The 125,133-nt window shown below is 38.7% G+C and overlaps 3 protein-coding genes across 7 annotated transcripts; 2 read left to right on the top strand and 1 right to left on the bottom strand.

Annotated features, from left to right (window-relative positions):
- Nucleotides 1–41,235: 41,235 nt before the first annotated feature.
- LOC128737297 (prisilkin-39-like) lies at nt 41,236–68,876 on the top strand. 5 transcript variants are annotated; one of them, XM_053831908.1, is made up of 6 exons: nt 41,236–41,667; nt 41,815–42,001; nt 54,833–55,061; nt 55,149–55,261; nt 64,973–65,102; nt 68,784–68,876. In XM_053831908.1, the coding sequence occupies exons 2-6, from the start codon at nt 41,984–41,986 to the stop codon at nt 68,789–68,791; spliced, it is 498 nt and encodes a 165-aa protein (XP_053687883.1). In that variant the 5' UTR covers nt 41,236–41,667; nt 41,815–41,983; the 3' UTR covers nt 68,792–68,876. The 5 variants fall into 5 exon arrangements, with proteins under 5 accessions (XP_053687883.1, XP_053687881.1, XP_053687880.1 ...); XM_053831906.1 differs by lacking the exon at nt 68,784–68,876 and having other exon boundaries at nt 41,236–41,477; nt 64,973–65,456; XM_053831905.1 differs by lacking the exon at nt 68,784–68,876 and having other exon boundaries at nt 41,236–41,524; nt 64,973–65,456.
- Nucleotides 68,877–72,970: 4,094 nt separating this feature from the next.
- On the top strand, nt 72,971–89,409 carry LOC128735564 (fatty acyl-CoA reductase wat-like). The gene is made up of 7 exons (XM_053830047.1): nt 72,971–73,222; nt 82,214–82,576; nt 82,644–82,800; nt 82,998–83,427; nt 83,597–83,716; nt 88,881–89,141; nt 89,292–89,409. Exons 1-7 carry the CDS (start codon nt 72,971–72,973, stop codon nt 89,407–89,409), a joined length of 1,701 nt encoding a protein of 566 aa, XP_053686022.1.
- A 6,663-nt stretch (nt 89,410–96,072) lies between these two features.
- LOC128735563 (substance-K receptor-like) lies at nt 96,073–107,735 on the bottom strand. Its single transcript, XM_053830046.1, has 7 exons — nt 107,651–107,735; nt 106,995–107,346; nt 106,813–106,934; nt 106,374–106,606; nt 97,981–98,081; nt 97,361–97,451; nt 96,073–96,687 (listed from the first exon to the last, which is right to left on the bottom strand). Exons 1-7 carry the CDS (start codon nt 107,733–107,735, stop codon nt 96,073–96,075), a joined length of 1,599 nt encoding a protein of 532 aa, XP_053686021.1.
- Nucleotides 107,736–125,133: the final 17,398 nt, after the last annotated feature.

Here is a 125,133-nt window from a genome sequence, read left to right as displayed (position 1 = left end):
AATGTGTGATGATTTTTTATCTCGGTGTTTTGGTGAACGAGATCGTCGACTAAAGTAAAAAAAAATTGGAGGATTTATTTATCACTTATCTAGTTTAGTCATAATCGGAAGTGATTTGCAGTGTTTGGCCGATGTGATCTGCAGATGCTAGGTTAAAGGTGTCGAGTATATCGTGAATTCTACCAGGTGCCAGCAATGTGCTAACTGTGTACTAATTGATACCGGACACAGAAAAGAAGGAATTCGTTGTTTATATTTGTGTAAATAACCTGAAGAAGAACTTATGAGGCAAGAAAGAAGCCACTCCCGGAACTAAAAATTTGAGTCAAGATGGAAAAGTTCATAATTTTGGTGAGTGCAAATCGGTATGGTCGGACTGATCGATGCTTAAATATTTATTCATAAACAATTTTCGATTTAAACAAGGACCGTTCCAGATGTTTTTCCTTAGTATTGGTTATGTCAATCGTATGAGTTGGTTATTTGTTATTGTTCTTAAAATATTGAGTGCTTGCAAACTTAGTTTGTTTATTCAAGGAAGAAGATTATCACTGTGATTAACTAATTTTTGGTTAATCCAAATTAGTGTTATTCTATATGGTGAAGAATAACTTTTTCACACAGAGCAGAAGTTCTCGAGTTATGCTATCTTAACAATGCTATACATCTGTAGCACGTATGTTCTGCAGTTTCACTTACTGCATTGTGCTTTAAATGAAAATGATATCGACTGCATTGTCGCTTGCTGACTTTTTATTGAAGGTCATATTTTCAAGTCATGGTCGAGGTCTTTATTATCAATATATTTAAATTGTTTATATAATTTCTGAAATGGATAAAGAATGTCTTTTTCAAAGAATATGGTACTAAAGAGGACGATGTGGACGATTCAAAAATCGAAAAAATGCCGTTAAAACTAAATCAGAACCAAATAAAGTAGTCACTGAAACCAAGTTTAAACAAAAAGAGCGTTGCATTTGAGGTAAATTGCATGTAAAACAATGAACACGTAACAAATATAACATATATTTGCATTAACTTGACCTCCCGAGTACGTTGGATCGTCATCTCCATTAGATATATGCGATGGTAATATAATCATAACTCTGCAATTGAACCGGAACGCATGATCAGCCTCCAGTGTCGAATCTGTTATAGAACCATGCCTTATCTTGATTGAACTATTATCGCCGTTCGTATAGCAAATAAACCTTGCCACTTGTTCTTAAGCAATGGCAAGCGGAGGTGGTAATGGTATCGGGGACTTCTGATTTGTCATTAGTTTAAATGTTACCATATGATTATTATCGTGTTATATATGCTACCTTGGGCTCCTGTTCCGTAAATATGTTCCCACGTAAAACATAAGTTTATATTTGACATCTATCTTTATCGGCACCGAAATTTATGATTTACTTTACAGGGTATTAGGTAGCTTAGTGCAAACATTTTAGGGGGTGATAGAGGGCCACATTTGACGAAAAAAATCTTCTACACATGTGGTCAAATCTCAATAGTTACATAGTTATTAAAAATTTTTAGGTTTCGGTTCTGTTTGGCTTAAATAAGGTTTAGTACAAAAACTGTGCTAGCTCAATTCTGTTACTTTCATTCGAACGCTGAAAAAATTTGTTCTGACCTTGTTCTTTAATCTCCTACTTAATGAAATTTAGTAACTTTTTAAAAGCAAAAAGCTTTGAAATAAGTGTTTCTCAATGCGTTGTTATGAAATTTTTTCCAAAAAGCTGTAATAAAACTGAATAGAAATTTGAAACTTTGGCACCGTTCTACAATGCGTTCTTTGACGTGAAACGGTAATCTCTTTTAGTTTCGTTGCAATTTCAAACGATCGTGCTGGGTGCATTAATATTGGAAAATTGCACGAGTTCATACATTACGCATAGCACACTAAATTACCGCGTGCGACGAACACAGTCTGAGTTTCACGTATGAAAGGCAACAACAGCAACAACACTGTTTTTTCATAAATTTAGAGTTCGCCTTCAGTTTTGCTTGCATAATCCTTCAACACTCAAGCCGCTTAGGTTTATTTGCAGGCAGTAGCCCTTGAATCTGTAGTGTGAAAAGGAAGCGGCTGTGCTGCAATTCGCCTTGTGCTCGTCTTGAGATCATGAGCAATAATCCGCAAAATTTTAAAAAGTCAAAAGTTAGTCATCGCTTATTATTATAAATCAAAAGGTTAAAATAAGCAAACAAACATAATCTATTATACAAATATAAAAATAGCATTTTTGTGTTAGGAAATATAAATATAGTTTTTCTGATAAAGTTGTAAAAAATGTAAAAACAAGCAACTTTGCTGAAGAAATAAAATTTCTCTCGCTATCCAGTAGAGAATTATAGAGCATTTTCTTTGAAAAATCGTTAAAAATTAGTTTTTCATACTTAGCTTTTCTTGATTGCATTTTACAATAATATATTGTTCCAGGTAATTATTGAGACGCACAAAAGACACGTTTTTGCAGAAGATCGCGAGTCTCTAGGACATTTACTCGCTAAGTTATCGCATATTCAAGCTTTATTTTTCCTTAAATTCACGAGCCCATAGACTTTAATGGGGCAAGTGTATATTTGAAATCAGTGCTTCATCTTGAACACAACCTTTGGTCACCTTTGATCAACTATTAGGAATTTGTGTAGGTCCCGCTTGTCCCCACCCATCCTTAGTAAAGCATGGTAAGCATATGTTTTATGTGTTTTACGTGCACCATAATCTTAAAGTACACAAAACACAACACACAAAACACAAAAAAACACAAAAACCCAAAAAAAAAACCAGTGAATTTAGAGTTTCCATGAACTTCTAGAACATTGTAAGCTTAGAAACGAAAGAAAAACAATTAGTTCACAGAGCAAAGCCTTGGGCTTAAACATCTTTCAAAGGCTTGATCCTTTATCGACAGACTTCACGGCCGTCTGTTAAAGTACAGGACAGTTACTTAAACGTACGACAGTTACTTTCCGTATTCTAATAAGGGTGGATGGGGCAAGCGGCACTTTTACAAGTTTATTTTTGATATAAGTTTCAAGATGAAACATTGATTTCATGTCTCCACTTGCCCTATTCTACCCTATTGGCTGGAAGTTAGGCAACAATAAAGCTTAATTAATCGACAACTTTGTGATGAAAGGTCCTAGAGGTTTGCGGCCTTCTGCAAAAACATATGTTTTGAGTCCTTCAATAATCGTCTAGAACCACATATTCTTGTAAAATGCAGCTAACATAAACTAAGCATTAAAAATTATTTTTTTAAGAATTTTAAGAATTAGCTCTGCATTTGATAGAGATGGAAATGTCACTTCTTTAGCAAAGTTATTTGCCTTTATATTTTCTACAACTTTGCCTGAGAAACCATATCTTTAACTACTAACACAAAAAAGTGGACATGTATTAAGCCTGTGGCGAACGTAAAACATATAAAACGTATGCTTGTACCCATATGCGTGGATGGGGACAAGCGGCACCCATACCAGTTCGATAGTACTCGACCTAAGCCTTAAGGTAAAGTACTGATTTCATAGTTCCACTTGCCCCATTTTACCCCATAGACTCGTAAGCTATGGAAAAAGTAAAGCTTTAATATGCGATAACTTAGCAAGTAAAGGTCCAAGAGATTTGCGGTGTTCTGCAAAAACGTGTGTTTTGAGTGCTTCAATAATTACCTACAACAATGTTTTCTTGTAAAATGCAACTAACAAAAGCTAAGTATGAAAAACTAATTTTTAAAGAACTTTCATAGAAAATGCTCCAAAGTTTTGCATTGGATAGAGACAGAAATTTTATTTCTTCAGCAAAGTAGCTTGTTTTTATATTTTTTACAACTTTACCGAAGAAACTATCTCAAAATTTTTTACTGCCTTATAGTTATATTTCTTGTGTTGTCTTTTAAGCATGTTTTGTCGCCCGTTTTGGTACTTCTTAAATGTTTTTTTCTCATTACTTCTAGCGTTTTTAGTCACTATTTTGGTGTCTTTTTGTCGCGCTTTTATCGTGTTTTCATCTTATTTCCGTCGTATTTTTGCTTTTTTTGCCACCTTTCATCTAATTTGCATCACGTTTTCGCCATCTTATCGTTACTTCTCGCAGTTATCCGGTTTCGAAAAAGTGCGGACATTAGCAATTGGGTAAAAAATGCGTAATTTTTCAAGGGTAGTGTCTTCGGAGAAGTTTAGTAATAAAATATAGCGCATCTTTCTGCACTATTAGCATTAGGGTGACCGTGAATTCACCTATTATGCTGATAAAAACTTTTGTTTTTTAAAATAATTTAAAAAAAAAAATTTCTCCAAAAAGTTGCAGAACATTCTAAAATAAGTAACTTTGCAGAATATAGTAACTATCTAACTCTTACCGGTTGCGAAATATAATGATGAAAAGAGCACCTAAAAATCAATTATACTCAATAACTTTGCACACGATTTCTTTATTGCTTTCAAATGTTCTACAAAGTTATTCAGTATGCTAAAATACATATATTCTCTGAAGACGGTTTGTTCATTCTTTATCACCTATCTAAGGGCTTTAATGTTCAAAAATTGTTAATTGTCGCGTAAAGAGAGCAAAGCTAATTAAAACATTTCAGACATGTAGAAAGGATTCTTGGTTTTAAAAAACTACCTTATTCGCTTGACAGTAGTAAAGGATATTGAAGTTCTCTTGCTCTCTTTTAAATTCAACTTATTAGAGGAAACTCTTTTTACTATTTTGTGTGTGTTCTTTCTCACAGAAGAACTCTATTCAAAACTTTCATTTTGGATTTTGAGGAATAAAGTTATGCTTTTCGGGATTTTCACTGAATGTGGTGTAGAAATTTTCAACCTTTTCCGTAATGTTAATGAAAATCCGTAGATACGAGTACATGATCTGTAGGTCCGTAAAAAATTCCTAAATCCGTAAATCTGGCATCACTGCCAATAAGATCAGTCTGACGTTGAAATACTTAGCGATGGAGCTGTAATTTGCATTATCTTGGCTTCTCGAATAAATTTGGACCTCAGCTCCTTTAGGTATGTTTATGTATGCCAATACAAAAGCATCTAAATTTGCCGCGCCATTCTACAATAGAACCGCAACGCTTGATATCAGCTAAGCGTCTAGCCCCGAATAGGTTTTGCCACTAATTGTGAGCTCTACCTTCTTTTTGAGCAAAAGCAAAGTCGGCAAAAATTGACCTATTCACCAACTAAACGTGGCCCAAATCTTGAGCTGAGGCTGAGATGTCGATGGTACGAGAATCACTTGACCCATCGACGAAACAACCTGAAATGAGTGTAAATCTACACTCACAGTTGTGCAACCACACTGCTTTTGGTAGAATTTCAGCACAATCTATAAAGTGATTACCGAGATGGCACCCAGATGGCCAAAATCTGCGCGAAAAAGCATTATAGAGTGACTGATGAAACTGGGGTTCGTAGTGATGGACGGCTAGACTGACATCATGACGGGCACAAAGCAGTTACTGTGAAGAAAATGAAGTGTGGAATACAGAAAATGCCTAGATGATAGCACAAAAGGTGAATATCAATATCACAGAAAAGATCGTCTTGCATAAAAGAGTCAGTTTCATATTTCTTAATTATGTTCCAAGAATTCTCAAAGGAAAGGGTTAATTTGGTCAAATTCGCATAAATCGATACTATAACGAGTGGAAAAGTGCTTAGCCTATTGCTTTTAAAATAAGGAAATTTTAGTTATGACCACACAAAATTGTATTTATTTACCGATAGTAGCCAATTGCATATGTTTCCGTTTCAAACTTGGCTTTGAAATCAATAATTTTTCTGTTTGATGTTCTTTATTTACCATAGTACAGGTCTATAATTATGCCATTCATTTAGAAGACACACAAATAAAATTGTTATTATTTTCGTGGCCTATAGTCTCTGTAGTTATTACTCTTAATAGATTTTCATGGATAGTTTACTACATCGTGTATGTTACTTTGTTGGACATACAAATAGACATATATTTGCTTTTATCTAACAGATATATGTAAACGTGCACACCGCGTAATAATTTGTCTTTTGAAAATGATAACTGAAACACCTTCAAGACCGACTCATTCAGAAGGATTCACTTTTCTATACAACGACAAATTTGAAGCTATTCAAGTCCTTTCATATTTATTACTGAGAACATCACCCCACCCCGTCTAGTGTTGGGCTGAAAAGTATTTCAACCAGACATGTCACCCCATACTATTTTCTCAGAAACTTCTGATCGGAATTTCAAATCAAAATACCGTGGAATTGTTGTTCCATCTGTTCAACGGTGGATGGCATTTTTTTGGCAGCATCGAATGGAAAGAATGAGCGGCGGAAAGTCATTTTCCGATTGCGCTGCCGCCCCGAGGTGCAAACAATGGAAACAAGTGTTTATTAAATGAACGTAGACCAATATTTTTGTTTTCTGTTTGGCAAATAATCAAATCATTGTTCATATGTTTTCATTAAAAACGAACTTGACATTGGTTGAATTCCTTGGAATACAATGATCGGTTGTACCGTTTGTTTTGCTTGCTCGTGAAAAAGCAATTAGTGAAAACAGTTTTTACTCGTAATAATTTTACTCAAACTAATAATTCTGCACCTCTAAGCTCTAACGTTTATAGGCAAAGAGCTTTTGAAACTAGAAAAGTTTTTCTACCAATTTTTAGTTCCAAGCTGCTCACTACTTTTAATTAAAATTCGCCTAAATAAACTCAACTTTTTGGGGGCTCTGTAGCCGCAAGGTTACCGAGTCTGCTTTGACAAGCGAATGGTCGTGGGTTCGAATCTTAGTAGAATCAGGTCATTCGATGTCAAAGTGACTTTAGCATGGGTTTATTCTCAGGCCCCTCATCACCCTTCCTTCATGCTGAGTTCTATATTATCCCGAAGACGCTTCTTATGGTTAGTATACTGGCATGAGGACCTATTGAGGTAATGGTTTTGAACCCCATGAGGACTCACCAGTACTAACTATAACGAGGCGAAACAGGCTTGGTATAGTAGGACATGCATCGAAGCAAGGGTAAAACCCTCATACACGCATAAAAAAAATATAAGCTTATCGTTTACTCAATAATGATAAAGCACAGAAATGCAGTGCAGAATACAGCATACACCCGGGCAACATTACAATGGATCAATAATGTTGTGGTCAAAGTGATAAACCCATACAAAAAAAACTCAAATTTATCGTGGTTTTTTACTGATCAAACATAGCAGCATGTTTGCATGAACACATGTTTTACTTTCTTGCATTCACATGGCACAAGTGAAATGATACTATTTTCCTTGTTTACGCTGTGGCAAACTTGGTATTTATCTTTTTCTCCAATGCAACATGTTATAATTTAATGTCAATGTACGCATGCCAGCTGCATCCCCCCAGTTTTCAGAAGTGGCTAATCAATAGTTTAAAATTTCAAGTTTTCTGATATCATAAAATAAAACATTTTCTTCCGCTTTTGAAATACTCTTTCCAAAAATATCACAAGTTCAAGCTGAACTTTAGCTTAATTTAAAAATCGTCGCCTAGAAAAATACTTTAGCGGATTAAACAAATTAGTTTTGCTACTCCTACGTTAATGAAGTGGTCGCGCCTCTGACTTTTTCGCACTGTCCAAAGGGGTTATAGGTGCGCATCATAATAATACGAAGTCTCCGCTAGATACATGCCTATGCTACGTGGTTAAAAACCGCATTGTTGGCTGCTATGTGGGTAGGTGGCACTGTTTCAAGCACCACAATCGGAACAACACGACACACAAGGCAAACCACAACCAGATTACCGACGTGTTTCTCTTTCTTTGTGATCGAAGCAAATCTTGCCCATATGTTAGATGTTAGCTATAGTGTATAGGTGTTCTGAGGTTGGTTGAATTCATGAATATTTAATACTACACGTGTTCTACACTTCCGCAGTTCCCACCAGACGTCGGCTGGTGAAAATTGATGAGACAGTAGACTCGGACGGGAGGGTCAGCCTTCGTTGAAAGGGAATTATCAATTTGAGAAAGTGAATTGAAGGTTTGCTATATGGGAGCCTTTAATGTTTAATATACACTAAACATTTCAGGCAAACACGTATTATTCAAATGTTATGCTAATTTTATATCAAGTCGTTAGTTGAAAAAGTGGTGTATAATGTTCAAAATATGGCAAGCACTACATAACGTAGAAACTGCAAATCGTTTGGTAACAAATGTTTCAGATAATTTAATTCACTGCAAATTATCACACCATTAATCTTATCGAAATTGTTATAAAAAGCATCATGCTGCTGCCTCCTCATATTCAATTCGAAAATACATTCCAGTGCGCTTCAACCGACTTTGGACTAGAAAATTTGGAATGGACCAAAACTTTCTGTGATTTGCAGAGTTCATTAGTGGTCAACATGAACTGTGACTGAAAAATGACAAAGAAATATTGTGGGTTGATATACAAAACACAACTGTGGACGAATTTCTCATTTATATCCTATTCATGACCTATGAAAGCATGCAGGAGGAACTAGAAATAACCGTTTCTTTGCCATAAATATCCGTTTAATTGCAAGTTAAAACAAAACACCATGCAGCTCCATAGAAATTTTGCCTCCATAGAAATATTTCCAAATAGAAATTGAACATAGATAGGCTTCAAATAGGACTTGAAATTGCTCTTGGAACTGTACTTAAAATTAGTGTTGAAATCGGATATCAAACTAAATTTCACATTGAACTTGAACTTTTTTGTGAAATTGGACATAACTTGGATTTAAATTTAGCTTAAAATGAGACTTGAAATAGGACTTAAATGGAATTTAATTAGATTTGAAAAGAAGGTTGAAATTAAATATGCAATTGCACTGGGAATTCGGCTTGAAGTTGAACTTGAAATGAAATTGGGCTTGAAATGGGCCTTAAAATTAGACTTGGATTAGCACTAATTTAGGCGAAAGTTTACATCAAATTGAACTGAAAATTTGACTTTGAAATTGGATTCTATATTGGACGTGACATTAATTTTGTATTTTAAAGAAATTGGACGTGAAGGGACATGAAATTGTATTGGAAATTAAGCATGCAATGTATCCTAAAATTGGAACTGAATATTATTTAGATCTAACACTGAGGTTGTGAACCATTTTGCGAAATTTTTAACTTTTTGGTTAAAATTTGACAGTTCGATGGTTTTTTGAAAATAACCCTGCTCGGGATCATGGTTAGTTTTGACAGTTCGATGGTTCGCTTCTGAGAGTCAATGAGATATACCACAGGTGAGGAAAGCTTCGATGTGTTTCACTGATTTTTCCTTGAATTTTTTTTCACTGGACTGAATAAATAAATTCGCTGTTATGGAAACATATCTTCATCCTCACCTTATATATGTTCTCATTGAGTAAAATAACTATCAATCTGTCAAATATGAAATGGTTTGCATTCTGAACTGATTTTAACCACTCGAGAACCATCGAACTGTCAAATTTTAACTAAAAAGTTAAAAATTTCGCGAAATGGTTCACAGCCTAAAACTGCCGTGAGGGGGTCATATGATCTTTTGCTTTTTTGGTTAATTTTTGCAGTGTTATAGCACTATTCCACTTTATTTTTATTAGAAAAAGTTGCGTCTCAGACTGACCGATCTTACTCGGGGCCCTTTGTCTCTCAGCCACTTGTACATATGTTATTGTAACGAAACAAACCCATTTTCTTCATTTGCAGTAGGCATTTTTCAGTCCTCCCTCGCCTGTTGGCTCCCAGCCACTTGTAAATTTGTTCTCTTTTCGGTAATCGCTATGAAGTGATACAAAACCTTTTTTATTTTTTTGAACCTTGCCAATGGTCCCCTTCTTATCCCCCCTTCCAGAAACCCCCTCTTGTCATCTAGCTATTTGTACTACGGCTATCAGTCTAAATGTAAAAGGAATATGCTCCTTTTCACATTTTCTCCCCCTTTGTAAGAGACCGCCTTCCGTTTTGCCACCACCCCTGTACTGATTTTTTCTGTCAAAGAACTAGTGTGCCAAGTTTGATGACGAACCGTACAGGCGTTCTGGAGTTATGGTGGAACATACATTCATATTCACGTTTCTTGTCGCCTCCTATTGGCTCCCCCTTCTGTCACGTAGCCAATTAAGCATCTGTTTGCTCTCTAAAAATCCCTATATCGGAAGAGAAACAAATATTTTTTTACAAATATCCCTCTTCTTTGTACCCACTTCTCCATACCACCCCCCGGCTATTACAATCAGTTTAAATGCAAGAGAAACGTAACCATTTTTACTTAACTGGACCTCCACCCTTGTTAGAAACAACCGCCCTTTTTGTCAGTGTTGATTTCCTTCTGTCCTAGTGCTGATTCTTTTATGTCAAAGAATATGGGTGCCAAGTTTGAAGGAGAACAGTCAAGGCGTTCTGGAGATAAGGCGGAGTATACATACAAACATATAAACCCACGTTCATTTTTATGTATGTGTCATTCAACGGGGAAATTTACTGTCAAAATTTTTTTTCTCGGTGAAATATTTTTTTTACGTTCTTTGTTAAAAAATATCGACCCGTTTATTTTTATTTTGATGTTACTATTGAAAATCGCTAGATATGTTTTTAAAGTATTGTAATCCGAAAACATCACTATTTTTCAAATGCTGATAGTAAACATAGTTCGTAGTATAAAATAACTTTTGACGGAGTATGTTCACTATTCCACAAGTTTTTAAAATTGATATACACTATCTCCTCTCGATTGTTTTTGAATAGTTAAATAGTGCATTTAACTGAGAACAATTTTAATTTTTCCAAAGTTGGCTACTTTTCTTCTCGATTAGATTAGAAAAGTAGTGATTTTTTCAGATTACAATACTTAAAATTCGTATCTTGCGATTTCCAACAGTAACATCGAAATTAAAAATGTATGGGCCGATTGGTTTTAACAAAGAACGTAAAAAAATATTTCACCAAGAGAAAAATTTTCACTGTAAATTTCCCGTGCAATGACCCAGATATCAGATGAGCTTGTTAATTCAAATTGTTTTTGTATGACGACAAAAAATATGGCAATTTTACTCAAGAAAATTAAGAAATTTATCTGTATTTCATAAATAGAAGTATAAGAGTTAAATTTTAAGCAGAAAATCTTATTGATTTAATAGTTGGTTGCAATTAAGTATTTAGCATTTTTATATTAAAATAATTATTGGCACAACATTCCGAAAACCATCAGAGAACAATAAGAGTAAAAAATTAGCAAGTTTCACTGCAGAAATTTCCTAAACCTAAAACATTCAAACCATCTCTAGTACAACAATGAGATCGGTAATATGTATTTTCTCTACAGTTGCCCTGGTAAAAATGTGCATTTGAATTTAACAAAATCAAGAACAAAACTATTGTTACCTTACATGAATCAAAGCTAGATTCTATTACCAACCCTCTCGTTGGAGATATTTTATTTATTCCATCCTTTTTTCTCAAAATCGCATCCTTGCCACAACACAATACATTTCCTTTTCACTACTCTTTCAACGAAATGGCAAACATGCGCATACATAAAACACAGATTTTAAATTGGCCGTAGGTTTAATCGCTATAAAGAATCTTCGACCTGTTGGGACGAGCACACTCTGTCACTTTTTTTTTTTTCAAAGGAAAGTAATCGAAATCAGGGTAAACAGATGGTGTATTTAACTCTCGTCACTGCCTGTGAAGCAAGGGGATCACGAATAAAATGTATGGTGAAATTTGACCTTGAAACTTTTCGTTAATTTTCATTAGTTAGTGATCAAAAAACAAAATTATAATAAAATCGGTATCCAAAATCCGATTATAAAATAATCGGTATCCAAACCAGCAAAATCCATTAATAATTGACAGAGTTATTAGTGTTCAAAATCTTTCATATTTCCGTGACGGTAACTAGAATCTAAGCTATGGAATTACACCCTGCTGTAAGGCGTAGTTCTACGTCAAAAATCTTATACATAAAAATGGATTTCTGTCTGTCTGTCTGCCGGGGTGTTTCTTATACAATCGAAAACTACTGAACCAATCGGCGTGAAAATATGCACGTAGAGGTTTTTGGGACCAGGGAAGGTTCTCCCACTAAGAGGGGGGACTCCCATACAAATGAAACACAAATTTCTGCATAACTCGAGAACTAATCAAGCAACTGGAACAAAATTTGGCATGTGGGTGTTTTTGGTGACAAGAATTTTTTCTATGGTAAATTGAGACCCCTCCCCTCTTTAGAAACGTAATTATGACTCCTATCCCCCTTAAAGAGGAGGGCTTCCGTACAAATGAAATACAAATTTCCTTATAACTCGAGAACTAATCAAGCAAATGGAACCAAATTTGGTGTGTGAAGTTTTTGGGAGGCAAGAATTTTTTCTATAGTGAATTAGGTCCCCTCCCCACTTTAGGAGGGGGGGCTCCTATACAAATGAACTACAAATTTACCAAACTCGTGACTTTAGTCATGACCTTGAAATGCGGTCAGGCATATATTAATATTTATATTGAAACGATGATTCTACAATTGATGAAGGGACGGTAAGGGAAAGTAATGAAGAAGGATTTTTTTTTTTTTTTTTTTTTTTTTTTCGGGAATGAAGGGGAAGGGTGGAAAGGAAGGGGGGGGGGTAATAGGTAGCTATGGTTAACAAGTTGTCGTTGTGACTCCTATCTTTTGTCCAATGCTGGAAGGTGCATGAGTCGAACCAAGCTGTAATCAGAGATTATAACCGGATTTGAACCCACAACACCTGCCAGGGCGTGTCGCTCACTGGTACCCGTGTACCTTTGAACCACAGAGGCGCTGGACCAGCGCCTCTGTGGTTCAAAGGTACACGGGTACCAGTGAGCGACACGCCCTGGCAGGTGTTGTGGGTTCAAATCCGGTTATAATCTCTGATTACAGCTTGGTTCGACTCATGCACCTTCCAGCATTGGACAAAAGATAGGAGTCACAACGACAACTTGTTAACCATAGCTACCTATTACCCCCCCCCCCTTCCTTTCCACCCTTCCCCTTCATTCCCGAAAAAAAAAAAAAAAAAAAAAAAATCCTTCTTCATTACTTTCCCTTACCGTCCCTTCATCAATTGTAGAATCATCGTTTCAATATAAATACAAATTTACTCATAACTCGAGAACTAATCAACCAAATGGAAACATTTTTGGCATGTGGGTGTTTTTGGAGGTAAGAATTTTTTCTGCAAATCAACTGATTAATAGTTACCGTACACAACAAGGTTGTACGGATGAGAAAACTATCATTGACTACTGCTAGTTATCAGTAAGCAATAATATCACTAAGTATCAGTAGTTTTTACTGATACAGTTCCGCGGTCCTGTTAAAAAAATCAGTTAGATTAAACTTATTGGTCGGTAGTTGCGTACAATAGACGAGGATGACACAATATGTCATTGTTGTTGGCAGTAGCCTACAGCCAGGGTGGCGCGTGCTGTTTCAAGCATTCGTCTCCATTCAACTCGAACTGGGGTCACGCAATGGCAATTTCCAGTCGTCTCCGAAGTAGTAAATCACTTTCGACTTGGTCGTGGCATCTTGCATGTTGAGCCCCCAAGTTCCCGGTACCGAGGTTGTTGAGAAGAACTGTTTCCGTCGCAATGTCGTCCGGCATCCTTACTACGTGCCCGGCCCAATGTAGCTTACCGACTTTCGCCAGATATACAATGAGAATCTCTCCAAGCAGTGCAGGTAGCTCGTTATTTACACGTCTCTGCTACTTTCCGCTTTCAGTTTATGCACTGCCACATATCGTCCACAGTACCTCCGCTCGAACACGGCTTTAAGTCCATAAAAAACTACAGGACTAATAAGGGTTTTGTACATTGTTAGCTTCGTACGGCAGCGTATGCTTCTTGATCGTAGTGTTTAGCGAATGACAAATTAGGCCAGATTGTTGTCCGCGCTCACCAGTGAACCCAAATACACGAACTCATCTATCACTTCTAGTTCGAAGCCGTCACTGTTTGCCGAATGTGAGAGGCGCGCGTTTGTTTCCTCTGAGTCTCTTCTTTTCATGTATTTTGTCTTCAATGCATTTATTTTTAACCCAATCCTTCTGGACATCACAGTAAGTCTGGCGTAGATTGCCTCCGCTGTCGCAAGGTTCCAGGCAATGATATCAAAACCATTTGCAAAACCTAGGAGTTGGCTACCATTCATGCTTCTCGTTTCGATGCCCGCTCGTCGGATCATCACCTCAAGAGCGTTATTGAACACAGTATGCTGGATAAGTCCTTGTCACCTTGTCTCAACCCTCACCGCGCGACGAAGGGACTCGAATGTGTTCCCGAGTTACGCGAAACACATCACTGGTACAATGTCACGTTAGTTTATCCAGAAAGCTGGTTTCGTGTATTCTGTGCCATAGCTGGTCTCGATCGACTGTATCGTATGCTGCTTTGAAATCAATAAAGATGTTAACTTGCAATGCTAAGTATTGGAAATAAGTCGTTTTTGGTACAGCGAGAACGTCATGTTCCAACAGGAGCAGTGATCCGTTTTTAGTGGTTCAGTAGTTAATTGCTGTTGAAGTCCGGACAGTTGATGCAGTTCTCAACGCTAGATAGGTAAGATTACGCGTTGGTTGCATGTTCTTGTACACACTTTGAGAATAATGCTTCTTTCTAAGTAGTAAACGAAGTTTTATTTAGTTAGAGTAACCTATTATTCATTTTAGTGATGACTAAACGCGATGTGCTGCTTCGGTTTTTTGCACTTTGAAGCCTTATGGCTGCAATCTGAATACTTACAAAAGTGTCGTTGGTTGATTCAGCAGACTCACATTTCTGCAGCAGTCACAGCTTAGAACTATATGACTATATATTGTGGTGATCAGAACCGAATAAAGTACTCACTAACCGTGACAGTAATTCCCATTTAAAGAAAATTTTAAAGTGAACTTTGTTTTAATTTGAGCCCGCGTCCTTCGGTGCCTATCTCTAGTTTGGACATTACCAATTATAAGCTATTGGTTGCGCTCTCTCAATTTTCGTATATCTATTTGCTACACACCTTGACGGAGTTATTTTTAGAGTCTGTCAAAATCGCATATAGCGCACAGTGATGATTTTTGATGGTTATTCATATGTTTATTATGTATTTCACTGGAATATATTTCTTTTGGATTGCACTATTATATTTCCACTTCATTCATTTTTTAGTTTTCAGTTTATTTATTCATACAGTAAGTGATTTTCAAAGTCATCAACACCGGAAAAAAATGCGGCGTGCATCTTCTTGAGTGTTGCTTTTATGTTTTTGGATGGACACAATTTTAATGATTATTTCTTGAGTGTTGCTTTTATGTTTTTGGATGGAAACAATTTTAATGATTATTTCAATGATATTCCTAAGAGTTTCTTGATCCAACTGAGAAAAAAAACTCATCGCGAATATTATTTATAATATTAGGATCCTAACGACTTGGGCCAAAGGTTTCAAGATGTTTGGTTTTGATATTAAGAAAAATAACAGCGAACTTAAAAAAAGAAGTGAAATTTTGATTGCACTTTAAGTGATTTATGGCAAAAGATTTAATTTTAAAACCGTTTCTCAGCATTCCTTCATTTATGTTATATTGGAAAACTAACAACAAAAAGCTTAAAAAATCTTACTATTATAGATTCTCAATTTTTCCGCAATTTAATTGTTTATTTTCTTTAATCCACCCAGACTTTGGCGCTAGTAGCGCTGGTTACCGTCGTCCGAGCACTGGACAACGAAAACATCAACATCAATGTAAACGTGGATCCCGAGTCGAAAACCTACCACCAGTTCAAAGCACGGGAAGGATCGTTCAACTATGGCTACAACGTGGCCAAAAAACGGTTCAATCAGTTTCAGCACAAAGTTCGCGGACCAGATGATGTCACGTACGGTTGCTATGGGTTCGTAGATCCGGACAACGGCACACATCTCTACCACTACGTGTCCGATCTGAAAGGTTATCGCATTGTGTCTTTCAATCAAACTACCAAAATTTACCGACAGCGGCTGGCTGAGAGTGTGTAGGTAATTTGCAATGCAAAATATAATCTGGTATTCATATAGTAACTAATTTATTAGAAAACAACTTCTGGAAGCGGTCGAAGAGAGCTTGCCTTGGGACCAGTTATACTTCCCGGAAGTTTGTCGTCACCTGTATCTTAGCCAAAAAGAATCCAATCAGTTTGCGCTGCCCGACGGTGCTATCGTAGCCAAAGATGGCTCAGTGATTCTCGATCCATCGGTTACACCAACACAAGCACCTTTCCGTCCGCCAGCGCAGCCGGTGCCGCAAAGTCCTGCAACTACCGCTCGGACGATAGCGAAGCCTGTTGTACCTGCCCCAACGAGAACTAACAATCCTGCCGTTGGACCGGTTTCCAACGCAAGAAGTCCCGCTCCAGCTAGATATTCTCCAACTACTCCGCGACCTGCTGCAACTACTCCAAGACCAGCTTTCCCTCCTCCGGCACAAGTTTTGAATGGTATGGTTTTTTTCATCAGATAATACTAGATGAATGAAAACTTTTAATTGATGATTGGTTTTTGCAGATTATCCATCGAAAGTTGTAGCGAAACCAATTGAATCGAAGCCGAACGAATTTAAGCCAAGCAATAAAGCTGCTAGTAGAGGAGGTTTTGTTACACAACGGCCTGTCGAAAATACGATTCTAAATTTGGCAACATCTCAATCGGAGACCGTGGTTAGTCCAAGTGAGTTGCACAACAGTCATTATTATTTTATTAAATCTAATCAATTTTTTGTTTTCGATCTTTTCAGATAACATCGATCGTGTTGACTTGATTGCAATTGGCCAAGATGTCAAGGAAGTGAAGGCAACATTGAGCAAACTTATCAACCATCTGCTAACGAAGAGCAATGACTGCAATACACCGTCAGATTTCGCAGCGGGGCCAAGTCCAAGCAATTCCGGTTATAAGGCAAACAACGTTCCACAATATCCGAGTAATCTCGGAGCAGGTGCAGGACCTAACGAAAGGAAGACGGATCGTCATCATCCTCAACAGGCTCCATCGGCCCACGACCCAGGACAGCCAGGAGCAACAGTTGCCGCCTATCTGCCATTGATTCTGACGGATTTCGTTCCCGGAGCTCACTTTGTGCCACCCAACGGAGGTATCGGGAGTGGACCGCTCAAGCTAGCGCTTCCGGCGATTCAAGCTCCGCAATGTCCAGTTTGTCGAGAGAAGAAGTGAACGAACGGTTGTAAATATATGTATAAACGAATCGAAATTATTTTTTATTATTCTGCCCGTTAAGTTGTGACTAATTCTCATAAAAAGTGTCGGACGAACCGTGAAAATGTGCTCACCGTTTCTAAGATAACCCGCCCCCTAAGATTCTGTTCTAGATGCAAACGTTAGTAATTAAGTGTTAGGTTACGAAGCTTTTCCTTCGGTGCGATGAGAAGTGCGCCAACTGTCAGATACTAGATAATGCGATTGACTCATTCAACTATCCATTGTTTACAGCCCGCGTGCCGCACTCGACCATCATCATAATTAGCTGAATTCAGTTGAGGTGAAAATTGTATTTACCCGCACCGTCACTGACAGCAAACGGTTGCGCGTTGTTGGCGCGAACCGCAAGCGCAACAAACTGCCATAAATATGGTTTCTTTCCCAAGCCCTTTCCGGTGTACATATAGAACTGAGTAAGGCTATCATCTTCCAATGTTTTTCGCGCAAGTGAGACACCGCGAACAAAGCGGCCAACCGCGTGCTGTGAACCGTTTGTGTGTACCTACTCTATTATACGATGACCCTTTGAGTAAATTTTGCGGCTTTGTGAGTCATTACCAGTACGAGGAGAGACCTTGACATTGTTCTAAGAAACGAATACGTGTATCTTTTCTTTATGACTGGCTGGCGACAGCATAATGTACTTTACATAGAGTGAGTAATTTAAATTTTGATCGGCACATTAAAGCTTCAAAATGCTTTAGTGCGTATTATCATATTTCAACTCAGTTTGTATCTTATTTTTCACTTTGGGATTGGAAGTTATCAAAGTCTCTCACGTGTTGTTTACGAAGGTTGTCAAATGATATATGAATAAATGGAATTTAACTTTCGCCCGTAAGCTGGTAAATCCCAATAACAAATCTTTTAGCTGAATAGCTGAATTTTAAAGACTCAAGAATGAAACAAACAGATTTAAGCCTGCAAACGGGCCTTGAATAGCCTTTGTTTGCCAAATTATCAGAAATTTCTAATTTTAATCAGATTAACAGCATGCTTACAATTCCCTAGTTATAGATAAGATTCAGATTACCGGGATATCTTCATATGACTCGCTATCACTTCCTTCTGAACAGTTCAATCAACATTGGTTTGACAGCCGTAATCTGTTGGATTAATGGAGCGCATTATCTTACATGTTAAGGATGTTATCATCTGCTGTATTTACAGAAACAGCAAAAGCAAAACCAATCCTTGGTGCTACATTTCGCTTTCGAAACTTGGTCTTCTGTTTTTATTCGACAGAATTCGCAGAAAATTGCTAGAGTGCAAGACAATTGCGGGGTTAGTGACTACAGACTCATCAGCTAGTTGAGATTCGAACCTATGACGACTATTGTTGGGTCAGCGTTACACCTTGGGAGCAGCTAAGAGGCTGGTGGTGAGATTATCTGTCAAGATTATCTGTCACGAATGCATTAAAAAGCTTGACGTTTTGCGATTGGTGATAAAAAAACTTAGACAGCTAATTGAGTTTGATAAATTTCTCATGGAAGGTAATTATATTAGCTTACTCGTTAAAAAATTCTGATGGCGAAAACAGTGAAGCTACTCCGTACAAAAGTGTACGGAGTTCAAAGAACGATACCCTGCTGCGTCCAAAACGGACATCGTTCGGCACTTTGTGGACGCCGGATATGCCCGTTCCGGCATTTACAACTTCTTGGCACTATTGGACAATAATCAGAGCATCGAAAGAAAGCCCGGTTCAGGACGGCCGACGAGCCTGAGCGACAAGAAGCTCCTAAGGATGCTGAAGTGAATAGGAAGACCGAGGGAAAGTGGCTTCATCGCTGCGTGCGCTTGGCCGGGAGGTCGGTGCGACCGGCCAGACAGTGAAAAAGTACCTGGCGGACATGGACAAACATGTAAGGGAGCGGCAGTCCCGTCCACTTATCTCGAAGCTAGAGGAGATGACAGAGCGGCAGCGGCTGAATAAGATGGTCAAGACGATTTTCCCCACGAATCGCGACGTGGCGACAACGACTGGCAGGGCACCTCGAATTTTGCTTCCCCCACGAAAGAAGTGAGCTCCGAGTTGAAGTTCATTTAATACACCAAGTTCCCCAGGAAGGTGTTGCTGTGGCTGACAATCCGCGAGAAGGAGGTGTCAACGCCGCTCTTCTTTCGCTCCGGACTGACCGTGAACGGGGAACGTCTCCCAGCTGCGCCCCTTCGAGAATTTTTGGGCAAGCCTGAAACGTAAGATCTACTCCAACAATTTTGTCGCGAAAACTGAGGAATTGAAAATAAAACGAAGAAAGAACTGAAAAACATGCCTACACACATGTTTTCGTCCGCCATTTTTTGCAAGTAAGCTAATATAATTATAATATAATATAATCTTACAAGGGAAATCTGTCAAACTCGATTAGCTGTCTTAGTTTTTTTATCGTCATCCGAAAAAAGTACATCTTTTAAATGCTGCGTTAGACCGACTACAGCAAAATTACTCATCAAAATTTGACACATAACAATTAAACATTTCAATGCTCGCGTATATGAGCTGTGTGATGCACACTACCATTTATGTGATATTGTTTGCACCATCATTCGACCATTCTAGAAGAAGATAATGTGAACAAGGAAACGTGGGTGAGCATCCTAAGTAAGCAGCAATATCCTTCCGTGGGCTTGAGAGCAATATACCTACCACAGAACCAAGTGTGATATTTCAACAAGACAACGCCCCATGCCACTCATTGAGTCCTACTTAGAAGCGGCTGTCTGCGCGTCTACCACTGCTGGCGCACTTTATGTGGCCACCATACAACGGATTCTACTGAATTTTGTGTTTCCACGGTTGCATTCCTGTGCTCGTTCAACCTGATTTGATTTGATTTGCTTTTACGACTAGTTTGACAAATATATATTGACGGGCGGTCTTCACGGTTAATTTGATAGATAGGTAGGTGGGTCAGGACCTTTGGTAGAAATTTTATCCTTTCTGTTGCAGAGTATTTCACGTAGTGCAGTGTTCCTCTTGTGAACTGCGTGATAGCTATGTAGTTTAAGAATTTGTTTTTGATCGGATTGGTGGCTTTGGGATAGAATGACTTCCTGATTCTTTCGCTGTTATCTTTCACCGGCTGTAGCATGGTTATATTTTGCTTGTGTTCGAATAATTCTATTTTGGCATGTATACAAACATTTGCTTTTTCGTTATGAACTTCGTTCGTTCGTGTACAAGACGGGGTGCTATAACTGAAATGCCGCTGATTTATATTGTACCAAAATGATTGGAATCAGATGTGATGTACAGATCTGTGGTTCTTGGTTTTCTATAAATTCGAAATATTAAAGTGTTGTCCTGTTTCTGTTTCTGTCCTATGTCATCTTTTGCCCATAACTTTTCTTCTTTTTGTGGTTTGCGTGTACTGCCGTCTTTTTAAAGTTTGTTAGTGATTTTTCGTTTTTCTCAACATCTTACTTTCTGATCGTTTTTGATATCTTTTTAGTGATTAATTGTCTTTTTTTTGCATTTTGGGATTGATCTAGTTGATTCGACCCTTTTCGTTATATTTTCTGTTCAATTAAAAATTTTAAACCAAATTATTGGTTAATTTATATTAATAATTTTAAACCAAATTTACTCTCTGTGTCTGTGCACCATGAAACAGGGCAACCAGATCGATGCAGTTTATCCTTTAATTACCTGGGAACAGATGCTCAAGGCTATTCCTCATTGCTTCACTTAGCAATGTTTGAGCTTGTTGTGTATGCACCTGTATTTGCATTCTTTAAGCAATATGTCGTAGACGATCAACACGGCTTTATGCCCCAGCGGTCCACGACAACCGATCTTCTATCTCTTACGTCCGACGTGATAAAAAGTTTTGACGACCGATCGCAGACGGACGTTATTTACACGGACCTTTCCGCTGCTTACGACAAATTGAACCATCGAATCGCCATCGCCAAACAGGACAAACTCGGAATCGGAGGCTCGTTGCTACGATTGTTTAATTCCTACCTCTCCGATCGCCACTTAGAAGTTAGCATCGACGGGCTCACCTCCAGACCTTTCACTGCTAGCTCTGGAATTCCACAAGGTAGCCATCTCAGACCTTTGGTTTTCCTCATCTACTTCAAAGATGTCAACTTCCTGCTTAACTGCCCGCGACTCTCTTTTGCCGACGATCTGAAGCTGTATGCTAAAGTCGATAGTCCGTCCGACGCCGCGTTCCTGCAAGAGCAGCTGCTGATTTTTCCAAAATGGTGCACAGACAACCGCATGCTGCTAAATTCCGACAAATGTGAAATAATTACATTCTCAAGGAAATTGAACCCTCTCGTTTTCGACTACATTCTATCAGACGTGCCTCTACGTCGCGAAAATTGTGTTAAGGACTTGGGAATACTGCTTGACTCTAAGCTCGACTTCAAACAGCACATCGCATATATTGTCGATAAGGCCTGCAGGAATCTGGGATTTATCATGCGGATCGCCAAGAACTTCAACGACATCTACTGCCTCCAAGCTCTCTACTGTGCTCTTGTCCGGTCCAACCTTGAGTACTGCGCTCCTGTGTGGAGTCCGTACTACCAAAATGGAGTTGACCGAATCGAGTCAGTGCAGCGCACTTCGAAGATTGCCCTGGACGACCCCTTTCAGCTGCCCTGCTATGAACAACGCTGCAGACTCATCGATCTTGACCCGTTGAACACTCGTCGCGACGTAATCAGAGCAATGGCAGTCGCCGACATGCTAACCTCGAGAGTGGATTGCCCATGTCTACTCGCGAACCTCAACATATACGCCCAAAGTCGTGTTCTCCGCAACGGTCCATTTCTGCGTGTACCGCATCGGCGTACCAACTATAGCACATTTAGCACAATCATCGGAACCTTCATAAGAACCTTCACCGACCACAAAAACCCCTTCATGCAAATTTTCACGCCAATCGGTTCAGTAGTTTTCGATTCTATAAGGAACATACGGACAGACAGACAGAAATTTGTGTTTCACTTGTATGGCAGCCCCCCCCCCTCTTAGTGGGGGAGGGATCTCTAACCATCATAAGAACCTTCCCCGGCCCCAAAAACCCCTACACGTAAAGTTTCACGCCGCTCGGTTCAGTAGTTTTCGATTCTATAAGGAACATACGGGCAAACAGACAGAAATCCATTTTTATAGGTATAGAACACTCACATGCTAAATTTGGTTTCATTTGCTTGATTAGTTCAGGAGTTATGAGGAAATTTGTATTTCATTTGTATGGGAACCCGAACACCTCTCCTAAAAAGGTAAGGGGTCCTAATTTATCATAGAAAAAATCTTGCCTCTCATCACCACGAGGTATTCTTTGCCGATCCCGAGATATAGCGTTTAGCAAGAAATCCGCCATTTTTGTATACAAAGAGCAAAATTACTTTTTTTTGAGGCAGTAAGTCTTTATGCAATGTAAAAATGCTTTGCCATATCGTGGAAGCATGTATACAGTATGTAATGAAATATTTCTTAACAGGGTTGCCAGTTTTCAGTTTGTCGTTTGATTGATGTTACTAAATGAAACAATATTGCTTCAAAAAGGCGTAAAGTATACTTTAGTTGTTTAATCGTAGCATTGTAAGACGTTTTTAATCTCACTGAGACATGAGTGCTTACCTTTATTGCTTATTGTTGCTATGAGACTGATTTTCCCTTAATTAGGTCACTAATCATGCAGAAAACTGAAAAGTTGAATTATATGCTGCATATGGTAAAGTATTTTTTACATTGCATAGAGACTCCCTGCTTCAAGAAAAAGTAATTTTGCTCTTTATTTTACATAAATTCGGTTTTTTTTGTTCAAAGCGCTATATCTCGGGGTTCGGCAAAGAACACTTCAGGGCAATAAGTGATTCTTATGTAAGGAAATCTACGAAACACGATGAAGTTGGAATTTTTGAGATCATATTGTACTCATTAGGAGAAAAATGTACATTCGAGTTAAATAATATTTATGAGCACTGGTGCTCAAAAGTAATATCTTTTTCGAATTCCTAGGGTAATTTCCTCTGAAAATGTGAAATTAGTGTCTTTCTAAAACTAATATTTCTGGAGACATATAAGCAAAAGAAAATAAGAGCGTTTGACAAAAACGGGTATTTTACCTCAAAATGGAGGTGCTCCCATTAATCGAGGGGATGTCCAACCGGCACAAAATTTTGAATTTTTACTTTCTGACTGGAAACGAACAATCTGGCAAAGTTTGGTTCAAATTCGTGAGGGTCGATTACATGGGACTCGGACACTTGACGTGGAATGATCCTAATATCATTATTTTGGCATTGACTAGACTAGATTGGGGCATTTGAGATAATTGAATTTGAGATAAAGGATTTTTTTTCGAAATTCATTGTGGCACGTCAGATTTACTTTAAGCGAAACTAGATGCTATATACTGCAGCTACTCGTATGATAGTCCCATTTTCTATACAGTTACATGGGACTGCTATGCGAGTAGTGGCAGAATAATCTAGGCAGCAGAGATGGTTCGATCACTTTGACTCAGTTTTAATTCATTTGACAATACCGTATCAGCCGAGCAAAATTTGACAAAATGATGTACGGGACATTTGTGGAACTAGTTATTATCTACAATTTTGCTGAATAAAATTTTGCTGTATCTTTTGTTGTTACGGTACTATAACGCTAATACCTCATTAGTAACTAAGTGAACGTTCATTTAGTTACTAATGAGATACTAGCATTGTAGCACTGTAACTACAAAAGATACAACAAAACTTTATTCAGCAAAATTGTGGATTATACCTAGTTCTACAAATGTCCCGTAAATCATTTTCTCAAATTTTGCTCGGCTGAGACAGTACTGTCAAATGATTCAAAATTGAGTCAAAGTGATCGGACCATCCCTGCTAGGCAGTAGAATCTAAGGCTTGTTCGCGACAAAATTTGGACATCCCTAAACACACACAGCTTCGGAAATACATTAACAATGAGTGAAATATTTTGCAGAGTGGTAGACGTATGTCTGTTCTTTTTGAAAATATAACACTTGTTTATATTACAAGTGCTCAGCGTAAAATAGCGCCGAAAGAAGACCAGGTGCGAAAAGCAATTGAGTGCGGTCGCAATGAAAATCCGGATCTCTCGTTAAGAAAACTTGTTAAAAAGCTTGGATTCCCTCCAAGCACTGTTCGCAGTGTTTTAAAATCGTTCGATACTCGCTTAACAACAGCTAGGAAGAAGGGAAGTGGAACAAAAACGGATCTGAGGAACCATCACGAGGATGCGAAGGTAAAACAAATATTACGGAGGAGACCAGATCTTTCTGTACGTACCATTGCTCGTAAAATAATAATGTCGCCAACATTCGTGCACACTTCTAAGCAACGACAAGGCATGAAGTCTTTCAAGGTGAGGACTGTGCCAAATCGTAATGATAAGCAAAATACGACGTCCAAAACACGCGCTTGTAAGCTTAATCGCGAATATTTAACGAAGTTTCCATGCGTTATAATGGACGATGAAACGTATGTCCTAGAAGACTTTAAACAGCTTCCTGGTATGCCTTTTTACACTGCCATGATACGGAATGGCGTTGCAGAGCATTTTAGGACAAAGAAGAAAGCCAAGTTTCCCAAAAAATATTTAGTATAGCAGCCCATATGCAGCTGTGGTCGAGCAAGCAAAAGTTACATAACTACGGGAACGGTTAACAAGGAAATATACCGTGAAGAATGCCTGCAGAAACGATTGTTACCGCTCCTACACAGCCATGATGTACCCTCGCTGTTTTGGCCTGATTTGGCATCCTGTCACTATGCCAAAGATGTTTTGGAATGGTATGATACTAATGGAGCCCATATTGTACCGAAGGAGGCGAATCCACCTAACTGTCCAGAGTTACGCCCCATCGAGTGGTATAGGGCTTTGGTGAAGAGAGAGCTATCCCAGCATAAACAACAAGCAACAATTCTAGATAAACTTCAAAAATCTTGGACAAACGCAGCTAAATTGGTTGCCAACAAGTCTGCACTGACTCTCATGGCAAGGGTAAACTCCAAAGTTCGCCAATTTTTCAAGCAGACCAAATAAGTAATGTTAATTTGGTTGATAATTATTAACGATATACACATAAATGATATGAAATTGTTTCATGGATTAAACTTCTAGCAAATTTGTTTTATTGCAAAATTGAGGTGTCCAGATTTTGTCGCGAACAAGCCTTAGAACTAGTTATTGATTTAAATTGATTAAATGACTACCAACTGTCATTACTGAAATTCCTATAACACGTAGTAGTTCTATAATAGAATAGACGTTCAATCTAGAGAGTCTTTCTTCTTGTGTAAATGTCTGTAGGTAGCAGATATCGAAATAGGCGGTGCAGATAAGTGCTGAAAATTTGCACAGAAATAAATTGGAATAAATTTGTTCTAGTTTAAATGGCTACTCTTTGCGACTGCGAGCATACGTTACAGTATATTGCCACGTTCGTGGCAAATTCATACATTAATAATAGTACTTATCTTACTGAATAATTTTGGATAAGTTTCAACTTAGTTCCTTAAATTCAAGAAAGGTTTAATAATTTACATCGAATCGGAACAGTATCTGGGTTCTGTTTTCATAATGAACGTACGGTAAAGTATGGCGGGTCTCCAGCAAAACTTGTACTTCTAAGCGGTTTTCCATACTTTACTTTCTCCACCGAAAGCGGTCGTGTGGCTTTGGTCTCGCTTCTTTTCGTGTTGCAACACCTGTCGGCTCTCGGTTTCAGAACTAACTTTATCGAAAAGGCTTAATTTACGAGAAGAGTGTACATGGCAAGCAGCGGCACAACCGATAGGAAACAGGAAATCAATATCCGCTTTCCTGAGATCGCACCCAAAAACTCCCTGCCGCTGGGTGTAAAGCGGCTCTTGTTAGTGCCCATAAAGGCGATGATAATTGTGCAATATTTTCACCTGTTATGTTTACCTACATACTTTTCGATTTGTGGGCTTGCTGTCTGAAACGGAAACCGTCTGAGCTAGTCTACGCACAGTGACACAGGGCAAAGGTGGTAAGCAAAGCAGTAGATAAAAATAAGTTGTAAATTCAATGTCAAGTTAGACGTTGAACGAACCATGGCGGTTGTGTAGTCACGGTAAATAGTGATGAACTGAATGGTATTTTATGCTGTGTCTTCGTCTTTAGTCGTTACGGGTTTGGGTTTTCCATAGCTATCCGCCTCTGAAGAAATAGTGGAGCAAACAGTGAACTTACTTTATGCAGTCAAAGTAAGTTCCTGAGCTGAGTAACAAATGGACTGTTTAATGTTGAATTTTCTTAGTTCAAGGGCTAGCTAGCATTCAATGATAATGTTTGTGGCAATCGTAAAACAGATCATAATGGGCGTTCACTATTTCCACTCGTTCCAGTCTTTCTCTCTACTTCTCCCTGAGTCTTTTCACCCACTTCACACTACAAATAGGCTTGTAACTATTCAGTTTTTTTTTCATTCAGTTACTTCAGTTGGTCACTTGTATTTAGTCAACAATAGCTAATAGCTTTTTTGCTGTTTTTTCTTGTCGTTGTATGTCGCTCAAATATGTCTCTGATGTTGACAGGCGAACGCATCACAAATTATTTGCTCTCAGTCAGTCGTGACATTGAAACATAGACAGACAATTGCGGTTTTTTTACAATGAGTACATTACAGTTGTCGTTTGAGTTGACCTGAAGATGAACAATTGAGTTATGAAACAGTGTGATTGAGTATATGCATATATTGTGTGTATCGTACCTAAGCATGCGAGATCATTATTGTACAAAATGGGTCGATCAGTCTCACAATTAAATGTAGAGTTCTTGGAAACTGGTTTTAAGGGCATTGAAGACCAAGATTTTTACTATGGCAAACTATCCTAATGTGATGTCTTATTTTCTCAATTGTTAGTTTGTTTTATGCTGCACTTTCTTCTCCAAATAAAAACATGCGTTAAGATTTCAATTTATTTATTCTAATCAATCATTACCCGATAAGAATTAATGCGCCCTCTTGAAATTCCAGTGTAAGTTAATGATTTTGATAGGGATAGGCGCAAGTGCCACAGGCACATCTTCTATCCATTCATTTATTGTCTCGTCCATAATTTGCTTCTCAGGCATCGACGTTGTCGGACGGAATTAAACCCCAGTGCCGATCAGTTTTTATTAATTAACACTTCATCAACCTTTTCAATCAGCATCGTTGATAATGGAGCCTTTTTCGTAGAATGATTTTTATTTGTTTCATTTTGTTCGATCGTTCGAGTTACAAGAATGACTCTTTATTTATCTGAAAAAAAAAAGGATTCAACTTGCCTGATAGACGCGACACAAATTAGACACAAATTAGAAAACAATAATTTTGTTTCCTATTTATCTTGAAGCTAACTTTAAGTACCTCCCTGAGTAACGGTTTTGGATAAAAGTATTTCTCGAAGCAGGTCGAATTGAGTTGTTCGTTTGTATGTTCTTGGTCCCTGCCGCTGCCCGGAGATGTTATGGTTGTGAATATTATAGTACAAGTGCAGGAATATCGGAAAAACCGACTTCGTTCCGGTAACTCGATAGAAAAGTAATCTCAGTTAGAGAAAACCCTCCAAATAGGCAGTAACTCAATAAAGAATCAAGCGTATGTTTTGATATTGTTTTTTTTATCCTCCCCATCAAAGCGCGTTTATTCATGCTAAGCATTGGAAAAGTAAAATGTTTTTTTTCGTTTAAAAAGCATTGTTTTGTGATAACATACAATTACGACCAACGCAAAACCCGAAAAATATTTGTTTCTGTTATCCTTGTCTACCTTTTACTTGTTGTGATCTACACTAATGTGAGATGATTTGATACTAGGTACGTTTTAATGCATATGTATTAAAATGCAGTTGAAAGAATCATTTTCGTTCGCTTCTAACGAGCGTACCAGTTTGGAACATTAATTGTATTATGATTTGTTGAAAATAGTATAATGTTGTCCGGAATTTACTGACTTCTAATTCCACAACATCAACTTTTCTATCATCATCATTAAATTAGCACAAATTTCAATTTCATAATCGTTTTGCAATAATTTAACCCTTCTCAGGTTCAACTAACCCGCTTCTAGCGTGCTAGCGATTAGTTAAGTGCATTTCATTATTACATATGTGTTTTAGGTGCAATGCGTGGGAAAACACACAGCTTTCTGCTGGATTGGTGAAGCTATAATGCAGCAGCTCCATATGGTTATTAGTGAATTATGATGGGCCTGTTGATGACTGACATACATACATAATGTTGCATGAATGCTTTCCGGCTAGCAGAGTTGCATCACGTGTCGAGTAGAAACTCATACTGATACTAGCTAGTTTTGTGCCTTCATGCTGGTAAAGTCTATCAAGTGATCGACGGGCGTAATGCACGTTAGGGTAAGAGATGTGCAAATTGTTTGCGGAAAGATAACAGAAACACAGTGCAGGTTACTGTGTGCGTATGAAGTTAAGCTCTACATCCAGCCTGGGCTAATGACTGCAGTGATGATGATGGCGATGAATTTGATGATGATGAATTCTTCGTACAAAATATTTTAATTTAGATGTACTGCAGAGAGCTAACTCAGCTAACCGTGAATCGCATATTAATGTACGAAAATTAACTCACAGGGCATTCGATGGTATTTTTGGCATGTTTCCAATTATTCGACCTACTCTGCTTTTGTGTTATTTGAACCTAAAGAACCAACTTAACAATCATTTTTTTTATTGTACGAGTAAGGAAATCTGCTGAGCACCTTAGAAGTTATGGTACTATCAGATACCTGAGAAGACAACTCAGGGAGTGGGGTTTGGTATCCCGACCACTCTAATGGGGCGTGAGGATCCGGACCCACTAAAACACTACTCGAGTCTCCAGTCTCCATCCCCCCTGGCACCACCTTATCGGTATTACTTCAGAGAGAGGCTATTGTGCTTAATTCTTAGATAACTACTGGACTACGGTAGTTAGGCTATTTATTCGCCGTTGATCGATTCTCCAGCGGTATTGTACAATCTGGGTAGCTGCCGCATTGACCGCTCCCCAGACGTCCGAGCTGGAACACATCCTTCGGACTAAATTATCCGGAGTAGTGTCCGGTCCGCTCACTGCCATCATGTTGCTTTTCGCGCCCGCGAAACGAAGGCATATGAAGAAAGCATGTTCTGCAATTTCCTCAACATCGACGTATTCGGGACACGCGGGGGACTCCGCATGCCAAAATTTGTGCAGATACTGTCTGAAACAACCATGCCCTGACAGAATCTGTGTCAGGTGGAAGTTGGCTTCAACGTGGCGCCTGTTGACCCACCTGGATAGTTCCGGGATAAGTCGATGTATCCACCGACCTTTTGTGGAATTAGACCATGCTCCCTGCCATGTGGTCATCGAGGCCGATGCCTCTAGTTCCACGTTGATTGAAGCACTCTACGCCATCGCTGATGATGATGCCAATAGGCATCATACCCGCTAAGACGCAGATTGCGTCATGCGAAAGAGGGCGATACGCGCTCGCCGCTCTCAAGCACATGACACGATAGGTGCTTTCCAGCTTGGCTAGATAGCTTTTGGTACCTAACGCCGATGACCACACCGGTCCGCCATACCTGATTATGGACTGGACCACGTTGGCTAATAGCCTTCGCTTGCTGCCATATACCGCAGAGCTATCAGACATCATACGAGACAATGCCGAAATAGCTGTGGAAGCCTTCTTCCAGGCATAGTCGACGAGGCTCCCGAACTAGAGCTTGTCGTCGACCATGACTCCCAGAAGTTTTATGGGCCGTGTTGACGAAATGGTGCTGTCCCCGACGCTAATATTTGCTTGCTGTACCGACTTGCGGTTGTTTACCACGATAACCTCAGTTTTATTATGCGCTAGCTACAGGTTTCTGGATCGCATCCAATCTTCAACAATGTTTATAGAGTCAACTCAACCGCTCTGATAGCACCGTAGACTTCTAAGTGATGTCGTCCGCAAAACTGACTATCACCACCTCTACCGGGAGCTTTAGCTTCAACACCTCGTCATACATGACGTTCCACAACACCGGGCCCAGTATGGAACCTTGTGGAACCCCTGCGGTGATTGGAACACACTTCTGACCCTCCTCTGTGTTGTAGCATAGCACATGATTCTGGAAATAATTTTCCAGAATCCTGTACAGCGACCTATTCGACAGAAACTTTTGCGCTGGCAGTGGTAGTCTTTGGAACTAGTCGAACGGTGAGAAAGTTGACAGTTTGCTTGAAGAATCGGAAAAAAGTTCACTTTTTTAATTTTCTTAATGTAGTGAAACAATGTACAAGTGAAATTATTATTGCAAAATGTAAGAAAATTGTGTACTTTATTTTTGGTATACACTTTGTCAATGGTTTGTTTACAGTATATGCGAGAAAATCATGTTTATTATGTTTGTGCTACAAAAGGCAGGTTATATATTACGTTAAACTGTAAAAATTGACGTGCGCAAGTGGTAAAACACTTTTTTTTGTGAAATTAACAGAAACCAGGTTATTGCAAGCAAGATTACATAACCAAAGAGAACAGTCATATTTTCATGCAGTGCCGAAGCAACATGGTCGCTAGAACTGACAGATGTTCGAATCATCAGATGTTTGACTTGTACCGATACAAAACAAATAAAAAAGATTTTGCAAAGTAGGAAGACATTCCAATAATGTGCAAAACCCGTTTAAGGATCACTGGTGTGTTCGACTAGTTAAGTAGCCACACCAACTTTCAAAGTATTCCCTTAATTTATGCTATTTCAATTCACTATTTTAAAAGTATTTTTGAAATACCTTGCAAAACAGCAAATTTCTTACAAAACCTGACGAAAATTTAGTAAAGTTGTCAATCGAAAACTAGTTAAAAATTAAATTTACTGAATTTTTTTGAGAAATATACCGCATCTGACGTTTGTTTTCGTTTTTATCACCATCGCAGCAGGTAGCGCCACGGCGGCAGTTTTTACTCTAATAGGTCAATTGGATTTTAAAGTATACTAGAGGACCCGGCGCGCGTTGCTACGCCATTCTAAAAAGGGGGTACATGCATAATCCTGAAGACTTAATCAATTGTAATCTTGCAACCAAGAGCTTTCTTTTTGACAACCCAAGATATTCCAAGATATTAGATCATGCCGCAAATTTCTAATCCAGCGCATCAGCATTTGTGACTCGAGCAGCAAGTCCAACGTAACGATTTGGGTTCTATTACCAACCCATAAAATGGTAATGTTGGCAAAATCGTAATAAAATATCAGTGCAGTTCGATTAAAATCAGTTGAAAACTGGTCAGAAACCATAAACTTAGTTTAATCTCAACATTATTTTCTTCATATTTTCATTTCAACAATGTATTTTCTTTTCAATTTTGTTTTTAAAATAGGTATTATATTATCTTACTTTTATTTAATTTGACCCATTATTTAGGCTTTACCAATTTATTCTTAACAATTTTGTTCCAAATTTATCTTATATTTTAGCATGGACGGCAACACTCGCGAGTTCGATTACTTTTTGAATATTGCAAAAAAAAATCTGTTTAATTTGTATGAGAGCCCTCCCCCCTTCCAGAGGGGAGCGGAATCTCAATACGCCATAGAAAAAAATTTTGCCTCCAGTAACTCCCAAATTCATTTGCTTGATTAATTGTCGAGTTATGGGGAAATTTGTGTTTTATTTGCATGGGAGCCCCCCTCTTAGAAGAAGGAGGTTTCTCAATCTACCATAGAAAAAGAAATTCTACCTCCAAAAACCTTCACATACCAAATTTGGTTCCATTTGCTTGATTAGTTCCCGAGTTATAAAGAAATGTGTGTTTCATTTGTATGCCCCCCCCCTTCTAGAAGGGAAGGGGTCTCAAACAACCATAGAAAAAAATCCTGTCTTTAGAAACCCTCACTTGCCAAATTTGGTTACATTTGCTTGATTAATAGTCAAGTTATGAGGAAATTTTGGTTTTATTTGTATGGGAGCCCCCCCTCTTAGAGAAAGGAGGGCTCTCAATCTACCATAGAAAAAATTTCTGCCTCCAAAAACCTTCATATGCCAAATTTGGTTCCATTTGCTTGATTAGTTCCCGAGTTATAAAGAAATTTGTGTTTCATTTGTATGGGAGACCCCCCTTCTATAGGGGAAAGGGTCTCAAAACAACCAAAGAAAAAATCCTGTCTCTTGAAACCCCCACATGCCTAATTTGGTTCTGTTTGCTTCATTAATAGTCAAGTTATGAGGAAATTTTTGTTTTATTTGTGTGGAAGCCCCCCCTCTTAAAGGAAGGAGAGGTCTTAATTTACTATAGAAAAAATATCTGCCTCCGCAAACTTTCACATGCCAAATTTGGTCCCATTTACTCGATTAGTTCCCGAGTTATGAAGAAATTTGTGTTCCATTTGTATGGGAGCCCCCCCCTTCTAGAGGGGGTAGGGGTCTCAAACCATGCTAACAACATTCCTCACATCAAACGCAATATGTATGCCAAGTTTAATCAAAATCCGTCGAGCGGTTTGCGAGTCTATACCGGACACACGAACAGCATTTCATTTTTATATATATAGATAAATCCCTTTCCCCTCCCAGTACCAAACATCTAAGGATTTTGGGGAAAGTCCAATCTTGGCAACTTCATCCGGGATATCGGATATGGCTAGTAGGTACGATGCCAACTATCAAACCACGCGGAATATCCTCGCTCAAGGATGGTAAATGGTTGAATAATGCGCACCAGAACTACCACGAAGTTCCACAGCCTCTTATTCAGCAACTCCTATCGCTACCTCCTCGTGGTACCATCCCAGATACGTTCCTTAGTGGAAATCGGACAACCGGAGGAAACTAGGGTCATATGCGGACAGAGAAAGGGGCACTCATGCGAAGGCTGAGTGTAAACTTTCCGCCTGCAAGACGGTTCTTGTAGAAGGTAAGACTACTAAGAAACAAAGCAGAGGGTTCAAAGCCCCTAAAGGAGGATGGTTTTAATAGCTGTTATCCATGGCTATTATGTAAGAACTTGAATGGGTAAACTCCTAATCCATGGTGTGACGCAACCCGTGCCGAGGGATGAATGGTGGAGGAGGTTCTATAAATTCTCTCGTCACAACGGAGCCTGTGGAAAACCAGGGCGCCCTGCACAGTAATTTGCCCTTGCTGCATCAAACCGGTCACTGATGTAGTGGACGATTTCTTACCGTGCATGCTCTCTTTGTCGAAAAATAAAGAAACGAAACGTGCTTTTTATATTGCTAATTTTGATTAAAATAAAATTAAAATACTTACGCTAACTTAGTTTACTTAAAGAAGTGCAAAGGTGAAACTTAACTAAAGACTTAATCTACCTAAAGGTAAAAATTACTAAGATACTTACGATTTAAAATATAAACTAAATTACAACTAAGTACAGAACAGGATCCCACGTGGCGTGGCTTAAGATAAAACTTATGACTATTGGCAACCTAAAAAGAAACTAAAATGTAAGTCTTATACTAAACTTAGAATTACCAAACCTTAAACTAACTGAGATCTAAAATTTTATACAGATTTGAAGTATCAACTTATAATATACACGAAAGCTATCAATATAGTTTCTTCTTTTATTTGGCTGCGCCGACAATGCTTCACCCCTCTAAGGTCTACATCATTTTTAGCACCGCAAAATTCACTAAAATGGCCATAACTTTTTTATCTTTCAATATTTTTTCCCCAAATTTGGGAATTTTGCCGAAAATATTTTCTATTTTCATAATATCTATAGATAATGGCCATATGCCATATGGTCCCGGAGTTATTCCGGAGTTCCTTGGGGGACCGAGATATGGCTTTTTTAGATAAAGTTGCCAAATATCTAAAATTTGTTTGAAATCTGTTGATTTTTGTAAACATATCATCGACGGTGGACATATCAGTTACTTTGCCGCAGTTATGAGCCATGATGTGCGCCAGCCGGGTCCGGGGGGACACTATAAATCCGGAACCGGTTCCCGTAACGGGACATTTCAGCATCAGTAAAGCATGTCGTGTCGCATATCAAAAAACATCAGCATTCGATAAAATAGCGATTGGCGATCATCTCATGTCTTTCAGAGGCCATATGGCCGTCTCCAGGTCCCGGACAAGTTCCTCCGAAATCCGTTCCGTGCTTGAATCAGAAAAGAAATCCTCCCCGGACCTGGAACCGGTCATACGGCCTCTGAGAGACATGAGATGATCACCAATCGCTATTTTGTCGAATGCTGATGTTGTTTGATATGCGACACGACATGCTTTACTGATGCTAAAATGTCCCGTTACGGGAACCGGTTCCGGACTTATAGTGTCCCCCCGGACCCGGCAGGCACACACCATGGCTCATAACTGCGGCAAAGTAACTGACAGAGGTGGGCACCGCTAACCGAAATTTTAGCTTCGCTAACAGCTAATTCACTAAATCAAAACGTTAGCTTCGATAACCGCTAACCGCTAAATCAATCAACAATTTAGCGGAAGCTAACGCTAACCGCTAACAGCTAAATTTGTTAGCACTGTAGAATCAACATTACTTAAGCGAAAAGCGCTGATTTCGGCAATAAAAGATAATTTTTGTTTCAAAGGTAGTAATAAAATTTCAAGTTTTTAGTAAAAATACAATGAAATCAGAATAAAGGGTAGAAATAAAGCAGGTAGAAAATTTGTAAAAACATATTTTGTTGATAATAATTGTTCTTGGTTGTTGTGAAAACTTTATTGCGTTGATACTTGGCCCAACACTTATGAATTTATTAAACTAGTGATGTCCGAGAAAATTGAAAAATCTCCCTTGATGTTTTCAGTGAATGTAGGAGGCCTCGAATTTTTTTTTAAATATCGATTTATTTGAGCCCGCGTACAAAAGTAGTCCTCTACGGACTTGAGACAGCAACTTTGTTTACGGAAGTGCATTTGCCGTATTTGAACGAAAGGTATTGCGAACTATTTTTGGCGAAGTACAAACGGATAGCGGAGAGTGGCATAGGCGTATGCACCATGAGTTGTAGTCACTATTTGGAAAAAGTTGGGAGACTACTGTGGGCCGGCCACATCGCAAGGATACCGAACGATTGTGCAGTAAAATCTGTTCTCTACAAGAGCCCCACCGGCACCAGGAATAGAGGGGCCAAACGAGTTAGATGGCTTGACCAGGTTGAAGCCGACTTGCATGTGCCGAGACGCGTAACGATTTGGAAACGAGTAGCTCAGGACCCAGGGGTGACATTGCGATTCTCGTTTCGACCACGTTAAACGAATGGGCGAAACGAACCAAAATCACTCGAAACGAGAATCGCAATGTCACCCCAGAAGTACAATGGAGAGGAATTCTTGATACGGTAAGAGCCACCCCGGCTCTTGGCTGGTAAAGTACGTACAAAAGTTTGGAATTTGGAACCCTTCAACCGAAGCCTGTGTGATATTTCCCACAAATTTTCCTTCTGCCAAAAAAAAGTTAGCGGTTTATTTAGCGGTACATAAATTTAGCGGAAGCTAACAAAAACGCTAACGGTTATAAAAATTAGCGAAAACGCTAACCGCTAACCAAAATGTTAGCTGAGCTAATTAGCTGTTAGCGGATTAGCGGAATTGTGCCCACCTCTGGTAACTGATATGTCCACCGTCGATGATATGTTTACAAAAATCAACAGATTTCAAACAAATTTTAGATATTTGGCAACCTTATCTAAAAAAAGCCATATCTCGGTCTCCCAAAGAACTCCGGATAATAATAAAACGGGGCATACCATAATAGTTCAAAATACTGGACGCAGCGGTAAGAGTACCCAACAGAGGAGGGAGGAGGGATTCTCGCTCAAGAAGGCAATAGGTCATGTAGTGCCAGTAAACATCCGAACCGGCACTTCAAGCAGAATTTGGTAGCCAAGAAGCGTGCTAGGCGTTTGCACGAGTAAGTTTTGACGAAATTCAACGGGTGTTTTTAATGGACGAAGAAACCTACATTAAAATGGGGTTCAAGCAACTTACAAAGCCAAATATGCTGCGAAAGGCCAGGCAAATATTCGTGTTTGCTGATAAATTTGCAAAGAAGGCCATGATCTGGTATGTAGCTATGAAGTATTCCACCACGCACACATATAAAGATTTTTTGATATTAGCTAGGGCCCTCGCTGAAGCTGTATGCAGTAGGAATAATATCAACAACATTAAATTTCATACTCCCGGATCCTCTCCTCCACTCTTTGCTCCCTTCTCACTCCTACATAATCGAGCCTCAGCTCAAAGTAAATTGATATATACCAGGTATATGACAATGCGAGCTGTCATATACACTTTGCACTAACACATCTACACTAGTTCTGAGAATTCGAGCATTTTGTATGGAAAATTAGTTAATTTTTTAAAAAGATCGTTGGATACGCAAGATTTGTCTTTTTTTTCTTACAGCTTTTATGTTTATGCTTAGAACATTATTTCTAGTATGTATTTTCATGAATACAATGAAGTGCAACATTCCAAATCGCAAGCGGAAATTTTTTCGTCAAAGCGGTATCAAGATGTCTCAAAGAAATGTCCTTATACCGCTTTCCTACAAGTAGTAAAACAAAAAAGAAATTCTTTAAAATGCTCGGACATGATTGTTCAATAAGCAGCATGAGCAACATTGTAATCCGCCCGCAATATTTTTCGTCTGATTTCTGGTAAGCTTTTAAAGTGTTAATTATCATCTAAGACTGTTTTGTAGCAATCTAAGATTACTTTTTAAGGTTTTCTACGTAGTGTTGAGACAAGAGCATATATATCAAACAATGTGAGCGGGCAAATTTATGATAAAAAGGTATCATCTTGGAACAGTGACTTCAACTTAAGGATTTTCAAGCAGTAGCACAAGCATCTATTCGAATAAAACTATTTTTTAAAAGAAGACATCAGAGGCAGATATTCAAGAGCATCATGCATGCAAAATGTTGGACGGAACGTGTTTTAATTAAAGCAACCGTATACCGTATTGATCGTGAAGTATTAGAAACATTAATTCATTTTTCAATTGCACATCGAAATAGTTAGTCATCCATGTTCTCAAATTTTTTACGTACAATTAAAGAAGGCTACAAGTGCAAATGACTTTAAAATATATTCCTTACATTTCATTGTAAATGTTCAAATATTTCTCTGGAATAATATAGCTGCATTCATTAATTACAATTAATTTAGTTTTAATTTTCATGCAAGTTCCACCATATTTCAGAACTATGTCTTCTTCTTTCTACACACACTAATGCAACCCTCGATAGTCACATACCTGGTATATCAATTTACTTTGGCCTCAGCTAATGTCATGAAGTACAGTGAACCCCCGTTCGTTTGAACGATTCCTCATGCAAACTAACGGGGTTAGTTTTTAATTTGAACAACTGGTAACCCTAAATATGCTGGAACTTGTGTGAACTGGCTGCCCTGCTCTTTGTTATTGTTTTGGTGGTTTGATACAGTAGGCAGTTGCAAGCAACGAATATTCATTCTCCGATCGGATTTCTACCATAATCGTTGGGAAAACGCAATGTGAAACAGATTAAACACGCTAGATCAGCACAAACAAATCGTGTTTATGAGCATTGTCTGCATAAGTAAATGATGTCATATTGAGTATGACGTTTGAACCATTTTTAATTTGCACGTCGTGCAAACCAACGGGGTTCAAATTAAAAAGTGTTCAGATTAAAAACGGTCAAACGAACGGGGGTCCACGGTATTCCACCACGCACACATATAAAGATTTTTTGACATTAGCTGAGGCCCTCGTTGAGGCTGTTTGCAGTAGGAGTAATATCAACAACATCAAATTCCAAACTCCCGGACCCTCTCCTCCACTCTTTGCTCCCCTCTCACTCCTACATAAGCGATCCTCAGCAAATGTCATTCTCGTTGGTGACGAAACCGCAAATTACTTCATTCTCGTTAGTGACGAAACCGCAAATACGTCAACAGTGCTAAAGAAATGCGTTCAAAGTGGAAGACACATGCTGTTTCAGTCGCATCTTCAACTGTGCAGGGTGTGATGAGTTATATTAAGAAATCAAAATCAAAATGTTTAAATTCTTCTATTGATTGCAGGGTTTATTTCGAATTCCCGTCGTAACAAGTAAAGCCATTCTAATTTTCATCATGTGTTGCATAGATTCAATGAATACTCCAAAATTTCTTGTGCTGATTTGACTAAAACACACTTACCTTCCGATCCGTGAACTTTGAAATCACTGAAAAGCGATTATGAAAGGATATTATTGAAATTACGCAACTGACTTTATTTCTTAAATTCGTCGTACCGTTTTAAAATCTGTCCATCAAAATTGTTCATCGTCCGAACTAAAAATCAAAACAATGTCTACGAAGCTAACACGCATGTATTTGTGTAGGACGGCATGACAAATGTTATTCTGCAAAATTTCTGCAAGTCAGGCAAGTTTTACTGGCTGTAGAATAACGGCAATGCCTTGCGTGAGTTATTTTCGTTTATGAATGACGGAAATTAAAAAGATTAGTCGACATTTTCTTCTTCGTCGCACAAAAAAAACGTAGGAAATTTGGCTGGTAGGACTTCTTTAAAAATAAAAACCATTTAAATAGATCTCAGCTCTCTTTGATTGATCACGTATGATAGACAACAAACTAAAATATTAGGGAATAACCAATTTTGCATTGTGTGTCATGAAAATGATGATATTTTTAATGATTTGTGTCGGATAGGACGGGAATAGGCAATTACGACAAAGCAGCAACATACCCTATATTTGTTTACTACAGATGTTTTGAAAATTTCCTGGAATAAAAATCAACAGTTTTTACGCACTAAATACATCGAACCTCTCCTGTTTGAAGAGTATGGTATGAACATGTCGAACAATTGTTCGAGGAGCATCCTGGAGCAGTCATCATTTTCGGACTTCGGGTGCAAAGAATCATCAGACATATCAATGAAACTTTTTGTTTTTGGCGAGTTTTAAAGTAAATATCTGAATTGCATTAATTATTATTACCAATGTCATTAAAGAGAATCAGAGAAAATGGTTTTGTTTATGTCTGCTATCAAGTTTCATTGATTGATTGGCTTAAAAGTTGTTCGAAATCATTGGTGTGTCCAGGTTACGTAACACTGGGACACCTTCTGTTTAAAATTTTTGTGTCAATTGTTATCAATTCTAGAAACCATACATTAGAGGAATCTATTTTCCACCGACAGCAAATTGAGATAAAATCAAGATAGAATGAAAATAATTATGAGACAAAAATAACACCAAACAAAAAGAATCGTGCACTTGTGCAGGCAAATATGAAGTAAAGCTTGCTTCATTTAGAATTGGAGCAAACTTTTGCTCATATTGTGGAGCTCTTGATAGACGGATTTGGAAGTTCTTGGCATTCCGCAAAACGACTGTATTTTGTAAACAAACAACACGAAAGCCGAAAGAAGGGAAAAAAATGCGCACAGTTATTTGGAAAATCCATTGTAGTCTGCATCTAGGCTAGCTAAAGAGCTGGGATTGCCCAGAAATACCGTAAGGTGCGTTATCAAACGGTATAAGGAAACATTGACGACGATTCGGAAGCCTAAAGCTAATCATCGGAGTGAAACTGTCGACCGGAAACTGCGTGGTAAAATTTTGAAGTCCATCAAGAGGAATCCCAATCTGTCGGACCGTGATTTGGCCAGAAAATTCGGTGCTGTCTATAGTACCGTCAGGAGAATTCATCTCCGGGAAGGAATCAAGTCGTATCGAGCTAGCAAACAACCAAACCGATCCATAAAACAGAATAGTGTGGCAAAATCCGTGCTTCAAAGCTATACGACCGGGTGCTAACCAAGTTCGACGGATGTCTTTTGATGGACGATGAAACCTGTAGACCAAACCTCGTGTTTTTAGGCTTGACCTTGAAATGCGGTCAAGCATATGTATTAATTTGTAGCTTTTTTTGGTAAATGGCGTATGTAGTCAAACCAAAATCGTAGCAAATTTTTAGTTACTCTCCGACGTTTCTAAGTAACTAAAAACTAAAAATTTGTTACGATTTTGGTTTGATTACATACGCCATTTCCCGAAAAAAGTTACAAACAAATACAAGTCGAGCCCATACTACGCATATGTATTAATATTTTTTGAAATGGTGGTATTGGTAGCTACGCTTGGTGCATGGGTCGAACCAAGCTATAATCTGAGATTATGAGATTATAACCGGATTCGAACACACAAGCTGGCGGGTGTCATATCATAATTGTTAAAATTAATCGAAAAATGAGGTATAATCGGTTGAAAATTTAGAAAGGATTAGTAGTTGAGTCAAACCAAGCTTGATACCCCACCTCCTGTGTGGGTTTGGTCACGCCTGTGTACAAGATTTTATTTTATTGAACTCTTGTTTATGTCTAGCAGTTAGAAAGCAATCCAGTAATTATTATCGGTTGAAATGAAATTCGAACAATTTGCCAAAAAAAGAGCTGCCGTTGCGTTGGTCTGGCTTCCAACTGTGAAAGTTTTTTCTTCTAATAACAGACCATTTTCCAAGCAATATCATTATAATTAACAATGCAAACAAACGAATTGACAAGCGCCAAGTTGCTCACTCCCAGCCATCGAAATTGGTTGGAATGTCATTTAGAATCATTTCGATCGCATTTTTTAAACTTCAACGCGAAAGGAGTGCCTACTCAGCCTATATACCCGGGAAGCGATCGCGATTACGATACGATCCGCCGGAACGAAATAACAATTGCACAAACATTGTATGTGTCATAGCTTTTCATAGTACAAATTGCATTCAAACGCTAGTTATGTTGTTTGATGTATAGTGCGATCCGCGGTCTATGCCCGTAGTGGGGGTGGGGTGCGGACCATCGTTGAACCCCGTTTGTAAATATGTAGACACTATGTGTCGCGTTGGGCAGCCGTTCTGGGAGAAAACAACGAACCGCTCAGTCAAAAGTTACAGCGCGACGAAGATGAAGCCACTTTCGGGCCTTCAAAAGTCTAACAAATAGTAACTATAAAATCATTGTTTCTTCGCGATTGTCGGTTATTCCTCCGCGACGTCTCGAGTCAGCAACAAGATTTATAACAGAAAAGTGCGATCATATCCGCGAATTTTGAAGCTCGAAATCGCGTTTTTTTATTTACGCTCACTGCTAATCGCGGATGTTCTTTTTTGCACGCGCCATCGTTCCATCGTTGTTGGCGGTCATCCGTGCGGGGTGAGAAAATTACTAAGCTACCTCATCTGATTGTTGCATACAATTGGGTGGGTTTTTTTTTTATTCTGCTGCGCACCAAACCGAACCCAGACGGAGGTCAGCCAAGCGAAAACCAAGTTCCTAAGACAGGCCTGTGCTGGTATAAGCACCGTGGTGCCGCCGCCAGAGGGTTTTGTGAATTTTTCAGAAGGTGAACGTTAAATTGTTCGTCATTGTTTGTGAAGTTGGCGGGAAACTGCCGAACAATCACTGATATACCGGTGATAGTTGTTGCACTTTTCATCCGCGAGAGGGTATGAAGATTTTAAAGTGATTTTCCTTTCTTTTCGTTCGATAGCTTGAAGTGCAAAAGAGTGGCGGAAAAATCAACTTTTGCGGAGTGGTGCGCAATAGTTAAGCTGTGACTGAGACAGACTGTGCAGTCGGCGTATCGTAAATCGAAGATTTTTTTGCAGTCAAGTGACATCAGTCGAGCTTAACAGCTTCCGGTAGTTAAGAGCGGTACCATGGAACGAGTGTACAAAGTGAGTTTGGTTCTTAATGTATTTAACTTTATTGGGTTATGTACCGTAGTGTTTGCTTTTCTTATTTTTTAATTTGTTGCACGCAAAATTTAGTCGCGAAGCGGAAAGGAAGAGTGAGCAAATATAATTAAAGTTAAATGAGCTGATAAAGTTCGGTTGACTTGTTAATCCAATTTTCTGAATTGAGGTATTGATTTATTGACAGAAGGACATGATTGCTTACATTTACGGATGGAAATTCGCGAATGGTAAACCTTCGATGAATAGAATTTCCATGAATCATGTATATTGGAATGGGATTGCCTTTATTATTTTTACTGTGATGAAATGTGCTTGGCTGAGGAATTTTTTTATCATAACGAATGAAAATTGTACGCGTACAAATGTGTATTAAAAGAATCTTTACTACGAATTGGGATTCATAGTTTTTGTTACTAGCATCCTGTTTGTGCAGTCAAAGATGGTGAATTTCGAAATTCATTTACTAAAATCTAACATTTTTTATTGCAGCAAAATCATCATGAAATTGAAAGCAAATTCTATGCTTTCACTCTTTCAGTTTAACGCGAGGTTGTCTGAAGCACAATAAAGCAACTTCGGTGATATGTTCAAATCTGTCAAGACGGAAACATCTGACAAAGTTTTGTGACAAGTTGTGACGTCCTCGAAAAGGCTCGACTGGAAATGAATACTTTCGACGTGATGCCGCTATTCACTGCCGGTTAAAGCACAACCAGGCTCGGTACGTGTTTCGGCATGATTTTGGAAAGTTTTCATCGATCCAGGAGACGTTAATGGGCCGCCTGATGTTGACGGAATCAAGAAACACTTTATTGACAGTATAGCCACTGTGAATGTCATCTTGTCAGCGGCTCTGTTTAGTCTCGGAAGTATTTTGATAAAGCATCCCAAAGCTCCACTGAGCGTGGGAACATCATTCTGCATCTAATGTCGACCAAACCGTGACATACAATGTCCACTTCAGATTTTAGAATTCAATCGATTGGCTGAGCAGCACCTGTTGTTGTGAAAGGTGTCTTAAAGTTTGACAGTAGAATCTTGTCATAATACATAAAGTTGTCGCATAAATACGACAGCTGCGAGGTTATAAAAGCCTCATAGTAAAAAAATTGTGATCGATTAACTCCAAATTGCAAAAAGTGATGTTAAAAGACTAACTTGAATTCCCTTTTTTCTGATAATAATATCTGATAATTTTTTCTGATTCAAATAAAACTGAAATTTATGAAACATATTTGGTTTTGTACTGCTTTTCCAGAGGAACGATGTAGGCTTTCAGTACCGCAAACTTATTTTTTTATGGATGTGCCATATTTCTCACTCTCAGATGGCCTTGAGGTAAGACACTGGTCTAGTAAGCTAGTCGTCTTACGTTCGAATCTCGGCTGGGAGAGTTTATTAGCGTCAATAGGATCACACTTAGATTTCTTTTGCCATATTTTTCACGGAGGGGAACGTCTTTTTCAAAATCGATAAAAATGAGCGACTATTTGAGTTTGCAACAAGTATTAACTATTGTGCGCTCGATGCCCGAAATATGCACTAGTAGAGTTGAGAGAATTGCTTCATTATACCAAATAAATTATAATAAAATATATTCGATTATACCCACGCAGTTGTTCTATAACAATTGGATGTACAGTCATTCGTTCAAAGGAGTATTTGGCCCAAATAGTTGGCCGAAATTTGACATTGTTTGATTTCATCGTTACCATACAAAAGATTGCCAAAACATATGTTGATTTAAGGAATTCTTCATATACAAATCAATCAAAATATAGAAAAATCTAATTATAGCTAAAAATAAAAAAAAAAAAAAAATTAGAAATAATTGTAACTTTTGAGGATACAACTTACTTACTTCTACCAGCCGAGAGCCGGAGTGACTCTTGCCGTATCAAGCGTGTCTCGATACACACAAGTCGGCTTCAACCTAGTCGAACCATCTAGCACGTTCGGCCCATCTATTCTTGGTGGCGGTGGTGTTTTCGAAGAGTTTAGATTTCACTGCACGGTTGTCTGGCATCCTTGCGACGTGGCAGGTATACAATGGGAATCTCTCCAAGCAGTGCCTGCAACTCGTGGTTCATACACCTACGCCACTCTCCGCTATCTTTTTGTACTCCGCCAAAAATAGTCCGCGAAACCTTTCGTTCAAATACGGCAAGTGCGCATATGTCTTTCGTAAGCAAAGTTACAGTCCTAAGTAGAGATGCCAAAACCGGGGGGTATTTCAAAAAACCGGTTTTTCGGTATTGATAAATGCAATACCGGTAAAACCGGTAAAAAACCGATAAAAGCTAATACTTAAAAACAACATTTACACATTATATGATTAGAAAAAAATCTCTCTATAATCAATGGTACTCAATTTCTTTTGACATAAATCATTGATTAGTTCATTAAAAAATAATATTTAAGAACGCAAAGAGAATTTACAGTGTCATCTTAAATTTTAAAGAAAAAACTTCCGGAGGTAGAGAATTCGGTGTCCACAGAAAAAGGAGGTGCAATTCCCAGCGGTAAATTTGACATGTGGCGTAGGAAAACCCTTGTTCAAGAACTTTCAATAAGCGGCTGATACTGACACTTATGATAAATTAATATTGAAAGTCCAGGGATCGCTTAGGTAAAGCGTATGTTTGTTTCTTAGATCGGACAGAGACGTTCGAAGCGATGATTAGAGCCCGTCTAATTGGTTTAGCCCTGTCAACAGGCTATTCTAACTAAGCAAATTTTTATTCCTATTTATATTTTTTGTACTAGCAACCGAACAAATTCTTCTTCCGTGGTGTGTTCTGACATTTCTCTAGAGTAATCCGTTATTTTCACTGAAGATTTTCTGAACAGCTTCACTGTATATCGCACATTTCTTGTATTGCGCAATATTCCTTATTAATTGGCGCCTTCAAGCATGAAATCGAACCTACTTTGCCCTTCGCAAAACGCTACGATCAAGAAGCATACGCCGCCGTTCTAAGCTGACAATGTACAAAACCCTTATTTAACTCGTAGTTCTTTACGGAGTTGAAACTGTGATGTCGCTCATGGTGGAAATATGCGCCCTTGTCGTGTTTGACCAGAAGATGCTGCGGATGATATTTGGCGGAGTACAAACTGAAAGCGGAGAGTGGCGGAAAAGTTTTATGAATCCCAAGCTGCATACACTTCTTGGAGAGATTGCTATCGTAAGCTGGCTAAAGTTAATAGACTGCGGTGGATCGGACATATCGTAAAGATGCCGAATGACAGTGCCGAATGACAGCCCTCTGGCACCCGGTGGGATCGACGTGCAAGATGGCTCGACCAGATCAAAAGCGACTTGTGACTTCTTAGACGTCTGGAAAATTGGCGACGAGTGGCCCATGGAGTGGACCGAGTTGAATGGACACGATTGCTTAAAAAGCGCAAGGCACTCCGGCTCTTTGCTGATGCTGATAGCGGTGGGGTATTTCGGAGCGTTCCTTTTGGAAGAATTACATAATTGAGTTATTATTTGTAGAACCTTCCATCATGAAATTTAGTTCGCTCTATAATTTAAAAGTTTTACTAGCGATTCAAGTTTCTTGAGTTGTTATTTGATCATACAAAAAATACCGAAAATACTGGTTTTCGATCGTGGAAAAACCGGTAATTCGGCATTGGAAAATAGCCCAGAAATACCGGTTTCGGTAAAACCGGTAAAGCATCCCTAGTCCTAAGTCGGTGGAGGACTACTGGTCTGATTAGAGTTTTGTACTTCGTTAGCTTTTTGCGGCGGCGTATGCTCCTCGATCGAAGCGTTTTGCGGAGGGAAAAGTTGGCTAGATTTCGATCTTAAATGCGTCGTTGAATCTCCTTACTCGTATTATTATCGGCGGTGACCAGAGATCCTAAATATACAAACTTATTAATCACATACATTATCTGCCATAGTTGTTCGCGATCGATTGTATCGTATGTTGCCCTGAAATCCACGAAAATTTGATGCGTGGGCACGTTGTATACCCGACATTTCCGGTGGATTTGTCGGAGAGTAAAAATTTGATCCTCTGTAGCCGCAAGATTACCGAGTCTGCTTTGACAAGCGAATGGTCATGGATTCGAATGTTAGTAGAATCAGGGCATTTGATGTCAAAGTGACTTTAGCATGGGTTTATTATCAGGCCCCTCATCACCCTTCCTTCATGCTGAGTTCTATATTATCCCGATATGGCCTATTGACAGTGTAAAAATGAGACCCTTATAGTAAAATGCACTGGTTTAGCCACGCCAGGGATGGCTATAATTGGGGACCGCGCGCTGTCATGTGGAACAAGGTGGTCCATTTATTTATTTATTTACTAGCTGACCCGACAAACTTCGTATTGCCACAAATTAACCTGTGTTGTACATAAATCATGAATCTCGGATGATCTTTGTCACAATCTCGAGTTTTGCAAGCCTCCCAGTGGACGGCGCTTCCGATGGCGGGTCACCGGCAACACTCGCGACCGTCTCGTCCTGAATGATCTAGTATTATTATAGATAGTTTTTGTGGTCTTGTATTGACTAATGTTTTATGGAAGAGTCTCGAATTTCTCGAGTTCGATTAGTTTTTGAGTTTCGCAAAAATTTCTGTTTTATTTGTATGAGAGTCCATATCCCCCTACCACAGGGGTGAGAGGTCTCTAACTATCGTAAAATGAATTCAAGACTCCAAAATCTCCCACATGCCAAATTTGGTTCCATTTGCTTGATTAGTTCTCAAGTTATAAGGAAATTTGCATTTCATTTGTATGGAACCCCACCCTCTTAAAGGGGAGATGGGCCATAACTCGCTTTCTAAAGAAGAGAGGGGTCTCAATTCACCATAGAAAAAAATCTTGCGTCCAAAACCACTTACATGTCAAATTTGGTTCCATTTGCTTGATTAGTTCTCGAGTTATGAGGAAATTTGTTTTTCATTTGTATAGGAGCCCGCCCCCCTCTTAAAGTGGGGAAATCCATAGAAAATATACCATAGAAAATATTCTTGCCTACAAAAACACCCACATGATAAATTTGGTTCCATTTGCTTGATTAGTTCTAGAGTTATGAGGAAATTTGTATTTCGTTTGTATGAGAGCCCCCCCTCTTAAAAAGGTAAGGGGCCCTAATTCATCATAGAAAAAATGGTTGCCTCCAAAAACACCCACATGCCAAATATGTTTCCATTTGCTTGATTAGTTCTCGAATTATGAGGAAATTTGTATTTTATTTGTGTAGAAGCACCCCCTCTTAAAGTTGGGAGGGGTCCTAATTCACCATAGAAAATATTTTTGCCTCCAGAAACCTCCACATGCCAAATTTGGTTCTATTTGCTTGATTAGTTCTCGAGTTATGAGGAAATTTGTATTTCATTTGTTTAGGAGCCCCCCCTCCTAAAGTGGGTAGGGGTCCCAATTCATCATAGAAAAAATTTTTGTCTCCAAAAACACCCACGTGCCAAATTTGGTTCCATTTGCTTGATTAGTTCTCGAGTTATGAGGAAATTTGTATTTCGTTTGTATAGGAGCCCCCCCTCTTAAAGTTGGGAGGGGTCCTAATTCACCATAGAAAATATTCTTGCCCTTGAGAACTTTCACATGCCAAATTTGGTTTCATTTGCTTGATTAGCTCTCGAGTTATGAGGAAATTTGTATTTCATTTGTATAGGAGCCCCCCCTCCTAAAGTGAGGAGGGGTCCCAGTTCATCATAGAAAAAATTTTGGTTTCCAAAAACACCCACGTGTCAAATCTGGTTCCATTTGCTTGATTAGTTCTTGAGTTATGAGGAAATTTGTATTTCGTTTGTATAGGAGCCCCCCCTCTTAAAGTTGGGAGGGGTCCTAATTCACCATAGAAAATATTCTTGCCCTCGAAAACTTTCACATGCCAAATTTGGTTTCATTTGCTTGATTAGCTCTCGAGTTATGAGGAAATTTGTATTTCATTTGTATAGGAGCCCCCCCCCCCTCCTAAAGTGAGGAAGGGTCCCAGTTCATCATAGAAAAAATTTTTGTCTCCAAAAACACCCACGTGTCAAATTTGGTTCCATTTGCTTGATTAGTTCTCGAGTTATGAGGAAAATTGTGTTTCTTTGGTACAGGAGCCCCCCCTCTTAAAGTGGGGAGGGGTCCTAATTTACTATAGAAAATATTCTTGCCCTCGAAAACCTTCACATGCCAAATTTGGTTCCATTTGCTGGATTAGTTCTCGAGTTATGAGGAAATTTGTATGGAAGCCCCCCCTTTTAAAGAGGAGAGGAGTTATAATTCCCCTTATAAAGAGGGAAGGGGTCTCAATTTACCATAGAATAAATTCTTGTCACCGGAAACACCCACATGCCAAATTTTGTTCTATTTGCTTGATTAGTTGTCGAGTTATGCAGAAATTTGTGTTTCATTTGTATGGGAGCCCCCCCTCTTAGTGGGGGGAGGGGTTTCTAACCATCACTAAAACCTTTCCTGGCCCCAAAAAACCCCTACATGCATATTTTCATGCCGGTTGGTTCAGTAGTTTTCGATTCTATAAGGAACATACAGACAGACAGACAGAAATCCTTCTTTATTTATTTTTGCCAACTGTTGTTTAGACAGCTCTATACCTACATTGCTAATAAAGCTTACCGTCTGTTGGGAACCATCTTCAGAACCGGCAAAGAATTTTGAGAACAATGTACTTTACGGACTCTTTACTGTTTCTTTACTTTACTGATTCTTCGTATAGAGTGGATCCAAAAACATTTCATCCGTAAGATCTGTCGAATGTTGCCTTGGAGAAACCCGAATATCCTTCAAACTTGCGACGATCTCTGTCAACTTGTTGGCATTGCACCTCTTGAGCAGCGTCGCAAGGATATTATAGCTAAGACTGTCAGTAAGCTTCTGTCGGATTCGTATGATTGCTCTGCTGTTTTGTCATTGCTCCAGATGCACTGCTATTTTCGGCCCATGGGAAACTATCAACTTCTGCGGGTCAGTTCGTACCGCACTAATTACCGCCGCTCATCGTTTGACCTGGCAACCTTACTCTTATTCATGGTTGTTCGAGTTTGTTGCAGATCGGAATGGGATCAATGGCAGCACTTTGCTATGATGAAATCGCAATAAGTACACCGCCGCTACGCGATTTGTTGTTATTGTGTGAACTCCGATCACAGCGGGATACAGTGAGTGTACTTCTAAACAATTGCGCGGGGTATATATTCTCATCGAGTTACATTACAGTGAAGTCGAAAAATTCGTCGATGTAGTGCGCAATCCGCGCACGTTTTGATAATGAATCGAAAGGCGGCCTTATAACATGTTTTGCGTTGGTGGATAGAGGAAGGCGGAGCCACTGCAAGACATGGACGCTTTAGACAGTAATTCATCTTCAGACGACGAGTAATTGCCTGAATCCGAAGGCAGGTAGAATTGATAGTACCTAATAGAAAAGTTGTAATCGCAATATTCAATAACCTTAAACTCATTGTCATCGTTTTGAGAAGTCTTTCCCCAAGCACAAACATTTTTAATATAAATTTCTAACAACGTGAACACCGCGTCAACGACTCAATGACTAGCACCACACAACCGATCAACGATGCGATGCAGAAATGCATAAGCACTGCAGAATGCTCACTGTGCCGTACACGTACGGCGTAATACAATACAATGGCTGAGAATCATTGTGATGTGAAGAAGCACTTTTGTCACAAACTTTTGGTTGGAAATCTTCAGCGATTTTAATTGGATTCGGATGTGTATCACCAAAACACAATAGCAACTTGTCGACGGGTAACTTTGCTGAGCAATTTAGTCGCGATAACCGATAATAGCGGAAGATATTCTGAGCGCGTAAAAACGCCGGTTGCTACCATAAACGATGGTCTCCCAAAATGTACATATGTAGGAGAATGTAGTAAGAGTAGGACTGCCGCGATTTTTCAGTTTTAGTATATCGTACTTTCTATAGACAGTAGAGTAAACATAGACGAGCGAAGATGAGTCCTTTGTATCCAAACGAACTGTCAAAATGTGTATCCAAACGAGCACGAGGTCATTTTGTAGGACAAAATAGGACGTGACTGTTGAGAATTTGCAGTGTTGCTTAAATGTAATTGTAGTTTATTCCAGGCAGGGACGTAAAATGTACTGGTTGGTGATCAAAATCTGAAGACATTTGACATAATTTTTTGCTACCAGTCATTCGGTAGATCTCTAGTACACACGCACCGACCACCAAGAAATACCAGAATAACGATTACATCGCTTGCTCGTCGTGTCGTACACACTTCGGAGCGGCAAAGACACGCTTCAATATTCTAGCATCATGCATGATAAAAGGTGTACTGGTTTTTGGTATTCTCGTTTACTGCTTTTTTCGTATGCCTACAGCTCTTCCCCAAATAATGCTGATTCAAAGAAGAGCGTTTCCAAAATTGAAAACGAACTCACTACATCAATTCTTACAAGATCTTTAAAATAGTGATCAGCCATAAAACCGTACTATAATGCAACAATTTTCATTACATAAAGTTCAGGTGAAAAACGCATCAATATTTAAGCCTTATTCTCTATCGCTTGTCCAGACTATTCCAGCTAGCATTCTAAGCAAAAAGCGGCGAATGCCTGTCATTTCTATACTGTGACACTTTCTGCGACTGGTCACAGTGCAAATAAGAATGTTTGCTTATTATCATTTACGTATTCGAGCCGCCTTAGTGGTGCCAGGATGAATACAAAGATGCCGCCAAAGGACAGAGCTGGTCAGCTACTAACTGACCGTACAGAACAGCCTATTCGATGGACTGAACATTTTGAACAACTTTTCCGAGTTTCAAATGTTAGAGACCAACAAAACCAACAGCGCATGACGCCTACAGTTCGTCGAGTTAATCGCGTCAACTCGGAGGCGCCATCGCTGGATGAAATTGTAGCAAATTGTAGTTGCATTTTATCACCGCTTCTGTTTCTCATCGTTATGGATGAGATATTAGTAGAAGCAATAGGCAGTAGACCAACTCGGGGATTGCCTTGGAATCCTCTGACGATGAAGTAGCTAAATGACCTCGACCTAGCCGACGACATTGTCTTGCTCGCACAACGTCGAAACCATATGCAAAGCAAGTTAGATGACCTCTCCGAGAGCTTCCAGGCTGCAGGTTTCACAGTCAATGTAGTAAAAACTAAGTCTATGGTAATGAACACTGATAATTCCACCAACTTCACGGGACAACAAGTTGAGCAGGTAGACGCCTTTCAATATCTTGGTGGCCAGACAACGCTCGATGGTGGTACCAAGACTGATATAGCCAGACGGATCAGGAAGGCCAGGGGTGCCTTTGCAGGTCTGTGAAACATTTGGCGCTCAAACCAGATCACTCTACGTACGAAAACCCGAATCTTTAATTCAAACGTTAAATCCGTACTGCTGTATGCTTGCGAAACGTGGTGCGTCTCAGTGGAAACAACGAAAAAACTGCAGGTATTCATTAACCGGTGCCTGCGATATATCATTCGTGCGTGGTGGCCTAACAACTGGATATCCAACGAGGAATTCCATCGTTGATGTCATCAACGGCCGATAGTAACAGAAATTCGTGAACGTAGGTGGAAGTGGATCGGACACACCTTGAGGAAAGGAGCGAACAAGGTCTGCAGAGAAGCACTCGACTGGAATCAGCGTAGAAGAGGCAGACCCAGAGGCTCATGGCGACGGAGCTTAGCCAACGATATCCGGGCTGTAGACGAGAACCTGTCCTGGCGACAGGTAAAAGCCATGGCGGGTAACCGTCAGCAGTGGAGATCTTTGATTTTACCCTTTTGTTCTGCCGGACCGGCGGACATGGACACATAAGTAAGTAAGTAAGTATTCGAGCTAGTTTCAACGCATTAAGAGATAGGCTCTCTCGATACAGAAACAATACGAAGCGACGGTATTGGCTGAGATTCTGATATGGCACTGCATACTGGCAAATGTATAGAAAAAATGTAACCGTTTCGGTCCCTGATTTTAGGGATGATCCGATCCCTTTGACTCAATTTTGACTCATTTGACAGTACCGTGTAACTGACGGGGTCGTAACTACCCAGCATTTACGAGACCCCCTAAATCAAGCCTCAGGGACGGCAAACGTTCGCGACTTACTGTCAAGAAAACACTTGAAACCTTCTGCTCAAACTATTCCCTTTTATTCACGACTTTTCCCTCCGGTAACTCCTACCTTTTGGCTTCGGGGTTTCACTTCCGGTGGCGATGCTGACCGGGATCCAATTGCGGTAAGGTCGGCGACGTTGGAACGGGGTTCGATGGCTAACCTCCGGCGTTCCGACTGCGGGCTCACTCAGGGCTTCTGTCAAGCGCGATGGCGACGACGCGACGTTTCTGCGATGGCGTCGATGGCAGGGACGCTCTCTCAGCTTCGAGGTTGACGATCGTGGTGGCAGCGGCGGACGTGAGGACCCAATTCGGTACAACCCAGGTCTCGTTCCGAGTCACGTTGGTACCGTCAGGTAATCGGGGTAAATACAGGGTAAGCACAGAGTAAGCACAGGGTAAGCACAGGGGTCCTAAGTGCGAGAGAGGTTTTTAGCATCCGGTTCAAGGCGGTCAAGGTCGGGACTATGGTAGAAGATTTCTGAATAGCCATACCAGTTGTTTGCTTTGTGATACACGTCTTTCCTTTCCTCCTTCAAACTTGCGGTAATTTCTGTCTTTCACTCCTATCTTCCTTCTAATTTGTGTATTTTAACAAACTGAAACGTCTGGTCTAATTTCGTCTGTCAGTTTGAACTTGTGCACGTTGACGGTTTGGCTTCAGACAAGGTAATGGCTTCGATTAGCTTTGTCCAACGACCTATGACCTTTCTTCTCGCCAAGAAACCTACTCTCTCTCTCTCTCTCTCTCTCTCTCTCTCTGGCTGATCGTTTTCCTGACATACTCAATCCACGCTAGCTCGACTCCATTTTCCGCCCCTTGGTGGTGGGTGGGTGGAAACCGTTGACGCGTGGCTGCGTACGTCGCCGGGGAAAGCTGATCGCAATAGAGTATTTCAACTATTTTCTTGACATTTTATTTCGTGACATTTATCACACATTTTACACGCGCGACAGTCTCCTAAATCTTGGGCGGAGTCTAGGCCGACGGTTACAACCGTCTCAGCCGAGCAAAACTTGACAAAGTTATATCTGGGGCATTTGTAGAATACGTTATTATCTACAATTTTTCTGAATCTTTTGTAGTTACGGTGCTACAATGCTAGTGCTGGTACTGTCAAATGAATTAAAATTGAGTCAAACTGATCGAACCACCGCTAGTTTTTTCCATTGGCAGTTCTGCAGGAAGATGCATCTGTTTATGTTTACTTTATTATCTATAGTGCTAGCTATGTATAAGTATTGTAAACCTTTTTCTGTGATAATTAACTTTTCGAGTAGTGAGAGTTTTAATCATATAAAACACATGTTCTAAATTCAGTGGCTAAACCATTCTGAGTTTTCACACCAAATCTTCTAAAAGTGACAAACTATTCATGTTTGGCACTAGAAAATTGGCAGGAGGAATTCCAAAGAGCAAATACACACAAAATATGAGTTTTTACACTTTAAGAGGATATTAAGTTGTTTCGACTAAATTTAAATTATATTCAACTAGGTAATTCATAGATGAAAATATTCAAAAGTGTGGAATATTTGTAGTGTGTCAACATCATCAGCTGTAGTTTATTTAATACTATTCCAACCATCTTAGCTTAGATATTGACTCTTCTCGGCGAACCAAATGATTGAGAGCTGGCAGATTTCCCCTATACTCTAAGGGTAATAGTAAAAGATAGTGACCCCTTCGGTTGGTTATTATTTTACGCAACTGAACGGTTAAATCCGTTTGCGGTATTCATCCGGCAATAGTACCTTTACGGGGAAATGTACTTAAACGGCATAAAAATAGAATGGTTTCCGAAGTTCACGAGAAACCATAATCGAAAATCCAAATCGATAGCCCGAGCGCCGGAAGCGGATCAACCCTCATCCGGGTTTTTAAATTTATTTCCTACCAGGAAGAGATTTCACACCATCCTATGCCACGTTTCATATGGACGTGTTTTCTTCCGCTACGATAATGTTTGGTTAGGATTTCCTATCCCGACTGCTGTCAATATTGAAACGAACCAATCAATCCAATCAAATTCTCTAGTAAAGAGCCGATGGCTTTTCGCTCTAGATGAGTTTTACGCCAACTGGACAACTGTTTGGCAGCACTCGTTAAGCACTTAATGGAGCTTTAAATACTATAAAGTTCTTGTCTAATTGCAAACCAATTAACTGGATAGAAATATTTATTTTACATTTTAGAAAGGGGTTGATTCTTTTTTTGTTTTTATAAAACCATGCGACTGAAAAATGACATACAAAAATAATAGTAAATGTAACTTTCAAAAAATATGAAAATGAGAGTTGTTTAACAATTGCTTTACGATTTGTGTGCTGGAAATATGACTATTGGTTGCTTTTATGATGCAGCTTGAATACATGTTTACAAGATACAGTCAATAGTTGTTATTAACTGAATACGTTTACAAGTTTTCACGTGTGTTCGATTTCGTTTTATTTAGATATTGGGTACGTTTTTGCGAATCAGCGAATTTCCTGTTGATTCTTTTACATAGGTACAGTGCTACAGTATCCTGTAGTGGATATGATTTTAATTTCTGTGTCCGTCATTCACACTGTTTTTTATGCTACGTAGTGGGAAAACTACTAAATCGAATTTTTTGCTCTTCATTCTTGTTGTGCTTTACCGTCAACTCAAAATCAATGATTTTTTTCCATCTCAATTCGCTTCAGATGCTGTTGCTAGTGGTTGCATTTTGCTGCAGCATGATCCAGTGCCAACTATTTCCGGAAAAGCAATCGGATACTGTCGGTAGCCAGGTCCGGCTGTTTCAACCGGTGCAAGCGGACAGTCCCCAATTGGCTGCAACGGCTGGTCGTGGGGAAAATGTGAATGCCCGCCCGCCCGATGGAGGGCGGTCTCTGAGGAGCAACTACTATCCTGGAGCATCCAGCGAACGATGTATGTTACTGTCGGTCGTGCCGAAAATGAAATCACCGCCTTGACGAGTTGGGATTGATGAGATTATACATGCTTCTGTTTTTACAGTTTTCGATTTGGGATTGTTTGGAAAGCCGTACTACGGCAATCGGCCCTACTACCCATCGGGAGGATATTACCCGCAGGGCGGTTATTACCCACAACAGGGAGGATTCTATCCGGTGAGTGAGAATTGTTGATGCATTTATTTTAAAAAATCATTCGCAGAATTTATTTGAATGCACTTTACGTTGTAAATCTGCATACTAAGAAAAATTGCGTTAACATTTTTTATTGGATGTTCCACTCATGAACCGTATGAGTATTATGGAGGAATTTTTGTCAGTTACATAAACCCGCAGTGTAAATAATGGATCTGTTGTAGACCATCCTTCGACGAAGCCGGCTTGATAAGTTCCACTTGAATTACTAGAACATCTGAAATTATCTCTTTTGAACGTTTGGGAGGAAACAAACTGTAAAAACACTTGTGCTACCAACGTGGAGAACTTTTGAAGTCGTGTAACTCATCTCAAAAAAAATCTGTTTCTTGTTAGGAACAAGGGGTAAGAAGGCCCGACGGGGTAAGAGGGACCACATCGATTTCGTCAAGAAATCCTTAAATTTTCTACAAATGCTCCAGTATGTTTTGTTTATTAGCCTATCTAAACACTTTCGAGACAACCTGTGGCACTCGGCCGTATCCAACGTCAATATTAGAATCAAAACAAACTTTTCGTTCGCAGTATCTTCATGCGATATAATTTCAGCAGCAACAAATTTAAGGGTTTTCAGCAAAAAAAGCTATGTATTTTGTCGTTTCTGTTACCACTGACTTTAGTTGGACAATTCTTATTCTGCGTGTGGCGGAAAAGGTATATCAAATAGTACGGATTGAGAGATAAAAGCAAAATAATGTAAATTGTTAACTAGGGGTAAGACGGGCCGTTTTTCACGGGGAAAAAGGGCCATACGTTATAGTGCTCATAATTGCCTAAAGTTCTTCTGTTTAGTGTCTTAATAGATTTTAAAAATATTGAATGAAAAAAACCAACTTTTTTCCTGTTAAACTTGACTAACTATTTTATTATTTTGACAGATACGCATTTCGTTTACGACTTGCAGGCTTCATCATTGTCTTTTTCGAAATAGAGTACACCTGTAATAAAAATTATTCCTGAATCTGAGATCATCCTGTCTAACACAGAGCCTCCCACGTCAAAAGAAGCCAACAAGTGCCATTCGTATAACACAATCAATGTAAATTTGGATCTAATGGAATCAAAATTCGATGACTGCAATTCACTTAACGGCTCATTTAATGTGTTTAGGGTTGCCAAGTGGTCGGTTTTTGGCCGGCCCGGCCGGTTTTTCACCAGCAAAGCCGGTGGCCGGTCAATCCTGCAAAAAAGCCGGTTTTCCGACATAGGAAGCCGGATTGGTACTTTTTTCCTGATTTGTTGAATTTTCTGATAAATTTATTAGCAATCCTGAGCAGTGGATCATTGAAGATAGCCAGTTTTGCAGTGACAATACTTTGCTTCTGGCGGTAATATACATTAAATTGTCCATCAGCACCAGAAGCAACTAGTTGTCTTCTAGTATCTTCAATAATCCATGCAATGTTCGTTGTGGTTTCGATTCCACGACTACCGCATAATTACCGCACACGCACATTACACATTCCAGGCAAATCCTCTAGTAATATGCTGCCACAACCCCCCGCAATTTTTGAAGGCAGGACCGACCGGCCGGTTTTTGAAATTTTCGGACTTGGCAACCCTAAATGTGTTGCCTTATTTGCCTTCACCCAAAGTGAAGGGTATTCAAAGAGTAAACGTCCTGCTGACAAATCATCAAAAATAACGCAAAGAAAAGAGTAAATAAATACCAGTAGAGTAAAATAATGTCTACTCTTATTTTCAAAATTGAACTAGTAGTAGAATTCCTTCTTTTAGCAGGTGTCCAAATTAAACTATACCTTCTTTTAGCATGTACCTAAAAACCCCCTAAGAACTTGTTCTTACTTAGTTAATAATATTGAAATTGTGTTTACAACTCAAAGAAACCTTCAAATCTGCCACAATCCGCCTTACTCCGCCATGGTCCGTCTTACCCCTTTGGTGGTCCTTCTTACCCCGCCTGGTTGTGAACGAGTAATTTTTAGACGTTTCGAAAATTGATGAAAAATCACGGAAAAATAGACTAATTAATTCTTTATATAATTTTTAATGGTAGCTAAATGAATGCTTTTCCATGTGTAGAACAAGAAAAGGTGAATTTTCGTACACATTTATAGCTAGCAATTTATTCGCTTAGGGGGGCCGTCTTATCCCGTCTTTCCCTAATATATTGCTAACCAAGAGAAACAGTTGATTGATATGATAGTTGATATTAGGCATATTAAAGTAAAAATCTTTAGCTTCCGAATATTTTTGAGTGCTGATTTGTAACTTTTGAGACTTGTGCTTATTTGCTTGGTATATAGGCTCCTAGGAAAACTAGAGAATAAAGAAAGTTGAACAGCAAACAAATGAAAACTGAAAGGCAAACTTCTCATTCTCTTTGGGGGATTTGATATGATATAGAGTAAGAACCGATTATACAGTATTGTTATCTGTGGGAAACAACATGAAATATATGTGCTATTGTAGACTGCTAAACAGTTCAGATTTGCGCAAAGCACTGTGATAAGACTGTAAATCAGGGTAGTACATGATTAAGGTAGAGTTTACCCAGTGCTTTTTAGCAATAATTTAGGCAGTTTAAAATGCTAAAAATGTAAAGTATCATAATCGTTTTGTTCGACTACCGAGCCTCAGATTGTTGCATTCATTTTCATAAAAAGCCCATTTTCGGGTTATTTTCAAATGAAACCGAGAGAAAGTAAGTTGAATAGTAATTACTAAGCTTACCAGATCTTTCTAGTTGGCTGTAAAAAATAATGGTTGTTTTCAGCTTTTTAATTTGCATTACGGCTTCTATCAAATATTTATACCAGATAAATATTACCATAATCGTCTTTTCCGAGAGCATGTAACATTTCGTCCTAGCAGATCGTACTTAAACGCATTACAGGATGGAATTTTTCTCTAGTGTTTATTACGAATGAAAACGCACTCGACACATTTACAATGGTTACCTTGACATTGTTCATTGTTCCGGATCGCTCCTTGAATACGAGTGCAATGCATCTGGAAAACTTGTCGTGTATGGTATTAACTAGTAAATTCAGTAAACGTGTTTTGTACACAATCAAAACTCATAATGTTATGAAAAGTTTGCTGTCGCAGAGAAAAGAATGCTTCCTTACTTACTTTACTTTACTTTGTGGACGATAATCCGTTAATCGAATCTGGGCCGAATTTAGGACCCGTTTACGTTACGACATGACCACCTATAGTCATATGCAAACAGGGAATCAAAATATAATTGCTCATACCCAGAAATAAACGATAAAAACGAAGAGCGATAAAGGGATCAGTCCCGGTTTAATGGTTAGCATTCGTGCCTCTCCCACCGAGGACCCGGGTTCAAATCCCAACCCCGCCAAAGTCACGAATGACCTAAGCTGGTAAAGTGATTAGGGTAATTGATCTTGAATGGACTTATTTAGCGCTTTTTAACACCACCACTCGCACTCCTGCTCAATTTACTCGTCATTTATAAAGAATATGTGGTGATGTTACTATTTGTTGGAAAGTACCACCTTTTTTCTACATTATCAGTACTTTAAAAATGTATAATTGATGAAACTTTTATTAAATATATCGTTTTTTGCCAAAGCCTTTTTTTGATCTTGAATGGACCCAACATGATCTTGAATTGGACCTATTTTTGATTTTGAAATGGACCTAAATTTGGATTATCATAGTTTCTTCCATGTAAATGAACAAAATAATAACAAAGAATTTTTTTTTTAATAGTACAACTATACTACTGTTATTTATTAATAGGACACAAGGTTGAACAGCTTTTACCTTTCTTATACTCTGTTAGAAAGGTATGAAAGTCGGTTGAAAAATTTGAAATCAGTCACAGTCGCCGAGGGTCTTGTTTTTATGTCAGTCCAACAATTGAACAATGTTTCAGTGACTTGATATGCGTTATGTATGTATCTGTGTGTGACATTTGTATATTGGAAATTTATTATTACCTGTTGTTCAGATATGGTTGAAACGATTTCTACGTCATAAAAAAATTATGTCGCCTATTAGTTTCAAAAATTTAAACCATTCATTAAAAATATGTAATATAACTTGTATTAAACGTAGTTTATCAAGTACAGTGGGGTTCGAGTTTTTATTTAGTGACTACATATTTCGAAAGGTCAGACTTTTACTGACGTAGGACTACGTCTTACTGCAAAGTATCTAAAGGTTTGCGACAGCCCCTGTCGAACATTTTGAATATAAAACCGTTGCAATCGTGAAAAACTCGTTAATTAGTGGTAATTATTCAATTTTTGACACATTTATATGCAATTTTTTTAGTTAAAAAATGGTCTAGATTTTGCCACGGTTTCGATTTTGGCAACATAGGCGACACGCATTTGTTGTCAAATTCGAAATCATACTGTAAATGGTGCTCGAAAAAATTAGACTTGGTAATTCTACTAGGTTTAAAGGTAAGGTTAGATACTAGGTTTTAATTTTAAATGATAGTCGATGAAGAACTGTACCAGATAGAAAATAGGAAGTTTCAAAAATGAATATTTTAGATCTCAGGGTCACTCAATTTCGGTGGACAAGGAGGTATTAATTTTGTCACAAATCAGAGGGGAGAGGTGCTTAAAGAAAACTTTACATCCCCCAAGAAAAAAATTAGAGGGGTTGTGTATAAGTTACGACCACGGATGACGTAGTACAACGTTAGTCCGGTTGCATGATTTTGAATATTTTACTAAACTGGTTTTTAATCTATCTGTCAATCGACCAAAAGGTGATGTGAAGTCAACCTGCTTACTTATCGGCGGAATATAAGGCCTTTGCAAAATATTTTTTAAGTTTTTGTCATTATATATCTATGTCAGATTATATAGATTACACTTTTGCTTCGTGCTAAAACAAATACTTAAAATCCAATTGAAAGATTTAAGTGTAACTGGTTTTGTGCTAAATGCAAATGAAGCAAAAATACCTCTTTTTTAAAGGGCATAGTACCTTTTAGACCATATTTTTTGCCTAATTTCAAATAATTTTTTCTCGATAACGCGAAAGGCAAATTGAATCGGGTTTTTTGCATTCGAAACATTGCATTTTATACTAATATTTGCAATTTTGTTTTCATAAGGGAACCTCTTCCCCTTGCCCCTACGGCTCCTTGAAGGTAGTCGTTCAAAAAAACCATGAATTGCGGTACCATGGATTGGCGCTGGGGGGCTTATGCGAATTGAAAAATTCCAAAACGACATGAAAGAACATTAAATTATCTCGTGTTTGATCCATCCTTTTTTAGAATTCGAACACATAACAAAATGGCGGACATTGAAACATAAAAGTATGGTTTTTAAGCGAAAAAATTGATTTTAAACATTTCTAAAAAATACAAAAATTACAATATCAAGAAAAGGATGGGTCAAACACTAGATAATTTTGTTGGCTTTCAAACAAAAAAAGAATCATAAGAATTGCTTGAACCGTTCTTGAGATATTTATGGTACCGACTTTCAAAACCTGGTTTCGAGAAAAACGACGTTGAAGTTTTTACTCGTTGTTTAATCGCTCCAGACATGCGCGGTACAAATAGCTGTAACTTTGTCAATATTTGGAATTCATGCAAACGACTTCAAACACATATGGTCAAAATGTTAATCTTTCGAAATAATCAATAAAAAATTTAGGTTTTAAAAAATTGAAAAGGTACTATGCCCCCTTAACAGAAGGCAGTAATATCCCTCCTATCTTTTGATCCATCTTATCTTTTAATCAATGATGGTTAAAATTTTTGTACAATACTGAGAATAAATTAAGTTTATATTATTTTAAGCATAAAATGACATATGTTAGCTAACTAATTAGGAAGACTTTTTAGTTTCAAAACTAGAGGCTACAATGTACAAACACTATGCAGCAACTACGAAAAAGGATGAGTGATAGTTAGTCTTATCAATATAATTAAGTTTTTATTTAGGCTATAAATCAAGCCTACTTTCAATATCCCGTGCTTATAGATTAATTATAAACGGAGATACTATAGTGACAACAAACAGTTTTATGGAATATACAACGGCGTGTTCGTTAGTGGTAGGCAATGATAGCTACCACCAGTGATGTCTCGGAGCGCAAAACTAGGTCCATTCTAAAATCAATACTAGGTCCATTCAAGATCAAAAAAGGGGGTTAACATTTTTAAGGAATTTGAAGATTTTACTGGTTTTACTGAACTTTTAAATACCTAAATTGAAATTACACATATTTTAGCATCATTTTAAGAGTATTGTTTTATTTCAAACCAGAAGGGTCCCGGGTAGTAACAGTTTGAAAATGCTCTATGGTGACTGCCAAAACGCTGAAAAACAGCTACTTTTAAATACGCGGCAATAAAGTGGTTTTGGCTATAATTTTAATTTAATTTTTGTATATTTACGTTCAGAAATGATTAAAGATAAACATAAAAGCTAAATACAGTACAAAGACTTGATAATTATATCCTAAAATTCTTATTTAAAAATAGGTCCATTCAAGATCAGAATTCGACTAGGTCCATTTCAAAATCATTTACCCTATAATCTAATAAAAAAAGAAGAGCGATAAATTGGTTATTCTCTGTCTATAAAACAAGCATACGTAGCAACCAGAATGTATGACGACAACAAAATAAAGGGATAAACAAATATTGCCTCACTGGTATGAGTAGGATAACTTTCGATAAAAAATATATGTTGATACACACTCACTCTCACAAGCGCTCGTTTTGGTGTTGTAGATATACAATAAGATATGTGTTTGTCACAAATCGGCTGGTTAGAGACGATACTTTATCAGTAACTTGAACAAAAGGGACAAACAACAAAAAACTTTAGAGAACGACTAGCTTGCTTTGACTCGAGGTCTGGCGTACATGGCCTACCACTGGTAAATTACCAACGTTACCTTGGTAACAACCAGACAGTGCCGCTGCCGACACAATATATCATATTAGGTTTGCTTTTGTAGCATACAATACGTGTTGAACGTCTTTTTCTCAAGCAACAGCATGGTTGCCATGAAACATCTGTATCCACAGATAAACAGCAACGGCATCTTGTTGTTGTCCTAATTTTCATGCAATTTTGACAAACTGACATTTTGACATTTTGAAGTAGGGACAATACCATTGTCTGTTGTGCGTTCGTGAAGTAAATAAAAAAAAGAGGTGGTGATTTTATTCCGAGACTTGTCGTGCGAACGACGGCAACGTACTGCTTTGCATCTATCACAGCGACCGAGTACACAAACACTGACAGTCTTCTCGGTGGTAGAAACAAACAGCAGTCATATAAAAATAATATCGTCCCATGGGGAAGTGTGTGACGGATATACGGCGAGTGATAGAATTGGGGGGGGAACAGCAAAATTAAGGATTACACTACCTAATACAACGGTCGGCAGTAGTTTAGTAAGTAAAACATTCGGGTAGTATTCGGGTAATATTTAACAAATAACAAAATCGGCTAGGCCAACTTTGAAGTACTGCCGTAAAGACGATTATACAATATAATAATAATATAATAATACAATAATTTGAATAAATTATTCATACAAAGATGCATTTCCAAATCAACAGGGAAGGAAGAAATGGGGACGTCCCGTACCAACCGATTCTGATTAGTTGTAATTTTATTTTCATTGTAGTAGTGCTCTGGACCCTCAGGGATGAACTTATGGAAATAACCACAAGCCTAACTGCAATAGGCCAAGGCTTCGGTTTCTGAAAATAACTGAAAAGCACCAACTACCGGAATTTATATATGTAAAGCTTAATTTTAATAGAAAGCATGACAATGACAATGACAAACTTAAGAGCTAATTGAATAAATGAAAGAGAGAAGAAGTAAATCGTCTTGTGATACAAATAAATAAATCATCATGTGATACCGAATACCACCATTGTCGTAGCTTACACCACACCATTCGCCGTCAATTCCTTCTTCCGTTCACTACCAGTGCCGCGAATCCTATCCCTGTCGCTTGATATAAATGATGCCCATCCGTTTGAATTCGTAAAATTCTCAACGGCTTCTTCAGAATTCTTTCACACACAACCAAGAATCAACAGTTCCGGGACCTATTTGGAGTTGAAACTCGGAATCGACAGTCAGCGCCAGCTCATACACCATCACACAAAGTAACTTCTCGAATTCTGATGAATGGCGTAGCCCTCATAGGAGCCGAAATCGGCGGAACCGTACACGCATAGACCACTTCCAGTTCAAATAATTTGATGTGCTCCCAGTATCAATTGCATGAAAACAATTCCTTTAATTTTTAACATCGATTGTTGAAGTTGCTTCCGTCAACCAATGTTCAATAAACACCAGAGCTTCTTGATTGCTTCAAAAATACCTTCACAATACATAATCAAAACTTACATATAACTTTAAAAATAACCAGTAAACGTGTGACAGCAAAAAATCCTCTTTTAAGCACAGTTTGCATCGATCATTAGCTAGTAAAACATGCACAACCGAAAGAACGTGGGTGTGAAACCCAGTTGCCTTCGCCCTGATATATTTTGGGACTATATCGAAATTTTCCAGTTCAACCAGTCAATCATTTTTCGCATCAGACACTTCCTCACTTTTCAAAAGCCGTTTCTACGCTTGTCGGTTGGACTGCTACTCTCCAGTCGTCCCCTGTTCTAGTAGCATCCACGTTAAGAGCGCTCATCCAACAGGTACGGGGTGGAGTCTGCCTCGAAGTCGGCGGCATCTGCGGGGTTCCCTGCTTAAAATTGTTTTCGCTGGTCTTTCATCCGGCATCCTTGCTAGCCTAGCCTCGCAGCTTCCTTTTTAAGATGTGTGTACGCTTTTTACACAGCTCTTCGGTTAAAACCGATAATATCGATGTCAGCGAACCCTAGGTGCATGTGAGATTTCGTAATTATGGTATCGATTCTCTTCACGCCTGCTCTTCGAATAGCACTTTCAATGCAACGTCACCAACGACTCCATTGTCTCACCCGCTATTCTGATGCTTGCTTTTGAACCATCAAGGATAGCACGTATCAGCCTAATAATTTTTGTTGGATAACCATGTTCAAGTTTAAATAATCAGCTACAGCTCATTTCGTTTAACTGAATCGTACGTTGTCTTGAAGTCTATAAACAAATAGTGAGTCTGTATGTTGAATTCCTGGAATTTATTGAGGAGTTGTCACAAGAATGCAAAAGTTTCCGTGAATACTTTTATCAGGTTTACTTCGCGAAAAAGTCAATAATTTCAATGATTTGGATCTTTGCTCAATGCGTATTTATTTGTTTGCTATAAATTTATGCTATAAATATATTTTATGCTTTTGTGGGTAAGGATCACGGTGTAACAAATTAATCGAAAAGGAGCTTCACCAGTTAATCGCATAGGATGCCAAATGCGTCATTAGTTTTACTGTACAGGAGATAACTCTTATTTATAGTTCACCTCTTTTTACAAAGATTCTCTGCGCAGTTTTTCGAGTACATTAAAAGCGAGTTAATCTGTTGCCTTTACTAGAGAGACTGTCCGAGTGTAAACGACGAAACCTACCTTCAGTATTCTATTTGTATGAATCGATTATTATACGTTGAACATACCTACGTAGGTTCGCACAAAAAAAAACAAATAATTTATATAGCATATAATACACATTTAAATTTTTTCGTTGCCGATCCATTAACTCGATGTAACTGGTGTTCTCTTTGTTATTTCTTGCAGCAGGGCGGTTACCCCGGTTACTATCCGGGATCAAATTCGATTCCAGCCACTCCCTATGGCGGCGGTTACGGTGGCTATGGGGGAGGCTATGGAGGTTACAGTGGATACGGCGGCTACGGTGGCTATGGAGGTAATGGCGGCTTGCAGTCCTATTTGGGCTACAATGGTGGCAATTACTTCGGTAGCCGCAATCTGGGCTTTGGATATTATTCGGGCACCAACCCGGTCGGCATAACAAGCTCAAGCCTGGTCAGCGGTTACCGAGGATACAACTGAAACGAACCATTCATCCGTCTGTTTGTTGATTTGTTTGTTCGTTCATTTGTGGAGTTTGAATGGCTTGAGCCACTGTGTACATTTGTGCAACTGTAAAAGTCCTGCTTTTCATGTGGTGCTTAATTGTGATAAATTTCAACTAGTTACTAACGACTTATATCCTCCTAGTGACATACTTGAGTGAACCAAAGTTGAATTAAATATATCTCTCCGAAGTAATTCCTTATTTTTGTTTATGTATGTACTGTCTGTTACTAAATGCTTGTCGGAAGTATTGTACTTCCCAAATATTTTTTTTTATCAGTGTGTTATTTTTTTAACTATAAATCGAAAAGTCACTTTAGTTCGACTTATTTTAAAGTATTCTATCTAACATTTGTCCACATTTGATACATCACATATATACTAAGTCAAAAATAACATTAAATAAAATAAAATATTGTATCGATTTGTTCATCATAGAATAGATTTAGTGATAAATGTCAAAACAATAGTACACTTACACCGTTTCACAGTGGTCCAGCTTCGAAAAAGAGCGGATATTGGCAATTGGGTAAAAAATGCGTAATTTTTCAAGGGTGATGGTCCCGGTGAATATTATTAATAACATATAGCGCATTTTTCTTCAGTGTATTTTTTTTCAGAAAATACACTTAATTTCCTACAACTTTTCTTTTGACGTCATTTTGATAAAATAAGTAGTTTTCAAGATATGATTTTTTGAAAAAATGTAATCTATTTTAAACGATCTATTATAAACGAAAATTTATATCACTCTAACGAAACCAGCAAAATCCAAATAGTTTTCTGTAACGTACAAATGCGTAGAATTAGAATTAGAATTAGAAAAATGCGCTGTATTTCTCCTTCTCCGAAGACACCACCCATGAAAAATTACGCATTTTTTACCCAATTCCTAATGTCCGCGCTTTTTGGAAACTGGGCCACTGTGCGTTTGGAGAATGAATTCTGAAGTGAACTGTTCACCAAGCTTAAATCTATGGCACACATAATGTTGATTATCTCGCATTTCCGATTTTTTTGTAGAAAGGATAATGATGAATACGTGATACAAACGAAGAAATTAAAATTGATCCCTAGGGTCAGAAAACGTATATTGTTTTGGTTTAGACAGAAGGTTTAATGATATAAATATTTAGAAATGTGTAACCTTTTATTTTTTAGAAATCTTTTTTTAAATGAAAGCTGCTATAATGTAACAGAGATGTATGGTATTGTGTTTTACCAACAAGGAAACGGATATTTCTGGTTCCTCTGAGCCAAAAAAAAACCGTTTCCTGGAAAGTAAAATAAAAACGCCATGCGTTTCCATTGCACTATCATTACTGTATTTCTATTGATGTTTGACTTAATGATAACACGCAAAAAGCCTTAGCTTTCCAGAAAAATATAGAAAACGGGTATTTACTTTTCTCGAAAAGCTAATTAACATACTATTCATTGGCTACCCAAAACTGGTTGAAGTGGCTTTAAAAAAACTCTGAAGGTACAAATGATGATTTATGGCAATACCATAACTTTTGGTTTGGCGTCACAAAAATACGTGTCTAAAATTTTCCATAAAGAAACAACAAGTAGGGTAGATGCTCCAGTAATGGAGGGATTATGTCGGGGGATAGTGTGTAAAGACAATTTGAACGCTCAATTTATCAGTTTCCAATTGAACTACATGATAATATGATGCACCATAGTGTTGGCTTTAAATACATACCAAAATTATACCATTCTGCTGGTTAATATAACTAAAATATTGCTTTTCCTGACATTAGTATGTGCTCCAAAAGTAGTGGTAATGTTCCTATAATAGTGGAAAATTTGCCTATAATAGTGGAATGTTGTTTACCGCCTTAGCAACGCTTGCAATGAGCATGGCAGCAGGTGGATAACAACATAGGCTTGTTAAAATGCTATGGATTGTTACGAATTTCTTAAGCAATTGCACTCTATTGGACTGCTGAAAAGGAATTTGTAATTTTTGCACCAACATCTTGAATTTTAACTGTGTATCTTAGATAAAGCTGTTAACAAATATATATTTAACAATAGAAAACGGAAATTATCTCGAAATCCGCCAAAATCATGATATATTTCGAGTTCCCACCACTACTGGTACTACCACAACTACTGGAGCATCTACCCTATACAAGCTTTGAACGAATTGGGAGCACTATTTTAAGGCCAACAATGAAGAAATCTAAATTTAATTAAAAGTTCTACAGTCGTTGCCTAGTGATAAGTTTTCGCTGGACCTGGTAAGATACACGTATAGTTTGCATTAAAGCATTCCTAGTTTTATCTTTAGATCCATAAAAATATTAACATAGAAATATTTGGTTCATCACTGGTGGGTTATACATACCAACAGGGTTAAAAAGCAGTTGCTGGCAAGTGCATTTCATGCATGCCATCATAGCCATTTTTGCTTGAATTCAAGCGGAGGTGAGTTTTCACAGAACCGAGATCATTGCAAAGTTGAAAGCTGCCTTTTGGGGAAAACATTTCAGTGAAGCGCGCTTTGTTTGAAGCATTGTAGTACTGAAACGCAGTTTGACTGTTTTTCTAAGAACCATCAAAAGCTCCTAATTTTGTTTTCCGTATTACTGTCGAATAGATGGTCTATCTTTCCTGCATTGCACGGTTCCTTCTCAGACACAACGAGAGATGGAATGGAATGTTACAGGATACGTGATGATATACCAACCGGCAAAAGTTTACACAATACCGCTACGTTGGAAGTAATACGAATAATAAATAAGCGTGCCGCCGGTGGTTGTTAAAAAACATAAAATTTGTTCTTTCAACATTACATTATTATGGATCCCGCATCATTCAGCGCTTCAGTATTCATAGCAGTGCTCATTTTCTGTTTCGTGAACGAGGAGATTTCTGACAGGTCAATCACACGCATTAGCTTTAATAATATGAACTACAAAAAAGCACGTTTGTTCGTATTTTAAAGCCTACCTTTAAAGTATACCAACTCAAATTTTGGGTAGAAAACTCCACCAATTTTAACTACTTCCTACCGATAATTGAATTATTCTCTGTGACAAATAAATGATTTTTAAATTTCTAGTGCCTATTTTTTAGTTTAAAAACTTAAAATCTGAGTTTGTACACTTTAAGGGCATTTTGAGTAGTTTTAACTAAATTCAACCAGTTTATACGTAAATTCATTTAAGAGTGTACGATTCTGACAAACATGCCGCCTCCTTGCGCTTTCTTCATTATTGTCTGTTTCGTATAAAGTGCTTACAAGTCGGAAGCAAAATCCATAAGAGCTTGTACAATCACACTGGATGTTTTATCTTATTTTGTAATTACTTCCTAAGTATGTCATTTGCAATATTCACACTTTCTCACTAATCTTAACTGCTGTGTTACATCAAAACTGAAGACATTGTTACCGTTGTTAACGCTTGAGCTCTTTAAAATTTTGGCTGCCGATATGTGTGAAAATATCGAGGTGATACATACCCAACATATCTAACGGATTGTTTTGTTATATTTATAGGTTTTTAAGTCACACGAGTGAGGGAAATCTGCGTAGGCAAAATTCAATTGCATCAGTATTTTTTGACAATAAAATGAAAATTACAAAACAGAAACTAGCTTTTTCGTGTCACATGACAGATCATTCCGAAAGCCTGTAAGCGTTCGACATTTAAGGTTGTGTGAAGGCCCAAACAGAATGCTGCGTCAACGCATCCGTCAGCGTCAATTTGACAGTAAACTCATGGGAAAACTGTCAAAATAACGCTGACAGACGCGTTGACGCAGCATTTTGTTTAGCCCTTTAGATGAGTATTAAACGATCCATTGCGAAATTGACCTGAAACTCACATTAGGGTAGCCCCAAGTACGAATATTATTTGCTCCTTAACCAGCACTTCGCATTTAACCCGCTTGCATAAACAAAAACATTTGGATTTTGCCATGCTTACAATTATAATGTATTGTAATTGATGTGTGTTTGCTGGACGTGGCCAATGCTCGAGGAACGCCTGCAAGTACTCGAAGTTTTTGAAAGACGAGTAGGCCGGTTATCAACGGGACTGGATTCTTCACAGTAAAATAAAACACTAAATTGCCTTACGGCAACCATCCGCCAAAGGCGTGCATTGCAATGATTGCTATTTATTATTCGCCTTTTATACATTTGCAGTAAATAGATTTATTATATGTTCAGAATAATAGCCTTTGTGCATCACGTTCGGTTGAACCGACAATAGCCTTTTGTGGCAATATTCGGCTAGACAATAGAAGTGTACTGCGAAGGAATATTACAATCCAGGTTTCTGCCGCAACAACGAGTTTGGAGGCGGAGCATGAATCACGAACTCGCACATCTCAATGGAGAACTCACCAGTATTCAAAAGATGGCTAAAACTGGTCAGATACGGTGGGCACGACATGTTGCAAGAATCCCGGGCAACTACCCTACAAAGTTGGTGTTTGCCTCAAATCCGGTAGAAATAAGACTGCCAGCGATGCAGCGAGCAAAATCGTTAGACCAGGTGATGCGAGATCTGGCGGAGAGTACAGGGTGTCCAAGGAATTGGTGGGCGATAGCCTACAACCGAATAAATTGGAGAAACTTTGTTCATCAGGCTTTGTCTTGGGACGGCAAGCAAACTGAGTAAGGAAGTAGATATATGTTTTCCACTGCAAATTACCAAAAGAATTTTTAGGTTAGTGAGCCTGCTGAAAACATTAAATTTTTTTTATAATATTAAATCACTTATAAATTTGCGGTTATAGGAAATAACTACTAAATTGGTTAGTCTATGATTTTTCCTTTCTGAACCTAAAATCCTTCGCGAGCCTGGTAATCACTACGGAGTGTAACAATTGTAAAGAAATAATCGTGAAGCAAAAATGGCAAACACCGGCACATAAGCGCATATGATGGCCAGACTTCTTACTTTACAAGCGTTGCTGCAAAAAACAATGAAGTGCGGCGTACATAAAAAACCCTAAATAATAACGTTTATCTCCTTTTTATAACTTCTAATAGCATAGAGCCGTGGTGGCTCTTGTCGTAACAAGAATTCTTTTCCAATGTGCTCGGTTCTTGGCTACCCGTCGCCAATTCGTTGAACGTCTCGACACATGCAAGTCGGTTTCAACCTGGTCGAACCATTAAGTACGTTGCGCCGCTCTATTTCTGATGCCGGTGTGGTTCTTGAATAGAACGAGAACGGATTTCCCTGCACAGTCGTCCGGCCCACCGTAGTCTCCTAACTTTCGCCACGTGTACGATGGGGATCTCTCCAAGTAGTGCCTGAAACTCGTGGTTCATAATACGCCTACGCCACGCTCCGCTATCTGTTTGTACTGCACCAAAAATAGTCCGCAACACCTTTCGTTCAAAAACTCCATGTGCATATATGTCTTCCGTAAGCAGAGTTACTGCCTCAACTCTGTAGAGGACTACCGGCCTGATTAGCGTTTTGTACATCGTCAATTTTGTCGGGCGGCGTATGCTCCTTGATCGAAGCGTCTTGCGGAGGGAAAAGTAAACTCTACTTCCAGTTTGAATGCGTCGTTCAGTCAGTCTCCTCTCCTATGAATTCATCAACCACTTACAGTTTATCGCCGTCAATAGTCACTGTCCGTGAGAGGCAAACGTTGTTTTCTCTGGAGGCGCTCCCCACTATTGTTTTTGACGCATTGATTTGAAATCCAATCCTCCTAGCGTCCGTTTTTAGTCTGGCGTACAAACTTAAAAATAAGCACCGAATTCGGCAAAATTTTGCCGAAATCTCAAAAGCCGAACGTTCGGTAAAAATGTCAATGGTGTATATCGACGTTTACGGATCTTTAGTAACGTTTGGCAACATGAACATTTTTACCGAACGGTCGGCTATTATCGACCTTCTAAAGTAGGGTCCTCTCCCTAACTGCCCTATGTTGCCTTACTAGGGCCACGCTACCGAGTCTAGGGCCACGAGGAGGTAGGGATAGGAGTTGACAGATAAACGATAAACGGCTAAGGACCACTACGGGGTCTATGTTTCGAATTTTCCAGACGTTCATCAAGCCAAATAATATTATAATAGCTTAAAATACTGGTAGCAGAACCGCCATTTTGGTCAACGCAAATGTGGCCATTTGCGATCTGGCTCGGGATGATAGGTGAGGATTATTTTTCCTAAGAATACTGACCCTGCTCGCTAATGAGCCTCTCCTCTGCCTCTAGTTAAAAGAAAATGGCCACAATGGAGTCGACAAAGACCATGGGCTGTCTTTTCTTTCGCGTAAATTCCGAAATCATGTACATTAAGTGAATGACGCTTATGTTCGATTGTTTGTCGTTGTCCTTCATTATTTATTCATGGACGTAACAAAAGCATGAATATTAATAAATATACAGAGTGTCAGATAGCTTAGTGCAGATAATTCAGGGGTGATAGGGGATTATATTTGACGAAAAAAATCCTACTACGCATGCGTGATGTATGAATTTTTGCAGTTTTCAGATACTAATTCGACACCTTATATAATACGTTTAAAATGAAATTGAAACGAAACTAAAAGAGATAGGCATTTTACGTCATAGAACGAATTGGGAAGCGGTACCAGAGCTTTAAATTGCTGAATAGCAGCAATCAGTTTTATCGCACATTTTTAGGAGGAATTGGATAAAAACACCTTGAGAAACACTTATTTCATAGCCCTTTGCTTCTAAAAAATTACTAAATCTCATGAAGTAGGACGTTTAAGACCAATTTTCAGTACAAAATTTTCGCATCTTTCGAATGAAAGTAACCGAATTGAGCTAGCTAGCATAGTTTTTGTACCAGAGCTAATTTAAGGCAAGCAGAACCGAAAACTAAAAATGTTCAATAACTCTGTAACAACTGAGATTTGTCCATATGCGTAGAAGGATTTTTTCGTCGAATATGGTCTTCTATAACCCCCTGAAATATCTGTACTAAGCTATCTAACACCCTTTAGAGTAATACTGAATAAGTATTTTGGCGCCATCTGGTAGACTAAAGACTTATGATTGCCTCAGAATTTACATATGTCAGATTGAAAAACAATTTCTAGTTCGCTTTTTCTTTATGTTACTTTTTTTGTCATAGTGCATCAACACCTGACCGTCATATGTTCCATTATTGAATTTCCAAGGTGGCTGTTTCACATGTAAATAATGAAACACTATTTCTCTTGCTGGGTAAAAAAGTAGTTCATGGCAGTATGGTGTCTATAAAAGAGTTCTCTGTTTCAAATCACTTCTAACTATCCCGCCCCCTCAGACAGTAGTACTATGTAATTTTTGCTGTCTTGGTTTCTCATTATTAACCTCGATTTTTTATTTTGTTCCAGTATCGATGTGTGATATATGAATGAGAGAGAGTGACGATATTTATATATAAATATTATAAAAGTTGAAAGTTTTAACTCCACTGCAATAGGTGCTTTCCGAAACACACTTGATGTTTCCGTGGGAAGGACACATACAAGTCCAAGTTGCAACGATTCATCAATTGTTTCCTATCCTCTACAGTCTCTTGTGGTCTGGTAACCTAATGACGGCCATCGACGATGATATAAAACCATCAAAGTAAATTACCATTTAGAACAGGAGACACCACGCCACATTTCCGATGACCACCCACCCCGAGCAAATAGAGTCTGACTGAAGCCATTCAGTAGTCGTTTGTGGTTCTTTTCGAGTGGAGCTAACTGGTCATGTGTAACATTCCAGCGGCATTAAAGCCGCCCGTTGGGAATGACATCTTTGTTGAGCCGGAAGAGGTGAACCACGTTCTCGGCATGTACAAGGATGCCACAATTCTAATTACCGGAGGAACAGGGTTTCTCGGCAAGGTGCTGCTGGAAAAGGCACTTCGCTGTTTGGAAGTGAAGAAAATCTTCCTGTTGGTTCGACGCAAGGACGGTCTAAGTGTGGAGCAGAGACTCGTCAAGCTGCTGCAGGATGCGGTGGGTAGAAGAATTACAGAAGAATTTTGACTGTGATAGTGAGACAAAGTAACATAGTTAGAGCACAGGTGCTCGGATAATTTGTGGAATGACCTAATGCAGTTTCCAGATAGGATTTATTTCAAGTGCCTACATACTGATACTCATTGGTGTAAAATCAGAAACAGTTTTGTCTTGTGCATAGTATTTAGGACCATTTTGCTCGTCCGTCAAGGATATTCAATCGTGATATGCTCCGGTGTATGGTTTTGTAGAGAACAGCATTGCGTTATATTCAGTGAACGATAAATTCACAATACCGCCTAAATTTACATACTTGAATTCGGAAAATACGTTTCTCCGTGGTAGCAGTACAAGTACTTGTTGTGTTTGGTATGCTGTAGTTATGACAACGTGATAATCAAGCGTCGGAAATTCAACAGCTTCATATGTAGCAACCATGTAAATATGCACTTATGAAATGCAAATCACTTGCCATTGGAGAGCTTGGTGTACGAGAATTTCCAGTTCAAATAGCAAGTCGTTTTGGCTCGACTAATTTTGATTGGAATAAAATTTTGCCGATATGTTAGATATCAGATCACGCAAGGATTCATTTTCCATTGAACACAATTTTCTTCGTTCAGAGTTAAACGCCCCTTTTCAAAATGTCTACATCATTCCCTTATTCAACCTGTTCTTAGATTTGCCCCAATTGTGATATTCTTTTAGTGAAGATGCATTTTTCATTGAAGGATCCAAGGAAACAAACAGATATGTACCTATATCTGCTTCGGAAGTAGATTTATAACTCCAGATCTCATACGACGGACAAAGATGCGAAATACTTTATTCTTCATTGTTACTTTATGATTTGAAAATGAGAAAAATGCTAGAAATCCTTTTTAGCGATGGTTGTTGCTTGGTTGCAGAATACCATTCGTAAGGATGAATAACTTGTCTCGTAGTTGTTGGCTTGGCATTGATGAGCAGCAGCGCTCGTTTCAGAACATGCAGTGCTTCCATTAGAATGTTTGCGGCTGTAATTGTTCAATGCCTTTTGCTTGTGAGTGCACAGCTAGAAATTCAAACTCAAAAATGAGCAAAATGATCCATGATTTCCGGATTTTTGTGTATATTTTATGGAAATACACCATGATTAATAGTCATGATATCACGAACTTCTTGCGGTACAACACAACACAAAGATCATGAATTATTTTTCATGATTTTAGGCTTAAGTTTAGTCATGATTTCAAAACAATTCAAACTTGATGATTTCTTGATTTTATTCATGGTAACGGAATCGGATTTTTTCCTGAGTGTTGTGTTCAGTAGGGATGGCTGGGTTTCGGGTTTTCAGATTCTTACAAAAATAAAAAGGGGAAAAACCAGCCAATAGCATCGAAATGGAATTATTTTCAAACCGTCAATTGTAACACCTTTCTAACTAAAGTTTCGTGTAATTTCGGGAGTTACTTGCAACAAGTTTAACGCAGTGTATAATACAGTAGAGCAAGCAAAGTCATGGGTATAAATGTCCTTAAGAACTTGACCTTTCTTTATCGACAACCTTCGCAGCCAGTACAGGAAAACTACGGGGCTAGTGTAAAGATCCTATTGACTCAATAGCGGCACCGCCTAGTTGAGATTCGAACCTTCGACGACTGGCTTGTTAGACCCGCATCGTACTCCGGAGCTAACTGGGCGGGCCAGTAGAGCTTTATACAAAATGGAACATGATTTAAAGAGTGTACACTAAAAATGAAAGTTTGCAACTTTTTAACGTACCGTCATCCGGGGATACTTGCAACACCGGGGTTACTTTCAACACTTTGGCGCATCGCGCTTTTGATAGCTCTAACGCATTTGTTTGTTAACATAACCATTTGTATCCAATGCCATTTTAAAGAAGGGATGTTTACCTATTGTTTAGTTAAGTTTAATCCATTACATCATTGTTTTGCTTGTTTTTATACGATTGGAAATTAATGTCACTTTCAGAGTAGGAAAAATGGATGTGCAAAGTTGCGTCAGTTCATTGACATGGAATTATTATTTATTGTTTGGTTCCTGTACACAATAAGTGCATCATATAAGCTAACAAATAGCAACTTTGAGCTTTGTTTATATTTTGAACTTGGAGAAGAAACGATGAATTCGTGTTGTTACTTCCAATATGGCGCGGCTTGCAGCACTTGTAAAAATGGAAATTATCGTAATAGACAGTATGTACAAAGCAAGTTTGCATCTGTACGATGTTATTTTGTCTACCACCATCTCCAGAAAAATTAAAATTGTGAAAAATTCCATGTGCCTTGAAACGGCAATTTGGAGTTCGCCGACATGCTGCATTTTCACCGAATATCTTTAAAAAAGCGATAGACGAAATTGGGAAACAAAAAACGCCTCCAGTATCTCTTGTTTAACTACAAATACATTCAAAATATCTCAAAATAGTCATTCGCGGTTTGAAATCGGATATAAAATCAAAACAAACGCAAAATCAGAAAAGTGTTGCAAGTAACCCCGTTTACTGGGTAACTTGCAACACCCCTATTTTCGGTTCATTCTGCAGATTCATTTAGTTTATATTTTTTCTCATAATCATTAATCAAAAGTACTCACCACTATACAAGTTTTGGCTACTTACACTTGGACCTAAACGGTATGCTTCGAAAGTTATACTAAGTCAAAGTTCAAAAGTGTTGCAAGTATCCCCGGATGACGGTATGGATAAAAATGAAGAAATTTCGACTGGAACTAGCTCGGAGTATAATATTTACGCTACCAGAATTTCATCGCAATTTGTGAAGTAGTTACCGAGATGGTATCGGAGCAAGAGCAGATCCGCTAAAAAATCGTGTGCGTTGTCATGAACTCATAGGACTGTAACTCATAGGAATCCATTACTCGGCCGTCTCCCAAGTGGCAAAGTTAATTAGGGAGTATAACCGATTTAAGACATTACCCTTCTTTATCGACTTTGCAGCCGATTATTAGTGTACAGGTCAATCACGAGGCTAGAGCAACGATCCTACTGACTCTAGCAGCATTGCCCAGCCGAGATTGGAACGATTGGCTTGTTAGACCAACATCGTATTTCAAAGCTAACTGGGCGGTTCACGCTATGTCAGAAGGTGCTGATTATTTACCTTTCATTCACCTCAATTTTTTTCCACAGGATGTTAGTATTGGTCAAAACAAATAATTTACAGAAGGACATAGGGTAGATGCTCCAGTAATGGAGGGATTATGTCGGTGGATAGTGTGTAAAGACAATTTGAACGCTCAATTTAGCAGTTTCCAATTGAACTACATGATAATATGGTGCACCATAATGTTGGCTTTAAATACATACCAAAATTATACGATTCTGCTGGTTGATATATCTAAAATATTGCTTTTCCTGACATTAGTATATGCTCCCAAAGTAGTGGTAATGTTCCTATAATAGTGGAAAATTTGCCTATAATAGTGGAATGTTGTTTACCGTCTTAGCAACGCTTGCAGCGAGCATGGGAGCAGGTGGATAACAGCGTAGGCTTGTTAAAATGCTATGGATTGTAACGAATTTCTTAAGCAATTACACTTGATTGGTCCGCTGATAAGGAATTTGCAATTTTTGTACCAACATCTTGAATTTTAACTGTGAATCTAAGATAAAACTGTTAACAAATATATATTTAACAATAGAAAACTGAAATTATCTCGAAATCCGCCAAAATTGTGATATATTTCGAGTTTCCACCACTACTGGTGCTACCACAACTACTGGAGCATCTACCCTAAAATATTCTGTCTTGGGTTTTTTACAAAATTCAATTTTCGTGTTTATATAGGGATAGGGGTCATTACCTCTTCTCAAGTGATCGTATCCGTTGTAATCAACCACCTCCGATTTCAACCAAATTTGATATAATTGCTTATTCCGATCCTACATTCAATTTATCAAAGATTTGTATAGATTGATCAATCCTTTTTATAGTGACATGCAATGAAAAATGAGTTTTTTCGAAAATCTAAGAAAAATGGAGAAACGTCATTGCGAGGAGGATCGATCAATCCGTACAAAACGTTGGGAAATTGAATGTGGAGTCGGAATGGGCAATTATATCAAATTTGGTTGCAATCGGAGGTGGTTGATTACAACGGATATGATTATTTGAGAGGGAACTTATATAACCTTGAAAATAGAATTTTGTAAGAAACCCAATATAAAATATTTGAAGAATATAAAAAATATAATATAAAAAATGAAGAACTTCGTAGATCAACTAAAGTATTGAAGAACAAGCTTTCCTTGAAGAAACCGTCTATAAAATTATTTATCAAAAAAGTCGGTCCCTTATGAGTGGTATTACGGGCAAAGTGCTGGCATTCGGTTATGGAGAAGAGATCTAGTAGAGCAATGAAGTAGAACCAAACCATAATGTTGCAGATTCTCAGAAAATCCTACTTGTATTTTTGTGTGTCTCACTTTTTTCAATATTCTGCGGAATACCTTAGAAATGTTAAAAACGCCACATTTAGTATAACAAACATTGAGGTGGGTCTGCTGTATCAAGAACTCGTATCCAATTCACTCGGTCCTGGGCTACTCGTCACGGGCCTGGACTGAGTGTCTCGACTTTCGTAAGTCAGCTGAGATCTGGTCGAGCCATCTGGCACATTGCATCCCTTTATTTCTGTTGCCAGTGAGGGTCAGATTTCAGCGCTGTATCATCCGGCATCCTGGCCGGCCCACCAGAGCCTTTCGACCTTTATCAGATGTATGATCGAAATCTTACTAAGGAGTGCTTGCAGCTCGTGGTTCATACGCCTGCGTTACGATTACAGGCTTAAATCCGTAGAGTACTACCGATCTGTTTAGCTTTTTGAAAATTGTCATCTTCGTGCGGTGGCGTATGCCCTATTGATCGAAACGTTTTGTAAAGGGTAGAGTAGGCCCGATTCACAGGTAGAATATGTCGTAAAATCTCTTTACTTGTGTTGTTGTCGCCAGTAACCATAGTTCCCAAATATATGAACTTGTCAACCACTTCTTCAATAGCCATTGTGCCTAGGAGGCGAACGCTATCCTTTCTTGTGCCTCTGCTTTTAATATATTTGGATTTCGACGCATTAGGCCGTATGAATAAAAGAGTTAGAGCCAACTTTCCCATAAGATTTGCACGGGAAAAGCAAAGCAAACTGTTTTATTCTTATGGCCTATTGATTCTTAGTTTAACTCTCTTAGCTTCCACTTTAGTATGGCGTAAATTGCTTCCACTGTCCCAATGTTTCTAGTAATAACTTCGAACTCCTGCTAAAAAAAAGTTCCTCGAGTTTCTATGCACACTCGCCAAGTCACACTCGGTACCGTCGCCCGTCATGGTACAATCTGGAATGACGGAAGTTACCTGAAGTCATTATACCTTGAGGCTGCGCTGCCGGATGAGGGATAGCTAGATGAAGCCTCTCTCGAGGACTGCTGGGATAACGTTAAAGCAGTCATTAACAGCGCAGCGGAAGGTGCCTTTGGGTACGCCGAAAGGAGTCGAAGTAACGATCGGTTTGACGAGGAATGCCAGAAGATGCTAGACGAAGAAAGCAGTGCGGGCGTCGGTACTGCAGCAAACTCGTCAAAATGTGGAACGAAATAGATTGAAACGAAGATAGCAAACCCAGTTTTGCCAGGAGAAGAAACGCCGCCGCCTAGAAGAAATGGAATGGGTGACATGGAATAGCTGTATCGTTCTCAGGAAATGCGTAATTCTACAAGAAACTGAATGTATCCCTCAGAGACTTTGTTCCGCGAGTCGAAACACGTCGGGAGAAAGACGAAGGAATCTTGACAGACATACGTAAGGTGATTGAGATGTGAAAGCAGCACTACAATGAGCACCTGAATGGCGCGGAGACGTAACACCAAGACGGTAGAAGTAATAACTATTCAGTACGGCGCATGAAGCTCAAGAACAACAAAGCAGCTGGCAAAGATGTCATCGCAGCGGAGCTTATCAAGAAGGGCCTGGATAGGTTGGGTACCGTTCTGCACCGACTGATAGTCAGAATCTGGGAAACAGAACATCTACCGGAGGAATGGAAGGAGGGAGTAATATGTCTAACATACAAGAAGGGGGACAAGTTGGAATGTGAGAAGCTGAGAACTATCGAGCGATCTCAACGCCACCTATAAAGTGCTTTCACTAGCAAGTAGATTCGTGCAAACTTCGCCAGCAAGTAGAATCGTGGGAAGTTATCAAGCTGCTTTTCTGGACTGACGATTGACAGCGGACCAAACCTTTGCGCCGCGATTGATTTTTCAAAAATGTCGCGAATACTATTTCCCAACGCACCACCTATTCATAGATTTCAAGGCCGCCTGTGATACTATCGACCGTGAAGAGCTATGAAAAAAATATGGACAAACACGGCTCTCCCTGAAAGTTGACAAGACTGATAAAGGCCACGATGGATAGTGTACAGTGTGTGTGAGGATTTCAGGTGCGTTATTAAGCCCGTTTGAAACACGCAGGAGACTTCGACAAGGCGATGATATTTCCTTTCTCCGCTAGAAGGTGTTATGAAACGAGCGGGTTTTAATATGCGGGGTACGATCTTCAATAAATCTAGCCAATTTACTTGTTTCGCTGACGACGTGGATATTGTCGGAAGAACATTTCAGGCGCTTGCTGTGCAGTATACCGAATTGAAGCGTGAAGCAGCGAAGGTTGGATTAGTGGTGAATGCGTCGAAATCCAAGTACTTGTTAGCAGGAGGATCGAGCTCGCATAGTCAATAGTTTGGTAATCGAGAGGACCGACTTCGAGGTGGTGGACGAGTTTGTATACCTCGGGTCTTCGATGACGTCGGATAACAACTGCAGCAGAGACGTGTTTTTGCCGAAAGTCGTGCTTACTATGGACCCTACAAGGCCCTGAGGTTTGGTAAGCTACAATCCCGTACTAAACGTACCATGTACAAAGCGCTAATGAGACCAGTAGTCTTCTACGGGCACGAAACGTGGATAATGCTTGACGACGACTTGAAAGCACTGGCCGTTTTTGAACGTCGTGTGGATAGAAACATCTTTGGCAGTGTATACGATAATGGTGTATGGAGAAGAAGGATGAACTACGACCAGGTGCAATGCAATGGGTGGGACACATGTCGCGTCAGTTTGCTACCATCGGTCGCGTCTGGAAATCCATTTTCCTGCATTACCTGACATAGCAGTTGACGTGTGACTGTATCGCAAGTTGCCCTGAAATTGAAATTGTGATGCGTGGGCGTGTTGCACGCCCGACATTTGTAAATGATTTGCCGAAGAGCAAAAGTTTGATCAGTAGTAGCACGAACCCCTATAAAGTCCACCTGGTAATAACCTACGGATTCCTTTGATGTTGGGAATAGACTACATAGCAAGATTTGGCAGATCATTTTTTAGGCGGCGTTGACTAGAGTGTATTGTCGCAGTAATTACAGCCGATATCTCCTTTTGTAGATGGAACATACCATATTTTCCATTTATTTTACAGATAGTTTCTCAAATCCTAGAAATTATCCAGTGAAGTGCCATTACTAGTGATGATCCTTATCCTGTTGGTAGAGTTCTGCCTAAGGTTGGTTCTTTCCGGCAGGTCTGTTTATCATCAGCTAGCCTATTTCTTGATGTAAATTTTATGTTCCATACAGTAAGTTCCAAGTATAAAAGCAAGTTATTAATCCATTGAACCGAAATTCGATTTGCTTGCTTTGGCATGCCATACTTGTGCACTCAAATAAATTTATGTATGCTATCCAAGTAAATCATTTTCTCAGTCACTAAAGATTGAAATATATGCCAAAATACTTGGCATTGCTAAGATAGTAATTTAGACTAGACGCGAATTCCAATTAATAGAGCGTTCTGATCGAAATTTGGTCAAACCGACTCAAACAGGACGCATTACTTTTAATCGTGCATTTCAAAAAACCTGAACACCCCGAGGGGATGCACTGTGCTATCCCTTGCTATACATTTGACAGAAGATAAACAATGCGCTTCCACGTTAGCGCTTCCAAAAGTGTTAAATTAATATGCTGTACCACAGCTAAGAAAAAAGAAAGAAAAAAGCAAAACATCGTGTTTAAGGTTCCTACTGATATAGTTGTTATAAAGTTGCTGTGGCTACTCCTTATATAACTTATTCTGGTTATAAATAAATCGTCTCAACTAGAAGTATGTACCAAAACTGTGTTGCTTGAGTTGTACTCGCTGCTCTTACGTATGAAGCATTTCCTTGGAGTTATCAAAATGCCGTCCAAACTACTGGCACGTTAAGTTAGCGATCTACTTTTACATCGAAGCAGACTTCAAGCAGTGTTCTGAGCAGGAGTTATGTACTGCAACCGAAAGAGAAATTGTGCCGCACATTTACATAGCATATTAAACAGTCGAAGTTAGCTAAGAAATATCGGATTTAGCATGCTGTCAGTACTTGTGGCTTGATAAGTGACATTTTTAATGGAATCATGACCGTCAACAAAGAAATTTTGAGTGAACGAGTGTATGGAAAAACCTGTGCTGCCCGTCCTTAGCAGCACGATTGTTGCGTGTTGTTTTGGCCGGATTTGGTATGCTGGCATTTCATAACTAAGGCCATGGAGTGGTATGCCGCGAATAACAAATTGGCGTTCTGCGGTGAATAAAGTGGACGAGTTGGGCGTATGGCCATCTGATGGCAGGAGCTTTTTTTTAGAATAGTACCTTGTTCAACTATTGTGCAGCTAATTACTAAGTAGCAAGCGTTTGACAAGCTGTTATCCAACAAAAATTGTTTGTTGAGCGGTCAACCGGAAGCTTAGCTGAATATTTTTTCTGTATTTTATAATAATTGAACTTTAAAAGGAAAAATAATTTTATTTGTTAATTGAAAATTCAATCAATTTAAACTCATTCTAGTTTGATCAAACTTTGGCTTCACAAGCATAGCTACAACAGCGTGTAGATTTTTGATTATAGTTTATTCTTTTTTTTTGCATTAGATATTCGATAAAGTTCTCGCAATTTATGGTTCCACGAGCCAACTGGCCGCTAAACTGGAAGCAGTGCAGATTGATTTGGAGAACGATAGACTGTGCCAGTGTGACCCCATACTCGAACGGCGTGTGTTGGATGAAACGGAAATAGTTTTCAACGTGTTGGCTTCGGTTAAATTCAATGAATCTATTCGGAATGCCATTCTGACCAATATGGCTGGCACCAGAAAGCTGCTTCAAATGGCACAAAAAATGGAGCGGCTCAAATCGGTGGTCCATGTATCCACGCTGTATTCGAATTGTAATCGGCTCGAAATTGAGGAGAAAATATACGATGATATTCCACTGAGGCATTCCACGATTTTGGAGGTAATATCAAACAATGGGAGGTGTCATGCAAACAAAGTGGATTGAATTTCAACATTTCGTGTTTTAGCTGGCATCCTCACTGACCGAGAACGAAATGAGTCGATTTCAGCACTGTTTCCTTGGGCCGATGCCGAATACGTATACGTTCAGCAAAAAGTGTGCCGAAGTGATGATTCGTGACGAGTTTTCTCAGCTGCCAATTGGAATTTTCCGACCACCCATAGGTAACTCTCAAACCGCTTTTTGATTTGCTTTTAAAATTGTGGCCATTCGTTTGTTCATTATTCACTGCTCGGAATGACCGGGTAAATATTTTTTGGTCAAACATTGCAGCATGATTGACTCTTCACCAAAATTTTCACCAACAGAATTTTCACTTCAAATGTGAAGTGTTTCTCAATAAGCTGGTCTTTACTTCCAGTTATCTCCACCTTTCGAGAGCCGATTTCCGGCTGGACGGACAATCTGAATGGACCTTCGGGGCTGTGCATGGGTACGGTCAAAGGCCTCATACACATCATCTGGGGTGATAAATCGAAAAAAGCAAACCTAGTGCCGGTGGACTTCTGCGTCAATGCCATCATTGTGGCTGCCTATGACGTCATGCGACGGAATGTGACTTACAGTTCTGCCAGTAGACTAGATGCGGAAGATGCGGAAGGCAATGCGCTACCACCACACCATAATCCGATTGACAGCTTACATCCGAATGTGTTCAATACAGGCATACCAAGTGAAGCGGACAGATTGCCCCTCTACAACTATATGTATCCGGAGCACAGTCTGACTTGGGGCAAATACATGGAGTTGGCATCGCTTGGCTTCGAAAGCCGGCTGCATCAAATGGTTTGGTAAGCATCATCGTTAACTTTCAGTCTGGTTGACTGCGAAAACCACCCTGCCTGTGCTGTATTATGAAAATGTACTTACATTGGTTTCCTTGTTATGCACAGATGTTGGCAAAAATTGAACGAAGCAAAATACCGAGGATTGTTGACGTTATTTACTTTTCACTTGCAGGAGTTATTCATATATGATCACATCGTATCGTCCGCTGTTCCGGATGCTGTCCTTGTGCTTACACACAGTGCCTGCCATTGTGCTAGACGCTTACAGACAGTTATGCAGAAAGAAACCAATGTGAGTATGTTTTTGAATTTGTAATTTGAAAAAGAATTGTGATCCAAATTTCTGCTTATGGGAATGTAGTTCAATATGGCTAAGGATGTCACGCTGATTCTAGATTCAGGAAACTGAGGCACTTTAAATGTTAGTAGCTTATCTGTTTCTGAAACTTACAATCGACAACTCTGATGGTTTACAATCGACTCAAGGAATTTTACAATGATGTGGTATTTTGTATTAACATTCAAAAAGTGGTAAAAAATTAAAATATTATCTTGACATGACATTACCACGGAATTTTTAGATGGTCTGTGATGATATTGTATTTTGCAGGAAAGTCATTTATTTGATCTAACTGCATATATAACTGAAATGTGACTAAGTTTTTCGAAATCTTAATAGCAGTAGGCTTCTCTCGACTGTGATATACCATATTAACTATCCAGCGCGTCTGATTAACGCTCCTTTTTCATGGGAACTGCTGTCATTTACCTGAATAATATGTTAACATCACAGGAAAATCGTCTAATTTGAAATTGCCGGGGTGCTACATTCTCCACTGCAAAAAATGAAAATTTAGCATATGACATTATTTCAGGTCAATTATAGATTATTTACATTGTTGGTGCAGTCGTCAAAGTTGTCGTCCATCTTAAACCATAAGGTCATAACTGAATCAACGGAAACAATCGCGCCTCCAAAAAATGGTTAAAAATCACCGATGAAGCAGATCTAGAGTCAAACATTGCGATGATACTCTATGAGAACTTTGTGGAAATACAGATTGTTCCGATAATTATAAATGCGGTAAAGAAAATCCCTCATTTCGAATATTGTGCAGTATTCATCCAAATTTTAGCTGAGTCGTGTTGTTAAAAGTTATTAACATTTTGTTCCTGCGATCATGATCATATCATAATAATCTTTATGACCATGGTACTAGGGATGGGATGGGATAAATTTTGCAGAAATGCCGAGAGTGCAGCGTGCCCATGCATGACATCTTTATTGATTTCAAAACAGCATACAATACAGTCGATCGAAATCAGTTATGACACATAATGCACTAAACCAGTTTTCTGGATAAACTGACATCGAAGACCAAATACATGAAAGGAAGAGCTTCAAAGCAAACAAACGGGTGCTTCCCACAAACGGTGACCGTTAACGGCGACGAACCAGAAGTGACAGATGAGTTCGTGTATTTGGCATCGGTGGTGAGCGCGGTCAACAACACTAGTGAGGAGATTCAGCGGAACATTTAAGCAAGAAATCGGGCCTACTTTGCCCTTCGCAAAACGCTACGAACAAGAAACATACCCTGCCGTACAAAACTAACAATGCTCACAACCCTTATTAAACCAGTTCTTTATGGACTTGAAGCCGTGTTCGAGCGGACCTTCCGGTACTGCGGATGATATTTGGCGGAGTACAAACTGAATGCGGAGAGTGGGGGGAGGGGCGTGAATCACGAGCTACTTGCCTTACTTGGGGAGATTCTCATCGTACATCTGGCGAAAGTCGGTAGGCTACGGTCGGCCGGGCGTGTTGTAAGGATGTATCCTCCGGATCATTGTCAGTATTTGGCCAGAGGAATGGTTGGATAGGCTCATTTGCCCTATTTATAGAAAAAGGCATAAACTCGAGTGTTAAAACTATCGAATTGGAGCTCTCTCGTATCCTGTTATGTAGATTGAGACCGTTAGCGCAGTGCATCGTGTCGGCGAGATGCTAATTTTCGTGAGGACCGCTCCACGATGCATCAGATGTTCACACTGCGTTAGTTACTAGACAAGTTCCGGGAGTACAACTGGCAGACTCACCACCTGTTTGTGGACTTTAATGAGGCGTACGATTCAATCAAACGACATGAGCTGCTGCAGATAATGCTAGAACGTGGTTTTCCGATGAAACTAGTTACGCTAACTCGAGCGACGCTGCAAATCATGTGAATCGGGTGTATCAAATTACGTTTTTACGTAGCCAGCCGGAGCCCCATAGTTTGAAAATTTGCACAAAACTGGTGCTCTACAGAACTCCAATCTTCCCGGTGGTCCTTTACGGACATGAATCATGGAAGCTAAAGGATGCTAATCGACGAGCACTTGGGGTTTGTGGGCGTACAGTACAGTGTGGTACGCTGCGGTGGGCTAAATGCCCAGTGAAAGTGTAGTCAATAAACATAAACATAAACATAAACATAAACATAAACATAAACATAAACATAAACATAAACATAAACATAAACATAAACATAAACATAAACATAAACATAAACATAAACATAAACATAAACATAAACATAAACATAAACATAAACATAAACATAAACATAAACATAAACATAAACATAAACATAAACATAAACATAAACATAAACATAAACATAAACATAAACATAAACATAAACATAAACATAAACATAAACATAAACATAAACATAAACATAAACATAAACATAAACATAAACATAAACATAAACATAAACATAAACATAAACATAAACATAAACATAAACATAAACATAAACATAAACATAAACATAAACATAAACATAAACATAAACATAAACATAAACATAAACATAAACATAAACATAAACATAAACATAAACATAAACATAAACATAAACATAAACATAAACATAAACATAAACATAAACATAAACATAAACATAAACATAAACATAAACATAAACATAAACATAAACATAAACATAAACATAAACATAAACATAAACATAAACATAAACATAAACATAAACATAAACATAAACATAAACATAAACATAAACATAAACATAAACATAAACATAAACATAAACATAAACATAAACATAAACATAAACATAAACATAAACATAAACATAAACATAAACATAAACATAAACATAAACATAAACATAAACATAAACATAAACATAAACATAAACATAAACATAAACATAAACATAAACATAAACATAAACATAAACATAAACATAAACATAAACATAAACATAAACATAAACATAAACATAAACATAAACATAAACATAAACATAAACATAAACATAAACATAAACATAAACATAAACATAAACATAAACATAAACATAAACATAAACATAAACATAAACATAAACATAAACATAAACATAAACATAAACATAAACATAAACATAAACATAAACATAAACATAAACATAAACATAAACATAAACATAAACATAAACATAAACATAAACATAAACATAAACATAAACATAAACATAAACATAAACATAAACATAAACATAAACATAAACATAAACATAAACATAAACATAAACATAAACATAAACATAAACATAAACATAAACATAAACATAAACATAAACATAAACATAAACATAAACATAAACATAAACATAAACATAAACATAAACATAAACATAAACATAAACATAAACATAAACATAAACATAAACATAAACATAAACATAAACATAAACATAAACATAAACATAAACATAAACATAAACATAAACATAAACATAAACATAAACATAAACATAAACATAAACATAAACATAAACATAAACATAAACATAAACATAAACATAAACATAAACATAAACATAAACATAAACATAAACATAAACATAAACATAAACATAAACATAAACATAAACATAAACATAAACATAAACATAAACATAAACATAAACATAAACATAAACATAAACATAAACATAAATATAAACATAAACATAAACATAAACATAAATATAAACATAAACATAAACATAAACATAAACATAAACATAAACATAAACATAAACATAAACATAAACATAAACATAAACATAAACATAAACATAAACATTCCCTTCTTTTCATTAAAAGCGCCACCTCAACTAGTATGGAGTTTTTTCCAACCAACCAAAACCAAGCTGAAACGTAATCGTGTAAAAAATGGAACAGTTAGTGTAATGTTTAGTTGTCTGTGGTTGAACATTTAACTATATTTATGAAGAAATCTTGGGCTGGTTCGGGTTAATGTAACAAATTCCAGAAACAATTCATGAAAATCCATGATCATTACTGTATTGGCTGTAGATGATTACAATAACAGTTTTGAAAAAAAAGTTATTTTAGATGCATGAGATATTTTATTTCCATTTATTTTCACGTACAGATTTATTTTCTAAAATATGCATTTTGTATGAAAAAGACACAAATTTGATGGAAAAAGCAATACATATTACAGTTCAGTAAATATAAAATTTAAATGAGTTTTTCAAAATGATTTATTTTACATTTTTACTCATTAAACACAGAAAAAATATCAAGAGCTAATTGTTCTTCTGACTCATTTAATTGGTAATTTTCAATATTTTTTCTAAAGATGTTTTTTTTGCATTAGTTAAATTATTATTATTTATTATTATTATTATTTATTTATTTGCTTCATCCGACAAACTGTCTTAATGAAGATTTGATTTGGCTGGGAAAAGCCGCCTAGAGCAACATGTTACTCGTTACTGTTATTAGTTAAATTATAAAATTTTCCCATCAAAAAAGCTAATTCGTTGCTTTCGAAAGTTACTGCTATAGTCATATTTGAGTTGATATTTTTCATTTTTTCAATACATTGGCAAAATGTATTGAGGGTAAAAAAATTCAGACATTCAATCAGTTTGAAATACTCCTAGCAGAATATTAAACAGTTCCTCCACAAGCTTCATCAGTTGGATTTATTGTCGGCAAATTTCAATTTACGGAAGCAATCAACATTCGTGTTAATACTATCATTACTTCAGGCGCGCGACCCGATTAGTAGGACATATAGCACTTCATGAACATTGTTTCTTACAACCTTATAAACTGCTTGAGAGAAAATCAATGAATGAATTATAATAACTGGGTATGACTGGTAATAATTATGACATGACGTAGATGAATCCGTTTTGAAGCTTTAATATTAATATTTTTTGAAACGATGGTTCTACAATATATATGTATATATGTATGACCACATTTCAAGGTCAAGACTAAAAACTTGAGATTAGCTTTAGTATTATTTATTTTGATCTGATATCTGTAAATTTTGAATAAATATGTATTTTGTCTATCAAAATATATTAGAAAATTATTACACATTAAAAAATAAATTTTGTTACCGTCTCCTGATCGGGTATTCGCTACTTTTTCCCTAGCTACCGGAGGACGATGCAGAAGACAAGCCGAGCGTTGGAGTTAATGGCCTATTTTGGGCTCCGTGAGTGGACCATTCACAGCAGCAACGTTCGTCGGTTGCGGGGCTTGTTGTCTAGTAACGAAGCTCGTCTGCTGGAATTCGATATGGCAGCCATAGACTGGAAGCAGTACTTCCTGGCATACATTCCTGGAATAAGGCGGTACTGGTGCGGGCAGCGTGATGCACGGACCAGCAATTGGCAGCCATCATCTAGCCGAAGGTTTGTAATCCTTCAGTACTGTGCACTGTGCACTGTGCACAGTAATTCAAATAATGAAAAATAAATACATACCATAACCATCGTACTCGATAGAAGTAGCAAAAAGTCCTACTAATTTTCTGCTCTTGTTTGTTGTTTAAAATTTTCCAGGTTTCTTTATATGCAGCGACTTTTTCATCGCCTGGTGTGGATCTGGATCTGTGTTAGACTTACACGAGTTTCTTCAAAGTTTTTGTTGAACAATTTGTTTACCATACTGATAGCGTAACATTTTCCTCTTTTCCTAGAATTAATCACAAACTAGGGATTTGCATTATGTTTTCAACTGAATACGAACAGCTGCGATGAATGAAAGGCTCTAGCATTACTGATGATAGCTCACTTAACGAAGTTGATTATAAGGTTTACTTTAGCATTAAACATGTTTTGATAGAAATTAGAGAGACACCGGTAGTAGCACATCAGTTATTAGAAAAATTATGTTTGTTATTCAATTTATTTATAAAAATAAATCTTTTAAATTGTTTTACTTTTCTGTACCTATGAAATTGTGATACTTTGCAGTGGAAAAGCATAGGCATTCTTTATTGTCTCATACCCAACCCAAGCTTTGTTTTAATTAGCCAATTATTTCTTGCTTCCGTGCTTCTTGTAATATAAATTAAACTAAAGTCCGCTAGTCGGTTCCTTTTATTGAATTTTAAACTGGAAATTGTAGTTTATCCCACGGCGCAGAAGCGTCGGAAACTGAATATCATCAATAATTTAACAAAACGTTATTATTTATGTTTTCAAAATGCTGGCATGAGAAACTGCTTCAACTGGTGCTTCACTTCAAGGGAGTTTTAATAAGGCAGATATTCAAAAATGCAGCAAATCTAGCATATTTTTCCAATACACTCAAGTACTTTTTTTACACGGTTTGTTTTTTCGAATATTGAGAACGGGGCTTTTTAGGGACCATTCATTTATTTCTCAATACGTTTGGGAGAGACCCGACATTCGTCACGTATTTTGTAAATGGTCCCTAAATTGCACCGTTCTTGAGTAATCGAAAAAAACAAACCGTGTAAAAAAAGACTCGAGTGTATGTCAATGATATTTCCTGCGAGAGTAGACGTGTTGTCGGTTCGCACAGAGTGAGTAACATACCATTAAAGCCGCAAGCGTGAGCAGACATAAACAAAAGAGGGGCCACCCGACCTTTCAGAAGAATGCTTTGGTCGGAAAAACGGAGTAATCCTGGGATGGTGAATCTATAATCACTTATCACACAAAGAGACTTTACTTGTTTATTATACAGTAGCGTAAAATTTTGCCATTTACGAATTTATATCAAACCAGGTCTTCCAACCGACCGACAAGGTTAAATATCCCGGACTTTTGGAAACTACTGGAACCAAAATCAAAGTTGAAATTGGACTGGAAATTAGGCTTGGAACTGGATTAGAAATTAAAGTATAAATTGGACTTCAAATCGGTCTTGACATTGGGTACTTAATTAAACTTAAATTTGAATTAATTTGGGCTTGAGACGCTACTTTAAATCGAACTGAAAATTGGATTTGAAATTAGGCTTAAAATTGGAGTAATTTGGACTGGCAGTTTTATTTGGCACTAGACGGGAAAACACACTTAAAACAGAATCTGAAATTTTTATTTGAAATTGGACTTGAAATTGGAATTAAATTAAACTTGGAATTGGATTTGTAATTAAACTTAAAACTTGACTTAAAATTGGATTTGAAATTAAGATTGAAATTGCACTTAAAATTCGAATTGAAATTGTACTTGAACTTAGAAACAAATTTAATCTAAATTGGACTCGAGATTAAACTTGAAATTACATTTTAAATTAGACTTGATACTGGAATTTAAATTGTACTTGAAGTATGGCTCCACAATTGTTTTGTATTCCAGTTATGAAGTTTATCAAAAGACGTATAAGCACAAGGTGTTCAGGATCGTCGTTAGGGTAGGCCGGTTACTAACGGGACTGGCTTCTTCACACAGGACACAGTAAAATAAAACACAAGCTGTCTGGAAACAACCATCCGCCAGCGGCGGTGGCTGCTAGTACACTGACTACTGATTGCTATTTATTGAACCCCTTTTATAAACTTGTAGTAAATAGATTTCTTCCACATTCAGAACAATAGCTCCTGCGTATCCCGTTCAGTCGAACGGACAATAGTTTTTTGTGACTACATAGGGCAAGACAATAGAGGCTAACTGCCAGGGAATATTACAATGCGGCTTTCTGCCGCAACACAAGGATTTTTATATTTTCTTCTTTTTATTCAAATTTTTCTTCAACTACACGTACGTACATTTTCCACACGGAAGTAGACCCGATGACGAGAAGGAAGCGTACTATGCCCAGCTGGAGGTTACGTACGACAGCTGCTTACGACAGGATATCAAGATAGTCATCGGGGATATGAACGCCCAGGTCGGCAGGGAAGCAATGTATAGACCGGTGATCGGACCCCATAGCCTGCACACCGACACGAACGATAACGGTCAACTTTGCAGCTTCCCGAGGCTTGATAGTCAGAAGTACTTTTTTCCCCACAAAGATATCTACAAAGCTACATGGAGATCACCTGACCAACAAACTTCGAACCAAATCGACCATATTCTCATCGGGGGCCGGTTTTTCTCGAACATCACTAACGTACGCTCCCAACGGAGCGAAATGAGTTGACCATGATCCTGAGGAGGACAGAGATCGTGAGTAGCAGAAACAACTATTCCGGGCTAATAACACGCGCAAGTTTTACGAGAAAGTGAATCAAACTCGTAAGGGTTACACACCTAAAGCTGACATGTGTGATTGGTTCATGAGGTGAGTATTTTTCAGGAAAACCAAGTTTTTCAGCTATAACTCTGGTTTCTGGATTAGCAGTCGGAGTGGCTATTGCCGTATCAAGAATTCCTCTCCATTGTACTCGGTCCTGTGCTACTCGTCGTTAATTCTTGCGCGTCTCGACACACGCAAATCGGCTTCAACCTGGTCGAGCCATCTAGCACTTTGGCTCCTCCATTCTTGGTGCCGGTAGGGTTCTTGAAGAGAACGGAGTTCACTGCACAGTCGTCTGCCATCCCTGCGACGAGGTCGGCCCACTGTAGTCATAGAACTTTCGGCAGGTGTCCGACAGGAATCTCTCCAAGCAGTGCCTGTAGCGCGGGATTCGCCTACACCAGTCTCCGCTTTCCGTTTGTACTCCGCCAAAAATAGTCCGCAACAGCTTTCTTTCAATACGGCTAGTGCAAGTATATCTTCCGTAAGAAAAGTTACAGTCTCAAGTCCGTAGAGGACTACCGGTCTGATTAGCGTTTTGTATATCATCAGCTTAGTGCGGCGGCGGATGCTCCTTGATCGAAGCGTCTTACGGAGAGAAAAGTAGACTCGATTTCTAGCTTGAATGCGTCGTTGGATCTCCTTACTCGTATTATTGGCGGTGACCAGAGATCTCAAATATACGAGATCATAAACCATTTCCAGTTCCAGTGTTTTGTCTGGAGCTCTTCCTTCTATATACTTGGTTTTCGCGATGATTTGTTACCCAATCCTAATAGCTTCCGTTTTTTATCGTGAGAAGAATAGTAAGTCTCCGCAGTTCCAAGGTTTCTAGTAATGATGTTGAGATCGTCTACGAAGGCTAGGACTTGGCTGCTTTTGCTGAAAGTCGTTCCTTCCGTTCCGATACCCCTTCGCAGGATCACACCTTCAATAGCGATGTTGAATATCATATGGGATATGGTACATTTCCTTGCTGCAAATTTTTTTTGCGATTCGAAAGGACTCGAGAGTACCCCAGAAACGCGCACGTAGTACATCACTCACTACAGGGTTGCTTTAATCCGCCATGTCAGTTTGTTCGGAAAACCGTACTCGTGCATTATCTGCCATAGCCGTTCGCGTTCAACTGTATCGTATGCTGCCTTGAAATCCATGAAAATATGATGCGTGGGTACGTTGTACTCTCGACATTTCTGGAGCATTTGTTGGAGAGTAAAAATTTGATTCGTAGTAGCACGTGCCCAAATAAAGACCGCCTGATACTGCCCTATGTAATCTCTTGCTATTTGGGATAGGAGATGTAACAAAATCTGGGGAGCACTTTGTAGGCGGTGTTGACCCGCATAATGTCGCGGTAATTACAGCAATTTAGCCGATCGCCCTTTTTGTAGATGGGACAAACTATATATCTTCCATTCACCCCTCTGGTAGTTTCTTCTTCTCCAAAATCCTTTAAATTTTCCAGTGAAGGACCGTTGCTAGAGGTTTTGGCTATAAATGTAGGTTTCTACCGGAAATCCTTTCCGGCGGTCTTTGCGAGCTTGGTTCACCTCCTCGTAAAACTTGCGCGAGTCTTTAACCCGGAATAAACGCTGTAGCTTCTCATGATCTATATCTTCCTTCTGGCACTTTTCCTCCTCAGAATCGTAGTTAATTCATTCCGTCGACGCTTGGCCAAATTCTTCCTCGAGGCAATACTTGGATAGTTTTTTATACCCATTTTTCCTCTCCATCGCTTGTTAGCATTCTCCGTCAATTCAATCATTTCGTGCGCTATAGGTTTTCTTACCTACCGCTGCAGTTGCGGTCAGATTGACGCCCGAGCGTATCCTATTCCAATCGTTTTCGAAGGTCGAAGCATCTAGCTCCGCAGAGGAAGGCAGAGCTTCATCCAGTACGCGCGCGTAGTTCTCGGCAACTCGCGGGTTGTCTAATTGCCGAATGTCTAACGGAGGAGGGCGGCTTTGTCGCGCGGTATAAACCGTGGATAGTTTTGAGCGCAGTTTTGGTTGATAGTTGTGGTCTTAGTTGATATCTGCACCCTACGTTGGTGATGTTCGAGAAAAACCAGTCATCGATGAGAATATGGTCGATTTAGTTCAAGGTTTGTGGACAGGTGATTTCCGGGTGGCTTTGTCAATATCTTTGCGGGGAAAGAAAATGCTTCTGCTTCTTCACCAAGCCACGGAAAGCTTCAGAATTGAACCGATCACCGGTGTATACATTGCTTCCCGGCCGACCTAGGCGGTCATATCCTCGATAACGATCATGATGTCTCGTGGCGTGTAGCTGCCGTACGTTGCCTCCAGCTGCGCATAAAAAGCTTCCTTCTCGTCGTCGGGGCTACCTTCATGTGGACAATGCACATTTATGATGGTGTAGTTGAAGAAATGGCCTTTTATCCTCAACATGAACATCCTCTCGTTGATCGTTTTCCAGACCATTATGCGTTCCTGCATTTTACCCATCACTATGAAGTACGTTTCCAGCTCGTTGGTTGCTTCACCGCTCTGGAAAATTAGGCTTTGTTGGAGGGGCTGCCATCTTATAGTGCCGAGACTACACTGTGCCTCCTTGCATGTTTGTATAAGACCTTGGTTTACACCGGGGTTGGTTACCTGCTTTCCGCTAAGGTTGCTAGAATTTCGTCACGAGGAGGTAGGGATAGGAGTTGCTGGATTAGAGGCTAGGAAGTCTGTATTAAGCATAACTTTGACGAACCAAAGAGATTCGCATACGATGCTGGTCTAACAAGCCAGTCGTCGTACGTTAGAATCTCGGCTTGGTGGTGATGCTAGATAGAATCAGTAGGATTTATGCACTAGCCCCGTAACTGTACTGTACTGTACTGTACTCCAACAGCTGGCCGCGAAGTCTGTCGATAAAGAAGGGCCAAGTCTTAGAAAGACGTTTAAGCCCAAAGGCATAGCTTTTTTAGGGTTGTATGGTGCGTATACGGGAATGATAGAATTGGGAGAATAAAAACAAAAGAAAGCACTAAATTACCTAATATAACGAACTGCAGTAGTTTAGCGGGTAAAACATTCGGGTACCAACGGAAAAAGCGTGGATGTGGGCCTCACATGCCATTGCACAACCGAATATATTGTAGGTTTAGGTCAATACCTAAATTGTTACGTAGCAGTTATGAAAATTCGAAGAATTACCAAAATGGCGCAATTTTTCCAAAAAACAAATGTTTTTTCATCAAAAATCGCCAATTCAGAGCTCATAAAAAACTGGAAAGAGGCTGTTAGAGTCAATAGGATCGCAGCAACTGGTCCTGCAATTGTCTTGCACTGTAACAGCTGGCTGCGAAGTCTGTCGTATAAAAACAGAAGTTCAAGTTTCTGTAACGGAATGTGGCACCTAGGCTTTGTTTTGCTTTTAACAATTTAGATAATTTATTTTTACATGCTGGAAAAAAAAATGTCAGCCAAGTTGGACCACTACATTCTGAGATACACGTGCAGCCAGCTGAAAAAATATGGTTTCGAGAAAAACGCCTTTAAAGTTTCATACAGCGATGCACTTCCCTTGATGTGTTCCCTTAGTTTTTGCCGTAACTTTTCAACTAGATCATATATCAAGAATCCTTTTGGCATGACTGAAGGTATAAGCCTCTCGAAAACGCAAAAAAAAAAAATTTGATTTTTTCGGCTTTCCAGTCCCTTCTTAACGGGAAGCATGATTGCATAAATAACAACACCTTTTTTTATGTTTTGCTAGTTTTAAATTGCTGATTGTGTTTTTAATGCAATAAGTACAATATTTTATGTCACAAAAAAGCAAACTGCGAAATTGAATACCTACACTTATCACACAGAGACCTTTATTCCAAATCGGATTGTCATCAAAATTTCAATCAAAATACGCCACATAATGGAATAGTTTACTAACAGTTACGTCCATTTATATTATTAAAATACCTTCTTTGGTTCCGCTTAGTGCAAAATTGAATAAAACTTCAATATCTTGTATTGCATTTCCTCACATACATTTAAATATTTTAACAAACATTTCGTTGCAGGGGGGAAATGAGTAGGTTGAAATATATTTGTACAGTAGTCTGTTTGGTTAAACGGATTTTCGCCACTTTTCAAATCGTTGCAGTACAAATAAGATTTATCGATTCGACTGCCATGGCAGTAAACAATCGTCTGATTCTCTGTTGTCATCTGTGGTATCCGGATGAGGATGGCTAAGTTTAAGCTTTATCTGTTCGTCACAACCATCTTCGTCTGAATTATGTGTAATCAAACCTTTACCGGTCCGGTTGGAAACCGTCGAACCGAAAGGATCCCGCGAAAGCAAATCCCTTTGTCCCAAACTAGACTTCGGAATTTTTTTCCTATCCTGAAACTGACAGGAACAGTCTTTCGATTCCCAGAGAGGGTTGTGCGTTTTGCGTTGTTCGGAACCATTGCGGTTATCTACAGCCGTCGATTTGTACTGCTGGTGTGCTTGCTTGTGCGCCGGTGGAGCTTGCTGTAGCTGTTCGTGGCAGTGATTTTGATAAAATCCACCACCTCCGCCGTATCCGATGCCGAAACCACCGGCCGAGCCCGCCGGTCTGGTGGAAAACTTGTTGCGAATCGACGAGGTGGCGTAGCTTGACCGAATCGAGCTGACACGGGTGAACATCGACAGATTCTTATCGGTCGACTGATCCTGGTGATAGCCGTGCGGGTTCCGGCCTCGGAATGGATATCGCTTGCGGAATTCGCGTTTAAACTTTTCCTGCCGGTATCCATGGCGTCGAAGTGGAAGTTTACGAGAAAGAGGAGAAAATATGAGAAGTTAATGATTCGCTGTATAACGAGAACGGGGTAGCAGGAAAGGGAAATTAATTAACAAACTTTCGATGTTTGGTTTCGATAAGGTTGGCGAATAATACACGTAACTTCTACTTCCTGATACAACGTATCATTAGTTTGCTATCGAAATCTTAGCTTTGAGTGTAGATATTTATTCTTCAACACATGGGTAATTGATTTGGTTTCTTAGAAAGAGTCGTAGAATGTATATTAGTTAGAAAAATTATTAAAATCTTTACACCTAACTGTATGTGAGTTTTTAACGAAAGGAAGGTTGGCAAAAGAGACGATTTTTGAAATCACCCTAACTCAGAAAGCAATACGCTTAGGTTGGCTAAATAAAACAAACATGAGTGTAAAATTTCCCGAAAAGGAATAAATACACAAAATTTGAGAAAAATTGGAGCACATTTAAATTTTGATTGGTTTTTATGAAATTGTTTACATAGGATATACAAATTGAATTTTAAGGTTTCTTTTCTTATTTGAGGCAATTTTCAAAATTCGGGTCGTGCATTTAAGTTTTCATATCAATATTTTATTTCTACCGAAAATTAAAAAAAAAAATTAATAACTAAAAATGACATTTTACTTACATTATATATTCCGTAGATGAATGGATTGTAGCAGCTGTTGCTCATTGCCAACCAGTCGCACACGAACCAGATTATGTTAATGTAGCGATACCTAATGAGAGCAGATGAGGTTTTAAATTAGCTTCAAATGTGTCCAATTATCTAAAATGCATATGTTGTCGGATGATATCCTCTTCTATCAAAATTCCAAACTATCGCCGCTCATGTAACTAATCGGATCATATTAATTCAATTATCGTGAATTCAAAGCATGCATACTGATAAAATATAAAGGGATAAAGAGACACATTACGTAAATTAATTTTGTAATTTTTCAATTACACGTTATATCTGTTAACGTAATAAATTATTCCTTCACTGAACTATTGTATAGTCACGGAACAGCAAAACGACTAATGGCAAGATACAACATGTGTCAAAACTTTAAACAACTTTAACAACCCTCGTTTAAAAATTATCTTTAAGTTAATTTAAAGTTTCATAAGAGTGATACATGTTATGTCTTGTTCGCCGATATTCGTAGGGTGGTACTCTTACGTTAGCACAGAGGCTAGAAATAGTAACTTGGAGATAGATTTAATTCAACTATTGTTTTAAGAATCAATTAGGTAAATACTTACTCGTTCACCTCCGACCAGGTAACGTTCAAAATGTTGTACAACTGCAGCGGAAACCAGCAAATTGCGAACAGAGCTACCACGATGATTAGCATTTTTATTACCTACGGAGAGGAAAAGCAAAATTTAGTTAAATTAGATTGGTTTCACTTTGTCCGAATGCGCTGCACGGGAACTGAGCTGGTGGATGGATACCCATCCTGGCCCAGTGGATAAATGGTGCATGTAATGAAGTATAGAATGCGGCAAGATAGGATAAATTTCATCCGAAAAATTTCGATTCAATTTGTTGTTTCCAGCGTTATTAGATTAGTGTGTGAATTTTGTGAATTCTAAATTTTTTTTGACATGTATAGAATTTCTGTTGCATTACAAACGAAGTAAATAAAAGTCAACAAAGATTTTCTTTTGGTTCGTACGATTTTATACCTAAATTTATTTACGACTAAAACATTATTTTGCGTTCTTTTACACTTATTATAAGTTGTCTACTAAATTTAAATCAGAAAAAAATTCATGGACTCATAGTCTAAAATTTAGAACATGTTAAAGAAAAAAATTGGAATCCTCATTCGGTTGCGTATAAAGAGCAAGGTAAATAGCTCTAAGGCCAGTCTGAAAGGATGACGATTGAAAATTTAAAGCACCAATAAAATATTTGGGAAAATGTAGCCACTGACTGTGGCTAGCTGCCACAGTAATGAAAACGTGTATTGCGACAGACGAATGTGAGAAACGGACACGACACCGAATGAACATAAGATTGTATGGGAACAAAATTTGTTTACGATCAGGCTGTTACAAACGAACAAACGTCTGTTACTGCGTCAGACAGAAGAATCGAGAAGAACCTGGGAAGCCATCACTCGACTCGACGGTGATCCGGGTGGTGAAATCATTCAACCCAGATTACTCCGTTGTGGTATTTCAGTGGCAGAAGACAACTTTACCCGCTGAAGGCCAAGAAGACGTTGAATCTATTCAAGTGCCGGCGGGAACTTTTGATACACGATGCGACGCATTAGGCGAATGTTTCCACTTGGCTTGCCTAAAAAACGATGAAACGTGCTGGGTTCTACATCTTCCAGAATAAGGAAGTTACCGACCCGGAACGACAAACAAAACACGGGTGGCTAAAACCCAGACCGTACCCGACAGCGGCTGTGGAAACCGAGCCGCGTAGTGATGGTTGTTTGATATTTTTGTTGAATAGTAGTTTAGTCAGCCATTGAATAGTTAAATACCGGGTAACACACGCGTAATAAGCTGTTATACAACAAAAATGTTTGTAAGGTTATTGGGGCAGAGGTTTTACGATGCAACAACTTGGTTGGCCGTTTCTGAAGAGATAAGGAAGAAGGTGCACAAATTCGCCAAAGAGTTCTTGGCTTGGCACGCCATCTATGGGTGCGGCAAGATGTCGTACCTCACCATGGATACCATCGACAAGCAAATCTACCTGAACAAGTGTCTTCAGAACTGCCTGCTGCTATTCCTGCGGTCCCACGAGGCCATATTAGACTGGTACAGTGGACTACGATGTTCCTGTACAAAAAGACGTCAACCTACGAATTTGCTAAAACGCCGGATTGAAAAGTTTTGGGCCATCATGAAGGCTAGACATTGTAAAACATTTAATGTGTCGGAGAACAAGCTCACTTTGAAGGAATTATGGGTAAAAGTATCAATTGACCAGAAGCTTTCTTGTAGTGTTAAGAACATGGTGTGGGCATTTGGTCACAGAGAAGAGATCTAGTAAAGCAATAAAGTAGAAACTAAACCAAAGCATTGTATTTATAATGAATTTTAGCGACCAGTGTTACCAGTTGTGTGGTACTTTTCCGTGCTTGGAGTTGGGTTTGAACTTGGACTTGAGTTTGGACTTGGGTTTTGAATTGGATTTGTATCTGTACTTGAATCTGAACTTGGACTTGGGCTGGGACTTGGGCTGGGACTTGGGCTTGGACTTGAACTTGGACTTGGCCTTGGACTTGGACTTGGAAGTGAACATGGGCCTGGTTTTGGACTTGAACTTGGACATGGACTTGGACTTGGACTTGGACTTGGACTTGGACTTGGACTTGGACTTGGACTTGGACTTGGACTTGGACTTGGGCTGGGACTTGGGCTGGGACTTGGACTTGGACTTGGACTTGGACTTGGACTTGAACTTGGACTTGGACTTGGACTTGGACTTGGACTTGGACTTGGACTTGGACTTGGACTTGGACTTGGACTTGGACTTGGACTTGGACTTGGACTTGGACTTGGATTTGGACTTGGACTTGGACTTGGACTTGGACTTGGACTTGGACTTGACTTGGACTTGGACTTGGACTTGGACTTGGACTTGGACTTGGACTTGGACTTGGACTTGGACTTGGACTTGGACTTGGACTTGGACTTGGACTTGGACTTGGACTTGGACTTGGACTTGGACTTGGACTTGGACTTGGACTTGGACTTGGACTTGGACTTGGACTTGGACTTGGACTTGGACTTGGACTTGGACTTGGACTTGGACTTGGACTTGGACTTGGACTTGGACTTGGACTTGGACTTGGACTTGGACTTGGACTTGGACTTGGACTTGGACTTGGACTTGGACTTGGACTTGGACTTGGACTTGGACTTGGACTTGGACTTGGACTTGGACTTGGACTTGGACTTGGACTTGGACTTGGACTTGGACTTGGACTTGGACTTGGACTTGGACTTGGACTTGGACTTGGACTTGGACTTGGACTTGGACTTGGACTTGGACTTGGACTTGGACTTGGACTTGGACTTGGACTTGGACTTGGACTTGGACTTGGACTTGGACTTGGACTTGGACTTGGACTTGGACTTGGACTTGGACTTGGACTTGGACTTGGACTTGGACTTGGACTTGGACTTGGACTTGGACTTGGACTTGGACTTGGACTTGGACTTGGACTTGGACTTGGACTTGGACTTGGACTTGGACTTGGACTTGGACTTGGACTTGGACTTGGACTTGGACTTGGACTTGGACTTGGACTTGGACTTGGACTTGGACTTGGACTTGGACTTGGACTTGGACTTGGACTTGGACTTGGACTTGGACTTGGACTTGGACTTGGACTTGGACTTGGACTTGGACTTGGACTTGGACTTGGACTTGGACTTGGACTTGGACTTGGACTTGGACTTGGACTTGGACTTGGACTTGGACTTGGACTTGGACTTGGACTTGGACTTGGACTTGGACTTGGACTTGGACTTGGACTTGGACTTGGACTTGGACTTGGACTTGGACTTGGACTTGGACTTGGACTTGGACTTGGACTTGGACTTGGACTTGGACTTGGACTTAGACTTGGACTTGGACTTGGACTTGGACTTGGACTTGGACTTGGACTTGGACTTGGACTTGGACTTGGACTTGGACTTGGACTTGGACTTGGACTTGGACTTGGACTTGGACTTGGACTTGGACTTGGACTTGGACTTGGACTTGGACTTGGACTTGGACTTGGACTTGGACTTGGACTTGGACTTGGACTTGGACTTGGTTTTGAAGAAGGACTTGGTTTTGAATTTGAACTTGGTGCTAAACTGGGACTTTGTTTTGGACTTAAACTAGTTTCTGAACTTGGCCTTAGCTGTGAGTTTCTGAACTTGTACTTGGATTTGGTTTTGAGCTTGGATTTGGTTCTGGACTTGGACTTGAATTGCACTTGGTTCTGGACTTGGACTCGGTTATGAACTTGGCCTGGGCTATGAACTTGGACATGGAGTTGGTGTTGAACTGAGACTTGGTTCTAGACTTGGACTTGGGTCTGAACCTGGATTTGGTTCTGAACTGCGACTTGTTTTTGAACCTGGACTTTGCGCTGAACTAGGACTTGGTTCTGGACTTGGACTTGGTTTTGAACTTAGACTTGGTTCTGCACGTAGACTTGGTCATGAACTTAGACTGAGTTACCGATAAGCCTCTTATGACGTCCTGTCGGAGACCTGTTTTTGGTACAGACATAAGCCTCTTAAATAAATAGATAGAATAGATATGATTGATACACTCAAGTCTTTTTTTACATGGTGGATACGTGCCGCGTAAAAAAACTGCGTTAATTCGAAAAGTGTTGTAAAAAAACCACGTTATTTTGAAAAATGTTGTAAAAAACCGCGTTAATTCAAAAAACGTCGTAAAAACCGCGGTAATTTAAAAATAACCGAAAAAACTACTCGAATTTAAAAAACGCTGAAAAAACACGTTAATTCAAAAGTCATTAAAAACCGTGTAAAAAGAGACTTGAGGTGTATATTGCGAAGATTACACTTTTTTAGACTCCCATGCGAAAATTATTGGCGTGATCATTTTCTGCGTGTTCCACACACGTCTGCAATTTAGCAATTTGAACCATCAGTTTTTCATCATTGCCTCTCCGCTCTACCCTTCCTTCCTTGACTAGCATATTATCAATGTATTTGGTAAGTACAGGATAATTATTAATAAAATATAAATTTGCGTAAGACTCGTAAAACAGCTGCAATATATCATCACTCACATCTTCTGCGCTTCATAAAACTTCCTTTCCAGCTGAAATTTTTATCTATACCTATAAAAATGGATTTCTGTCTGTCTGTCTGTCCTTATGTTCCTAATAGAATCGAAAACTACTGAACCGATCGGCGTGAAAATTTGCATGTAGGGGTTTTTGAGGCAAGGGAAGGTTCTCTCGATGGCAAAAGACCCCTCCCCCCACTAAGAGAGGGGCTCCCATACAAATCTATACCTATAAAAATGGATTTCTGTCTGTCTGCCCGAATGTTCCTTATAGAATCGAAAACTACTGACCAGGGAAGGTTCTTATGATGGTTAGAGACCTCTCCCCCCACTAAGAGGGCGTGGGGCTCCCATACAAAAGAAACACAAATTTCTGCATAACTCGAGAACTAATCCAGCAAATGGAACAAAATTTTACATGTGGGTGTTTTTGGGGATAAGAATTTTTTCTATGGTGAATTGAGACCCCTCTCCACTTTTGGAGGGGTGCTCCTATACAAATGAAATACAAATTTCCGCATAACTCGAAAACTAATTAATCAAATGGAACAATATTTGGCATGTGGGTGTTTTTGGAGGCATGATTTTTTTCTATGATGAATTGAGACCCCTTATCTGTTTAAGAGGGGGGGGGGGCTCTCATACAAATGAAATACAAATTTCCTCGTAATTCCAGAACTAATCAAGCAAATGGTACCAAATTTAGCATGTGGGTGTTTTTGTAGGCAATTTTTTTTCTATGGTGAATATGGTGAAATCCCCTCTTTAGGAGGGGAATAATGACCCCTCTCCCTTTTAAGAGGGGGGCTTCCATACAAATGAAATAAATAATTTCCTCATAATCCGAGAAGTAATCAAGCAAATGGAACCAAATTTGGCATGTGGAGGGTTTTGGAGGCAGTAATTTTTTTAATGATGGTTTGAGACCCCTCACCCCTGTGGTAGGGGGATCAGGATTCTCATACAAATAATACAGAAATTTTTGCGTAACTCAAAAACCAATCGTACTCGACAAATTTTAAACTCTTTCATAAAACATTAATCAATAACAAGACCACCAAAAACTATCAATTAGATAATTCAGCGCCAGAGGGCCACAGGCCGCGAGTGTTGCCGGCGACCTGCCGTCAGAAGCGCCGGCCACTGCGGGGAGCAGTCCCCCGTAGAGATCACCTCTATCTAGGTTTATTTATTCTCCTAGATCTACTGAACTCTATTACTTTCCTGCAGTTGGGTTACCCCTGCGAAATGGTACTTTCTACGAAAAGATTTTCCGTAAGGTTTTTCGCGAAATGGTATATCGTGGACCCCCGTTCGTTTAACCGTTTTTAATCTGAACACTTTTTAATTTGAACCCCGCTGGTTTGCACGACGGGCAAATTAAAAATGGCTCAAATGTCATTCTCAATATGACATCATTTCCTTATGCAGAGAATGTACGTAAAAACGATTTGTTTGTACTGACCTAGCGTGATTAATCTGTTTCACATTCCGTTTCCCCAGCGATTGTGATATAAAATCCGATCGGAAAATGAAATATTCGCTGCTTGCAACTGAGAACTAAATCAAACCATCAAAACAATAACAAAGAGCAGGACGGCCAGTTCATACAAGTTTCAGTATATTTAGGGTTACCAGTTGTTCAAATTAAAAACTAACCCCGTTAGTTTGCATAAGGAAACGTTCAAACGAACGGGGGTCCACGGTACTGCGAAACTCTATATTCCGCGTTATGATCAACCGAGAATTGGCGTTCCGCAAAATGGTATTCGGCGAAATGGTTTATAATGATGGCGAATATTTAGGTGCTATCCGCTTTATTTTATCACGCTAAGCAAAGGGGGGAGTTGTTTTCTACATTTCTGTGAGGAAAATTTGTATATTAAAACACCCATGAATTCCCCAGAAACGTGCAAAACTCAAGATTGTGACAAAAGTCATCAGAGATTCACGATTTATGTACAACATAGTTTAATTTGTGGCAATACGAAGTTTGTCGGGTCAGCTAGTATGTACATAAAAGTAAGACATCTGTATTACGAACGAATGCTTATAAGTCGTATTGCACCTCCGTAGTAGTTTGGAGGCGAAATACGTGATAAGGAATAATTATAAGCGTTCCACCCATATAAGTATTTATATACGACAATATCCGATTAAATGCGACTCGCTCCATACTACTATACAATTCTGTGCTGTAAATCGTGTGTCCGAGTGTTGGCTATTAACCCTTAAATGTGCACGCTGAAAAAATTCATTTAGAAAGAAAACTTACTTATCTAAAGGCGGTAAACATAATTAACTTCGGGGATATTTTTCACTAAGTTGTTTTAAAGCAACATTGCGCATTTAAGGGTTAACATAATATACGGTTGAAAAGCAACTTGAGCGCACTTTATTAAGCTTTAGTTACGATTCCGTATTTAAGAGATATTCACGATAATTTTCGTACATTACTGTATGATTTGATGCTAGCTGGGTTAAAGTTAGGGAAACGATATTTCAACAGCAAAAGCTTGAGTTCAGTCAATCGGACGAGGATGGATTGCTAAAGCGTGAGTCATTTTATATCTGGACCCAAAAAACATGTCTATCTCGTAGCCTTGTTAGTGAAATAAAAATGTTGAGTACTCACAGTGAAGTACATTCATTGCACATTGAAAGAAAAATAGCGAAAAAATGATTCCGATTTGGTTTTGATGAAATCTCGAACTTTTTTTCGAATACAACTCATATTTTGAACATTCTATTGGCTAATCTAAGTGGCCGTTTTGGTTCACTATTTTTTTCATCTAGTCGCAACCCGACTCACCTTCCTATTCTTCTTCTACTTCTGTTTGAGAATTGCCCAATATTTCTTAATTTAGGACACTTGGGTGGTTTGAAGTCCTTTTCGAAATAATCCATCCAAAATCTGGAGTTTTTTTCTCAGCTGCACCTTGCTTGCAGCAATTGAACTTGCTAAGACATCATGTCGACCAGTGACTTTATGAAACTTTTGTCCAGGAAGCTGCCCATAATCCATCTTCACGTACTTTTCATCGTCTGTGAGGATGTAGCCTTTGTAAGAAGTAAGAATCTATGTACAATTTCCGGACACATCTTTTGGCCACTGCTTTAGTGTCCTGTTTGGTTGTTGGTTGGCTCGAAAAGATCGAAATGCTTCTCACGAAAGAATTCTTCTGAAGGACTGTGGCAGATATTGAATTTCTTGGCGATATCATAATGCCACAGTCTTGGATTTGCCTGAACCACGACGCATTTGCGAAGTGGGTATCCACCATATTTATGCAGACCCAGAGACTCATGGCGACGCAGCTTAGCCAACGACATCCTCTGTTGATGTTGAAAGCTATGGTGGGCAACTTTTGGTAGCGGAAATCTATGGTTTCATCCCTTTGTTCTACCGGATCGGTGTACATGGATATATGAGTAAGTAAGTGTGCAACATGGATTTGCGATTCGCAACTTCCATCAAATATAATTTCTTTGAAACAAAATAAATAGTGACGAACTTTTCTGCACAAGAGAAAACATTTCACTGCTGTCAAAGCCTATCAGATCCGACCAGTAGAAGCGCTGCAGTAATATAAACAGTGCGTCCAGGCTCGAGTTATATCATTTTGAACAATTTCGATGTAAATTCCGAATATCAAGGTTGCACCATGAGGAATTCAAACTGTTAAAATTAACGTTTAATATTATATTGTCGATAGATTAGATTATGTGTAAGAATTGTTCTTTTCTGTATTTAAAAGTGTTTTTCAAAGTTGTAGGTTTTCACACTCAACTGATAAATTAAAACGAAAACCTTGCCTGTGACGGAAACCTGCCAATCAATCATAGTTATGCTGAGAATGCTTACCTTTTTCTTGTTTTTCAGCATCGTCATGTCCCGCGAATCTTGCGCATTCCCAGGTGTTTTCGATCCCCACAACCGAAAGGCCATTTGAATGTAGACGAAGCTGATGACGCACAACGGAACGAAGTACTGCACCAGCGTTAGAATGTACCGGTACAGGAGCATTTCTGATTCTTCAAAGTTGACCACCTGACAGAAAGGTTTCGTGATGTTGATGTACGTGTCATTGGTATCACCTACGTATCGTTTCAGTTAGTTGGAAACGTAGAAAAATGGTCATTGTTCGATCAATCATTAGGTTATAATACACACAGAAAGAACGTCTAACAAAGGTATCTTATTCGGATATTTTGATCGCACACATTGTGACAAATTCGTGTGAAAATGTTCTGCTTTTCATCAATTTTGATTACCTTTGCTTTACGTTCCATTGAATACACACCCAGTGCGACCAGCGACAGGGGAACGACCCGCAGAGCGAAAATTGTCGGAGCGGCCAGCGCGAACGACAATATCCAGATGGCACTAATTACGAACTTGGAGATGTTTTTCGAAGTGCGAGCTCTGCAGGAGCAGGTCAAAGGTTAAACTAATATCGGTTTCATTCTATATGCCATTAAGTACCTAAGTGGATTAATTATGGCCCTGTGTCGGTCGACGGCAATGGCCGTTAGCGTAAAGACGGACACATTGACGCTGAGCAGTTGCACGAACGGACAGAAGGGGCACATGAAGTCGGGAAGGTTCCAGCGCTGCAGCAGTGCTGCCTGAAATTGAAACGGGATGGCAAACATTCCTATCGTGACGTCCGCCAGGGCTAGGTTCGCTATAAACATGTTTGTAATAGTTTGCATCTGCTTCGTTGTGACGACGATCCATATTACCAGCGAGTTGCCTATCACAGCTAGAATACTGATTGTTCCATAGAACACGGACAATAGTATGATCAGACCCACGGGGACATCGTACAGGGCATCTGCGGAAGGGATTATCATTGAATACAACAAACTGATAATATTTTCTTAACTACTGTGTTACCTGACTCATAACGAATATACGTTATATACGGGTGAGGGTCTCGTAACTCACAAAATTTGTGTTTTTTTCGTTTAATTGATCATAAATTCGAATAGAGCATACAAATATCAACTATATAACATAAGAAATTACATGTTTACTTCAAAAATAAAAGCATGAGAGATTTTAGAATTTCGGAAATAGGGGTTCGTTATGAGTCAGGTAACACAGTGGGAACAGATTTGCTTCGTCAGGTCACATACCTTGTTCTTTAACAATTTGAACATCACTCGTGTTCAGTGTGTTGTTGTTTGCATAATGGAAGGCGATTGAATCCACTACACGCATTCTGGAATGAGAAAATGAGATGATGCAAGTAAGAAACAAAATCTCATTAATGAGAAAATTTGAAAGTTGTCCCGCAAAGATGTTTATTTATTTAATTATCTAATTGGGCGGTATCCTTAATAAAGTTGAAATGTCATATTGTGGAGCTTACATTGGTTTTATTTTGTCAGGAACTGTAACCCCGGGGTTCGTTTAGATTGAATTTAATTTGAACTGGAGAATTCAAGCTGCCTGCCTACTAACCAGAGGTCTGCTAGAAAAAGGAAAAAGGAGTGCGCTAATGTTAGTTAATGTTATTTTCGAAGAATAGAACTCATTTCAAAACGCTTCTGTATATATTTGTAAATCGTAACCCATTACGGGGGTTTATTTTTGGCATTTTGTTCAACCACCCGAACACCGGAAATTGCCACCTTTTTTATATGCCGACAGCCATTTGTTCCACCTGCGAAAGCGGAATCGAACGCGATCCTTTTAGCAACGACGCCGACGGAGCTTTTATCGATGATTTGTTCAGCCCACAGACGAAGTGTGTGTTCTAAGTAATCTCTCTTAAGCTGCTTCGGAGCGATACGGACTGGCAAAATAAAAAAAGGATTTTGTTAGCTTTCTCAACATTGGAGGAGAGCCTCTGGCGCGGGCTAGCCTTAATGTAACTCCAAAACCCGACGTCAATCAAATGAAGTTTGCTTCGTTTGAAGCGGTATCGTTGTTTTTCACAAAACGGATACACGGGCCGGGTAGATTAATGCCTGCTTAGAGAATTACTATCAGTCAAGCTTATTAGGTCAGCGGCTTTTTGAGATTAAGGTTCCCGAAAGATGGAAAGCTCTTTTTCGAATAAAACCTACAGCCGTAACCGGTGATGGCTGGCGTGCATATTATATGTTGTTGGCAAAGTCTTTAATTTGATTATGGTTTTATGGTTGTTATTTTAGGGTTTGTAATTAAATTTTTCAATCAATTTCGACGTAGAACTACGTTTTACGGCAAGGTTTGGCTGGATAGGGTGTCACTCCAAAAAATCTTTCTCGAAAAGTGGTCAGGTTTTGAACGCTAATAGCTTAGCGGTTTCCCGATCGATTTTCAATATTTTTGCATCAATCGATCGGAACATCTTCTAAGAGTTGGCTCAAATTAAGAACGCTATTACTATTATTTAGTAAGTGTACACTATTGAAAAACTGAAAATAATGAAGCATTGTCCAACTAGACATACTTGCATCCTCATTGGTCGAAAAAAAGACGTCATCAAAGTTTGCACGTGTTATTTGCAAAAGAGTATCAGAAGCTCCCCGTCCCAACAGGTCGAAGATTCATTACGACGCTTAAACCTATACCAATTTGATATCTGTGCTTGGGAAGTACGCCAGAGTGCAGAACCGCCCCTCTTTTCAACCGATTATATCATTTAAACATTAAACCTAGTCCAATGTGATGTCCGGAAAGTAAACAATTTTGTTAAAGTATAAAACCACCCTTTTTCCGCAATGGCAATGGACATTTAAGATTGAAATTAGTCCAAATTGATGTCTTGAAGGTGAAACATCATCGAAAAGTGAGCTGTCCTGCTTTCCTTCTGCCAGATTGTATCCATATAGGTACTGCAAGATTTTTTTCGAAACTGTTGTCTTGTCTTTGTGCATGTGACGTGATGCAGAATTCTCAAAGCGAGGAAAATCAGCGACTGTTATCCAAGAATAGTTTTGAACGTTTCCTTTGCTGCTTTGCATCAGTTAGTTGCTGGCAATTCTTCACATAGTTTCTAATGCTAAGTGATGCTATTGATTATTTGACTGCTAACTTAGTATAAAGCAGTAAGGTACAAAACATTTTGCAAACAGCTTTAACTTATTTAGTAGCTTTCAATCATGAGAAAGAGTAAAACGCTGTAAAAATGATCGACTTGCAAAAATTTGGATTTCTCAACCTGCAGCAAAACCAAACTATTTTAACATAACAATTTTTTGATGTCATCAAATCAAATACATATATGTGTAACTAAATAGTCGATCGATGTTGAAGTAAGAATTGAGGCGCTATTAACATTTATTCGAAAATATTTGTATATTTTCATCCTGCAGTCTCAACAAACCCTATATATGCTGCATGTTGCATGTATAGAGTAAGGAGGGGTAAAAGTGCGATGCGGGTAAAAGTGCGATTCAATGATTTATCGGTGCAGATTCCGAGTAAATTTTCTACATTGGCATGGATGGGTGACTACTTTGACAGCTTGAATCTAACGTAAACTTTGGTTGCTTACGAAGCATAGTTGCTGAGTTATGTGCAAATGTTATTTTAGGGCGGTTTTGATGTAATTTTTCGTTATACGGCAAATACGATGTCGACAGGAGGATATTAATTGTTGAAAATTTGTAGCAGCATTTTACATCACTCGCATATCTGTTTTGAAAATACGGCGAAAATAATTTACAAAATATATTTCGCTTTTCCGTAATTTAATCTAACCCCGTCAAGCGCCTAGCGGGGTAAAAGTTCGATTCACGGACGGGGCAAAAGTGCGATTCATGGACGAGGCAAAAATGTATAGCTAATTATATAAAGCTTTAGGCACTATATTACAGATACTAAAAATGAAAGATCTGCAGAAAACTATGTGCTCTACAGATGTTGGCCGAAGAAAAACAATGTGTTTCCGCTGATGAAACAAAAAACAAACGTTTGGAAAAGTCTCGATCTAACGGAGGTTGCAATACATCAGCGCAATGTAGAAAAGGTGTAAATTGAGAATATTCCTTACCGAAACCTAACGCAGATTGAAGAAAATATGGTTTTGTTAGCTACTGCTGGGCTAATTTCATGGATTCTAGCTTCGAACTTTTGCCCCGCTAGTGGGGTAAAAGTGCGAAACGGCACGTGATCAGAAGAATGAAGAATTTATTTTGCACAACACTATTACCGCAGATGATTTATAGTTGAATGTGAAGACATTGAGTTACTGCATCACTATAAAATATATTATGTTGTTGTCCTTGTTTATATCTCATGTAAATTGATGACAACTTCAAACATCGCACTTATGCCCCGCCTTACTCTATATGAAGGATCGTATTATTACATGCATGGATATATCCTACTATCGCCACAAAGAGACTTACGTAGTCCTGTGCCACCTATATATGGTCGTGTCTTGTACACAATCTCTCTGATTTTTTAATGTGAATTTTATGCAACAATTAATTAATCTTATGTTGATAACGGGCGAAGCCTATAATCAGTTGAATAAATAAATACATGAAAGGACGACTAATTGTAGACCAATTTGATGTCTGCGTTGGGGAAATGCGCCAGAAAAGCAATAAAGTCTCCTTGTCTCATCGATCTGTTGATTCTTAACGACGAATAAACTTAGGTCAATTAACATCTGTGTTGAAGAAGTGCACTACAGCTACAGCTATTGTTCGGTTGAATATAATTCTATATGTTCATACCTATGTCGGCACATCCCAAGTCTCTTGGCTTTAAAATTTTATAAATTTTTTATTGCGGTATTAATCATTACCTCTGGTTTTATTATGGGGTTGCGAAATACCAAGGGGAAACGAATCAAAACACACTTATAGCTAGCTATAAACTATTAATAGAGCAAATTTATTGTGGCTGCTTATATTACCACAATAAAATTAGTTGGCTGCACCACGACTCTTATAAGCATATTATACGTGTGGCGTAGCAATACAATTTGGCGCTCCAATTAAAATTGATCTTATTACGGTTGCTTGTCAAACCGTAATTAATCTGCTAGTTTTATAGCTATTAAAACGGTACCACTCTGACCAATCCAGTTTATTGCTGCTATTCTGAAGAATGTAAGAGTTCAGCACCGAAATCATTTTTTTATGCGAGGCTATTTTGTCATATTCTGTATTTTGTTTCAGCTCGCATACAAAAATTCATCAAAGCAAAGTGTTTTGCAGAAAGTTATTATCAAGCGGTTTTCCTGTCACAGGAAGCAACTAAAATGATTTTGCTAGAAATTGAGATTGACTAACTGAATTTATTTTGTTATAACAACCAGTTTTCGAAAACAGCTAAATTTCGCTGCGCGTTGATTTTATTCACCTATCATATCAATTTGCACGACAAAATTTAATGCGCATATGCTGCAAACCAACGGAGACTACTGAAAGCTAATTAATTATTCTATGGGATATGGGATTATAGTCGCTGGAAATCAAAACGATCAGGATGATCTGATAGTAAAACTTTAACTTTTCTGCTCTCGAATGTGTTATAAATTAAGTTAACAAAGTTGAGCGATCGATTTAGATTTTGACTAAAGCAAGCTGCTTGCTCTATAGCTTTGTGGCGAAGAGCTTCATTTAATTATGGCGGTAGCTGTCATTAGCGTAAAGCATAGTCAGTTTTATTACTGCTTTCTACAGAGTTTGATAAGATTACTCAAGCTTATAACCTGCTTCTAAAAAAAGTTATTAAAGCCTTCTGAAGAGTGGGTCCCTTGGTAGTAGGACAGTTTTATAGCGGTCAGGAAGTTCTGGTGAAGGTCATAATTTTATTAGCGATTTTGTGAAATTGGGCTTGAAAATTACTAGAGGAACGTAATCCGTCCTTTTTGAAAACATTCTTATTCGAAATTGGCTTATTTCAGGAAAAGTTGTATGTGTATGGATGCTTTCAAATATATTAGCTTATTTGGAAGCGTGAGAATACATATATTTGCTGGGGAACCGTTTCTCTGACGTTTTGGTCCGAGTGACAGCATGATTACATACTCTTGCTTTTGATGTGTTTTAGCTGTTTCAAATATTTATTTTGATTTTGAGCGAATCTCGGCACCCATTCTTCTTGTCAATCTGAACACGGAGAATATATTTTCATGGACAGAATTTTCGATTCAAACGGAAAAACTGTTTTTGAAATTTACAGCATCAATGACTCATTTCTCCTTAACACTGTTTCGTACCTCCTAAAGAGTTTCACCTTAAACTAATATTTCTTTGATTTATTTTTGAGTGTCGCGATTGATCCCAGCTGTCATTTGTTCCATTCTTTGATACTATTCAATCGTGGCTATCGAACTATGGTGTGAGAAGCTGTCGATTTCCCGCCACAGGGAGAGAAATTCAATTTAAATTCAATTTTACTTTTCAGAGTAGGCACTACTGTCCGATGCCTGTCGGTTATGGTACCAACGCACAGTGGGCTGATTCGACCGAAAAAACGGAACTTTTTGTTGCCGCTTTTTTAAGGGGTAAAAAGTGACTTTTCTTATGTAAAAACCCTTGTTATTACTATAACGTGATTTTTTGCATAAAAAAGTCACTTTGTATCCCTTACAAACAGCGGCAACAAAAATTTCCGTTTTTTCGGTCAATATTGCCCACTGTGCACTTAAACTTTGAAATGTACTTAATAGCCACTGCTTTAGGCATTCCTGGCTGGTGGGTTGAATCGTTCGATCCTGCTGAATTCTTTTAAATTACTTTTTCAAAATGTTAAAATTTCTTTTTCATTTTTGCTTGGTTCTTCGTACAGATATTTTATTTCGGGTAAAGTTGTTGCCCAATATAGGGTAAGGAACCTATTTTAAGCAGTCTAGTCACTGATTGTTTTACCTTATTATAAGCGATGGGTTGACTGAGTGGGGGATATCAGCATACCAATCTTCTTGTTAACTTTAATTCTTCAAGCTGTTACCACTGAAAGTCACAGTTATTAAGTTAAACTTTCGATATTTTATCAAGATCGATCAAGGTGCTTTCTTAAGCAGTCCTCAATTTTGCTGACTTGTCCCAAATTATCACTGTTAAAAGCTTGTATTCATAGCAACAAATGACGCAAGCGCTCACATTTCTACGAGTAACTACGAGTTCTAAATAACGAGGTGGAGATCCTTTTTAACAGTTGCAAAGTGACGAGTTGCTTCAGCAGCTGAAGAAAGGTCAGTTTGTTTAAAACTATTTTTAATAATTTCAATAGCTGGTTCAAAAAAATTGTCAGAAAATTGTTGATTTTATTAAAGGAAACGTATTCTATAAAATGAAACCTGACTGAATTGTTTTCTGATGAAGTCTTCGAAGTCAAAATAATTTTTATCGTGTTTTGGAGGGTTTGGAAACAAAATGTTCGGGTTTCTGATCGATTTCGTGAGAAAGGATTCAAAGAATTTACGACTTTATTAACAAATCAAATTCTTGGATGTTTCAAAATCTGTTTCCAAGTTTCTTGAAAATTAGACGTTAAGTTTTGAAGTACATATTTGGGTTCGGAATATAGAAGAAGGGTGAATATTACTAATAACTCTTGTTAGTTGAATCATTCTCGTAGTAAAGCGATCGAAATTCACTGCGGTGACTTCCGGAATCCAAGATCCAACAAAGTTAAAAGCTTCCATTACAGTTCTGCAGCCGGCAAGTAAAACTCGTCGACAGCAAGAAATCGCCACGTTGACCCTGCCCCTGTCAGCAAGAATAAACTGACCGAATAACTGTGGTAAAGGTAAATTGTTATTTTTTCTTATGTTCTAGCGGAAATCCGTAAACTTTTCCACGTGACCAATGCCCATTCTGATTAAAGAAAACAAGTTGGTATCAATTAGGGGGAAAACATTCCCCTTACAGAGATTTATGATTCGATAAGCTTCGTTTTCACTAGAAAATATATTTTCCTTTGAGGGACTTTTCATAACTTGTCGTGCACGGTTTTCGTTGGAACGAACAGTTTGAATGTGCCTTTGCAACTGAAATAGGTAACTTTGTCCAGCGCTAGCAATTACAAATAAATTGACAACCTGATCAGAAGACTTTTGCAATGCTTCTTAGTGCTACCATGGTGATTCTAAATTAAACTCCAAGACCAGCAGCTAGTGAATTTTGCAATGAAACGAATTGCCGCAACCGACGTCCAGCGTTGGGCTTGTTAATTTTCTGCGGTATGCGGTCACAAAGCTGGATCTGACAATTAAGTTTCCGAGAGCATCAGGGAGGGAATTTTCCAGGAATTTCGATTGGTCCAATTTTCGTAATGAATAGAGAAATAAACGTTTTCTTGATTTGATTTTCACAGGATGTTGTTGGCATTTGACATTTTTACTGAAACCATTTGAATGTTATTGCTTCGTTTCTTTGAACAATTTATGGTGAGATAATTGGCGCAGTGGAGCGAAGTTTTTGCATTCTTTCAATGTGGTTCAAAATTCTATTCCTAGGTTCAAGGTTTACTAGAAATATTGAGAGCAAGTAAAGTAGGTACTCTGCTGTTCATTGGAAAAATGACCAGCATGAAATGAATAGCAGCTCCGGCTCTTGGCACAAAACGAATATTTACAAAGTAAACATAAATATCATATGCAGTGCAATGTAGGTTGTGTGTAAAGACAGAACAATAAGAAAAACTAATGTTCTGAACAAAACAGTTGAATGAATTAAAAATGAGTGAATGAATGAAATATTTGAATTGCACAATGATTATGAATTATAGTATCGCAGCAATTTTAAAAGAACTGCTATTTCCATATTTTCTACGTGGTAGAATTTCATTTTATTTTGAAGTTTTAATGTTTGCTTAGTAAATAAAAGCTGTTTGTTAAATCTTTAATTTGGTACATATTGTCAAAGAGCCACATACACTTTATTTATTTTCAATATCGTTGTTGCTGATGAAGTAACAAAATTGCTCTTTGAGCTTCAAGCTTATAAAACACGAAGCATTTTTTTCTGCAGTCCACCGGCATGAAATATGCTGTATTGTCGTCTTGTCCATCGCGTACGCGTAGGTAGATCGAAAGCGAATTCCATTTCGGCATTCCGACACGTGTCACGAAACAGCAACGCATTCTAGCAACGTTTCATTTTTTAACCACCAGGTACAGCCAAAACGAATTGAAGTGGGGATGGATTCATGCGATTGTGTGATTGGTTCCGATAAAACCAAATTTTGATACTTTATCTGATAGAAGTAAAAAATGAAGCACTGCTTGTGACATAAGTAAAATAACTATAAATGATAATTTCACTAATTTATAGGTGAAAAGAACTGTCAGAATTTTTAAACCCAGACGTAAACTTTACCGAATGATTGGAGATATGCACATATTCATATCAAATAAACCTAAGCTTTCATGAATAAAAGGCGTTAAAACGCTAAAAGAAGGATCCTTTCCATCCGTATTTGCTCCGTATTGAAGGCAGTCTGCCACACCCGTTCGTTTTATCAACGCTAGAAACCACCGCGATTATTATTCATTTTATCTTGCCTGACAAGCGGATTTATGCGAAAAATTCGGTTTGTTTTTTTTACTGACGACGGCCTAGTGGCGGTATGTGTTTTCGAGAAAGAATTACCATTCGAGTGCGGCTTTGCCTGTCATGAACAATTTGACAAAAATCTGTTTAGGCCCGAAAAGGATTTGGGTGAACGCTGCCGTTATGCAATAGCTTGGTTGGAATATTTTTCCACCACTCGAATGGATTGTTCCGTGGTATTCGAAGAATTCCAGTGAAAATTGAAGTAAGCAACAACACATTGATTGCAGTGATTGTAGGCATTGATTTTGAGATGTGCGTAAGTAATAGTACAGAAAATGGTAACATTTCGTACAGGATGTACGGAAATAGATAAACTTTGTTTATTTTAAACCGAATTTGGATTGGACGAATTAACGGGAAATTAGCAATCATTAACTTTTCGTAAAAAAGTCCAATTTCGGAAGCAGCTTTTGGATCCAAAATTGGGGTTCTGTTTTGCCTTTCTACTATATAAATATATAGTATAAAGGTATAGAAATCACTTGGAAAACCGAAAATGGAAAGAAGGTCCTGCGGGCCGAATGTTATATACCATTCGACTCAGTTTCGAAAACTGAGCATTTTCTGTGTGTGTGTGTGTGTGTGTATGTATGTGTGTGTGTGTGTGTATGTGTGTGTGTGTGTGTATGTATGTGTATGTGTGTATGTGTGTGTATGTGTGTATGTGTGTGTATGTGTGTATGTGTGTGTATGTGTGTATGTGTGTATGTGTGTGTGTGTGTATGTGTGTGTGTGTGTGTGTGTGTGTGTGTGTGTGTGTGTGTGTGTGTGTGTGTGTGTGTATGTATGTGTGTGTGTGTGTGTGTGTATGTGTGTGTGTGTGTGTGTGTGTGTGTGTGTGTGTGTGTGTGTGTGTGTGTGTGTGTGTGTGTGTGTGTGTGTGTGTGTGTGTGTAATGCTTTCAATCTCACTCACTTTTCTCGGAGATGACTGGACCGATTTTAATGTTCTTAGTGTCAAATGAAAGGTCTAGGTGTCCCATTGGTCGCTATTGAATTTCATACTGATCGGACTTTTAGTTCAAAAGTTATGTATAAAAATACGAAAAATATGGGACTTCATTATCTCATAGATCCCTTAACCGATTTGAACAAAATTGATTGCATATGAAAGAGGAACCTTACAAACCCTTAACTTCCAAATTTCATGACGATTGGACTTGTAGCTTGAAAGTTACATAAAGAAATGTGAAAAAATAGTATTTAAAACCTATTTTTGTAACATTTAAGAATTAATTCAATGAAAAACATCACACATTTTATGATTATTTGAAAATTACTGCTGAGATCTATCAAACGAAACCGAGTTATTGAAAATCGGACGGTTCATTCAAAAGTTATTCAAACTTTAACACTTAAGCACCGTATATTAAACCGTTAAAACGTGTGAAATCAAAACATATCAATCAAATGTTGATTGTATTCAATGTGTGCAATGTATATATGTATGTATGTATGTATGTATGTATGTATGTATGTATGTATGTATGTATGTATGTATGTATGTATGTATGTATGTATGTATGTATGTATGTATGTATGTATGTATGTATGTATGTATGTATGTATGTATGAATGTATGTATGTATGTGATGACAATTTGCAATGAAATTCAAGAAAACTGAGAAACATGTCAATAGTCTGAAGTTTTTGAAGCCTCTTAGTGGAATACGAACTCTGAAATAAAAGAAAAAAAAATTTTACCTACTAAACTGCCCATGGATGCAAAGTTGACGTAAAAACCAAAATGACCAAAATGTACTTTTTCGGTCCTACGCACTCTTAACTATGTTGTTCACATGCCCAATACTCAAACAACATATGTTTGTTTGAAAATATTCGAGAAATTTAGGAAAATTGAGTTATTCTGCTATTGGTTTCACGTAATGCTAATGGTTGACGTAATTTCCTGCATAATCAATCAGCATAGAAACCTATTTGTTTTTGTAGCTTTACGCCAAGTTATGGGAATAATCGTTCAAAAAGCAGTCTGTTTATTCACATAAACTGGCGTTCGCATTTTTTAAACACAATAAATGAGGAATGAATCATGAAACCCCATCAGTCCTCTTTTGATTAATAAACTCTACTAAATAGACAGATTATTCGTTTGAAAAAGTTTATAGCAAAGATTATATGGCTTTATTTCACGATAAAAATGCGTTTTCTCAACAATCATGGTGCTGGTCGTTACGTCGACTATGCATCCATGGGCAGTAAATTCCACTATTTAATATTTATTCGCGACAGATACGTATACGCTTTGAAATAAGACACTGATGAAGCCTGCACGTCGTAGGCGAACTACGTATCTGTCGCAAATAAATATTAAATAGTGGGATTCAATCGAAAAGTTTTTTCTTTTCTTTTTTAGATTTCAATAGTCATTTTCTTCACTTGCTGTTACTCACAATTGTACAAGAAAAGCAAAAAGCGGAGAAAAGCATTTAATTTAAGTATATAAGTACATATAGTGGTGTATAGGATCAAAATACTAGTGAGTTGATTTTTCCAAATAAATTTATACAAATTTCATACAAATTTTGCGCATTAATAGATGCTCTTTTCAATCCATAGATACTAGAGCTTAGAAATGTTATATGAAAAATAGGAAGTAAACGTTGCACGGTAGTAACTTTGTAAGATTTGTTTTCGTTAGTGACATTTTAAAGGACAGATGTCTTATGCCATGTATCATATTTTATTAATAAATCAAAAATGACAAGCACTGGAAATCATATTGATCATATTTCTCATTCTCAAGCATGTTAATGGCGCAGTTTTTGCACTATTTTTCGACCTCATCTTGTTTTCCTAACCCTCTAACATTGTAAAAACGATGTGATCAAGTTAATGACTATCTTTTCATGAAAGTACATTCAAAAGAAGCTTAAGTTTTGATTTTCATGCAAAATAATTATCTGAAGGAGCGCCAGCTAAGAAAAAAGCGAAGTATAATAATAATTTTTCTGAACTCTTGTTTTTCAAAGATGCTAACTTTTGAACGCATGGTATTAATATCAAAATATCAAAAAAATCTACCCCAAAAAACCACTAAAAAAACCACTCAAAAAAAAATATCAAAAAATCTGCTATGAACACATATTTCATATTGTCAGTTCGAAACAAGTTTCGTATGTGGCTCTGAAACCCGAAAGTTAAGGCCAACCGATTATAAAACTAAATAAGGTGTTCATCAAATAACATAAATGACGCTTAAAGTATTTACGCACCCAAGGACAGAAAATATAATTATTTTACGCAATACGTTGTGAATTTTTCTGGCAAATAAGGATTTTGAGGAATACGCAACGGATATTTAAAAATATAGTCAAGTTAATTATAGATGTTCCTGAGAAATTAAATAATGATTATTGTGGCAGTAGAAAGGCTAGGTCACGCCGCTAGGTGGATAATTTCGGGTTTTAGAAATGTATTCACTGCATTCCTCTTGTCAATCTGAACATAGAGAATATATTTTCATGAACAGAACTTTTGTTTACAGAATCAATGACGACTCATTTCACCTTAAGCATAAAATACTGCCAATAACAGTAAACAGTATCAGCAAACGTTCTGCGGATAGCCTAATTTCAAATTGCAATACAGTTCAAAACATGCAAGTTTAAATACACTTACTTACTTACTTAATTGGCCTAACGTCTTACAACAAGGCCTGCGCAGTATAATTTCTCCATCTATTTCGGCCCATGGCAGCTGGTCCCCAGTTCCGCGGGCACCTAGTGCTCGTCAGCTCTCGCTCCATCTGGTCTTGCCACCTTGCTCGCTGTGCCCCTCTTCGTCTTGTTCCTACCGGTTTTGATGCGAAAACTATTTTTGCAGGAGAGTTGTCCGGCATTCTAGCAACATGTCCTGCCCAACGTATCCGTCCAGCTTTAACCACTTTAAATACTTGGTTCGCCGTAGAGACGCGCGAGCTCGTGGTTCATTCTTCGCCTCCATACACCGTTCTCTTGCACTCCGCCAAAGATGGTTCTTAGCACCCGCCGTTCAAAAACTCCGAGTGCTCGTAGGTCCTCTTCTAGCAGTGTCCACGTTTCGTGCCCATAGAGGGCAATTGGTCTAATTAGCGTTTTGTACAGTGTGCACTTTGTACGGAAACTCAGATCGTTCGACCGCAAGTGTTTGTGGAGTCCGTAGTAGACCCGACTTCTCTGTTGTTCTCTGTTGCCAGGGATCCAAGGTATACGAACCCGTCGACTACCTCGAACTGCCCAAGCGGGCCCTGTCGCGCTCGGTCCCGCCCGCCAGCATATACTCCGTTTTAGACGTATTTATCTTCAATCCAATCTTATCTGCTTCGCGTTTTAGTCTGGTGTACTGATCTTCCATCGCCTCAAATGTTCTGCCAACAGCATCCACGTCGTCACCAAAGCAGATAAATTGACTGGATTTATTGAAAATCGTGCCCCGCATTTCGATTGTCGCTCGTCTTATAACACCTTCAAGCGCAATGTTGAATAGCAGGCAGGAAAGACCATCTCCTCGTTGAAGTCCCTTGCGAGATTCGAATGGGTCCGACAATCCACCAGAGATTCTCACACAGCACTGGATCCCATCCATCGTAGCCATGATAAGTCTAGTAAGCTTACCCGGAAAGCCGTTTTCGTCCAAAATTTTCCAAAGCTCTTGTCGGTTTACGCTATCATATGCGGCTTTGAAATCGATGAACAGGTGGTGCGTGGGGACTCGGAATTCGCGGCACTTCTGGAGGATCTGCCGCAGGGTGAAGATTTGGTCCGTTGTAGACCGACCCTCCATGAACCCGGCCTGGTAACTTCCCACAAATCTATTGGCTATTGGCAATAGTCGATAAAAGATGACTTGGGACAGCACTTTGTAGGCGGATTCAGGATAGTGATTGCTCGGTAGTTCTCAAAATCCAACTTATCACCTTTCTTGTAGATAGGGCAGATAACCCCGTCTTTCCACTCCTCCGGTAGTCGTTCCGTATTCCAAATCTTGACAATCAGTTGATGCAGATAGCCGGCCAACTTGTCCGGGCCCATTTTAATAAGTTCTGCTCCAATGTCATCCTTTCCCGCTGCTTTGTTGTTCTTCAGCCGCTGGATGGCTTCTTTAACTTTTTTTATCGATGGAGGTGGCACATCTTCGTAGCTTGCTACACCAACGTGGTCACTTCCTCCGCTATCATGGTCTTCCGTCTGCACGACATACAGGTGTTCATCGTAGTGCTGCTTCCATCTTTCGATCACCGCACGGTCGTCAGTCAAGATACCTCCATTTTTATCTCTGCACATTTCGGCCCGCGGCACAAAGCATTTGCCTGATCCATTGAGTCTCTGATAGAACTTCAGTGTGTCGTGAAAGCAGTACAGCAGTTCGAGTTCTTCGCACTCTTTCTCCTCTTGATGGTGCTTCTTTTCCTCGAAGAGTCGGGTTTGCTGCCTCCGCTTCTGTTTGTATTGCTCCACATTCTGACGGGTGGCTCTACGCAGCATTTGTACCCGCCTTGCGTTCTTCTCAGTCAATATCTGCTGGCATTCCTCGTCAAACCATTCGTTACGTTGATTCGGTGCCACACGGCATAGAAAGTTCTCCGTTACGCTGTTAATGGCTGTTTTCACGACATCCCAACAGTCCTCAAGAGGGGCTTCATCCAGCTCACCCTGTTCCGGCAGCGCGGTTTCGAGAGATAACGCGTAGTTTTCGGCGACCTCCGGTTGCTTCAGTCGCGCAAGATTATACCGTGGCGGGCGCCGGTATCGTATGTTGTTCACAACAGATAGTTTTTGACGTATCCTTACCATCACTAGGTAGTGATCCGAATCAATGTCAGCACCCGGATAGGTTCTGACGTCGATAATGTCTGAAAATTGCCGACCATCTATCAGAACGTGGTCGATTTGTGATTCTGTCTGGTTGGGTGATCTCCAGGTGTACCGGTTATGCTGGAAGAAGGTACTACGTATGGCCAAGTTCTTGGAGGCGGCGAAGTCGACAAGTCGTCCAATCACCGGCTTGAATTCCTCCTCCTGACCAACCTGAGCATTACAGTCCCCGATGATAATTTTGACATCAATTGTTGGGCAGCAGTCGTATTCACGCTCCAACTGCGCGTAGAATTCGTCGTTTTCATCATCGGCACTTCCGAGGTGAGGGCTGTGCATTAATTATGTTAACTATGCCTTGATTCCTAATCTGCACATTCAGGGGTTGATCGGTCACTACCCGATTACCCGCTTCTGCATCTCGCCCATCATTATAAAAGCTGTGCTCAGTTCGTGTGTGTTGGTGCAGCTCTATACGTACGTACCATCGTTCCTTTCCAGCATACCTCCTGCAGCGCCACGATGTCGAACTTGCGGCTTTTTACTTCTTTAGAAAGCACGTGGGTACTTCCAAGGAAATTTAGAGACCGACAGTTCCATGTTCCTAATTTCCAATCGTTAGTCCGTTTTCGTCGCCTGGGTCTTTGCCGATTGTTCCGATTAGAGTTATTATTATTACTTACGGAGTCCATTGCTTTGATTTTTTAGTGGTTCAGGATTGCAAAGCCCGCAACCAACCCCACAGTATCGCCGGAGGGCCAACGTAGCTCGGAGGAGCCCTCCTCCCCTGTCAGCATACGACCTTGGTTTCCACCAAGGTTCCAGTTTAAATACAATTTGACCCATTAAGCCCCACACTTTTTTCAGCAGAGATAAAAAGCTGAAACTTTCAGGAAAGATTTGTTTTAGATCAACTAAGAAAAATCCGCAGATATGTATTTTTAAGTTCGTCCCTATGTCCCGCAACAGTACGCTGAACAAATGCAAATGTAAGGCCGGTCAGGGATATAGTTACTATATATATAGTTCGGCGGATAGAAAACCAGGCGAATTGGCATCCCTGATTTATGAAATTAAATTTGAAATTATGGTGAAATGTGCAGGTTTTTACGAGAAATAATCACTGGGGGGTGTTGAAAATGACTAGTTCTATGAAAATAAAGTCTGTTTTTTTAACATTACTCCTGCATTTTGGATTTTGAAAAGCTTTTGGCTCCGCTTTTGACGTTTATTTGGCTCCCGATTTTTTATCCGCCGAACTATATATATAGTAACTATAGTCAGGGAGGGTGGTATACATTTTTTACATAGCTTTGTCATTCCGTAGGGGTAGAATATTGGATTCGAATCTAGAAATACTGTCATTGACGTTCCTGCTTTCACCGGTTTCGTATTTTCCAGCCGATGACAAAGTTACAAGTTTCAGCTGACTGGAAATTAAATTGACCTGTTATGTTTACACGGCTGTAATTTTGTTATACGAAACATGTAAGCTTTGAGCAAAAACAGGCCGATTAGATTTTCTCCCAATCTTTAGTTGTTTCTCAGGGTCCCAGTTGATATCTCAAACCTAGCCTTCTCTGGAATTGAGAGAAGGGCGCGTTGCGTTTTCGTTTATGAACCCGAAAGAACATTGAATTAAACGATCATATTTATAAATATGAGCCAAAACAAAACTAGCTAGGGTCCGGGAGGGTACTTCCATTATGCTTCTAAATTCAGCCTATTTGCCTTTTCTTTCGTCAATAAAAATACTTTGTCAATATACAATTTTAATATGTTATAACTATTTTCTCAAGACTGTAAGTAATCTACTATTGCTTATTAAAAGAAGGTCAAAAGCACCTGTTCTTCCAGTAGATCTAGGCCATAGGCCGAAAAAATAGATCCCATCGCTTAATGGGCTGAACATACCCTTCCGTGCCCTAATTGTTATTGTTTCCGCGGCTCCGCGCGTGGCAATTTCGGTCGGTTTGATTCCCAGTTAATTCCAACGTGCAAAAGTTCCAAATAAATAAGATCGACATTCATACCTTTTTCTTAACTATAACTATAAGTTATAAATTGAACGAGTAGTAGGTCTCTGGTTAGGTAGGCCAGTTTTAGGAACTAGAAAATGTTTAAAAAATAAAATTCTTTTTTCTCAAGTTTTATTTAGTTTACAGGGCTAAAAGATAATAAAAGTCTCCAACAAAATAGAAAAAAAAGTTCTAATAGATTGTTTACTGTCGATAACAAGTTAGAGAACATGATTTTACACAAGTGGCTCGACAATCCGCCTGTAGGAAACCGAAAACCTAGCCAAATAATTTTCCTGTATCCATCCTTTACGGAGGAAAAAAAAGTAAGGAAACAAATTACCAAACTAATAAATTCTGGTTGAAAATACACATTCAAGTGCTTTGCTTCGCGCTGAATAAAGTCGTGTCTGGTTCAAAGCGAAAAATAATGTCATTAACAATATCAAACAATAAATTCAAATGAGCATTTTGGGTTTGTTCATGTGGAAAATATGTCGATGGAAAAAATGTGACTCTGTCTTGGCACATATGAATTCCCACTGCTTGTTAATTTTGATTTCTTCGGAAGTAAAATCGGCAATATAAATACGAGCGCACCTGCTTTATATTCAACACAGACAGATGGCATAGGTTTCTATCATACTGGAATATATTATTATTGTTTCCAAAAAGTTTTTCGCTTCCGAGGGTTTCAGCCTAGCTTGTTACAGTTGCGGAACATGATAAAATGCCTTGACGGATTTGTTTCATTTTTGTTCCAGCCTTATATGGTGTCTTCAGAAACATCATCTTGTTTCGGAGGTGAAGAAGTTTTAGAAGTTTTTGGAAGAAGATTACTACTTACTTACAGTACTTTCTATTTCATTCGTGCTGAAAGTTGTCGTTTGATAGATTTTTTGTTCATACTCCGTGTTGCTGGTGAGTTAAATTGGGACCGGAAAAATTTTCTGATCTCGTATGTGTTGTAGTCGCTGTAGGCATTCGTTGAAAAAAAAGACACACACACTCGGTATGCAAAATGCAAAAATGCACCTGCCAAAATGTTATTCCGAAAAATGCTTTCGAAACTTTCTCGAGAAATTCTCACAGAATGTCAGGTTAGTCGTTAGTCCAATGCTGCCAGCATAACATTGCACTAGTCACAGTTGTTCCATGCATTTATGCACATTGTTGGTGGTTGGTCATGAAGGGAGAAAGGTTGATTCGTTTTATATCCGTTCTTTTGGCTGTCGTAGGTTATTTCTAGGAAACGATGTCCGGTGTCGGTTGCGAGT

Source organism: Sabethes cyaneus, chromosome 2 (genome assembly GCF_943734655.1).
Source record: "Sabethes cyaneus chromosome 2, idSabCyanKW18_F2, whole genome shotgun sequence".
Lineage (NCBI taxonomy): Eukaryota > Metazoa > Arthropoda > Insecta > Diptera > Culicidae > Sabethes > Sabethes cyaneus.
Note: the sequence above shows the minus strand (reverse complement) of the source record. Positions and strands in the feature narration are given on the sequence as shown.

What these genes read in the sequence shown, in the direction of transcription:
- LOC128737297 (XM_053831906.1), top strand. An exon ending in TGGAGCATCCAGCGAACGAT is followed by an intron (nt 55,062 to 55,148) that starts GTATGTTACTGT and finishes CTGTTTTTACAG; the next exon opens with TTTTCGATTTGGGATTGTTT. An exon ending in AACAGGGAGGATTCTATCCG is followed by an intron (nt 55,262 to 64,972) that starts GTGAGTGAGAAT and finishes TATTTCTTGCAG; the next exon opens with CAGGGCGGTTACCCCGGTTA.
- LOC128735564 (XM_053830047.1), top strand. Translation starts at nt 72,971, where the DNA reads ATGTGTAACATTCCAGCGGCATTAAAGCCGCCCGTTGGGAATGACATC. An exon ending in CGGCTGCATCAAATGGTTTG is followed by an intron (nt 83,428 to 83,596) that starts GTAAGCATCATC and finishes TTTCACTTGCAG; the next exon opens with GAGTTATTCATATATGATCA. An exon ending in TTATGCAGAAAGAAACCAAT is followed by an intron (nt 83,717 to 88,880) that starts GTGAGTATGTTT and finishes CTTTTTCCCTAG; the next exon opens with CTACCGGAGGACGATGCAGA.
- LOC128735563 (XM_053830046.1), bottom strand. Translation starts at nt 107,735, where the DNA reads ATGCGTGTAGTGGATTCAATCGCCTTCCATTATGCAAACAACAACACA. An exon ending in TCAAATTGTTAAAGAACAAG is followed by an intron (nt 107,347 to 107,650) that starts GTATGTGACCTG and finishes TCCCTTCCGCAG; the next exon opens with ATGCCCTGTACGATGTCCCC. An exon ending in GCCATAATTAATCCACTTAG is followed by an intron (nt 106,935 to 106,994) that starts GTACTTAATGGC and finishes CTGCTCCTGCAG; the next exon opens with AGCTCGCACTTCGAAAAACA.